Genomic DNA, 140,039 nt, shown 5'->3' on the forward strand with positions numbered 1-140,039 from the left:
GCCTTACCACGGGGGCATGTACGGCAACGAGGAGGACGAGAGGCCCACTATGGGAACTATCTGAATCTGGCGTCAGGTACGTTCGCAACAAATCTAATTTTGTTATTCATTATTACATGATGTATTAGCGCACTTTTAATTTTACTTATTCGGAATGCAGAGGTCCTGGGCACATGCGCGGGTTAGACGCGCATATCCTGAGTTTGTTTCGGAGCTCGACATACTGACGCCCGAGGACGTTGTCTGGGAGCCTTACAGCCCAGAGGCTGTGGCTATCCGTGCACCAGCAGGCCTGTCTTCGCACTGCTCCGCGAATGCGAGCCTGTGGCTTACTTCCGCCGTCCTGGTTTATGACATCGCGGTTGAGGCATATTGCCCCTGGAGAGTCAGGAGACAGTTTGGGCAGCGCCAGGAATTTCCGGTGCCCACCGCGTTGGAGCGTGTTAGTCGCCAGGACCACAGGTAATTATGAATGAACTTGGCTCATACATTCGTGTCGAATCTAACGATTCTTCGTGGTCCACTTTGTAGGTTGTCAAGGAGTGGCTTGCCGTGCTCTGATGATTGGCTCACCAAGATCCAGCCGTGGGTGGACCAATGGGAACAGGCAGACGAGCTCTTGGTCCATCCAACAGGACCACACACAGACAGCTCCTTTAGGGCTTACCTCACCTGGTACTTACCCCGGACTCGGGCTCGTCTGGTTTTTGTTGACACTCACCCGCAGCCACACCAGGCGAGGCCTCAGGATGGCTATGGCCGGCACCACGTGGAGGCACTAGCTGGCGCGGTGAGTCTCTTGATCATATATATATAATCATATTCATAAGATAATTCATGTGTTTGTAATTATACCTTTACTGAATTGATGCATCTTCGCCTTTGCAACATGATGGAGACGGACTGCTCGACTTACTTGACGAGGGTACGTGCCGGATCCCCAATGACCCAGTTTGAGCAGACAAATGCATGGTCGAGGCAGCGTGATCAGTTGCGTCAGGTAGTGCACAACTTCGGAAGCCGTGTGCAGTACGAAGACAGCCACGGGTCGTCTCAGGCCTCGTCGTCGTTCCCGTGTCCGTCGACCATGCACGGGCCGACGTCGCAGTTCTTCCCAAGTGCAGGTAACGTACATATCTCTTTAAAATTACATAAAGTGTTCCTACATATTTACTAATATCACATACAAGATACGATTCAGCTACTACGTTCGGCCATACTGGAATGTTTAGAGGGACAGCACCAGTTGGCGGACCGTATCCAGGGATGGTACCGGGGCCACAGATAACGGCATACACAGGTTAGTTTATGTTTCGTATTTCGGTTTCTATATGGCATGACAAAATATACGAGCATACGCTAACATCCACATTTTTTGCGTAGGATTCTACCCCCATGCGAGCGCCGGACCTTCTTCTTCCTCCTTTCGACTAGATAACGAGACCTTCACCTTAGACGACTTCGACAGCTTGAGTCCAGAAGAGCCTGCCGCGCAAGGTGACCCCGATATCTTGGGGTATTCACAGCTAGGAGGAGCACCACTTGGGATCTCTCAGCAGCAGACACCGCAGCCCCTTGCGCGTCCTGAGCGACAGGTGAGGTCTCCGGATGTTCTCACCTACTCCGAGGGCCATGTCCGTGCCCAGCAGAGGGCTAAGAGGGTCCGACGCCCTAGGGGTGGTTAGATGTATCTGATGTTTGTATCTCTGATGTTTATTTGTAATGAGATAGCTGTGGACCGCTTATTTGTATCCGATGTTTATGATTGTGATAGGTTACTTGTCATTTGTTTCTATAGATACTATTGATGTGAACTTATTATGTTTGTGGGTTCCATAATGCTCGTGAAATAAGGGAAGTTCTTGCGATTTTTTCCCGTGATTTAATGAAGGACAAGTTAAGTGCGGTAGGAGTTAGCGGCCGAGATCCTGCCGACGATGATGACGAATATACGCTCGAATAGCTCAAAATAGGTCCCTGGAAAAAAAAAATAAAGGCCATGTCGCCCCCCCAACGGGCGACAGACCCCCTTTTTTTTCCCTCCAGGGACTTCGTTGCAAATTTGAAGAAAAAAATTACACTTTGGGCCTGTCGCCCTATGGGAGGGCGACCGGGGTATATTTTTGAAATATTTCAAAACAGACATATATTTTTGAAATTTTAATTTTTTTTAAATATATTAAAAAAAACCGCGCTCCGGGCTGGGCTCCTGACGTTCGGCATATACCGTCAGGAGTCGGCCCGTTTCCGGTAGTGTGCGCTGTGCACTCGAACACGGGGCGAGTGGCGGACACAGCTACCGTGGCGGCCTGCGGCGTAGCGTATCGTGTTTTGTTGATGCGTAGTGGAGGGGCCAAGCGTTGAAGCGGAGCGGAGCACGCAAAGCTGTGGTCTGGACTCTGGAGGACAAGGCAAGCGCAGTGGGCAGTGGCGGCACCTGCATGGGTGAATGCGTCCACCCCTCTCCCTCGTAGCAGTAGTCCTCGTCCTCTGCGATCGCCACGCGCCCACGCCACTCCAGTAGTCAAGTGACAGAAGCAGCGGCAAGGCCATTTCAACCCAGGAGACGAGGAGGCAGAGAGCGATCGGGGGCAGCTCATGGTGAAATGTGGATAGCGAGGCAGGCATTTTTGGTAAGATAAACCGGTTAATTTCGAAGCTGGAACAAAATGCGGCGGATTCTCAAGTTCGGAATAGTTTGGGTGGTTTCCGGTGAGACCTGTAGAATTCTTGCCTCCCAAAAGGGGATCCATCCATCCACCACGGGACATCAACACGAAGGAACAATCATGTGCGCTCAGTGCCGACCTTTTTCATCGCGATGCACAAGAAAGAGGGCTGGGTGGGCAGCAGGTGCGGTGCAGTGCAGCAGCAACTGAGGATCGAGCAACCGAGTGTCCGCGTCCAGTCGCAGTCAAAAGGGCGATCAAAGCAGCAAAGCTGCTCCGAGCCGTATGATTGTGCGACCCATCCGATCCGCGCCATCATCACGAGATGAGATCGATCCCCCGCCGTGCTACCCCGCGGGCCTACCCGTGCCTCCCCGCTCCCTTCCCTTGGGGAGGCTTGGTTGGAGCACGCGCCTCCTCTGAACGAGACGGTACGCAGCCCGGACCCAGACCGACCTGTCCGGCTCGAGCTGACCCGACGACCTGCCCAGCGCACCGTCATCCATCTGCCCGTCGGACGGGTCACGACGAACCCTCCGTCCGGTCCCTCCCGCGGCGCCGAGCCCCACTGCCCCGGATGGCGCTCGGCCGATCGGAATCTCTGGCCCTGCCGCGATCACGGGCTCGGCGCGCCCCGCCTGTGCCTGTGAGCCTGTCAGCCGGTGAGAATCTGCGACGTGTGGTGTACTGGTGTGGACGTGTGGTCCTCGGCTCGGCTCTTGGGGATAGCGCACTTGCGTGTCGATTTCACCCGGCAAAATGAGGCAAGGGCGTTAACGAGCCAAGCAGCCGGAGGCAGCACCTTCATTTGGCAACCAGTGAACGTGGGTGCGGCTTTATTTGAGACCTGGAGCTTTCAACTGTGGGGAACTTTTTTATTTGTGGGGCGTTTTGATTCTGTATCTGCTGAGACTGGAGGCCGTGTTTAGTTCGCGAAATCTTTTGTGTTTGGCTGCTGTAGCACTTTTGTTTTTATTTGATAATTATTGTCCAATCATAAATTAATTAGGCCCAAAAGATTTATCTCATCATTTACAGCTAAACTGTGCAATTGATTATTTTTTAAACATATTTAATACTTCATGTATGTGTTCGAAAATTTGATTTGACATGGATTCTACATTTTTCAACGGAAGCAGATGCGCAGATGCCTCATGGGAGGAAAATTGTGATTGGTAGTTTGTTTGGATTTTGGAAGAGGTGCAAGTTTTTTCTTTACGCCTCCATTTATGCTTGTGATGGTCTAGTTTTCCACGTTCAAGCACATGCAAATGCACTTTGGTGAGCAAGAATGTCAAGTCGTGTGATGTGAGATCTTGGGTTACAAACTGGAGTCACCACATTTGTCCCATGCTATGCTAGTTAAGTAGTAACCGCAGTTTTGACGTTTGAATGAGAGCAAGAAGCCACCGAAACCAGCTACTTTTGGTCTTTTCCATTCAATGTTTTTGTTCAGGTTGCTCTGATTTATTTAACTGAAATTCCAAAGAGACCTGCCAACGCTATTATTAAATGCAGGAAACCATGTCCATTTGAAATCACGTAAACAGCGCAAAGATAGCAAGTGCTTGCGTTTTTTCTTAAAAAAAACAGAGAAGGCAGTACTAACAATGAATCATGTGTATATCAAACTAAAAGGGAAAACTTATAATCGTCTAGTCACTTTTCATATATCGTGAAATATTACAATAACTACGCTTTGACTGTTTTTGAAAGGCTCCACCATGTAATAATGTAAAGTCTTTTCCGGTTTTGTGAAGTTACAGTTGTCACTTAATAGTAACTGAAGTTTTGACTAGACAGTCCTTGCAAAAACGTTTTTGTATAGGCACCCACATGTGTGTGGTGTATGCCTGTGCCTGACAATTTTTTTATGATTACACAGTACAATTGAGACACTCTCACCTCTATAAATGCGTGGCATAATGAAATAAACTCATGCACGATTATAACGGCAACTCTGTATATAACCATCTAAAACAATCATTTTATTCCGTGTTAAACAGCTGTGCGTAATGAAACACCTCCAATAACTGCAGTCTGACTCTCTCTCAAAGACTTCAACAACATGTAAACAAAGACCCGGGGAGAAAAACGAACACGCACCGCCGCCGAACAGCGGAAACGGAAGAGGCCACCAGCTTGCAATTTGCAAAACGGACGCGCCTGCGGCTAGCTTTTGCAGGAAAAGGAAGGCGAGATAAGCACAAAGGACGAACGCGAACTAGGCCAAAAGGCAACCGAGAAAGCCTGAAAACCCCACCGGCCCCAACACCGCCTCCCTCCCTCTCCCCTCGTCGCCCCGCGCACGCACCCTCCCCACCCCAGTTCGTGAACTCCCCCGCCGCCCCCCTCCCTCTCGCCGCTCGCGCCTCACGCCTCCCTCGTGCCCGCGCCGCGCCGCGCCCCGCGGGAGCACGGCACCGCCGGCGGCCGGCATTGCTGAGTGCCCGCGACACCCCCGGCGAGGCGGCGAGGTAAAGCATGATCCTCCCTCCCCCGCTTCTCCATCCCTGCTTGCTGCTGCGGCCTGCGGCGGCGGCGCTACGATGCCTGGGATAGAGACGCTGCGGCTGCTGTATTGCGTTGCGTTGCGTTGCGAGTGAGGGCTCGTGGTTGTGGCGTTGTTCTGCTACTGACTTCTCTCGCCGAGTTCGGTCTCGTTGCCTCTTGCCGCTTGTTGGCATGCTCTGCCGCGCACTGGTTCATGGCCCGGCCAGCCGCGGTGGGCATGGCGCGGCGCGGAATTCTGCCGTTGCAGTCGTCGGGTGGCGCCACCGTTGGGCTTGATCCGGGTAAATCGTAGGGAGGAGCAAGGGTTCAGATGATTTGGGCGCTGCTTTTAATCTCTGGTTTCAGATGATTCTGGTCTTCGTCTCTAAGATTTTTTGGTTTAATTGTTTTGCGTTTTTTTGCTTGGGAAAAGGCGTTCCTTTCAGTCCTCCAAATTCCGCCCCCGTTTCGCTCCCCGTGCCGTGGCTTCAATTCCTTCGTGCTGTCTCGGGATACGTGCTAGCAGTACTAATACTGGCCATTGTTTAATGGGGCGGATGGAATGCTGCTATTGAATGCAACTATTTTAATTGTACTTGGTTGGTCAGCTCGCCCACACGGCCCCAGAAACAAATCACAACCCAAATGATGGCATCACTGGGGAAGAAACATCCACACTCCCCAGTCGTCATGCCAACAGTCCATTAACCGGGTGAAGACAAAAAAAAAAGTCTGCGTCTCTCTCAGTCTCTTGCAAGTTTCAGATAGCCATCCCCCTGAAATCTATAGCCACTGTCGCTATTTACCTTGTCTGTTGGTCTGGTCCAATACTGTTGCTGGCTGCTTCTTCCAGTCAGTGGGGGTGGAGGGTTCAGAGATTCTTGTGGGGTTGGCATGGGGTTGAGTTTCCAGATATTCTTGTGGGGTTTGCTATGCTTGGCTTCATTGAATCTGCAGCGGCGCAGGAGTAAATAACATGCCAGTGTCGAGTGTTGTGTTCACTTATGTTGGAGCTTGCGGGTGAGGTGAGATTTCAGGCGAGGTGTTGTGTGTGGGGTTAGGATTCCTGTGCCCTGGAGTCTGGAGATGGAGAGTGTGGCTTACTGGCTTCTGCGCGGGAGGTGGCATGCATGTCCACCTTTATGATGATCGGTTGGTTTTGTTTCATCTGATTAGATGTAAAGCTGTAGCACTAGCACGCTGGATTGGTGTAGGGAACTAGGGACCCTTTCTTTTCTTGTACTACTAAAATAGCTGAGGGCTTATGATAGCTGGATGTTTCATGGGCTTCTTATGCCGGTCCGCCCTGGTTCTTTGGCTTTAGGGAGGGGTTTCCGTGACTTCTGCTCTTATTCGTGCTGATCTGAGATAGCGATAGACATGATGATGTTGTGTCTTTCCCCGGGGGTGGGGGGTGGGGGGGTGGGGGAGGCTAGTATGGTACTAGTACTGTCGCTCTGTTGTCGCTCTTTGGTTTGTCAGCCAACCAGCCAGCAGTATTGTTCTCTCATACTAAATCAGCATCAGCCACCAGCTACCTGTTCTCTCATAACAAATCAGCACTAGCCACAGCCAAGCGAACACAGTGATGTATCTTTGCGGGAAGAGATGGCGTTACACTATGCACTGGCATTGTATTCTTGACTAGATTTTCGTAACTCTGGATTTCTAAGGGAGACTTGATATTTATTTTCGGCTTATACCGTATGATGCTCTGATTGAAGTAGGATGGGCGTGCTTGTTTGCTATTCTTGTACCTTGACCTGTTGACCTGATGATTATATGAAGCTGAGTGTGCCATCCTTCTGTTTTCTTCAGGTCATGTTTCTGGGAGATCACCCTAGATTGATAATGAGTCACCTGTTTCGCTACTTTGGCAGCGTGTGAGAACAGGAAACCAGAGCCATAGTTCCAAGGGTAATTTGATTACTCGCTTCTTTGGGCTGTATGCTTGTAGTTGTAGAGTTGTTATTGTGGTTGCTATTTGGCAAAACCTAATGCATCTGCAGTGATTGACATGACTCTGTTTGATCTCTATCTGATCTCTATCATTACCTCTACAATTTTAAAGTTTGCTATCAAACGTAATGACTTTCAACTAAGGCTAACCATCCTTTTTCCTCCAGGATGTGTATTAAGTATACATTGTTGCTTTGGTTGTTGCTCCTTTTCTTCTGCGCCACTTGAAGGAAGAAGGTTGTCAGATTAAAAGGTATTGACATGCTATTACTGTTTCATTTTGTCCAAAAGTGCATTCAGCTGTCTTTCTGTCTTTCAGTTTCTCACAGATAGCTAGGGCATTGCATGGATACAGTTTGGATATTACAAAAATTACGTAGTTCAGGGATTAATTGTTCAAATTCTAAACTCTGAGAATGAGATAAACAAACATATTATTACTGGTCTCCTAGTCATCTGTGCGCTCTTCTTTTATGATCAACATAAGAAAAGATCTTAATGTTTTGTTGGAGGCATAGTCAAGTTTTCACACATGTTCTTGGTCATAAACTAGCTATTTCAGTGAGGATCTGGCTTGATCCAAAACAATTGAAAACCGGATTTCTGCTATTATTGACTTCTTTTGTATGTTGGGGATAAGTTTAGAACATCTTTTGTCCTGCAGCTCATGTTGATACATTGATATGATGAAATTATGCTAGAGCCTAGGCTAATGTTGTTTGGATCTTTTGCAGTAATAACTTGACTATTTTCTTCATGCAGATTCCAATAAACACTGTGGGCAATGGGATCCCATGGTTTGTTCACCTTGATCCTACTTATATGTTTTATCCCAAGGTCTGCTTTGGCTGGATACAGTGATATAAGCACCCTGTTCAACCTGAGGGATGCAGTCACTGAAGGGAAAGGATTTCTCAGGAACTGGTTTGATTCAGAAACACCCCCATGCAACTGGTCAGGTATAGCTTGTGTGGGGCATACTGTTGTGAAAATAGACTTATCATTTGTGCCAATTTACACCCCATTCCCGTTATGTGTCGGGTCATTCCAATCACTTGTTCTTCTCAACTTTAGTGGTTGTGGGTTTTCTGGTGAGCTCCCAGATGCTTGGGGGAACTTGCACAATCTTCGCTACCTTGACTTGAGCCATAACCAGCTTACAGGGGTCCTTCCTGTCTCGTTATATGGACTGAAGAGATTGCAAGAACTGGTGCTTGACAATAATGACTTTTCCGGGCAATTGAGTCCTGCTATTGCACAGCTTCAGTACCTCAAGAAGTTATCTGTATCCATGAATTCCATCTCCGGTGCCCTTCCTCCGGAGCTGGGCAGTCTGCAGAATCTGGAGTTCCTGGACCTTCACATGAATGCACTCAATGGGTCAATACCAGCATCTTTCGGTAATTTGTCTCGGCTCTTGCATCTTGATGCAAGCCAGAATAGTCTTGGAGGGTCAATATTCCCAGGAATAACTGCAATGGCAAACCTTGTGACAGTTGATCTCTCATCAAATGCCTTGGTGGGGCCACTACCTAGGGAGATTGGTCAGCTACAGAGTCTTCAATTGTTAATATTGGGGCATAATGGTTTCAGTGGAAGCATTCCCGAAGAGATCGGTGAATTAAAGCTGCTGGAAGAGCTTATACTTCCTGGATGCAAACTCACAGGCATCCCTTGGACAGTTGGTGGTCTCAGAAGCTTAAAGCTTCTTGATATATCAGGGAACAATTTCGATACCAAACTCCCAGCATCTATTGGCAACCTGGGGAATTTGTCTCATCTGCTTGCAAAGGGTGCTGGACTCAGTGGGAGTATTCCGAGAGAGCTTGGTAGCTGCAAGAAGCTTGTGCATATTGATCTCTCTACCAACTCCTTTTCTGGCTCTATACCTGAAGAGCTTGCAGGTTTGGAAGCCATTGCTAATTTCAATGTGGGACAGAACAATCTGTCTGGTCATATTCCAGAGTGGATCAAGAACTGGGTGAATCTTCGCTCCATATCGCTGGGGCAGAACATGTTTTATGGGCCCCTTCCAGTGTTGCCACTGCAGCATCTGGTTTCTTTCTCTGCAGAAACCAACATGCTCTCTGGTTCTATTCCTGTTGAGATATGCAAGGGCAAATCGCTGCAGTCAATGCTGTTGCACAATAATAATCTGACTGGGAATATCATGGAGGCATTTAAAGGGTGCAAAAACCTTACAGAACTTAACCTGCAAGGAAACCATCTTCATGGTGAGATACCGCAGTACTTGTCTGAGCTACCACTAGTAAGTGTGGAATTGTCCCAAAATAACTTCACAGGGAAGCTGCCCGAAAAATTGTGGGAATCATCAACTATTCTTGCGATCGCACTCAGCTACAATCAGCTTACTGGCCCTATACCTGAAAGCATAGGTAGGCTCTCCACTTTGCAGAGGCTACAGATTGGCAATAACTACTTGGAAGGACCTATCCCACGGTCAATTGGCGCTCTAAGGAATCTGACAACTCTATCTTTACATGGCAATAGGCTTTCTGGGAACATTCCACTAGAGCTCTTCAACTGCAGAAACCTTGTTACTCTGGACCTGAGCTCTAACAATCTGTCTGGCCACATCCCAAGGACCATATCTCAGTTGACATTTCTCAACACCTTGAATTTGTCTTGTAACCAGTTGTCTGGTGCTATTCCTGCCGAGATCTGTGTTGGATTTGGGAATGCAGCTCACCCAGACTCGGAATTTATTCAGCATCATGGCTTGCTTGATCTTTCATACAACCGATTGACCAGTCATATCCCAACAGCGATCAAGAATTGTGCTATGGTTACAGTGCTGAACCTGCAAGGAAATATGCTCAATGGCACCATTCCACCAGAACTTGGTGAACTTGCAAATGTTACAGCCATATATCTTTCTTATAACACATTAGTTGGCCCCATGCTTCCCTGGTCTGAACCTTTACTACAACTGCAAGGTCTTTTTCTCTCGAATAACCACTTAGGTGGCTCGATTCCTACTGATATTGACAAAATACTTCCCAAAATTGCTAAGCTGGACTTATCCAGTAATGCATTTACTGGAACTCTACCCGAGTCTTTACTCTGCATTGATGACCTAACCTATTTGGATGTCAGTAATAACAGCCTCTCTGGACAAATCCCATTCTCTTGTCCTAAAGAAAAGGAATCCTCAAGCTCACTGATATTCTTCAATGGAAGCAGTAACCATTTCTCAGGGAACCTAGATCAGTCTATTTCAAACTTCACAAAACTGTCTTCTCTTGATATCCACAACAATAGCCTCACTGGAAGTTTGCCTTTTTCCCTTTCTGATCTCAGTTATTTGAACTATCTGGACCTCTCTAGCAACAACTTCCATGGTGCCATCCCTTGTGGTATCTGCAATATATTTGGCCTCTCATTTGCCAACTTCTCTGGTAATCACATTGGCATGTACACCTTAGCAGATTGTGCTGACGAAGGCTTTTGTGCTGGAAATGGTTTTGATCATAAGATGCTTCATTCATCGGATCGAAGAGTTTCAAAAGCAGCAATAATCTGTGTCAGTTTAGTCATTGTCATCGTTGTCTTGGTTCTTCTGCTGGTTCTTCTGAGATGGAAGCTATTGAGAAACAGGCCATTGGCTCTTGTACCTGCCAGCAAGGCCAAGGCTACCGTTGAGCCAACCTCAAGTGATGAACTCCTAGGGAAGAAGTTTCGGGAACCCCTGAGTATCAATCTTGCAACATTTGAACATGCTCTTCTGAGGGTCACTGCAGATGACATTCTGAAAGCCACTGAGAATTTCAGTAAGGTGCACATCATAGGGGATGGTGGGTTTGGCACTGTCTACAGGGCTGCACTTCCTGAGGGCAGGAGAGTTGCAATCAAGAGGCTTCATGGTGGTCATCAGTTCCAAGGTGATCGTGAGTTCCTGGCTGAAATGGAGACAATTGGAAAGGTGAAACATCCTAATCTGGTTCCTCTACTTGGCTACTGTGTTTGTGGTGATGAACGGTTCCTGATATATGAATACATGGAGAATGGGAGTCTTGAAATGTGGCTCAGGAACCGAGCTGATGCCATTGAAGTACTTGGATGGCCAGACCGCCTGAAGATCTGCCTTGGTTCTGCCCGTGGCCTTTCGTTCCTGCACCATGGCTTTGTACCCCATATCATCCACCGGGACATGAAGTCAAGCAACATTCTGTTGGATGAGAACTTTGAGCCGAGGGTCTCTGACTTTGGCCTTGCAAGGATAATCAGCGCATGCGAGACTCATGTCAGCACTGACATTGCTGGTACGTTTGGCTACATACCTCCAGAGTACGGCATGACCATGAAATCCTCCGCGAAAGGTGACGTCTACAGCTTTGGTGTTGTCATGCTGGAGCTGCTCACTGGGCGCCCACCTACAGGGCAAGAGGAGGGGGAAGGGGGTGGAAACCTAGTTGGTTGGGTGCGGTGGATGATGGCACATGGTAGGGAGAATGAACTGTTTGATCCTTGTTTGCCAGTATCAAGCTTGTGGCGGGAACAGATGGCCCGTGTGCTTGCCATTGCCAGGGACTGCACTGCCGACGAGCCATGGAAGAGACCAAGCATGCTGGAAGTGGTGAAGGGCCTCAAGATGGCCCAGACAATGGAATGTGGACCTCTGGTGGTGGCAGTAACTAGGGAAGTGTAAAGCAGGCAGCGGATGTTTTCTTGCTATTGATGTAATAATGTAGGCTCCTTGTAGCTGTAGAGTGAGCTATCTGGTGACTGTAATGAGAGAAACTAATGCTGCTCACGTTGAGGCTGTACACTCTAGTTAATGGTGTGACCTTTTAATCTTGGCCCCAAGCGCTTTCTTAGCTTGTATTCATATGGCAGGGTGTGTTTGACAAGCTCAGAAGCTGTAGTGACTGAAGTTTCTCGTTTTTCCCTGTGTTGAATTACTTGACATAATTGCCAGTTCTAGATTCATTCTTTATTTCTTACCTATGTTAGATCCGACCCTTGGGTTTTCCTTTGTACAGTACTTGTTGTCTCTTGTGCTGCCGCTTTGACTGAAACTACTTGTATAATTGAGTACTACTACGCAGAATTGCTAGTACTATACTCGTGGTCCTTTGCTCAGAGCCTCAGATTCAGTCGATGCTATTTTGGCCTGATTTATCAGGTATTGTTATTGGTGCTACTGCTGTGTAGGAATTATTATGCAACTTTGCCGGGCAGAAGCAAACATGTGGAGGAGATAGGAAGGAAGAACTGAACTGGATGGGAAGGACAGGTGGAGCACGTCGCTGGATTCGATCTGGCGCGGCGTCCGGGGCCTCTACATTCCCTGAATCATGCAGACCACTCCACTGACCGCTGCGGTATTGGCACAATGGCAGGCGAAGTGAAGTGAATGAATCTCAAGGCTTCAAAGAGTGGCTGGGTGAAGGAGCATACATTGGTGTTTGAGCATTCTGACGGCTCGGATCACGAGTCATGTGACTAGAGGATCTACAAGTACTGCCCATAGCTTGGGATTCAGGTGGCTCCATGTGTTCGCTTGGTTTGTCAGCCAACCAGCCAGCAGTATTGTTCTCTCATACTAAATCAACATCATCCACTAACTACCAGCCAGTCAGCAGTACTGTTCTCTCATAACAAATCAACACCAGCCATCAGCCCTTGGAGATCTAGAAGAGATGCAATCTGACCTCTTGCAGGCAGCTTATATCCTTACTGATACCGATGATGATGATGCAGCCTCAAAGCCAAAAAAACAAAGGCAGAATATAACGCAGCCAATTAGTGGATTGGTCTCATTGAGGCCCAGTTAAAACCGACTGCAAATCCACTTGTCTCTGCAGGCAAGCGCTCGCTCTGCTGCAGTGCTGCTGCTGCTCCTGCAAGAAGAGATCCGCTCGCCTGCTGGGTGCACACTGAACTCGACCGATAGAACAAGAAACGGGTCAACAGGCAGGTGATGGATTAATCCGCAAACAAATATGCTGGACAAAGCAAGCGACTAACCCCGCAGGGTGCGCTCGCGCAAACCATATACTAAACAAAGAGACGAGCATCAGCTTTGCTGTATCCTCCATGTGCGCCGCGTCGCGGAAGCGGACGGCGTCGACCTGAGGTGGCAGTAGGACCGGGTGTAGCGGTAGCCAACAAACGCCCGTGCCGGGAACACGAATTTTTTCAGAACAGGAACCGATGCCGCCGGCTCGAGCAAGAGACAAGCAGGAGCGTAGCTGCAAGTAGCCCACTCACTGGGCAGCAGCTGGGGCTGCTGATTGGAGCGTCACAGGAGGCAGATGCTGGCAGGCAGGTCACCAAACCCTGAGCCTGAGGGCTTGATTGGTTCCCTATATCAACCTCTAGCCAGGCTCATGGGGTGCAGTGTGAGCCAGTTTGGATACCTGCACGAGGTAGCGAGACTAGCAAGGCTCCCACCAGCCTTGCTCCGGAGGAACGTGAAAACGGTCGCACGCGGTGAGCTTGGTTTGCTGTGATGCAGGAGCGAGCGTGGGGGCCAGCGTCCAGACAAACAAAAGTGGCTGGTCAAGCTTATTGAGCATATAACCAATCAGTTGCTCTGCTTAGCCTAGCTGCGGGGAAACGTGAACCAAACAGCTTGAAGCTGTACCTTGCGAGCCTGGTCAACACGGGCCTGCATGGCTAGCGCGAGCTAGGATGCCGGCAGCAGAGAACCAATCAGACCCTGAAAGTATGCCTGAAACCCACAGCCTCCTGCTGATTAGCGACGGTCGCCAATCATGAACCCGACCGATCCGAGGCCCCGACGAACGGCGGCGATGCATGCATCTGCAGCGACGGGCGGCGCTACAGCCTCCCCGCTCCGTACGAGTATGCGCGTGTGATCCGACACGTGACCGGCCGTAGATGAAACGCTGTTGGAACGGGGTCCCATACTCACATGCCGTTGGACGCGAGCGCGTGCGTGGCGCGCCAGCACCCCTCCCCCGTTGCCCGCGCGAGCCGAGACCCCGTCGCCCTGCTGCCCCCGGATCGCGTAGCATACGGGCTGGGCCCCGGCCGCGCGCGCAGCGCCGGAGCGTACGCCACACGAATCCGCCTGACCGTATCGGCCGGCCGGCCCTAATCAATCCGCTACCAAACGATATGAGAGGCCCTGATATGAGAGGGACGGCGAGTTAAGGGCGGCCGTCGCGGGTCACGCAGCGCCAGCGCGGACGGCGGCGACGGCCGGCGCGTCCGGCGACGGGGTTATTGCTGTCACGGACACGTACGCCTCCGCCCGCTGCCACCGCGGCGGCGGGCGCGCGGTTTCCGGCGCGGACCGAATCCACCAAGTACGGGACAGCGGCGCATGGGACCGTGGAAATTGAACGGCGCGTGCCGCGCCCGCTTGCCAGCGACAGCAAAGGCCGTATCAGATGGGGAAAAAGATACGGGAATTCACGTAAAACCCCAGCCGTATCTTTGCAGTTTCTCCGCGCAAATAAAAAAAATGGTCGGTAACTTTGTGCAAGAAACTGTAAATCCTACATCGGGATTGTGCTCTGCTCGCCAGAACGAGGACAGAGGAAGACGGCGAGCCATGGCCGGTTTGATTAGTTGAGCCGTCCAAATCGGGTCACGTGAACCGGAAGCGTCCAACTCCAAGGCCACAACTAGAGCGAAGGTGGTGGCCTGGCGCGGCATGGGTTTGGGAGTTCCGGACCTGTGAGCGCGACCGGCACGACGGTGCCGCAGATGTCCGGGAGGAGCCAGCAGCTGCAAGGGCTGTTCGTTCTATCCAGTTTCGCGTCGGATCGGATGCCATGCCAGCCAAGCCACCCCACCCTAGGTTGTCGATCACCGGCAGTTTGCGAGCCTCGGCATGATCCTTTCAAGCATGGCGAGGTCACGTGAATAGACTTGAGATGCTGCAGGAATAGGATGGGCGGCACAAGGCGTCAAGGCTACATACAATTGGGGTGGTGAAAGGAACTGAAAAGATCGTTCATGGCCAACTCGGTGTGCTGCGTGACCTCGTGCCGTTGTACGGGAGGGCGAATCGCCGTGGAATTTCCTCTAGCCTAGAGAAGGAAAAAGGAGGCAGGAATGTCTCCTAGTAGTAGTACTCTGCAAGATTCAAACTTTGTTGAAGCTAGTACGTATACGGAGTCGTTGCATTGGGCACTTGGGCTTGAGCCGTGAGCCTGGAGACGTCACCCTCGAGATCAGGACATCAGATTCCACTCCACAGTCCACACCCCGACACCCGCAAGCCGGAACAGGCGCTCGCACCCATAAACGGCACGCATGTATGGGTGCAGGCGCCTCAGGGATAAACAACACTGCTCCTCGGCGCTCACATCCCATGAACCGAACACACCACCACGACGACCACGCCTGGTACATCCCCTGCCCCCCTGACCGGCAGGCTGGCTGCGTGACCGTGGAACAGTGGCCGTGCACGCGCGCATTCACGCCGCCTCACATGGACGCGGCCGGGCGGAAGGGACCCGAGCGAGGCGGCAGCTGCACGGCCGGCGCCGTGGACGCGCGCCAAGGCTGCCACGACGCGCGCGCGAGCGAGCGCAGCGCAACGGCACGAGAGATCACGGGTGGGGGCACGCAAACTGCCGAGGCGCGCGCGGCCGCGGATCACATGCGCGCCCCCGAACCCGCGCCGGCGCCGCACCAGTCGGCAGCCTAGCCCGACCAAACTCAACCACCGAGGCGAGCAGGCGACGGCGCGGCACACCGGCGCGAGAGGCAACCGGACAAACAAAAAGGGTTGCAGCGCCGGCGACGAGAGGAGGCGCCATTAAGTTAAGCCCATGGAGTACCGTGTAAAGCGAGCAATTAAGATTTCGTAAATGGCAGTAAAGAACAAATAGCAAGCCAACAAGAAATCCGAAAAATGGGCTACGTACAGCACAGCGCACCGCAGCAATGGCCAAAGCACAAGCAAACGAAGCATGCACCAACTCCGACGACACGGCGGCGACCAGGGCGGGGAACGGGCGGGAGGAAGAGCCGAGGTGGAGGCCAGATCGCCCGGGCGCTCTCGCTCGCTCGCGCCCGCCCCCACCCTGCTCCACATGGGGACGGAGGTGGACGGCAGAAACGGACGACGGCCTGTGACGACTGACGAGCCAAGGGTGTACCAACTCCTCCCTGGCTCGACGCTAGCTGTGATGCCGGTGGGGGCCGCTGGTGCCGGCGCTCGTGGCGGCGGCCTGGGCGGCCATGGCGAGCTCGAACTGCCGCATGTCGAGCGCCGGGAGGGGCAGCGGGTACTGCTCCGGCGGCTGGTGCTGCTGCTGAGGCGGCGCGGCGGCGGAGGTGGACGCGGACGCGGACGCGGACGACGACGAGGAGGATGCCGGTGGCGGAGGCGGCGCGGCGCGGTTCCAGGAGCGGAGGCTGGTGGTGGTGCTGGTGCTGCCGTCCCAGCCGATGTGCGCGACGTGCTTCACGTCCGTGGGGAGCCCGATCACCATCTCCCGCTCCTCCTCCTCCTCGTCGTCCTCGTCGTACACCGCGAAGATCTGGGACAGGTTCTTGAACCCGCGGAGGAGCCGCGCCACCAGCGATTCCCCCTTGCCCGCCGCTGCCGCCGCCGTCGGCCTCGCCGACGCGCCGCCTGGCACCACCCCGAACTCAATCCCTGATAAATATGGCAATCGAATCGACAAATTTCAGAAACTAGGGGAGAATCAAAACTGCTGTTTTTGTTTTTGTCAATCGGCACGCACGCAACGCACCTTGCGGGTGGGGCTTCTTGCCGGCGTGGCGCGAGGTGTCGACGACGTCGACGCTGGAGTGGGAGCGGCAGCCGGAGGAGAAGGGGATGGCGATGAACCGCCGCGGCGGCTGCTGGTGCTCCCTGCTCATGGCGCCGCCGGCCGGATCACCCGCGACGTGCCCGCCGGACCCGACCGTCACTGCCTCCTCTTAGGCTTGCTGCTGGAGCAAGCAGAGCAGATAGTAGCAGCAGCAGGGCAGGTGGCGAGCCTTTACTCCAGCGGAAAGGGCGCGTTAGGTCCGCACGCGCGCGCAGCAGCTCGGCGCTGGGGCCGGCCGGCCTCTGGTCGCCCCAGCCACTTCGACTTTGGTGCTCAGCGGCGGGCAGGGGATGGAAGAGAGGCGAGGCGAGGCGAGGCGAGGCGGCCGGATACTATAGGCGTACAAGTGGTGGCGCCACTACCATGGCATACGGCTAGTGCTCTGCTACTACTATATTGGCACGGCAGCGGCGCGGTGCGCGCGCGCCTGCCAGTGCTTTCCTCTGGGTAGGAAACAGACGGGGCCGGGGCGGAGTGGTTTGCGGATGGGGTTTGGGTTGGGTTGGTTGGTGTTGGGTTCGGTACCCGCGCCACCCGAAACCCCAACGCCTTGCGGCGCAAATGCAGGAGCAGCCAGCGCCCAGCAGGTCGCGGCGGACACGCGCACGGATGGGCGGATGGGCCGGGGGTTGGGTGAGCCGAAGCGGCCGGGAGGCGCGCCCCGCCGGCCGCCGGTGGTTTCGTTCGCGCGCCTGCCGCGGCCTGGACCAGCGCGAGTGCCCCAACCGCTCCTCCTCTCGTCTTCGTCTCTGTCCGTGGCCGCCGCACCGGACGGCCAGCCTCCCGAAGAAGTCTCAAGTCTGAACCTGGAACGCGGCGGCGTGTACGCTCCCTGCCGCCGTGGTCCTGGTCTGCGTGGCCGTGTTCGTGTCACGCACCCGCGATCTTTCCACGTTCCAGCTTTGCCAATGGGCATTGGCACTTGGGGGCACTGGGATGACTGGTTTACCGTCTCATTTTACCATTCTATTTTTTCTTGAATAAATATTTTACCTTGCTAATGGACCTGCTCTCGACTGCGCTCACGCGTTGCTGCGCGCGCACGTAAAGTTCTCTCCGTTTTTCAGAGAAGTTCAGGTATGGTAAAAGCAGGCAGATCGATTTTACACGACTTACTTCTATAGATAATGCGTGCTTAGTGTGTTGCGGTAGTTTCATGATACCACGAAAAAAATGGCTCCGTCAGTATCTGGCTTCCAAGAAAAAGAAATTGATAAAGGAACACATGGCGGTCGGGTCCAGTAAAATCATGAGGTGGGCTTGACCACTGCGAGTTGGGCCGGAAAAAAACATGGGTGGTTGACTACGTCAACGTAACTTGGGCCTAACTAATACAGCACTTAACCTGGGGTAGGATTCAGGGGAAGGGCCCATATGTTCCTTGACAAAAGACTGAATGGTCTACTTGCATTTGGGTGCCGTATTTTCCTGATGAAGAGTACTACGCAAATATGGGGATAAACTTGTGATTTTAAGAAATGTTCCTTAACAGAAGACTGAATAGTCTACTTGCATTTGGGCGCCGTATTTTCCTGATAAAGAGTACGCAAATATGGGGATAAACTTGTAATTGCAGTGAAGAGAAAAGCTGAGAAGATCAGGCTTACAATTGAACGGACCACAGACAAAGTTTTGTTATCAAGAGCATCTCCAAGAGTTTGCCATATTTTACTTGGCATATCTTGTGTTTTGCCAACTTCTAAAATGATATGACAAGTAAAAAAAGAGCTTATCTCCAACAGTTTGGCATAATTCACTTGCCAAATCCAGATCTAACTTACATCAGGAGCCCTGAGAGAGAAACAAAATTATATTTATGCCCTTCCACCTCTTGAAAACTTAAATCAGGAACCCTTCTCTGTTATTTATTTCTTTTTTCACCCTCCCACCTGACTAGAAACAACGATGCCAACCGCGCGCCGTGCGCGTATATTTACGCACTGGAGGCTGGTTTTTCCCTAGTTGCCAAAAATTGCCAAGTCTTTTGCCAAACTATTGGAGGAGTATTTTTAATGTTTTTGCCAAAAATCAAATATGGCAACTCGATTTGCCAAACTCTTGGAGATGCTCAGATGGTGATCGGAACGAATTTGATAGTTCAGTTCCAACCTCCAACCAAGAAAAATAAGAACAGCCTGGGTAGCTACTCTGGGAACAGGTATAATCATAGGCTCTTGTTGGTGATGTTTAGTCAACCTAACAACCACACTCTGAAATGTACATATACACATACAAACATTGCATATATCAATTTTTATTGATCCTTAACATATAATCAACCACATCCAAAAAAAATTGAATGCATTTGCAAACACCAGCGTTAGTTACCGCCAGCTCGATCAATTGAATCCTTCTAGGGATTTCGGTTTCATAGATTCCGTGTCACTTCCTCGTCCAAGAAGAAGAGGAGGCAGAGGGAGACGGTGGTGATTGTGATGATGCAATGGACGTGACAAGGCCTAGCTGATGAACAATGGCGGAGGCAAGCTCGGCCGGTCAGAAGATGTCGAGGATCTCCTGGATGAACCCGTTGCAGAGTGGGCAGTTGCCGCGGCTGACCCAGAGCTCGCGTGAGCAGAGGCGGCAGAAGGTGTGGCCGCAGGGGATGAAGGCGGCGCCCTTGTGCCGCACCATGCACACGCAGCACACGTGCACCATCTCCTCCTCCCGGCCCTCGCCGTCGTCATCGTCGTCGTCGCCCTCGCCGTTCTTCCGCGCGCCGCCGCCGGCATCCTCGTCCTCGTCGTCGTCCCACTGGCTGTCCGACTGCTCCAGCAGCGCCATCAGCGACATCTGCGCCGCGGGCGCCTCCTCCTTGCCCTCCTCCTCGTCGTCCTCCTCCTCGTCATCATCATCATCTTCACTGTGCTCGCCGTCGCCGTCGTCACGGCGTTCCTCTTCATGGTCGCGGAAGTTGGACGACCCGGGGCGCCTGGAGCTGGAGGTGGAGCGGGAGGAGGAGCTGGGCCCGACCCGGGTGGACGCGACGCGGGAGAATGTGGGCGTCGCGCGGAGCGAAGGCGCGCGGGAGAAGGTGCGGGAGAACGCCGCCGCCGCCTCGCCGGCGTGGTTGTACTTGTTGCTGCGGCTGTTGGCACTGGTGCTGTTGCTGAGGTCACCGCTGCTCGTCCGGGCGTGGGCCGCGGCCGCGGGCCCGCGGGGCTTGGGCGGCGGCCAGGCGCCCGCCGCGCGGCGGAGCCGGAGCCGGTCCCGGAGCGGCTTCCAGCCGCCGCCGCCGCTGGCCGCAGGGTTGCCGTCCTCGCCGGGGCTCCCGCCGACGTCGGCGTCCTTGGGGATCTTGAGGAAGTCGCGGATGGCCGGGTCGGGCGTGGACAGCTGCTCGGACAGCGTCATGGTCCGCCGCATCTCCGGCCGGCCGCCGTCCATCTCTCGCTGGGCCGCCGCCGCAGCGGGTTGGTGGCTTGGTGCCTGGCTCGTGTCGATCGGTGTTGGAGGGCGAGGCGATAAGGTGGCGGTAGATGCGGGGAGGTGGCGTCTTATGGCCGGGCCGGGTACGGTCGCGCCGCGCGCGATGAGGGGAAGGAGAGGGGCGTGCCGCGTTGGACATGGTAGCATGCTGGAGCGGGTCTCGCGGGCTTTTTAAACTGCCCTATACAATTACCGCGACGTGCGGGCGATTGGAGCAAAATTACCGTGCTGCCATGGATGCTCGCGTAATCAACGGCCAGTCAGTCTTCCTAATTTTGGATAGGGGACTTTTCAAGATGCGTAGCACCAATTTTTAGGTGCCATATATAGGCCTTATTTAGTTGTGTAAATTTTAGGTGTAAAGTACTGTAGCACTTTCGTTTGTATTTGATAATTATTATTCGATCATGGGTTAACTGGGCTCAAAAAATTCGTCTCGAAAATTACAGACAAACTATGTAATTAGTTATTTTATTTAGCTACATTTAATACTTAATGCATGTGTTCAAAGATTTGATGTGATGGAGAATCTTATAAAATCTGCCCTATACAATTAGCGCGACGGGCGGGCGATTGGGGCAAAATTACCGTGCTGCCATGGATGCTCGCGTAATCAACGGCCAGTCAGTCTTCCTAATTTTGGGTAGGGGACTTTTCAAGATGGGTAGCACCAATTTTTAGGTGCCATATATAGCCCTTATTTAGTTGTGTAAATTTAGGTGTAAAGTACTGTAACACTTTCGTTTGTATTTGGTAATTATTATTCGATCATGGGTTAACTAGGCTCAAAAAATTCGTCTCGCAAATTACAGACAAACTATGTAATTAGTTATTTTATTTAGCTACATTTAATACTTAATGCATGCGTTCAAAGATTTGATGTGATGGAGAATCTTATAAAATCTGCCCTATACAATTACCGCGACGGGCGGGCGATTGGGGCAAAATTACCGTGCTGCCATGGATGCTCGCGTAATCAACGGCCAGTCAGTCTTCCTAATTTTGGGTAGGGGACTTTTCAAGATGCGTAGCACCAATTTTTAGGTGCCATATATAGGCCTTATTTAGTTGTGTAAATTTTAGGTGTAAAGTACTGTAGCACTTTCGTTTGTATTTGGTAATTATTATTCGATCATGGGTTAACTAGGCTCAAAAAATTCGTCTCGCAAATTACAGACAAACTATGTAATTAGTTATTTTATTTAGCTACATTTAATACTTAATGCATGCGTTCAAAGATTTGATGTGATGGAGAATCTTATAAAATTTTGGAATTTTGAAGGCAAAGACATATGTGAAATCTGAATTCCCGAGATGATTGGGACTTGGGACTGACATTGAACCGGCATCTTTTGGTTTGTAGACAGTAGACACCCTCCTAGTTCTAGGTGAGAATTTTGCTTTCGATTAGATACGAGCATGGCCTGAATGAAAATCGAAGTCAGCCATCTCCCGAATTTTACTTGATGATATGTTTCTGATGTGCCAATTGCTGAGCTATGAGATCGAAAACTGTCTACAGCAGCAACTCTCTAGTATTCAGAGTACAGATTGTAACCTGTGTTGGGTTGATCATGTCAGCGATGATGTCAGCATTTAGAAAATATCATAGTTAATCAATAGCTGCTAATGAATAAGTCCAAATTGGACTTGAGCTCTTGATTGGAGGGCACTAGAAGGCCCTTGAAAGGTGTTGTCCCACCTGTGATGCTGTGAATATAAATAGGAGAGAGTCCTTATGGACATAAGGCTCTACGTTTTAGCCTCTCCCCTAAAAAAACCTAGCTGCCCAATCTCAGTTAATCACAGAAATCATAGGACTGCCTTCTCTACTTAATTCTAGCACTAGAAGCAAGAACAGCAAAGAAGAAAGATGAGAGGCTCAAGTAATCAAGGTATGTTTCACATCCCATCTTAATTTTTTGGTTCCTTCTTGGGCTAGATGATCGTGCACATCTAACAATGGCACCAGAGCCACCTAGTCTCAAGATTGAACCCTCTAAGTGTTGAATTTCATGTCAACAAGCTACTGTTAGTGTTCATGTTCATGTCTATGTGATCATGTTTATGTTCTCGCCCTAAGTTCGTGTTATGTTTGAGCAAATTATGGCCAAGTTTATGTTGTTCATCATATTCAACAAGTACATGCAAACATGCCCCTATTTAGCCCAAAATTGCTTATGTTCATGCCCAAATTATGTAAACATGCCGCATCAGTGAGCATAAGAATTTAGAGTTTCGGTCCAAGCATGCTAAATGGAAGGGGGAAAATCGAATTAAAGCAAAGCCCTAAGTTTTCCCCAAATCCGAAACCCTAACTACAGTGAAATCCCCAAAATTATGAAACCCTAACTCTAAAATCAAGGAGAATAAAGGGCGCGGTGGGCTTACCTGAGGGCCACGATGGCCGGCACCGACCACCGTGTCGCCATGGACGCCGCGTAAGGTGAGCGCACGCTCGCGGACATGGTCCCCGAGCGGCCTCGCAGCCCGCCGCGCTGGCTCGGGCCCGGGGGCCTCCTCGTGCACTTGCTGTTGCCGAGGAAGTCGACGCCATGCTAGGCCTCACCGCACTGCCGCACCGCGCGCTGGCTCAGCCGCCGCCGCCGCCGCCGGCAGACCACGCTCGCGCGCGGGAGCGAGGCCTTAGGGCACCAACGAGCGGTGCTCGACGGAGCTGCGCGCCAGCCACGGCCGCGCCCACCTCTGCCGAGCAGAGCTCGGCGGCGCCGCCACATCCTCCACCACGGGCCGCGTCGCCGGTGCCGTCGCCTCCCGCTCGCCTGCCGCCGCTATCGGGAGAGGAGAGAAGGGGATGAAAAAGAAATAAAATTAGGGTTTCGAGGGAGGCGGCTGAGCGCCGGGTTTTGATCCGGCCAGGAGCAACGTGAACCGTCCGATCAGAATCCAACGGCTCACGGTGGCCGGCCGCTCCACAGGCCTAGTAGGCCGGCGCGGGAGCGCCACCTCCCCGGCCCAGGCCCAGGTTTTTGGGCCTGGAGCCCAGGAGGGAAGGCGGTTTGGCCAAATGGGCCAAGCCGGAATCGGCCCAGCTCAGAAAAGAGGATTTGGGCCGAATTTCTTTGACATTTTTCCTGAAAAATTATGAAATAAATATTGGGCTGCATAGTGATGGGCCAAATGAATTGATGGGCTAAGATAATGCTGTTTTTAGATTATAAATATTGTTTCACTCTTAAGTTTTATGATTATGATTGTAATTTATATTTAAAGATCTTTTGTCATACCTTAGTAAATTATGACAAGAATAATAAATGCATTTATTATGTGATGAAATTTACATATTTTTTGGAATTAATTATTATGCTTATGCTCAAAATTAATGAAATAATATTATACAAAATTAAGTTTTGTTTTTGAGTATTATTTTATGAAATTATAAGCTTTTTGTCCCATAAGAATATTAGGGTCATAGACTAATATGATTCATGATTTAAGATCAAATATTATTATTTTGGGCAATAAAATTAGGGTTTTTGACCCATGTATGCTTATTCTCCATAATAAGAAATCATGACCCTTTTATTTATAATAAATAACCCAAAATAAAGTAATTAATGTTTGTTGCCCAAAATGATGTATTATTTGAATAATTCCTTTTATGATAAATGAGTTTGTTAAATTTAATGTTAGTAATTGATTTATTCCTAAGAAAAATAAGTGGCCTCTTATGATTAATCATATGTCAAGATTATGATCAAATCAATAGAAAATTTAGTTCTGAACTAAAGTATTGGACTTAAGTATACCTAATGTTAACTTTTCATGGTTATATACCAACCAAAATTGTGTATAATAGAGTGTCATAATTTAATGCCCATTAATAATGGATTCATGTCCTTAAGCCATGCGTATTTAATTAGGTTATTTTCATTAAACATGTCTCAAATTATATAAAGGTGGCTTGTATTTATCATTCTGACCAAAGCTAATTGATAAATACCTATTCACAAAATTTTATTGTTCTTATCCATTTCTGGCCAAAACTGATATGGACTAGATCAATAAAAGAAGTACATAGAGACATGTAATTTTAATTAAGTGTGGCTTATATTTGTCATTCTGGCCAAAGCTGATTGATGAATATCTGACCACAAAATTTTGCTACTCTTGTCCATTTCTGGCCAAAGCTGATGTGGACTAGATCAGTGAAAGAAGATTAAAGTCAAATAAAGTGTGACTTGTATTTATTATTCTGTCCAAAGCTGATTAATGAATACTTGTTCACAGAATTTTATTGTTCCTATCTACTTCTGGCCAAAGTTGATGTGGATTGGATCAATAAAAGAAGATTAATGATCTGGAAAAATCTTAATGCATGAATGGCTTATGGATCCTTTCTTATATAAGGCCACAAGAATAATTGATGCATTATTGGGGAATTATGCTAAAGGCAAAAGATTTAAGTAACCATAAGTGAATATTAGCAACAAATGTTTATGCTTCCGCAAATAAATGCCTCTGATTAAAGTGTTCTTGAGACTTGATAAGTTTTATGATTATATATGTGACTTATGACTATATTATGATCAAAGCTATTTATAGCCATGTGTCATTATTTAATTCCCAGATCAATTAAGTTTCCAAGTCTCAAGCATGATCAAAGTTGATTATATTGATATGACATTCCCTGAGTATTAATATTTGCATAAGAAATTTTTATACCTATTATAATAAGATGAAGAATTATTAATGTTTATTTTCATATTAAGCTCTACTTTGTTTCTATCCAAAGGTGATGCAAAGTAGAATAACTAAAGTTTTATCAAAAAAATTATCAATTAAAGTGTCCCTGTTGATGATGGTTTGAATTTAGCCATAATTTTCTTGGCTGTTTTAAGTACCCTCAATAAGAAATAGACTAAGTACATAAGAATACATTGTTCATGAAGTCATTAATTATGATTGTATGGACAAACGCAATAAGCGTCTATTAGAGAAGCCTTGGTAATTAAGAAATTGATAAGAAATCTGTCTATTAATATCTATTGGGAGCAATTTAAAGAAATCTATCTTATGATCAATGCCAGTAAGGATCTGGGGGAGCAAATTTCTCAGTACAATTGTGTTATGATTTCTCTGGCAATAATGGAGAAGTTGTTTTCAAAGCGTAAAGATCATAAGTATAAAGCTAAGATATAAAGAATCATTAGAACTTTGGAGTTCATCTTATTATGTTGTCAATCGTAAAATATTATGATTGAAGCTCAAATGATTTTCTACTCATAATATATTACGAGTATGATGAAATTATGGCCTCATGAATATAAAAGCTTTGAGATAAAGTTCTCAAGTGTTAAAAAGTGGATCGGAGGTTAATGTTAGGCTATTGGAAATATTTTCCATTAGCATAAAGTTTTTGCATTCTTCATCCCAATAATGTGAAATTTTTGTTATGAAAGTTCATCGAAATATGACTCTATCGCTTAGCCCATATTTCGAGGGGGAGAGTTGAACTTCCCACTAAGAATAAAAGAAGGAAATACTTTATCAGGTATGTATATATTTCATTTCTTTAAGTAATTCCTTTACATAATTATATTATGAAAGATATTAAAATTTAAGACACTTATGTATATGTGGGGATTTTGTATTTATTAGTATCTTGGTTTTATTACTTAGCTTCCATTATGTTTAGGAGTATTATTGTCTCACTGAATTAAGTATACCTAATGTTAACTTTAAGGCAAGGGTGATTAAGAATAATTAGTTTCATTTTTATGCTAATCTTAGTTATGCCTTGTTTTTAATACTTGTGCATCTTTTAATGATAAACCTCACATAATTGCCTCCTAACTAAGATATAGTTTTAAGAATCTTTTCCATCTCATGGAATGGAAGTTTTTAAGTCTCTAATAGTTATGTTAAGTTTTTTCTAATGGAGACAATGCCTAAATATTACTATAAAATAGAATAATGAAAGATACAATTTTATGTTCATTAGATAAGGTTCATGTAAAATAAGGAATTGATTATTATGATAAAATATATTAAAGAAAAGAAATGCTTATTATTGCACATTACTTTGAGGGTATAAGCATTTAGAATGATGAAATAAAGTTCAATAAGAAATTTTGAATTAGTCAACGTCTTGTTGACAACAAGCAATAGGGATATTGTATATTATAAGGAATGAGTTTTATCCTCAGGGAATTAAGTTTATTCTTGGTGATGTTCCTTACATTATTTGAGTATTAAGATTCACCAAGATTGGTCCAGAAAATGGGAGTATTAAGTATTATCCCCAAAACTATGTTTACTCCCATTAAGGGCAATAAGTTCTCTTATGTTGTGGCAGGCATAAGTGATGGATATACCTAAGTTATGATATGCCCTTAAATTTTAAAGACCGGAATATCTGGCAAATATAAGTCTAGGACTGGATCCCTAGAAAATTGTTTAGAATGCACTGCCTTATGCCATAAGTGCTAAATAAGTTTTGTGCTATAAGTATAGCACTAAGGGATTACATGCTCACTTTTAAGAAAGTCTGGTAACCACCAAGTTATGGGGTGTTCAGACAATAATGTTTCTTAGTAAAGGTGTATTAATGTCCAAAAAAGTTGCACCCTTGTAGGGGGAGCCATATTGTGGAATGGTTTCACCCATCTCAGAACATCATGAAAGATGTAGATTATTTTGTGGCATGTTTAATCCCAAAAGCTGATATATGGGTTTTTTGTCCCTAATCCATATTATTTTGAGAAAATAAGGGATTTCTTAATAAATTTATCCCGAAACTTATTATGTAAATAGTGCAGTTTTATTCGAGTAACATGTCAAAGGATATTGCCAAGTACAAGACATTGTGAAAGAATCATTCCAGAATTAAACATTACATGTTTCAAGGCCTTAATGATGTGTTAAGATTTTAAGTTTTAGTGCTCAACAAATAAGTATTAAAGACATAAGTGTTGAGCATTATGTGTTTAAGTTTGGTGCTTAGTATATAAGTGTTAAGATATAAGCATTAAGTGTTAAAATGTAAGTGCTAAGCATCATATTATAGTTTAAGAGGCTTGCCTTCACAATATTGCCGGCATAAAGATTACAAATGGCAGCCTATTATTCAGGGACAAATTATGATTCTGGAATATGTTTGATTTTCAATTTTAAAGTGCACACATAAAGTTCATAAGAATATATGTATGTATATGAAAACAAACTGCACTCTGGAACTATTGTAGCACCATCTCCCCATAAGCCTAAGAGGAATCATTTTGATTTTGAACGGAAACCATGGTCACTTAGTCTTGTGGTACTTAATTGACTGCTGTGATTGATTGGTCTGGTATACCGTCTTTTGAGAAATGAATCCATAAGTTTTGTATAACGATAAAGAGTAAGTTTTGGAGCTCCTAAGTTAAAGAAGTTCATTTGATATAAGGTGGCATGCTATAGTAATTAGGTTCAATGGTATGTATAATTGACCATTGTAATCATTTTATGTTGGTATGCCATTTTGTTAAAAAATGAACTTATAAGTTTAACCTTTATGATCAAGGGGGAGAATTTTGGGTTGATCATGTCAGCGATGATGTCAGCATTTAGAAAATATCATAGCTAATCAATAGCTGCTGATGAATAAGTTTAAATTGGACTTGAGCTCTTGATTGGAGGGCACTAGAAGGCCCTTGAAAGGTGCTATCCCACCTGTGATGCTGTGAATATAAATAGGAGAGAGTCCTTATGGACATAAGACTCTATGTTTTAGCTTCTCCCCTAAAAAAACCTAGCTGCCCAATCTCAGCTAATCACAGAAATCACAGGAGGACTGCCTTCTCTACTTAATTCTAGCACTAGAAGCAAGAACAACAAAGAAGAAAGATGAGAGGCTCAAGTAATGAAGGTATGTTTAATATCCCATTTTAATTTTGTGGTTTTTTTTGGGCTAGATGATCCTGCACATCTAACAACCTGAAGAATAAACATCTGCATTCCTGATGTGGCTACTCGTACAGATTTTGCGTGGTGCGTGTAAGCAACGGCAAGTCTGGCTGGTTGTTCATTATTTACTGTTAACCAGGCATAAGAGTGCGCGCTGATCCTCGAACCACGAGTCCACGACACGATTTTTTTTACCTCTTCGACAGAAAACAAAATCAGAATGTACCACGCTAGCTCTTTTACAATTTCCCCAATCCAAAGCTTCGTCAAAATTGAACCTTGGAGCGTGCTTGATTAAATTCTATCTTTTGATCTCTAGTACTTTAGTACTAAGCCCTTGTTTAGTTGCCCTCAAAATTTCAAAACTTTACAAGATTTCCCGTCACATCGAATCTTTGAACGCATGCATGAAGTATTAAATGTAGCTAAGCAAAATAATTAATTACATAGTTTGTCTATAATTTACGAGACGAATCTTTTGAGCCTAGTTAACCCACGATCGTATAATAATTATTAAATACAAACGAAAATGCTACAGTAATTTACACCCAAAACTTTGCGCATCTAAACAAGGACTAAGAGTAGTACCACCTGCTGCAGTTTATGAACGTCTAGTGTTGCTGACTCAACTTGTAAAGTCCAAACAGGGGAGATGTACCCTTGAAGCTCCCCATTCATCCTCCATCAGAAGAACATTATGATAGCCGTGCAGCAGTTTTGTGTTTGGTTGGAGGACGACGACGTCGCTTCTACCTGCTGCTACCAGGATAAGCTACCAGCATTGCGTACGTGCGCGTATTTGGTGGTATATGCCGAAGCTTTTAATCGAGATAGGTCTGTCTGACTGGCCATTAGAAAATGAAAAAAGAAAAGAGAGAGAAACCTCAGTGTCAGGGACTCCCTCTGCACGCTGCGCTGCCCTGATGCGAATTAATCAAATCAATAATGCCTCTTGTCGATTACTACTGCAACCACCCTAGTTGACCTCTCCACAGCTGCCGATCGCGTTAGGCTAATCGGCAGTTTGCCAAGGCTGGCTCCTCACTGTTTAGGTGTAATGTAATCGGGGAGTTTGGTGAGGCAGAGAGAATTTCACCTGCCATCTCCTGCTGCGCTGCAGTCTGAACTGAACCCATGCAAGGATTCTACTCGAACATGATTCGCCGCCAAGGTCTTCTCATCCCAACACAGGGAATCATTAGCACCGTGCGGCTTCATCACGAAAGGAGAGCGATGATCCGAGTGGTGCAGTGGCCAACCGGTGCTCCATGTGAGTGAGGTGCTGATTGCAATTTGGAACGCCAATAATGCGCCGCCCGCCCGCCCGCGCGCTACGGAACAAAACGAGGCCGGCATGGCACCGGAGAAATGCCAAAGCCAGCATCCGGATTGGATGGATCCGCCGCCGGAGCAGCGATGCGAAGCGTCGGGGCACCTGGCGCTCCGCGCGCCCGGAAAACGCCGCGCCACCAACAAGCGGAGGAGCCTCTCCCCCTTGCCAGGCTGTGGCCGTACGCGTATGGGGTTTGCCGGTTTGGGGGTTTGTTGTTGCCTCCGCCTCCTCCCCGACGGCAACGGCGACGGCACGTGCGAGCCTCCTGCCATGCCCCGGCAGGGGCGCCAGATCCCGCCTCGTGTTCCCTCTCTCGGTAGCGTAGAGCTTTGGCCGGCGCCGGTCTCGCAGCCAAGTTGCTGCCCGATCTCTAGTTTAGGAGAAGAGATCCGTCAGCATCTGACGGATGGATGTTTACTATAGCTGGTGGTATTTCCGTGTCGAAACGGCAACAGGTGGCGGTTACTTCATCTGACATGACAACACTGTGTCGTAGCTAACGGAAATATATATTATCTTATTGTTTGGCCAATAAATAAAATCTTCACGTTCGCTCTCAAGGGTCAGAAATTCTTACGTTAATTGAAAAAAATATAAAATAAAAATTACACATCACTGTCATTACGATGAAAATTAGCCTAAAATATCCGTGTGCCTAATTTAAAAATCACCCACCAATTCCATTATGAAAAATTACATATAAAATACTATTTAGTTATATATCAGTTACAATCATATACTATTAATAAAAACTAAAACTAACAATGATAAATCAAAATAAAAAGAAAATAAGAATAATTATATGCATAATATTATTAAAACTCAACAAATCAAATTGTTATTATAGGTAGATCATATTTGAATTGTTTTAACCAACAATAAGGCATAATTTACTGCCATTACGATAAAAAATTAGCCTAGAATACCCGTGAGCCTAAATTAAAAATCACCCACCAATTCCATTATGAAAAATTAAATATAAAATATCATTTAATTTTGTACCAGTTACAAACATATACTATTAATAAAAACTAAAGCTAACAACGATTAATCAAAATAAAAAATTGAGAATAATTATATGCATAATATTATTAAAGCTCAGCAAATCAAATTGTTATTATAGGTAGGTCATATTTGAATTGTTTTAACCAACGATAAGACATAATTTACGATAATGAACAAGATGATATATAGTGACAAATAGTATAATTTTTAAAAAATACGAAGGATACAATGACATGCAAAATTTTGAATGTTGTCATACTAGCCGCGCAAATGCGCGGGCCATACGTCTAGTTTATGTGATTTGGTCACCATTGTCCTCTTGTTGAGCCTTGACAATGGCTTGATTAAAATCCACGCTCTTTGAGCAAGAGAGGAAGAAAGGAAAAATAGGAAAGGAAAGGAAAAGAAAAGAAAAGAAAAAGGGGTGGCCACGTTTCAGGAAAAAAAAGAAAAAAGAAAAAGAAACGAAGAATGGATATATCACTGTGGCCGTAGCTGCAAAGTGCAAAGGAAGGTGAAAGTGGATCGTTCCCGTTCAACCGGAACGCAGTGGCTGCAGACATCCGCCGCGCCCGTATTCGCCGTGCCGCAGGGACCGTCCTGTTACACGGCCGCACGCCGCGACGCGCCATCCGTGCCGCTGTCGAGCGCAGGGGTCCGGCGTCGCGCACGGACGCGAGGCACGGATCGCGATCGAGCAGAGCCCCTCTTGACGGGCCCCGGGCCGCCCGGCGAGGAGTTCAGGCTCACTCAGGAATGGTGAGCGCCCGTCCGGAACCTGACGAGCCCTGCTCTTGGGCTCCGGTTCGTGCGTCAGGTGCAGTGCGCGCACCCAACGGCGCCGCTGGCACAAGCCGAGCCACCAGCGCCACGGCCGTGCCGTCGCCCGGACGACGGGGAGCAGATGGATGGATCAGTCATCATTTCGCCAGAGATCCGGCAAGCGATCTTGGGCGCACTTGCGAATCCTGACAGATACGCGCAAGCCAAGGACGCGGGACGACGGGACCATGGATTCATGGCATCGGCAAGGCTGCATTGCTGCAATGTCTCATCTGCCGAGTGAGCAGTGGCACAACAGCGGCGAGCAAGATGCGGTCCATCCCTGTTACCCTCCTGCTAGAGTCCTTGCATTGGACAAATACTGTCTCTGCCATTGGACTTCACGTATGATCAAGTTTCAGACATGAGCAGCCCCCAATCAATAGGTGACAAAAGTGAGTTCAGTCTGTGTAGCTCACATCTTGCAGATCTTATATAATCTCAAACCTATTTGTCCATACTAATCTGGTTACACCAACTATTTCGCCTTTCAACAACAGAAACCAAGCACGCTCTATCTAAACTCTAACATCTATCCCACAAACAGCAAGCACAGGCAAATGCTCCCCAAGGGGGAAAATGTTACAATCAGTCTACTAAGGGTATGCATTTCTTCGGCCACAGACCAATTGGGGGCAAACCCAGAGCACTAGAAATGCAAAATCAAAGCTCCTACATCGCAATAGTCAGCTTAGCCTATGGTTCTACTGATCGTGATGCTTCCCTTTCCCCCTTCGGTGTGGATCTTCGTCTTGTGGACCACAGGTTTCCCGGAGATAGCCGAAGCTTGGTGTGAGTTGGGCTCTTCGTCGTTCTTGTGCTTGATCTTGTAAGGTGGCGGGGCATGGATCTTCTCGTTTATGTCATTCAGTGTGACGGCCCCAAGGATACTACATGGCTTGATAAGCTCAAAAGGGAAGGCCACCGATGTTCTCACCTTCTTTGCTCTGATAATATTTCTCCCAGCTAAGGAACAGAGAAAAGTGAATGGATTCAATAGGTAGGAGATACGACTAGTACGCAATGTTCTTGAAAAAAGGAAGAATAAAAGCCACGACAATTAAGCAAACATTACAAGAGTTAGGCACACCTTTCAGAGGTGTAGGTCTAGCTTGCACAGGATTGTTGTGAACTACAATAGCTTGTTCACAAGGCGAAGAATTCTGATTCACTGAAAAATAAGCATAGCATTGATTTATCAGCAACTCTGAATCTGCTATAAACTGCAATACTAAAAACTCACGAGAGGTTTGTACCAACCTGGAGTATTGTTGGCTTCTACCAGGGCAGTAGCAGGGCTAGCCCTGTTAAGAAGGTTCAGAAACCATAAGAAGCAATATTGCATCTTCAGTGACAATTAATTCAACAACCAATAAAGCCAAGTACTTATGGATTGAATAGCATACATTTCTTCAGCAGGGAAATGAGGCTCGCTATCTTGTGAGCAATCAACTAACCATTCTTCTGGCAGTTCATCTGTCCCGTCAGAGTTCAATAAACAGTTGGCACCTGGAGATACCACTATAATTAGGAGGAACAGAAAAGAATACACCCAACTAAACACCAGAAGTCTAACAGAGATGATTGAAAATATACCTGGAAAATCCATCACTTGCAGATTTTCTGAAAGCCCATCTTCAGTCGTAGTACAGGTCATCTAGAAATAGTAAGGCATTATAGCAATGAAGGCAATACAATATACCACGTCATGCCATAAATAATTTGACAAGTTTCCGACATAAAAACTATGCAGTTAACTTCATTTCTAAAACGGGGTCATTGATAGATCCATCATGGAGCATCTACCTCAACATTTTCTGGACAGAACTGCAGCATGCGTCTGCGTTTAGCCTGTAAAGTTTCCTTCCCTTCTTCGAAGTCCTTGACAATGATATCTACATTGAAGCTTAACTATTTCAGAAAATGCAGCTAATGTTGAAGCACATTTCAGTGTTTTCCAAAGAGGCCAAACAAAATGGAATTAGGAAATACCAAGTGGAGTCCATTGTAATAATTATGTAAGATCCTACAACAGTTGCATATAGGGTAATTTTAACACTGGTTAAGAGTAAACATGTGCAAGAGGGAAATGACAACCAGCTGACCTTTTTATTTTATTAGTCATTCTGCTTTGTATATGTACATTGTGGACTTACAAGTTACTGGTAGCAGAGAGAATTATAGATACCATAATTTTTTTCTCGAACACAACTAGATAGAATAGTAACATCTAAAGGAAGGTGCAACTGGTTGTATGCAGAGTTGCAAACTGGTTTAGTACGGATATTGGAAGTAGAAAACCATTTGTGCTGATAACTTGGTGAAATTGTTCGGAATACACATTTAAGGTGATAACTGATAATTGTTGATCTCATAACCATGAGAAAAGGATATTACCTCCTATATCGCAGAACTGAAACTCGAACTCGGTACAATGTTTAATTGGAGTTTGCTCATCAAATATGCTCCAATCATCACTCGCATTGTTGCTCACTTCAGCCCACAAGCTGCTACAGGGATCTGACAAATCAGAAATAGAAGATGCTCAGCTTCTTCGGGCGGATACATCTTTAGGACAGAATGAGTACAAAGTGTGGTGCAAACCAGCTAACAGATCTTTCTGCAGACTATACTCCTGACTTTGCCATCCCCAAATCTCACTGTAAGAAGTTTCCCAATGACGAGCACAGTTAGGAGTGGGTACTCATGCAAAGACTTGAAGAAATTTTCAGATCAACGAGTGAAAGCACAGAGTGTAAAGTCTATCCAAGCAAATATTACAGAAAGGACAAAAAAATTACAGTTAATTATATATTGAACACCTGAACTCAATGTTAAACTGGGGGAATATAAATCGCATAATTTTTTACAGTGAATCATAATGCAAAGACTTGAAGAAAATTTCAGATCAACAAGTGAAAGCACAGAGTATAAAGTCTGTCCAAGCAAATATTGCAGAAACGGCAAAAAAAATTTACAGTGAATTATACTGAACACCCGAACTCAATGTTATACTGGGGAATAAAAATCGTATAATTTTTACAGTGAATCGTACTGAAGACCTGAACTCAATGTTGAACTTTGAGAAATATTAAATACAGATGATAAATTCTGCAGCTGTGCTAAGTACTAACTGACATAGAAGGCGGAGCAGCAGCCACAAAGAGACACAGCAAGATTTCCATCATGCGGACAGCACGCCAACATGCTAGAGTTTCTTTGTGGAAGGCAAAATTTCTCAGATACCTCAGACAGCAGAATAGTGCAGGCCAAATGCTTGCGGTAATAATCTAACAATGCAACGGAATATAACGAGGAAAAAACAGAAATTATTGGACAAGAAGGCAAATGCATAAAAAGTGTTAGATAATACGGCGCGAAATTTGTGACCAACACGACGAACAGCAACCGGTAGCTAGGGTTTAACCGCAAGAACCAAAAACACACACAACTGCTACTAACAGAGGCGCAACAGGCCACAAAAGGAGCCAACGCCACAACAAAAGCTTCGTACAAAAGAAGGGAAAATACGATCCTTTTCCCCCATAATTAGAAGTCTTTACCCTGCTATCCAACATCATCATAAGCTCCATAAAGATCACCAAAAAAGTCTCGGTTGGTAGCATCTTCCACTAGGACTGCACCCAACACCCGTAGCAAAGAGGGTGAAATTGGGGATCAGCAGTGGCAGCAATCGAAGCGGAAAAACAGAGATAAACCGCGGTTTCGTCCCCCAGCCCAGCCATCAAAACGCCGCCTTCTCCGCGGCATCTCGCCGTACGGACCCGAATCACGCGCGGCAAGAGTAAAAGTCCGGAGAGAGCAGCTCACCCCTGATCACCAATGGCGCCGTCGAAATCCATCCCCGCGCGCCGAGGGCCACGGACTGGATCCGCGATGCGGGGCAGCTAGCACTCCGTCGACAGACAACGATAGGGACGAAAGGTTCCCCCTCTCCGCGCCAAGAGGAGGGGCCAGGTGAGGAGGAGGAAGAGGAAGAGGTGGTGGAAGAAAGAAGAAGTGCGGGGTGGGGAGCGGTGGGCAGCAGGCAGTTTCAGCGCTCGCCGCTCTCCCTCCCTCCCTCCCTCTGCCTCCTGTCCCTTTCTCTCTCTAGACAAGTCAAAAAATCCGATGCTTTTATCTCCCCCCTCTCTCTCCAATGTGACAGCACACAGTCTGCAGCGCAGTGGCACGGAGGCCGACGGAAACACAATTAACCCTGCTGTTCTGATTGAGCACGAGCGAACACTATTTTTCTCAGACACTACTTCAGCAGCAGCCTCCAACTACCAGTCCAGTCAGCAGCAGCAGCCTCCAACTACCAGTCCAGTCAGCAGTTTTTTTCTCTCACACCACTCCAACCACAGTCTCCAGCACCAGCACCAGCACAGCGAATAGGGAAAATGTTCATTTGGCTGTGGTCGGTGGTGGTTGGTGCTAATTTATTATGAAAAAACAATGATGTTGACTGACTGGTAGGATAGTTAGTTTTGATTTAGTATGAAAAAATAATATTGCTGGTTGATTGGCGGAAGAGGCAAACAAACACAGCGGACGAAAGCGGCAAGGCACTGATTATCTTATGACTAATCCCCAGCAGCCGGGCCCCTTCCCGCGACGCGATGATCCTGCCGAGTGCCGAGCCGCGCATTTGTTTAACTGTATCTGATCGCGATTTTAAAAGGCGGTTACCAGAGCATTTGCAGGAACGGCCTCTCGCTAGGCCGTGAAAATTGCCGAGGAAGCTGTTGACTGGGCCTTGGAAGCTTGCACGGGAAGGAAGCCAAAGCCCAGAGTGAAATCCAAAGGGGGGGGGGGGGGGGGGGGGGGGGGGGGGGTTGGTAATTCCGAAGATTTACTGCTGCCAACAAGTTTCATGTAAACTTCCAAAGTTGAAGGGAGGAAATAATTGAATAAATTACCCACAGTATTAAATGTTTTCGTGTACACCCAAGGCGTTACATGAAGATGAGATTTATTTGTCGCGGCGGAAATGGCATGAGCACCAAACAGTAAATACGCAGGTGCGGAGGTAGATCGTGGCCATTATCAGCGGACCCCTGAGGGTTCATGTGATCCGGAGCATTCAAGACAAGAACAAAGAAGGCTGCCCCTCTGAGCCAATTCTCTCAATGTCATTAAAATTTTCACTAATTTTTTGAATGTTATGGACCCCACATGCTATAGATAAAAAAATTTATTCAATGTCATTCAGTGGCATTCAAGGGATTGAGAAAAATTTCAATGGCAAGGAATTAACTCCCTCCCCTCCGTAGTACGGGTCCAGGACCGGCGGCGAGCCCGACACTGGGAGGTGGGCCCGCTGGATCTATCTATTCCGTGGCCCACATGTCGGGAGCCCCCTATCCCATTCTGTTGTTACAGGCAGGGGCACAAAATTACAGGACGATCTCGACCGGAAGCAGCGGCATGTCACAGTTTTTTTTGGATACTACCTGGTAGGCAGGGGCGGATCCACATGGGGCCTTATGGGGAATTAAGCCCCCATACCTCCCTAATACCCATGGACACCCCCTAAGCCCTCCTTTTGATTTTTGGGATGAAACAATGAAGAGAAAGAGGGGAGGAAGAAGAAGAGAAGAGGAGGAAGAAAAGAATGGACATGATCTCCCTCTACATTTTCGGGCTAGAATCGCCACTGCTGGTAGGGCGCACATGGGGTGTTTTTGGCGTGAACAGTAAAATTCGAAGAATGTCAGCTGCTCTCATTCGTCGGCTCCGATTAATCAAAGATGATCTTAAATCGCCTTAAGATTGGGACGAGTTAAAAAAAAAGAGTCCAGGTCGTGCGTGATGAGCTGGTGCGGATAAAAAGCTTCAGTAGTAAACTGCCACTTGCGCAGGTCGGTCAAAAAAACTGCTAAAAAGATAATGCGAAGATTGGGTTTGGATCTTGATCTCGGTTGTTACTGATGGAGCGACGGATCACAGATCTGTTTACCGGCGAGTTTACCGACGGGACCATGCCTCGTGGACCGCGTAGCTACCTTTATTTTCTCACGAGAACTGGCTGCACATGTCGGGTCGCCGGAAGTATTCGCGAGGCGTTTGCAAACCAGATCGGGACGGCGATGTGTAGAGAGGATCCGTTTGCAAAGTACTGCAATTCTTAGTTTCTTACGATGAGTAGATCGGACGCCGTGTACAGAGAGGCATTTGTTTCATAAACGACGAGTTCTTACGAAGATATTTTGAAATTTTAGGGGTTGGAACTTCCAATTCTTTTGCGTAGTATCTTTGATTAGTCCAATAGGCGAAAAGTTTATGTCCTTGTTTTGCATTTGCAAATTCCGTGAAAGGGAAATTTGTACTCCATCTTATCCTTGGTGCTCCTATTAGTTCTTTTTGCATTTGCAAATTCCGTGAAAGGGAAATTTGTACTCCATCTTATCCTTGGTGCTCCTATTAGTTCTTTTTGCATTTGCAAATTCCGTGAACAGACAAAGGAAATTTGCACTCCATCTTATCCTTGCTCATCCTATGTCTTCTTTTCTCGCAAAGTCAGTGTACTCGATTAAGCTGACAGATGCACTTTAATCAAGCAAACCGATCTGTACATAAAGTATGCAAACTGATCACATCCATTTCATGTTCAGGTCATTTCACCGATTTGTACATAAATTATGCAAACTGATCACATCCATTGCATGTTCAGGTCATTTCACGTTCCAGGCAGTAATAAAGGATATCATCATTCCTCACTCACCGGAGCAGCAGACGATACAGACAAAAGTCTGGCGGCAGAGATGCAACTAAAAGAAATACAAAGAAATATAAAGCATATCCCCATGGCCTGCTCATGGTAATCACAGGCTATCAATGGCTTATTAACATCAAAATGATAATGGCGACACGTGCAGCTCACGATTTCCTGCACCTCAGCAACACAAAACTAACCATACCCCCGGCACCACGCACAACGGTAGGTCAGCAAAGCAAGGCGCACTTCGAGCAGGATAAACAAATCATGGGCGATCATTGGGAGTACACACAGGGGAGGATATATTAGGGGATAGATAAACGAGTCATGACACGCCGAAGTACCAAATCTTACTAAACAAGACTACCGATGTCCTTCAGCAATGGCACACATAGGGCCAGAGCCTCACAAGTTCCTCCATGACTTCTTTGGTTTACTACAGAAGGTAGAGCGCACAGCGCAGCAAAACGAGGCTGCGACAAGGGCTTTCTAAGCACTAGGCACGTAGCCACCGGTCTGGTGAAGCATGGCATCAATCTCATCACCATCCTCCATCTCCAGCTGAAGCAATTTTAGGCACAGAAACAAAATATCAGTCACGATTTCATCTCAATGTTAGGGTAGTTTATACAAGATGAGTGAGTCTGCAAGCACACGCACCTCATCTGGGGTCTGCTCACCGCGAAGCCTGCGGCCATCAAAAAGGAATGCAATGGCATTCATGTCCACAGACTGGCGGTCGCAATAGGCATTCATCAGCTTCTTCAGCTGGGTGGACCTCTTAATACGGAAGAACACCTCATTGCCATCCTATCATACAAGAGGGTAAGTGAAAAATAATACTTGACACTGAGAAATCATAAGATAACCTAAAACAATTCCAATCTGACATGGAAAACACAGCAACATCCAACAATACATACATACATCCGTGTAGAGATGATGCATTCTTAACATTCAAAATCAATCAATCAATCACTACGAATTACCCAAAAACTCAGTTAAATGCAGGATCAGCTTTCATTTCTAAGACATGGAAGCTAGATTTCTATATAATATTTAAGGAAGTATAGGGTCAGAGGAAGAACCAAAGATAATAGAGAGCTGTGGAAAACTTTTAAGTATAACCTTAGGGTCACCCATGCTGGTTAAGCAAAGCGATGCTTGAAACTGCTAAAAGCAATCCAGCAAAACCACAAACCAACTGACTCGCACAGGCCAGGGTCAGACAAGTGTTTCAAGTGTCCAGTCCAGTAATAAAGCAGTATATAGCCGAAACACACCAACCAATTAGGTAGGCAATCAGTGTAGTTCTCCAGCATGAAAACCGACATGCGCAGGTACTAAAACAATTCTTGAAAGATCTTGCTACAAGGGTTGCAGTAACCAAGACTGGCAAACACTTTACGCAATCTGAGCCAAGCTTGGCATAAAAAACATACAGGTAACAGATAATAGTAACTACTCCCTCCGTTCCAAATTATAAATATTGAGAGTCAAACCATCTCAAAGTTTGACCAAAATTATAGAGAGAAACACAAAAAATTATGATATCAAATAGGTATACTACGAAAATATAACTAACAAAGAATCTAATGATACTTAATTGGTATCGTAAATGTTATTATCTGTTGTATAAATTTGGTCAAACTTGAAAATTTTTGACTCTCCAAGATTCTTAGAACTTATAATTTGGAATGGAGGGAGTAGAATAGATAAACCTCTCTCGTATCCTCCAACAGTAGGCAAAAGTTTGCAAGTTAGAAAATAGCAAGCATAAACAAGTATGATTCTGTAAATTTGAACTTCAGCCACTATTCACTATACCTACGCTTAATACTTTAAGCGACTGAAACAGGATCGTGTGGCATTAAAATACTATAACCAAATATCCAGTGCTAAAAATAAGATCAGAACTTAATCTACAGTGCTGCGAAACTGTTACAAATATCTAACTCAAACTTAAAATATGAGAATTCCGCCAGGCCCCTATTACAGATTGATACTCAGTTGAGTTGTCAAGCATATCGAACCTTGCAGCCTAGAAAAGATGATTTCTTTTGAGTATTAACACTTCCATGGGGCATTCTTCAGCACAGAGTGAATAATAAACATGCAGAACCCAGACTGATGATCAGGTTAAGGTTTTATATATGAGAACAAGGCTCACTTCAGAGTTCCGAATTCCTGTTGTTTACAAATTTCTATCTAAATTAAATGGCGAACATTGTGCCATAGTACCAGTACAGATTGACTGATCTACAATTGATGCCATGTTCATACAAATATTATCTCAAATATGATCAAATCCAATCTTAAATCGGGTCAACTCAGAGTCAATCTTAAGGCGGAAAGTGATGATCGCAACCTGCGAAGCTACATGCTAGACCCTAGGGTACCTAATGTACATGGCGAAGGCAATCGCCGAGAATCGAACATCAACCAAACATCGCAACCCTATCAATCCCAGAATCGAGGCAAGCCAAACCAACCACTACAGCGCGACGATCGCCACAAGAGCGAAACCGTGCTACTACTCTATTACGCAGCAGGGAAGGTAAGGGGGGAGCCGCCGGCGAGCATACCTGTCCCTTGACCTTGAGATTGATGTGGGCGCCGCCCTCCGCCGGCTTCTTGTCCTCCTCTCCGGCTCCCGACATCGTCGTCGAAGGCTACGAACGCAGCAGGGGTTAGACTCGCGGCGGGGTCCGGCGATCTCCGGGCGATCGATCGGTGGTGGCGGCCGGAGCGGGTTGGGGGTTGGGTTGCGATGCGCCGGCGGATTTGGGCTCTTATAGGACGGCTGCCCATAACCCGATTTGATACGAGGTTGGCGTCCGGATCCTCCCTGCGCAGAACCCTGTGGCCCGCATGTACCTGGGCCCGAATGCGCGCGCGGCTGTTCGGGATCCGGATCGGGTGCGCCCGCGCCCGCCGTGCTTCGTGGGCCGGTGCGGTGCGTGGGTTGCACGCGAACCGGGTCAAGCGCCCGTGTGGGCCCCGCAGCGGCGCATACAGGTGTGCGGCGGCGGAGTTATCCTGTTGCGTCCGAACGGAACGGACGGGGGCGGGGAGCGTGGGAGCGGTTCGTGCGAACGGAACGGACGGGGGGCCATGCCCATGAATCATGATGCGACGCGTCCGGACTCCGGCCGCTGCGGCGAGTCCTTCACGTCTCTTCGTCGTGCGATCGAACGGACGGACGTGTGTGGGGCGGTGTGGTGGGAGACGATGCGGTTGCACGTTAGGACTGGGCGCACACGCGCATTGGCGTCGTAACTGGTAACAGCAACTCCAGCAAACCCTTTAAATAACTCCCTGTCCCAAATTTAGAGAGCTAAACCAAAAAATACACTCCAGCAGACCCTCTACTTCACACTCTATTTTAAGAATGTCTCCAAAATCCCTTCTCCACCCTCCATTTCTAAGGGGTCTCTAGGAGGCCTTCTATTATATATTGCAATTGAGAGTTATTGTTGGAGTTGAAATAAATTTAGAAATCTTTAAAAAATAGAAAAACCCTCATTTAATATTTAGAGAGTCTGATTTAGGAGTTATTGCTGGAAATGCTCTAAACGTATTTTCTAACCCCCTATTTTGGCCAAGTGGTTAGATAAAAGAACACAAATCAAAATAGCAATTACGCTCCAAAGATAGTACAACGGCATAATAATAGGAGAACGTATCGGGTGCAAACCACAACTTCATAAAAACTCGTGCAAACCATGACAAAAAGTCGTCTAAATTCATCAAAAAAATCGCACATGTAGATGATATGATGATACACAATCTTATAAAATATCTTGTCCAAACTCGATTTCGTTTGTGAGAAAATTATCTCACAAACGAAATCGAGTTTGGAAAAGATATTTTACAAGAATCTCACAAACGAAATTGAGTTTGGACAAGATATTTTATAAGATTGTGTATCACATATCATCTATATGTGTGATTTTTTGATGAATTTAGACAATTTTTTTACAGATTTACTCATTTTAAGGTGACTTATTTCTTGTATTTGTGTAAGTCGATCGTGAGAGCCGTTCAATCTATGGCCAACCGGGTCTGGCTTTCTCTGTCCTGCGCTGTACGCCGAGTGGGCTGGTGGTAAGTAGTTATCTGTTTGCTTGGTGTCCATTCAACTAGTGTGCCGATCCACTCTCTCCTCTCTCGTTCTTATCCATTCCCGTTCGCCTCCATGCGCCCTTGCCGCGGAGCCTCGCCTCGCCGAGACTCCACCCGGCGCCCCTTGTGATGCCCCCGCGGTCCCTCCACTCGTAGCTCCTCATGGCTGCCTCCGCCTGTTCTGTCGCCGCCCCGGCCGGCGGGAACTCGGGCCTCCTCCTCGCCGCGGCCGGAGAGAAATGGCCACGGGTGCAAAGCCGCCCGCGCCGGCGGCGGCAGCAGCCGGAGCTTGGCGGAGTACTCCGGTGGGTGTACCACCTCGGTCTCAACTCCATCGGCCATGCGTATCTTCCTCATCAACTTCTTCCTCTTTCCTGTTCTCTTGTTCCTCTCTCGTGAGGAGCTGTTAGACTGATGATTTGGGATTTGTTAGGATTCGAATCGAGATTGTAGGTGTTCGATGTTGAATTGAGATGTATGTGGCTTGCATTTGAGGATTATATATTGATTAGAGTTCCAAGTTCAGGGTCTTTGTAGTTGTTGAACTGAGATCGACGAGTAGGGTGTGAATCAGAGGCCTATGCTGTTGTGTCATCGACCTCGATTGCAATTAATCTCCAGCAGTCAGGATTTGTTAGGATTCGAATCGAGATTGTAGGTGTTCGATGTTGAATTGAGATGTATGTGGCTTGCATTTGAGGATTATATATTGATTAGAGTTCCAAGTTCAGGGTCTTTGTAGTTGTTGAACTGAGATCGACGAGTGGGGTGTGAATCAGAGGCCTACGCTGTTGTGTCATCGACCTCGATTGCAATTAATCTCCAGCAGTCAGGTTTCAGATGTTGGGGATTCTCTTCCCCTGTGTTTGTCCATTACCCCCCATATTATTTGACGAGTATAAGTCATGTTGTTCTATCAGCCGCCACCCCCTGTTTTTGGAAATTTGATCTTTGTTTTTGGACGCTTACTTCAGAGTTGTTTTTTCCCTGTTAATTCACACCTTCGTGTGCTGTTTGTCTTGTTTTCCATGCCTTTAAAATGGCAGCACCGTGAGCATAAACCTATTTCCATGTGCATTTAAATACTATTTTACTTATGTTCAGGATGTGTATGGATCGTTTGCAAGATGTGCACACCTCTCATTGCGGTTTTGGTTAGGCTTACATGTGGTTTTGAATTCTGAACACCAGTAAACCCTAAACCAGTGCTTGTGATGCGCTAACTGATCTTAAATGTTGTATTTAATTTATCCAGTTTCAATTTATATTTTGGCCACCTGATCACCTGTGCTTGTAATGAACCAACATTGGCCTCAAATATCTGCAGTCTGATAGATGTTGTCAAGGTTGTAGTTCTATTTGTCTTTTGTTTTCATCAGACTAGAAGTTGTCAAGGTCAGAGTTTTTATCTGCAGTTTTACAGTTTTGGCTTAGAGGAAGTACCAGGTGAAGTATGTTTGCCATCTATTTATCTCCTATCCATACTTGCATTGGTTTGAAATATCTGAAGTGTTGTATTTAATCTGTCTAGTGGAATTTGATATTTTGCCAAGCTGCAAACTGTGTGTAAGCTGTCTATTCTTATTCAACTGTTATCTGTGAGAAATGTTGTCAAATAGACCATGAAATTTGATGTTTTCTTTTGTTCAGCTGTCAAGCTTCTTAAAAATACACTTGGTGTCTCTTGTTTTCTGACTGTATCTCATGATTTATTAAGTAAAAGAGATGTTTTTTTGCAAAACTTCTTGCATAGCTATTACTGTCGCTATTTTGCCACCGGAGAGTGTTCCTTTCTGCAGCTAGTTTTTTCTTGTATATGCTAATTAGCAAGCTATATCTCTTAGATTGGGCCCCTCTGGATGACTTCAGAGTCTGTCACTTATCTATACTAAACATTGTTTCATCCACCAGGCTACAAGCTAACATATATTTGATTGTTGGTCTAGTAGTTTATAAGCTGAGGAACTACCATGTCCAGTTTTTTTTTTCATTTGGCATCTATGCTTGTGATGCTCCATCTTTTACTTGGATTATCTGCACTCTGGTCTGAAATGTTTCATTTAATCTAGTCAGTTGCAATCTATATATTTTTGCCATCCTTTTGCTTTCCGACTCTAAGTGGGGCTTCGTTAAATGTTGACAAATACAACAATGTTTACCTAGACTTGAATTGTTGTGATATATATAGATTCCTTGCAACTTCACTTCCTTCTCAAATTGTCATTACATCCAGTGGATCTTGCAATATATAGTTTGTACATACAATTAACACTATAGTTTGCCCTGTCTGATTTCCTGAGTCATGTAGTACTACTGCAATTAGAAGTAGAGCATTTTGGTCCATGTGAACTCTTTCAAATATGCTAATCTGTGACTGAATGTTTTTCCTTTCTTGCCTGTCCTATCCCTTTCATTGGTTTACTCATTCCAGGTTGAAAACGTCATTCATTGAAACTTTGAATTATAAATAGCTTATACTAGAATTACAACCTGACTCATTACTGTAATTTTCTTGGTTGTTACTGTAAAATGTTAGAGCTGCTTGTATTTTGGTTACTGTAATTTTCTCACATCAGTTCTTCATATAGCTGTATTTGGGATAGGTTGTGGAAACATGATTGTTGATATATCCAAATCACATTATGGGAGAATATTTGAAGTAGGGCCAATTACATTGCTAAATGTTCTTTCATATTAGCTTATTCAAATTGACTTTTTGCAACACCAGTTTCCTATTTAGCAATCTGACCGTTCTCTGTGTTCCATAACCTAACAGATTGGTTCCTCTTCCTATGTCCATTATATTTTTATGACAGTAACACATGTCTCGTGTTAAGTATGTAGTGTCGAGTCTTTGTGTATCTTTCTATTTTAATTCAGTTAGCAGTCGATGAGCTAATTAGCTAAACATGTCAGTGTTGTTAGCAGCTCCTAGTCTTTAGAGAGTGGAGTCAGGAGAGCCACTTGTTCTCCTCAGGATGTGTCGTGGGATTTCTTGGGTACCCACAGCCGGGTGGCAGAGCGCACCCGCCTATTCCCAGTGAGGGAGGACTCGGGGAAGTACTTTGGCGATTGGGCTGAACTAGCTTTGAGGCAAACACACAGGAATACACGATTTAGAGTGGTTCAGGCCGCCGGAGCGTAATACCCTACGTCCACTGGGAGAACTATTGTTCTTGGTTGTGTATGAACCTATCCTCTGCCGGGTCTTGGCTTTTACCCAGCCTGAGCTTTCTTCTAGCGGGCGCCCCCCTTTTATAGACCAAGGGGTGCGGATACATAGGACGTTGGAGCCCCGACAAGTGGGCCCAACGTACTGTGCAGCATACTGCGCAGAGTACCTAAATGGCTATAGCGGTTACGAATCTTTCCTCCGACATGCTTCCATGCCCTGCTGACCCTCTGACCAAGGAGGTCTTCTCTTGTCCCGTCAGCAAGGCGCCCGTTGTGGGAACGTAGCTTGCGGCGTGACCTGCTGAGGCTATTATGTAGGCGTCATAATGGGTGAAGCCGAGCCGTCGAATCCAACTGTCATGGCAGACTGACAGGCGCGGCGTGGCGGCGCCAGCAGCCCCACTATGCATCTTGGTAATACGCGATCAATAGTGCCCCCTGGTCAAAGAATCGCCTCGGCTTCTGCTACATCAATGCGGTCGTCCTCCTACCGCAATGAATGCAGTGGTTGGTGGGCCTTAATATGGAGACCAAGCAGCCTTATATACGTGCCTGTGCTTGCAGACACGTGTCGGCTCCGGACCACCCCGAGGCGGGGTGTCGATTCCTTCCTTGGGTGAGGGGTCCGGGACCCCATGGGGGGTCCGGGATTCCCTGGGGGTCCGGACCTCCACGGGAGGTCCGGAGCCTCCGGCTGTCCGGGCTGAGCGCCCGCTTCTCCCGGAACACGTGGCGTTCCAGGACCTTTCCCAGCCATGAGTCAGGTCCGGAACCGTTGCCGGGAGAACAGGACTCCGGACCACAGGGGTCCGGCTGTTTGGACGTAGTCAAGGATAACTACAAGGCCCTTGCCTAGACACAGCAAGAGGGGGTACCCCAGTCCTGGGGTACCGATAGTGATCCCCGGGCCCACCTCGGGAGAGGTACTAACACGCGGGTGGGGCCACTACTGTGATGTGTTTCTACGCAACTTGATTGCGTTGGTGTGCTCATGGAGAGAGCGGGCGTCCCGGACCCCTGAGGCCGGTATACCTGTTGCCAGGTTCAGGTACTAGAGTGCTCTCCACAGGGCGATGGAGGTGTAGGCTTAGGGTACGGAACCAAGCTAAGCGGCTACACAGACTTCGGATCGCTCAGGGAGCAAGCACTACTTCCCGGACCTGGCTCTTGCCGACCGTGGCGAGCGGTCTCCGCCGGAGCGGGCCACCGGAGTGGACTTGGAGCGACCGTGGCGAGCGGTCTCCGCCGGAGCGGGCCACCGGAGTGGACTTGGAGCGACCGTGGCGAGCGGTCTCCGCCGGAGCGGGCCACCGGAGTGGACTTGGAGCGACCGTGGCGAGCGGTCTCCGCCGGAGCGGGCCACCGGAGTGGACTTGAGTCGACCGTGGCGAGCGGTCTCCGCCGGAGCGGGCCACCGGAGTGGACTTGGAGCGACCGTGGCGAGCGGTCTCCGCCGGAGCGGGCCACCGGAGTGGACTTGGAGCGACCGTGGCGAGCGGTCTCCGCCGGAGCGGGCCACCGGAGTGGACTTGAGTCGACCGTGGCGAGCGGTCTCCGCCGGAGCAGGCCATCGGAGTGGACTTGAGTCGACCGTGGCGAGCGGTCTCCGCCGGAGCGGGCCACCGGAGTGGACTTGAGTCGTTGCTGACGATCCGATGTAAGATATCACCGGACCTGAGAGTAAGGTGCGAGAAACCAAGTCTTATACTAGAAGGGAGCCCGGGACCTCTAAAGACAGCAGTCTCGGATACTAGAGTACTTGTAACAGGGTAGAGAAGTACGTAAACTTAGGGTACATTACCAGGCTAAGCTACGCGGAGCTTCTCTACCCCAGGATACGAGTACTACTTCTCCGGAGCAGGTCCTTAGGGGTCCGAACTGCCTTCCAGCTTGAAGGTGTGTCCCCACCTGCCCACAAGTCAGCAACTTAACTTGGATTGTCAGCAATAAAAGGAAGATTCCGCTTAAGAGGAAAGAATAGTTAAACCAATGCGAATAAGTGTAATCAAGGTGGAGCCTAGGTAAAACTGAGAAAGAAAATCTCCTTTATTATTGTGGTTGTCACGGTATACATCAGATGTCGGGATTACGAGGTCGGACCTCTACCGCTCCGGACCGATTTTTGCCTGTTTGTGTGATAGGGCCAGAGGTCGGGTTTACAAGGTCAGGCCTTGACTGCTCTGGACTCACACGTAGGCGCCACGCTATTACAAAGGAGGAACTCTCTTAGTCCTTTCTTAGAAGTAACCTACGGCTGCATGCTATACAGCATGTTCTTCTTTGGTTGGAAGCGGTACCGCTCCTTCTGGGTTCTTCATGGTCGTCGGAGGTGAAGGCGCCCTGGATGTGCCTGAACTGCATCATCCAGCATCACCTCGGGAGCTCGGGGGCCACCCCTTGCCTAAGAGCTGTCATATGCTTAGGTAGCATGAGACAAATTCTTTGGCTTTGAATGGAAGAGGCCCCCTGCCGTCGTCGTCTGCCACCGGAAGCCTGCCCGCCTGCCGCTCACTGCGGCAGAATCTGGACTTCCGCGGCGGCGCAGCACGAGACTGGGTGCTCGTATGGACGAGCACCTTGGTGCTCGCGCCTGGGCCCCCGCGCCTGGTGGCGGGGTCCTGTCTGCAGCAGCACCAAGAGCCTGGGGCGGTGCTGGAGACGACATGACGACACGGTCAACTTCCTCCGGGATGGCCGTCGGCTCCAGGCTCCATGTTGAGAGAAAGCCTTGAGCCGACGCCATACCGCCACAGAGGAAGCATGACCGTTGCTTGAGAGAAAACCTTGAGTCAACGTAGGGGTAGCAGCGCCCAGCGGCGCCTCCGCTGTGCGTTGCTGCGCCGGCTCTGAGGTGTCGCAGTGGCGATGCACAATAGACGCCGCTATCGTGCGCCGCCGCACCTTGGGTGTTGGTGCCCCGGTGCCACGGCATGTGGCGTGGGTGACACCCTGCCTTCCTTCATTTTCTCGTTCGCTGTTGCAGAGGATGAACACTGCCCCACAAGCATGAAGATCCAACCAGCGCCTGACTCCCCACGGACGGCGCCAAATGTCGTGGGATTTCTTGGGTACCCACAGCCGGGTGGCGGAGCGCACCCGCCTATTCCCAGTGAGGGAGGACTCGGGGAAGTACTTTGGCGATTGGGCTGGACTAGCTTTGAGGCAAACACACAGGAATACACGATTTAGAGTGGTTCAGGCCGCCGGAGCGTAATACCCTACGTCCACTGGGAGAACTATTGTTCTTGGTTGTGTATGAACCTATCCTCTGCCGGGTCTTGGCTTTTACCCAGCCTGAGCTTTCTTCTAGCGGGCGCCCCCCTTTTATAGACCAAGGGGTGCGGATACATAGGACGTTGGAGCCTCGACAAGTGGGCCCAACGTACTGTGCAGCATACTGCGCAGAGTACCTAAATGGCTATAGCGGTTACGAATCTTTCCTCCGACATGCTTCCATGCCCTGCTGATCCTCTGACCAAAGAGGTCTTCTCTTGTCCCGTCAGCAAGACGCCCGTTGTGGGAACGTAGCTTGCGGCGTGACCTGCTGAGGCTATTATGTAGGCGTCATAATGGGTGAAGCCGAGCCGTCAAATCCAACTGTCATGGCAGACTGATAGGCGCGGCGTGGCGGCGCCAGCAGCCCCACTATGCATCTTGGTAATACGCGATCAATAGTGCCCCCTGGTCAAAGAATCGCCTCGGCTTCTGCTACATCAATGCGGTCGTCCTCCTACCGCAATGAATGCAGTGGTTGGTGGGCCTTAATATGGAGACCAAGCAGCCTTATATACGTGCCTGTGCTTGCAGACACGTGTCGGCTCCGGACCACCCCGAGGCGGGGTGTCGATTCCTTCCCTGGGTGAGGGGTCCGGGACCCCATGGGGGGTCCGGGATTCCCTGGGGGTCCGGACCTCCACGGGAGGTCCGGAGCCTCCGGCTGTCCGGGCTGAGCGCCCGCTTCTCCCGGAACACGTGGCGTTCCAGGACCTTTCCCAGCCATGAGTCAGGTCCGGAACCGTTGCCGGGAGAACAGGACTCCGGACCACAGGGGTCCGGCTGTTTGGACGTAGTCAAGGATAACTACAAGGCTCTTGGCTAAACACAGCAAGAGGGGGTACCCCAGTCCTGGGGTACCGACAGGATGTATCCTCAGTTTTTAGAGGCCATCATGGCCATTAGCATATTCCACTAAGGCATTCTTTTACCGTTCTATATGTAAGAGAACAAGATAATACCAAAGCTGTGGCTGCAACAGAAATACTAGCGTGTCTTACTCTTTTAGTTTGGTGAGTTGAGAGCTTAAGATTTATTGTGGACTCAGTCTGCAAATACACCCTCCTTAGTGTTGTAATTTTGTAGTTTGTTACTATAAAACATAATAGTGAGCAATACTTCACTAGGATTTTAGATGCCAAATATACCCAAGTATTTTAGTTTCTCCCTGACCTGTTACTTTCTAGGATTGCAGGAATGGAGTTGATGAGTTGAGGAGAACTCAGGTGAAGAACTTCTCTTTTGCTGCAAATATTCATCTTAGAATTTAGAGTAAAATGCACTGTGGGTACATGAACTTGTAGTGCTGTGTCAAATAGGTCCATAAACTTAGAAACTGGACATCTATCCCCTCGAACTTGCGAACCCGTTCACCCCAGGTCCAGTCCGGTTTTGCATGGCTTGCATGGCACTGTGCGCCCGCGATTTGCTACAGTAAACCCGGATTTGCTATAGTTATCGTTGTTTTGTTTTTCCTTTTCTAATTTATTTCGGCTGAATTTTTGAAAAATCATAACTCTTCGATACAACATCGGATGAAGATGATTTTTATATAAAAATTGTAGCCCTCGACGAGATCTACAACTTTCTAGTTTTGAGTTTTTTCATTTGATGAAGTTAAGTTGCCCAAAAAAATTATACAAAAGTACAGCACCATAATAATCACGTACTTCTGCTTGTCGCACTAGAAAATTAATATATTTTTCTGTTTGTTGTCAAATGAAGACACTTTGTATATCAAAATTTTAACACTTTTAACGATCTAGATTCTTGTAGTTTTGAGTTTTTACATTTAAAGTTGTTAAGATGTCGATAAAATAATATAAAGCCTCAACATCTTTTGCGTACTTAATATGCTGCTTTATACTGTTTTATCGACATTTTAACAACTTCAAATATAAAAACTTAAAACTCTAAGAATCCAGATCTTTTAGAGTACTAAAATTTTAGTATACAAGTGTCTTCATTTGACAACAAACAGAAAAATATATTAATTTTCTAGTGCGACAAGCAGAAGTACGTGATTATTATGGTGTTGTACTTTTGTATAATTTTTTTGGGCAAATTAACTTCATCAAATGAAAAAACTCAAAACTAGAAAGTTGTAGATCTCGTCGAGGGCTACAATTTTCATATAAAAATCATCTTCATCCGATGTTGTATCAAAGAGTTATGATTTTTCAAAGATTCAGCCGAAATAAATTAGAAAAGGAAAAACAAAACCGCGGTAACTGTAGCAAATCCGGGTTTACTGTAGCAAATCGCGGGCGCACAGTGCCATGCAAGCCATGCAAAACCGGACTGGACCTGGGGTGAACGGGTTCGCAAGTTCGAGGGTTTAGATGTCCGGTTTCTAAGTTTATGGACCTATTTGACACAGCACTACAAGTTCATGTACCCATAGTGCATTTTACTCTAGAACTTAGTATGCTTTTTAATGTTATATGAACATACTTTGAGTTTAAAGTTTTTTCTGCACATACTTTAGTTTCAGAGTTTTGCATTTCTATTTTGGTTACCATAGAAGCATTTTTTAGAGGCTAGGGGATTATTAGTTTGATATATTAACTCTTACTTTTGTTAATGAGTAGTACGGTCTTACATACAGTATTTGTTCATTGTGGTTGCTGATTGGCCAGTTTTGTTTTTGGTTAATTAGCACTCCTGATCAATGTCTAGAAAACTACAAGTAACTTATACTATAATTACACTCACATTTAATAATATAATTTTCATGTCTAGATTTTTTATATCCAGAAACTAATCATGAAATGTTGAATTTTGTTACTTGTTATTTCCATAGGTGCTTGTACGGATATAGTCTAATATGACTGCTCCATTTCTCAGTGCTACCATGGCCGATGGTGTTGTCATTCTTGGCCATGGCCTTCCTGTGTTGTGCTATTAGTGTTGTGGTGACAGTAAGGTGAGTGGTTACTTCATTTCTGTCCCAACTACTTTTGCCCTAGTCTTCTAGAGCTGGACAAGCTAGTATGGTAGTGTCTATGTATTGTATAATTTTACTTGGTGTTCCTTTTTATTTCATTTTATCTTTGAATGCACAGACATAACTTTAGGCTTGTTTTTTATTCAAAAATACTATGTGTCAATAGTACCTAGTACTGACTGATTGGGCCACAATTGGCCAGCCTATTATTTTTTTAAATTTTCATTCAAAAGATATGAACTGCATTGCCCTTACACTATTGTTGGGTCTGTTGCCAACAGATGCTTCATAGCAGCCCGAATAAATCTAACGGGTGCAACACATTATATAGCGGACCTGTTAGGGACAGGCACACACTATAGGAACATTAAGACTTGTATGCGGAAGCAATCACTCTACAGGAAAGATGGGTGACTTACGGGAAAATAATATATAAGTCATTTTATGCAAAAAAGACAGTGACTTATACATAAGCAAAAGTAAGTCACTTGACAATGTTTTTGTCGATACTACTCTCATCTTCCTATCCTTCACTCCATATTTATTGTTCTAGAGTTATTGCGGGTGATCTCGAGTTTTGTCTGTGATCAGCTGAGGATTCTTGTTGATATAGAGTTTCAGATTTTGATCTCTCACACATACATCACTTTGAAATCTAGATGGGCCACCGTTATTCATTTAACTGTAGATTTGGTTTTGCTTTATTGATTATTGGCTCTCTAGTGAGGATGATAATTTTTTTGGAGTTTCTGTTGTAGCTTACTATTTTTGTTTCATATGACCAGATGTGATTACTTTCTGGGATTTGTAGGATTGGAGTTTATCAGTTGAGGGAAGGAGAACTCAGGTGATGAATTTTGTCTTTTCATGGAAATGTTCATTTTACAATTTAGTATGCTTATTTGTAGTTTGTTCAATACTGTTAATTAATGTTTACTTTGAATTTATAGTCCATTTGTACTCTGTTTACATCAAATTGTCTTTGTGTAAATTATGTATGTAATGCATTTAATTTTTGGATGTGGTCTGTTCGTGCTCTGGAGAGGTTAGTTGGATTTCGTAATGTTCGAGATTACTGTGTTGTTGTTGATCCAGATGGCAACTTTGCATTCATTCTATGCCCTGAACATGTTGATGCTGAGGAATTGAGGGCTAGGTATGTCATTGTTGGCGACACCAAGTTCTTCGAGTCAGTGAAAAGTGTTGTGAAGATGCCTTACTATGATGATACCAACCAGCACCCAAGGGCCTGCAACTGAGTCGGATAGTAGTTTAGTTGTATAGTAGTTTGATTGGTCTGTTATTTTGGATGGCATAATGTCAGAGTTGGTGAGGAAAAGACCAGCTTTTGAAATGTAGTTGCAAACTGATATTCTACTATCTACTTTTGGCAAGCAACCATATGTGTAATATTTAAGTTTGAATTGAAATCAAATCTGTTCAGATCCACTAAGTGTGGTTATTTTCATTGTTGGAATGTTTTTCTTTAGTCAATTATCATTTTTTTGGTTTTTGGAAGCCTTTTATCTAACCAGATCCACTAACAATTGTGGTTCATGGTCTTCTATCTTGAGACAAAATTGTTTCTGTTTTGTTTGTATAACTTTTAGTTAAGACATTACATTTTTGTTATTTTGGCTGTTCATATGTGGGGATTAGGTTGTTAATACACGTTTCTGCTCTGCTGTCTTGTAATTTGAATTCAACGCTTACAAAACAAAGTGAAGCCCAACTATATTTTTTGGGGGCTACTCACTTGATTCAGAGTTGTTCTATGATTTTTTGTTGATTAAGACAGTCAACAGAGAGTTCATAGTCCAAAAACCAGTCCACCACAGACCAACGGCTAGCCTAGAGAGCTCACAGTCCAAAAACAAGTTCATCTCGGATCAACAGCTAGTCCAAAATAGTTCAAAGAATTGTTAATGGGCACAGTACCAAACCAATAGTCAATAGAGCCCACATGCCAATTAAGACCCCACCAGAGACTAACGGCTAACCAAAAGCAGTTCAAATAATAGCCCACTGCAACACCCATTCTGGTTTTGTGTAGCCCAAGAAGTGACTTACACATAAGCAAAAAATAAGTCAATCAAAGAAAGGCAGTGACTTACGCCTAACAAAAAATAAGTTACTGAAAAAAATATAGTGACTTATGACTAACAAAAAATCAGTCACTTTACACCGAGACAGACCCATTTTTTATCGTGATTTGCACAAGTTTTCACAAAGTTGTGGTTGTCCTTCTGTTTTCACAAAAAACGTGTGAAATAACTTTTTTTATTGAAACCAGCGACTCATCTATCTATCTATACTATAAAGATAAAAAACAATTAAAAATATTTCTCACCCAAACTGAGTTCACTATACTCCTCACGCTGGACCCGCATATCAGGGCCGAGGTGATTGGGAGAGGATGGAAACCATAAAAATCGCGAGATAGAGAATGTTTCTGAAAAAAAAATATATTTTTGTGACCTCTCCGTCGGCTTACCCGCCCACCGTGCCCACCCCTTCAAAAATTCCTGCCGGAGATCATACTGTGGCGACGCAATTACGCTCCCACTCCCCAAGCGATAGCCCTGCTCTCATGCTGCAGCCCCCAGCGGCACACTCCCCCTTCTCTTCGCACCCAAAATCCTCGCCGGAGCTCATGCCGGCGGTCAGCCCAAACGCACATCGTCGGCGCCTCCAGCCACGCGCGTGCAGTTAGCTTTCCGTCACCGCGCCCTCTGCAAGAATCGGTAGAAGGAAAAACGGAGAAGGCATACAAGCCGGCGCAGCGCCAGCAGCAGCAGCTGTGCTGCTGACTGACGCCGGACCCCTTTGCGATCAACTACGGCGAAGTTCCCACCCTAGCCGTCCCGCGGCCGCCGGCCCCGCGGTCCGTCCTGCTGCTCGCGCTGCGGATCCCGGCCGCTCGTGCTACTCCGCAGCGCTGAATCCAGGCCCCACCGCATTGGCGCTTGCCTCCACCATCGATTTGTCGCATGCGAGCTTGAGGTGGATGCTAGGATTCGTTGCATGCAAGCTTAAGGTGGATGCCAAGGTGCCCGATTTGCTGTGATGTAGGCTCGATTTGGCTTTCCAGTAGTCCAGTGTTGGCAAGGAAATCCTTGCTAGCTTGCCAGGCGAGGCCTTAGCAGCAGGCCGAGGCTGCGCAAGGAGCTCGAGACGGAGGCAGCGTTGGCCGGCGGCATGTTTTGAGATATGGACGGAGGCGACGGCATGTAGATCGGGGAGGCGGTGAGAAGAGAAGACACGACACTAAGGCGGCAACAAGGAGCGGGAGAGGAGATGCAGGTCACGGCAGCTTCGCCCAAGAACGAGCGATCGAAAACAAAGATGACAGCGAGCGTCCGGTTGGCGTTCGCCGGATTGAATCGATGAAAGCGGATAAGGGCAGGGGTAAATGTGTCAGTTAAGAATTGCTAGGAGACGAAAAGAAAATAAAAAAAGGAAGTGAAATAGAGAGAAACATTTAAAATTAAAAAATTTGCTTACCCAATATCAAATACAGGAAGGGTTATGAATTATGTATCAAATATCGAAAGGCTTGCTAATTGAGATCCATATTCAGCTCAAGCTGCTAGCTTGCTTAATTAAGAAGAAAGATGAAGGAGATGCCAGATTTGAGAGAGAACGTCTGCTATTTGAGCTGGAGATTGCGACGAGTTAGCTGAGAGGGAGATAAGGTCCTGCCTCCAATGCTCTACGGTAGAATAAGGGAAGGATCTGGAATTCGAGATGTATCTCACACACAAAGAGAGAGCTTTAGTTCTCTTAGATTCTTTTACAGCTTAGATGGATGAGAGAGATGCAAAAGGATGAAGGTGAAAGATGTAAAATAAAGTTATTGCACTGACAATTATGTTTTATGTAGGCTGGGGTATCCTTTCCCTATAACTCTTGCTGATTGACATGATAATTAAGGGAAAATGGTGCCTTATGTCAGACTAAATCTACAGCTTGTTATATATGGTTTGTGTGACAGCTCAGGTTTTTAAATAGCCAATTTAGGGTAAGTAGAACCAAATCATGCATCATTAAATAGGAAGCCTTGAATTAATGCATGTGTATGCATGAATGTCTATATGTATGTGTGTCTGTGTGTGTGAACACAGGGGAGAACACTTAAATAACTTGTGAACCGATGCATGTGTGCATGTGAAATTGATTAGGCATCTCATTAACATCAGGATAAACCAAAGTTTAGTTGATGTCAAGGGGAGAAAATGAAGTTTTACACATGAAATGACGAGTTCTTCAAATTACAGCTTTTAACGTTTAAATCATCTTTCAAATCGTAACGAACAGGTATTAAAAATGAATTTTAAACTGTTGCTCAAATCAATTTTTGTTCAAAACCAAAGTTGAAGGTTTTCAAAAGACGACCAACCACACAAAAATGGGAGAAAAGGGTGATTTCCGAAGCATATACGATATTTTCAAATGCATTCAAGTTTCAATTTTTTTTATCTTTCAAACCAGTGTTCAAATGAAAAAGTGCCTAAAACAAAAGTTGTAGATCTCGAAATTTTAAGAAGTTTGATATTCAAAAGTTTTTGATTTGACCTTTAGAATAGGGAGAAAAATTGAGTTTATGAGCTGGAGTTTTGAAACTTTGTTTTAATTACGAAAATGCCCTCACTCCATCTCATCTCTCTGTTTTCCCCCGTGACGCCGTTCGCCGCCGGACGTCGAGGCCGCTGGCCACGCGCCGCGCCCCAGCCCTCTCCGCGCCCCTGGTGCCCTCCTGGAGATTCTCGAACCGCCACGCGTCGCCGTCCCCTGCACGCACGCCGAGGATGGACGTCGAAGCACCACGGCGACGCCGTGCAGCGACGGCCGACCGCGCCTCGCCTCCTCCCTCGCCCGTTTCCTCCCCTTTGGCCCGTGCAGCAGACGTGCTCGACCCCCTCTCCACTCCTTTCCCTTTCTCCAGAGCCGACCCGAGTTTTTCCCTGCGCCAGGGAGCTCGTCCTCGCATCCATGGCGCCGCCGCCCACGGCCTCCACGCGGAGCCCCCTCTTCTGTCCCCCCTCGACCCAAGCCACCCCCGGGAACGAGTCCCTCTCGGCTCACTGATCCTCCCAAGCCCGCTCACCGCCGCCCCAACCCTTCGGAGCGCCGCCGCCGCGGTTTGCCATCGCCGCCGCCCCTAGGTCATCGTGGAGCCCCTAGCTCCGGCCTTCCTCCGCCAAATCCAAACCCCTAACGAGCTCCACCGGTCCACACTGGTCCTCCTAGGCTCGATCCCGCCCCGAATCGGCCGCCGGAGCGCCGCCTTCGCCGTGAACCGCCGCCGCCGACCACTGGCGCCTGTGGAGCCGCCGCCTCGGACCTCCTCCCCGCGAACCAAGGGTACCCAGAGGTGCGGCTCAGTCCCCTTTTCCTTTTCCCCATCCTAACCCTCGCCGCCGGCGAGTAAACACGCCGGAAATCCGGCCGCCGCCGGTCCTCTGTTTTACCCAAACCGGTCAGGGACCTCGGGTTGAAATTCTAGAAAATCCAGGGGGTTGTTTGAATAGCCTATGACTCAGATGAATAGTGCTTTAAGGACCTCTTTGTTATTTCTAGCTGTAAACTTTGAAATTCAATATAAATTCTTAGAAAATTCGTAAAATAGCAAATCCAGTTGTTCTGGAATCCTTATGAAAATCTCTATGCATTAGAATCAAAATATGATGGGAGTTTGTTGAAAGTTTTTGCTGTACAAATTGATTTGTGTCACTAGGTACATAAAGACTAGTTGTTTTATCTTTTCCTTAACTATTGTTTGAAGCCATGTCTTGCTGTGAAATTTTTATGGTGAGATGTTCATGTGACTCTAGTGTTACTATAAAAATTTCGTAGTCAGTTCTCATGAGTAGCTATTTCTTTGATTTAATGCTTGTTTAGTAAAATTTAATTATGGTAAATAGTTTCTGTTCATGAAAAATCATGAAAATATTTCTGAGTGTTCTTTTTAAAAATCTTAGCTTGTACATGAAGTTTGAGCACTAGTTCATTACTAGAACAGGAGATAAAAATGAATCTTGTTAATCTGATGTATGTTTTGTTTATTTTCTCAGAATTAATTATGTGTAGATAAAATCATTAAAAATTCACAGTGTCTAAATAATCCCTTTTTAAGCCTACTGTTAAATTTTGAGCATCTGTTTTTCTCTGGTTTAACCTGTATAATTCAATCTTTATCTAGGTGTTGTCTGAATGAATGAATTGTTTTGAATAAATGGCTACATGTTTTGGCATGAAATTTACAAGATAGTTTACTCTGTTCATATTCTGTTTAGTGTAATTTTTTCTAAATTTATTACTATTTTTTCTCTGAGTTGTTAATTTATTAACAAACCATGATTTAATTGCTATAGGAAACTACTCCCACTTGTTTAGGAAGTTAGTATAGCTGTCTTGTGCTGTTGATCATGATGCCTTGTGTAGTTAGATATGTTGAGTTACTACTCTATAAATGACTGCCCAGGAAATGTTAATTAAGAAGTTTCACATCAAACTCACATCATGTTGGGCTACAACTTTATCGTGAAGGAAAAATAATAAAACCTAAATTGCGAAACAACTCGGAACTGTGCATTCATACGTATACATTGTTGCATTTCATTTAGGTACGATAGATAAACCACGTGAAGGATGTGACGTTGGAGCCAAGCCAGAAGACGGTGAATGGTGGAAACGTCTAGAAGATGGACGGATGGATCTCGATGTGCACGACTGAAGGAAGATGCTCGCCGAGCAGTTGTTCTCTAACTAACACTAACCTAGTGTTAATTCCAGGTAAGCCCCGGAGCATGTCCTATCTATTTTAAATTTATGCAACTTATTACTGTTTCTATCTACTTGCGCATTTAAGTTTACAGGAGTTGCTTGGAACCTTAGCTGCATGATCCTAGGTACATATGCTTGAACACTAGTATGTGTAGGTCGCTAGTTGGCTAGGCTAATGGTTCGGTAGAAGTCGAGTGATTCCCTGTCACTCTCGAGAATTATAGGAATTGAATGTCTACTACATACTGCAACTATAAGGTTCACGGGCGGGGTTGTGGTACTTGTGATACCCCGTCTGTTTAGTGAAAATGGATAAGGCCGCAGTGTGTGGTAGTGGTGGTTAAGCTTTTGAACGTACTAACCACATGCCGAGAAATATGGTAATCGGTAAGATTAAGTACATGATCGGCCCGGCGAGTGGACTTTACTTTCACCCTCTTTGAATGTTGTTCTCATGCGGCCACATGCGGGTGCAAGGAGGCTCACGACCCGGCGCCGTATCGTGGCGTGGATCCTTGTACTCGAAGTGGGTGACCCTGATCCACAACCCGAAAACAAAGGGGAAAAGTCGCGTGGGTGACTTGGTTCCCATACGTGTGTGTTAGGTCTGCCTGGCCAGGTTAACAAATTCGATTCGAATCGTCCGCTTCTCACGGTTTGGGATTGCTTAACCCTTTTACCACATAGAGTAAGAAGTGAAAGATGATGATGATGAATATGGTTGGTTGGATGATAAAAGATAATTGTTTTCACCATGTATGCTATTGGATAGATGCCCATTTAGAATGGTTAATTAAACTAGAACCTGAAAGCTAAAACCTGAAATTAAGGATCTACTCTTTACTGTTTTTCGGCAATACAAACCCCTCAAGCCAAAAGCCTTGCATGTCTAGATAAAGGGCTAAGTATACTCTTAGTCGGGTGAGACTTGCTGAGTATTAGTATACTCAGCCTTGCTTGTGGCTTTATTTTTCAGGTGGTACATCTGAGGATGGATGATGTCATATACGGGCTTCATCATGACGTCTTGTTTCATCGCTAGACTATCGTTCGTTTTCCGTCACTCTTAAGCTCTGTTATACTTTTATGAATTTAAATTTGGTTTGTAATAATAATTCAATTTGATACTCTATGCTGTAAAATTTGTGGAAAGTTGCATTCTCTGGACTGCTTTGTCGATCCTGTTCAAGTGGTTTAATCGGGATTTTACCCGACAGCACTGTCGGATTACTCCGTTTTAAGTGCGTGTTAACCCTGATTGTTGTTTTGATGATGGTTAGCATGCTTAAACCGGATTAATTTAGACGGGACTGCCACAGTTTTGCTCCTCAGCCCCGGCGACTAACATATCCAGATTATCTAGCCTAATTGTGCTATGACAAAGAAGGATATCAATATGTGGTTTTCACGAGTACATGCGAGAGAAATTTCTTAATTTCAACGGAAAGGGTCAGTGACATAGCATGGCAGGAGACTAACTTCTGTCCATAGCGGAGGTGGACATGCTTATCCAGGTTGAGTTTATAATTATTATTTCTTTCTAATAATGTCAATGGAAACTGGTTCGTAAATGAAACGATAATGTATTATATCTGCGAGTGTAAATAAATTTATAAAAAGCCATAACAACTGATTCAAATTTGATTTGAATACAGTATGATGTGATTATAATGAATTGTTGTGAATTAAATCATTGTTTGGGAGTTGTCCACTCATATTATATATAGTACCTGCTACCTGCACTCCTTGCCGTCCCTCATGTCTGACCACTCTCTTTGCTCCTCCAAGGAGAACTCAACCACACGCCGAAGATTTTTTTCAGATTTGAAAATTTCTGGGTACACATGGAAGGATTCAAGGAGGTAGTACAAGAAGCCTGGAACAAACCGGTGCAATCACAGCAGCCTTTAAAACGCCTGCACATTAAGATGGCACGGACAGCTAAAGCTATCAAGAGGTGGAAAAAAAACAAAAATTGGAGACACAAAACTACAGCTAGCAATAGTTAAAGAAATCATTCTACGCCTTGAAACCGCCCAAGAGGACAAATCACTATCACAAGAACTCGAACTTCTCAGGCGACTAAAAGTTCGCTCGGTGGGGTTGGCGATGATCGAAAAATCAAGGATACGCCAGCGCTCTAGACTCACATATATCCGCTTTGGGGATGCCAACACAAAATTCTTCCAACTCCGAGCAAATTCAAGGAAAAGAAAAAACTTCATCCAATGCTTGCATACTACTAAAGGGCCCGTGTTCCGACATGAAGACAAGGAAAAAGTGATCACCGACCACTTCCGACAGCACCTTGGCACATCCACAATTAGGCCAGCCACCTTCCACTGGCCTTTACTAGGGTACCAGCAGCATGACCTGTCCTCACTCGAGCCCCCCTTCACACAAGAGGAAATTGAAGACACAATCTTCTCCATGCCCAGCAATAAAGCGCCAGGGCCTGACGGCTTCATGGGTATTTTCTTTAAGGAATGCTGGGAGATAATAAAGTATGACCTGACAGCTGCGTCAACCAGCTACATAATTTGAATGCCCAGCACCTCAGCCTACTCAACTCGGCCAACATTATCCTCATTCCGAAAAAGTTGGATGCAAAACATGTGGGCGACTATCGACCCATTAGCCTGATCCATAGTTTCGCAAAGATTTTCTCTAAATTGTTGGCCAACAGGCTCGCCCCCCACCTCAACAGGCTGGTTTCAATCTGCCAAAGTGTTTTCATCAAATGACGTTGCATCCAAGATAACTTCCTCTATGTCCAAAGCACAGTGCGGAGACTTCACAGACTAAACAAACCGGGCCTTTTTTTTGAAACTGGATATCCAAAAAGCCTTTGACACCATTAATTGGAGTTACTTGCTGGAGGTCCTGCAAACATTAGGCTTCGGACCAAAATGGCGTGAATGGATCTCCTTCCTCTTCAGCACGGCAACGTCGAGAGCACTTCTTAATGGCAGCCAAGATGACAGTTTTGCGCATAAACGGGGAGTGCGACAAGGTGACCCTCTCTCCCCCATGCTCTTCATCCTTGCCATTGATCCACTACAAAAAATTCTTGACCTCGCAACGCAGCAAGGAGTACTCACACCACTCCCCTTCGCAACGGCAAAATTTAGGACCTCTCTTTATGCTGATGCTGCTGCAATTTTCATCAACCCAAACCAAAATAAGGTGCACGCAGTCAAAGATATCTTGGAAAGGTTTGGTAATGTAACCGGCCTGGTCACAAACTTTGAGAAAAGCTCCGTCCATCCAATCAGATGTGAGAATATTGACCTCGACCATGTGCTCCAACCTTTCCCTGGGGCTCGTATGGCCTTCCCATGCAAATATCTAGGCCTCCAACTGCACACTCGCACTCTAAAGAAAATTCATGTGCGACCTTTGATTGAAAAAATCGGACAGCGCCTCCAAGGTTGGAAAGGAAAACTCCTGAACCGTGCTGGCCGGTTAACTTTGGTAACTTCAGTGCTATCCTCCATGCCGGTATATCATCTGGCAATCTCCCCGCTAGCAGTCTGGGCAAGAAAACAAATTGATAAGATACGACACTCCTTCCTTTGGAAAGGCGAAGAGGTTGCAAATGGTGGCCATTGCTTGGTTAACTGGTCCACTGTCAATAGGCCGAAGGACTTGGGCGGCCTTGGAGTGTTGGACCTGGACAAATTTGGTAGAGCTCTTCGGGTGCGATGGATGTGGCAGGAGTGGCATGCTGAGAACAAACTTTGGGGCGGCCTAGAAATTCCTTGCACTGAGATGGATCGTCTCTTGTTCAATGCATCCACCACCATAACTATCGGTAATGGAAAGAAAACAAGATTTTGGCACCACGCCTGGCTAGACGGAGAGGCGCCTAGGAATCTGGCCCCACACCTCTTTGAACTGGTACAAAGAAAGCACAAAACAGTAGCACAAGAGCTGGTAAACAACTCTTGGATCAGCGCGCTACAATATAAAATAACAAATGCCACCCAACTTGAGGAGTTTGTATCGTTATGGATTCGAATTCAGGGAGTGGCCCTAAATTCAGAGATTGAGGACACCATCACAAGGAAATGGACACCGGATGGCATCTATTCGGCGCGGTCAACATATCGGGCTCAGTTTATCAGATCATTTAGGAACTTCAACACCGAGCTCATTTGGCGCGCGAGGACTGAAAACAAGTGCAAAGTGTTTGCTTGGATTCTTATCCAAGATAAAGTCCTAACAGCTGACAATCTTGCGCATCGGGGTTGGCCGCATCAGGCCTCTTGTACTCTCTGCAATGGACCTATAGAGACTGGTCAACACCTCTGTTTACTTTGCCCTTTTGCCCAGGCAGTCTGGAGCCAGGTCCTATCTTGGGAGAACTGGTCTCTCCCCCAACATACCAATCCGGCAAATTTTGATTGCATCAGTGGTTGGTGGGAGGAAGCAATAAAGACTGTGCACAGGAATCAGCGTCGTGATTTCAACGGTTTGGTGATATACATTATGTGGAATTTGTGGAAAGAGCGGAACCGGCGTATTTTTGACAACAAACTCCAATCTGTGTAACAGGTGGCGGAAAGAGTTAAGGAGGATCTTGTGCTTTACAAGAGGGCTTTTAGTAACACACCGTCTTAGTTTCAGACTCCTGGGTTGTAACACTGGGGCTGTTTCATGTGTTTTTTCGGGGTCGACCCTATTCCTCGGTTCGCGGCTAGGCCACCGAGCGTTGTATATATAACATCTTCTCTTTCTTTCTTAATTAAAAGGCAGAGCTCCTGCCATCCCGTTAAAAAAAAAGTATGTGCGGCATATGATTACTAGTGTTGACAAATGATTGTAGATTTGTGACATGCCCGAAGCCTAGCTTAGGTTAAGCGACCACAATATTCAAACTAATGGCCATTTTAGCGATTTGCAGCCACATAATATTATCACGTTTTTCTCTATCCTTTTCGTCATTATTGGTACATAATTTTTCATCAATCAATATAACATAGAGTATCGGCAATAACTTTTACATCAACCATCACAACATTTTTGAACTATATAGTTTCTTTAATATAAGTGCTAATAATTTCTTTAACAACATTTTTGAAATAACTTTAACATCAGCCAACATTTTTTACTGTGTACTCCCTTTTTCTTTCTCCTGTGTGGCTGTGTGTCTATGAGTTCGAACCTTGAAAAAGTTCAGGGCCTTCCTTTAAAAAAAAAGTTCAGGGCCTGCCGTAATAGATATTCGTCCCGCCGAAGACAATTCGTCCTCAACCGACATGGCCCGTGGAGTATTGTTGTTGATTAGCGAATCTCCAAGGCCCATCCAGAAACAAAGCCCATAACGACGCTGGATTCAATGACCGCGTGGGCCGGGCAAACCTACTTGCTGCCGCCCAACAACGCGACGGGGCCCAGGATTCAGCGACGGACGGGGGTGTCCGACTCCGACCGCGCGGCGACGCTTCTAGACTTGTTGCCCTCCCCCAGAAAGGAAAGAGCACGCATCAGCAGGCAGCAGCACCGGAGCAGAGGCAGCGACAAGAGTCCAGACCGTTCTCCGTGTCTCTCCCCGCCCCGCCCCGCCACGCCACGCCCTTCCGAAGCATCACCTCACCCGCTCGCGATGGGCTCGCCGCTCCGCACCGTGCACCTCCGCCGCTCGTCGTCCTCGTCGCCGGGCGGCACCGTGGCGATCGCGGTGGACGGCGGCTCCGGGGTGGACCTGGCCCGGGTGGGGCTCGCGCTGGGGCTGGACCCGGCCTCCGTCCGCCCCAACGGCTACTTCCTCAGCCGCGGCCCCGGCCACGTCTGCTCCGCCGTCACGTGGCGCGCGCTCCTCAACTTCTTCGCCGCGCGCGGGCTGCCCACCGGCGCCGACGCCGCCGCGCCCGTCGCCGTGGACGGCAAGCCAGCCGCGCCGCCTGCCCCGCCCTCAGGTGCGTTCAGGCTCAGGCCTCCCCCTCGTTTAGGAACTGTTAATCCTTGATTGATACGATTGCTAACTGGTAGAGGAGTACGGAGCAATGTCTCTGGATTACTGGATGTTACAATGTGCGGTCGGGGTTCCGGGATCAAGTGGGGATGATCGACGCCTGTGAAGTTTTGTTTTGTAGTATTCAGGATCGTGCAGATTCTATGCCTGGTTGGTTTCTCATGTGATCTTATCAGCTTCAACGTTCATTAATACCAACGGGGTTAACGAAATTGCTGCTACTTAGATTGTGAATGATTAGTTTTTTTTTCAAAAAAAAAAGATTTTGAATGATCGAATACCACCAAAGTTTCTAAATTACTGGACTACTCTGATTCTGCACGTTGATTCGTTAAACATATTCATGAACGTGTGAACAGTGGACATTATGGCGTATATTACACTTGTGGAAGATCATTTCAGATACTCACATAGTCGTTTGGTCTGCGAAATTGAATTTTTCAGATCCTATAACTCTTGTGTCCTCAAAGCGAAAATCTGGACTCGAGGTAGAAAGGCGTTCCAAGAGGACCAAGCCTCAAGAGAACAGATCAAGAGGTGATGATGTACTTGGTGAAGAAATCGTCCTTGGTTTGAAGAGAAGACTCAGATTGGATGACACAATTCCAGCAAAAAAGATTAAGCAAGAGGCGCACGGTTCAGGTGAGTGACAATGCAACTGACAAATTCTCATGTGTTAACTAACTAGTGTTTTATATTTATTCATATACAATCGAGAACATATTCTAAACTCTTTTCTGTTTCTTCCTGCATTATTCGGTGATCAATCGATGGAGTAGACACACAGCAGCCGGTTAAATTCTCTTGCAGCTTTGTAAATGCAAATGGAAAGCGGGCACGGGAGGAGGAGATGATCGCTTCGCTTTCATGTAAAAGAGTTCGGTGATAGAGAATGCGCACAAGCCTTCGAAAACACGCTTCGCGGTCGCGGCAGAGAATACGAACAAACCTTTGAAAACACGCATCGCGGCATCAGTCCGCTTAAGGCATCCTCCAGAGGTGAGGTAAATTGTCATGCCTGATTGTATGTTCCAGAGGTCATGTAGGCTTCATCAGCCAAAAGGCCATAGAATTTTGCTTGGAGGCAATTGTTGATGCAGCTACTGTATGCTGCACTTCAGCAGTCCCGTGTACTGTGTACATCCGTGTGATTGGCATGATATCTGTAACTGGAAAGATGTTATCTGTGAATATCAAAATGGCCGTAACTGGAATTTTACCTTCAGAAGCCTAGAAAGTCTGTAATTTTTGCATTTGTTGCATGACAGCAACTACAGTGAGTGCTGAATAAGAACAGGGTTGGTGTGTATTGTTCATACGAATAATTGGACAGACATACATCAAACTCTCCAGCAAACCCGCATACTCGCAAGTATGCATATTGTCAGGGCTAGAATGCAAGCGCGTGTAAAAAATTAGTAAGCAGATGAAAACATCGAACGGATGTACCAGCTTGTCAGTACAGCTTCAAAAATTCACTCATGCCCGGAGATCTCCTTCAGCACACAACTTGCTAAAGCAGTAAACATATAGAATAATCGTCCAATGCCTATACAAACTGGCTCTCATGATATTTACAATGAACAAAGAAATTATCAAGCTACAACAAAGACAACAAAAGGATTTTGATAGACCGACAGAGTTTCCAACTGGTGGACAAAAGTCTACTGTGCTGTATTGTGAACTTGCACCGTGAAATCAAAGGCCTATGGCTAAACGAGGCACTTGAAATCCAATTGATGTAAGATCACAACAGTGAAAGCCTAAATCCTCAGAAGTTTCGACTTCGGTGGAAGGAGATATCCATCACATCATATTAGCCAAACATCTTGACTCTTGAGTTGATCAATATGCTCCGTAGCTGCTACAGAACTATCCCATTATATTAGCCAAAGATGGGAGCACATTAAGTTGGATCAATATGCTCTGTAGCTGCTGCAGAACTACAGACAACTTTTCTTCCTCTGTGCAGTCCCATCGAATAAGCTTTCCTTGCTTATTGCTGAAGCTTTTCTCAGAGAGTGATTTCACTTCTCCAGCAAACCTGCTTGCCCAGCTGACACAAAAGGGCATAACCATGCTAATCATTGCAGCCAAGATCTTTTAGGCTTCAATTTCCTCACCAACAAAGATGGATTTTACTTCTTGACTGAAATGATGAAGCCAGTCTGAAAGAGAAGCAAACGGCAGGAAGCCAGTCAAGGCTGGGATAATAAACCCCAGCAGGGCATAAAATATCCACCGGCGAATCCAATATGGGAACCAAACAACTTCCTTGGTGTGAGATACTGATCTAGGACCATGAAGAACTCGGTACAAGACAGATGGATAACAATTTCCAAGTAAATGGATGGAACAAAGAACCTCCCAGCATATGAGCCAGATGTTCCCATCACCGCCAAGAGTGTTTGCACAAAACCTTCCAGCAAAGCCGCAAATAACTCCCAACAGAATGAAATTGAAAGTTACTGGCATATTTGTTCCAGACACTGCAGAACGCTGGAACGCTAACCAAGCAATTGACACAATCATTACTATGCCAAAACCCATACGTGTTGCTGCTATGAAATGACATCTTAAGAAGAGCAACCCGGAATTGAAGTTTGACACTGAATTTGGCACCCACCATGATTTAGATCCCTGCAAGAGGAGGCAAAAGAGAGAGAATCTTTCTGATTATCACACAGGTTTCTTGAGATTGTATTATTTATTGGTCACTGATTAAAAAAAAGAATATGAGACAGATGATGAGCTTACCCTCGAAGTGACTGAACACACTGCTGTAATATCAGTTATTCTTTGGTATGAATAAATATAAGTTCCGTAACCAAAGCATACCGACATGATAATCACTGCACTAACAAGAAAATCTGTGAGTGTCCTCAGTAGTTGTGCATGCCTTGCGTCCTGCATCTCGGTCTTCAATTTCTCCCCTCGGAAGGAAGCTTTCTGAAATCCCAAGGATAACTTCATCTTTTCTAACATGTGTGAGTAGGAGTTAAGTTCTAGTTGAGACTGTTTTAGTTGCAATTTTCTCATGCTAAGGCCTATCTCAAATTCCTTTAGCTCGTTTGACCGGGTTTGCTCTTTCAAAGATCTCTCGAATGCATTAAGGATCTGCTGATCAGCTTCAGTAGAAGATATGCCACGAGTGCGACGGTTCAGCTGCTGATTGCCACCAGCATAAAGAACAAGCTGACTTTCTACTGAGACCGAAATGTCCTGCTTGATTTCCTGTGAGGGCTTTTGTAGACCACCAGTGCTCAACATGCTTGCAGCTGCAGAGTCTTCATGCTTAAAAGAACATTGAGGAATATGACATTGTTCATAAACAGGCATCTCATTAACAAGATGGAGTGTCGTCAGTGTGCTGCTGAATGATTTCTCGAAATTTCTCATAAAACTGTCTAACTTGTCGCCATATATCTACACAGATGATAAGTGAAAGACATATCAGGATTTTTAGTAACAACTGAGCTGTGTGATAATAAAGGGAACCAGGCTTACATTTCTCAATGATTCCTTCACCGCCAATGTACAGATCTGCATCGAAAATCCATACTCAGTTTCAGACTTGGTTTTGTAGATGTTTTAGTCAAGTTGCAGTACACTAACCTTCGAAAGGAGTGCAGGTTGTAATCTTTCCCCTGAGCGAGTCTTTGTATTGACAACCTGCAGACAATGAAGGTTTATCCTTATTGACCTGAACAAAAAAAACTTAACACATGTACAAAATATGACATGATCATGCTAACGTCAAGTTGTATGCGGGTAAATTGGTGAAATTATAGGATATGCTTCAGTGCACTCTGTGCACATTGATGATGTAACTATGCATGTGAAATCGAGAGTGGATGAACAGAAACAGATGACACATTGTGAGCATACAATCGTAATAATAGTGATTAGGAAGGGTAGGAGAAAAGGACAGCACACATGACTACCAGAATTTTACTGTGGTTGGTGGTCACTATGAATTTGCAACGTAAAGCTATGTGTGGTTTTAAATTGGTTAGCAAATATAGCAATATTAAATTTGTTACTTCTTATTGTGGGAAAAGCCCTGCAAGTGGTCACTATGAATTTGCAACGTAAAGCTATGTGTGGTTTTAAATTGGTTAGCAAATATAGCAATATTAAATTTGTTACTACTTATTGTGGGAAAAGCCCTGCAAAGCCCATATGGGCATACAACAATTATGCTCAATTTCTCTCCTCTTTGATCCCATAATCAGTGAATATGGTGAACGTCTGAGTTTTAGTACCTTGCTGCTTCCATGTGATTTTGAAACAGATAAGAGAGAATCTCATGATCACTAACTGCGAAGAAGGCACAAGTCATACAGAAGGGGGTAACAATTAATTTTGAAGACGTTGGTCGATATTTAAGTCATCTACTGGCCTAAACAGGAATCTAACTAATATCCATTATCCAACATCATGAAACAATGACAAGCAGGGAGCTAGTATCTAGAAACTAGCAAACGAAAGCATGTCCATTCCTCTTCCTCCCCCTCAAAGGATGCACCTTTGTGTGCCGTATCATTTCACTAGCCCCAGCCCCCAAGCTACCACATCACATTTCAAGCGCCATCGCTCAGAACCGCAAAACAAAATTGATTTCGGTAGTTCACCATACAAATCTTTACGGTTTGTAGCTATCGGTAACAGGGTCGTAATTGAGCAGAACGCTTAAAAAAGAGTAAAAATAAGGACATGAACATCCGTCAAGCCCTCCCGACCCGTGGAAATGGAACGCACGGACGCACCTGAGCTAGGACGGCCGCGAATGACATCCCCAGGGGCAGCGCGAGGTCATCCTGCACGCCGGCGCCGCCCCCGCCCCCGCCCCCGCCCCCGGCGGACAGGGTTGGCTCCTGCCGCCTTCGCCGCAGCCGGAGCCGGACCCCCCTGCGCAGACGGGTGGTCCGGGAGGCAGAGCCGCGCGCGGAGGAGGCCGACGCCGCCGAGGAAGACGCAGCGTCGTCGGCGTCGGCGCCGGAGGGGTCGCCGGGTTGGTAGGGGCAGCCCGTGTCCATCTCGGCGGGGGTGGCACCCGTTCTGGCCTCTCTCTGGGGTGGTACCCTTCAGGCCGGCCTTGGTGTGATTCGGTTCCGTTTTGAGACTTCCTCCGCTGGAATTTGGAAGGGTGGTGCGAACGGGGAGCGTCGAGGTGGCGTGGGAAAGGAAATTTATTACGAGAGGCTGAATTAGCCGTTGAAGTAAAAATTCTGGGAAACTTTTCGGACAATTCGAAGAAAAAGATTGTTTTTTCTTTGGTTGCGGAGGTCGGAGAGCGGCGCACGTCTGGCTGTTGGGTTGGGCCAGCCCGTGCCTCCTCGGCCCGATGAGGAGTACGGTGCTGGATCGCGGGCCGCGCGAGTTACGAACGGGCCGACGCACGGGCAGACCAGGCTGTGCTCGACGAAAGAATTGGGCCCCCCATGAAAACACACAAAAATAAAATTGCAAATGGAGATGCGGGGTATCGATCCCCGTACCTCTCGCATGCTAAGCGAGCGCTCTACCATCTGAGCTACATCCCCTGCGACGTTAGGATTTAACAGAGACATTCATAGGCTGTGCGACTCAATGGTCAAAGACGAGGCGTCGTCCATGCCGCCAACAACTTTGCGGCTTTTGAGTCACCCAACTGCACGCGGGTATGGTGTCCAGGTACATGCGCCGTGAGCATCGATTATCGTCCTCGACCCCGGCCGGCCACCGTACCTTTTGTGCGTAACTTGCATTGGCCTCGAAGCACCTGTATTGCATGACGACGCCCAAAATCAGCTCCTGCTCGGTGCTTTGCATGTGGTGGTACGCGCTTGGCTTGGATATTCAGCGAACTTAAGTACTAAAAAGTCGAGCAGGATCTGAGGCCCAGGAAGCTGTTAGACTTCTTTGGGATCTCTAGGAGTAGATCGGGTGGATAGTTACTTTAATTGAGGGAAGACTTTGTTGGTAGCCGCTGCCGTCGTCTTCGCGGGTTCGTTGGTGGAGCTTTGCGCACGGCCAGCGACGGTTGATGCAGCGGGTCGCCGGAGTCATAGGGGACTACGGTGGCGCAGTGCAGGGGCGGCGGCAGCTTGGTGGTGCTTCCCGTCGTTTCAGTGCCATCTCTAGATCGGATTAGGGTTAGGCCGGTGGGAACAGTGACGGCGGTGAACCTCGTCCGTCGCGCCATTAGCCCCCACCTCCTATTTATTGCACTGCGCTATGGGGGCCCACCAAACTTGCATTGGGCTGTGCGCTCCCAATCAGAGCGCGAGTCAAAGGCCCAGTCGGTCGTTGGGCCAACTGGTGGAGATCAACCCAACATTCTCCCACTTTTACCTTCATACCTTTTACTTCTTTTCATATTTCTTCACAGATTAATGCATAGAGCAGCTTCATCATCACGGTCAGTTGCCGATAGATTCAACAGCTACAATACACGTCTCTGTTCTGAAATAGATTCTTTAGCTTTGGGTCCTTTATTGTCCGGAAAACATAGGCTATACCATAAACCCATATCTACTGTGTGTTCTCTGTACACACTAGGCGGCAAGCCTTTAGTAAGCGGACCCGCAAACACTTTCTGTCATTTAAACTCACAATCCATTTCAATCATGATTCCGGACTTTCTCTTTTACAACGTATAACTTTGTGTCAACGTGTTTGGCACCACAGTTGACTCGTTGTCATAGGAGCAAACTACTTTAATGGTTATTGCTGCTGTCAACCATTATCAACTCCGGGTATAGGTTCCTTTAACCATTTTTGCCTGTCCCTCGGCCTCGTATCATGTTATACCATGTCTTTGCATCACATTGATGATAATTATTTTATTTTGGAGATTTTCCACACAAAACCTCCAAGTGTGAAAGTTAGCGACAATTGTGGATTTCGCTACACATTTCACAAGCTCTACTTTTGTACTCACAACCTTTTGAGAGTACTTTTCTTTCCAACTTAGCATGAGGCCGACATTCTCTTTTTCATTCCAATGATCTATATCTGGATTGAACTTTTACCAAAATAATCCGGATACACAAACTATGTCGGGGTAAGTTCTTTACTTGCGCGCTTATAAAGCTTCCAACAGCTGAAGCATATGGGACTATTTCCGTTTCACATTGGTTCCTGGAACACTAAGGTTCCCAAACTATTACCCTTGACGATAGGAACAGGCGTAGGTTTACTCATTTGCATACTTCATTTCTTTAGAAGCTTTTCTGAGTATGCCTTTGCAGTAACCATAATACCCCTTTCTTGTATCTCGATGAGTCTCAATCCATAGAATGAAAAACTCATCACCGAGATCAAAATTTGAGGACAAGAATTCTTTATCTATAAAAATATATTAACATCACCACTAGAAAGTAGGATGTTATCTTCATTTAAGATGTGGAAATCAAATTTCCCACTCTTTTACTTTGCCTGAAACTATTGTCCTCCTCAATCTCTTTAAACCCAACTTTTATTACTATTTCAATAAGCTTTAGATACCACCGTCTCGAGGCTTACATCAATCCATAAATGGATTTGTTGTTGTGGTATCCACACATTCTTTCTTCTCTTTGAGTAAAACCTTTGTCACAAGTTTTGCTTTGTATCTTTCAAGATTCCTTCTGGAGTCACATTTCGTTTGTAGGTCCATTATAACCTACTGTGATGGCTCTCTCAGGAATTACTCCTTTTTTCATGGACTTAACCCATGAATTCTCATGACTTCTTCAAATGGGATGTAATCAACATCTGTTTGATTTTCTTTACTTTATATATATAGGTCTGTTGTTGCTCATTTTTGCCAAATGGCAATGGACTAACAAGATCCCGCTTTACTTTATTCATTTTCTTTGAGAGCTAACAACAGGTGTTGTATACAACATCAGCTAGCATGAGAACCTTGTTGCTCTTGAATCATCGAAGTGGACACACATTTCTACTTCTCTTCAAGTTTTAGGTCTCTATATACCATGCTCCTCCAGATTTTGCCATCTTTTGTAAAGATGGCATATCGGTAAATCTCTTTGTTTGGGTTCCATCTGTTAAAGATTTTATATGTGCTCCGTAAGCACCATCTTACTATCTTTGAGGGTCGTCCAGCATAACTACTAGAATTTAGCCATTTCTTTACATAGGGGTATCAGTATAGTGACCGTTGTACTCCCTCTGACGGTCACATTCATTCTTAAATAGATCATCATTTCTTACTTTTCAATGCACATTACAGGGGAGTATCTTTCTAACTATCTCACATTTCTTCCCCTCGAAATGTGGCATGAACTTTTCTGCCACAATTTCGAAAACTATTCACAACTTTTGTGAATGAGGAAACTTTTATTACTTACTTCATCCACATACTTACATCATGCAAAATAAAGTAATTTTTGCTCTTTTGTGAGAGTACATTTTACTCATTTCACTTTAACAACTCAACATAGCCCTTTATTTCATATGACAGTTCTTTCCCTCATTCCACTTTAAGGACTTAAAATAGTCCTCTATTTCAGACCTTTTGCAAGTCACGCTCGCATATCATTCTTATCTTGGGGTTCGTATGTAACTTTTCATTCTTCTTAAACTCATTGAGTGCTTAATCACTATGACACAATAGAAGTGTTCGATTAATTCTAGAATAGCAAAGCTACTCCAAACTTTTCTTCCAGTGTGGGATAAACCAGCACATGAGTCATCACAATTTTCTCTCGCCATACAGAATTAGCCATTTGCCAACTTTACCCCGTCATACGGGTATTGTTCATACTTTTTCTAGACATAAATGTCAGGATTGGCTCATATCAAATTTAGAAATTATTGGTACCCTGTAACAGGGATACCCACTCTTACTGCGGCAAGGCAGGACCCGCGTAGTTATCCGTAACTGCGCGCAAAGGACGGAGTAGCCAGGCCCCACGAGTCAGGCTATTTCCTCACCAAGCCCATGGCCCCGGACCTGTCCTCCGCCTGGGGATTGGTCCGGAGACGCCACATGTCCCTAAGGAAGGAAAACTCCGAGCTGACAGCCGAGGCCTCGGACCCCCTATAGGGGTCCAGGACCTTCCTGCGTCCATCCGGACCTCCCTTACCGCGCGGGGGTCCGGAGCCGCCACGTGACCCGGAGGCACGGGCGCGGACTTGTGCGCAAGTCTTCCGCTGGAAGACTCGCGCACCCACCGCATTTAATGCATATGGTTGAGGCGTGCTCTGTCGCCGCGGCACGCGGGACAGCCTTTGTCAGGCCTCACTGTGCACCGCATATTACCAAGGTACACAGTGTAGCCGCCTGTGCCGCACCCGCGCAGAGCCCGTCTGCCGCATTAATTGGATACGACGGCACGTCACTTTTCCATCATGCCTCCTACGCCGCAAGCTACGCAGCCCGTTCAGCTACGTGGCAGGCAACACCGCTAGCTATGCCTGGCGCCGCTCCGACAAGACAGCGCCTGGACACGTCGAACGGGGGATTCCGGGAGCAGGCAATGGAATCCAGGAGAGGGATCTCCTTCGCCTGCGACGCCATAATTATAAACAGTACGTTATCTTGTACTGCATCATTGGGCCCACCTGTCGGGGTCCCAACGGCCATGTACGCGCCCCCTTGAGATATAAAAGGGAGGCGCTCACTGTACACAACAGGCTGTACAGACACACACAAGCCCTCGTGAACTCTCTCGAGGCAAGGCAATACAACAAACAGTGGACGTAGGGTATTACGCTCTGGCGGCCCGAACCACTCTAATCCCCCTGTGTTCATCGTGTTCTTGAGCGAGATCAAACTAGGACTAGCTAACCCCTGAGTACACACCCTCTGGGCTTAGGCGGGTGCCTTCCGCCACCCGGCTGTGGTTTGCAGCACCACGATATTTGGCGCGCCAGGTAGGGGGAAGTTGGTCGCAGTTCATCTCTTCCCCGTCTCCATGGTTCGTGTGGACGACGTGGAGATGACGGAGGGTGTGGCGTCCTCCACGCCACACGCCTCTCGAGTTCCTGCTCCAGGGGCAACTGTGCCTATGGGGCAGGCACCGTCAGCGGCAGCGCGCGCTGCTCGACGGCAAGGGACAGGGCGGCCGTCACGGGCCCCCTCGCAGGCTGCGAGCGGCGGAGCGCTGGCGGCGGCTAGGGAGTTGTTTCGCAACCCTCCGGCTGCTGCAGCCTCGCCAGATGCCCTGAGGCAGTGGCGGGACGACGTTGACCGTCTCCTCCATCTGGCTCAGGCCTCCCCCAGTTCTGCAAGGACTGGGCAACGACCTCCGCCCGGCAATGGGGTGGTACCCTACCACTAGCGCCAGGGCGGTGTGTCGGCATCTGTGCGCTCCCCCACCTTGAGGGGTGCACGGACAGAAGACTTGCGGGCGGAGATCAACCGCCGGCGTGCGGGAGAGTATGCCCGCATCTCCATCGAGAGGGCGCGAGAGCGCTGTCTCAACATTGAGGGACGCAACCTCAACGCCGACTTGGACGTGGCAGCACCCAAGCCTCCAGTGAACGCCCGGATACAGGTGTGCGCCCCGGTGGCTGGGGTGGGCTGCGCTACGCTGGTAGAGCACCTCCGCGCAGTGGCATGGTCGTCCAAGTTCCGCCCGCACCTGCCGGAGAAGTACGACGGTACCACTAACCCGTCGGAATTCCTGCAGGTGTACGTTACCGCCATCACAGCAGCTGGTGGTAATGACATCGTCATGGCGAGCTACTTTCATGTAGCCTTGTCTGGGCCAGCCCGGACTTGGCTCATGAATCTCACACCTGGGACGATCCAGTCCTGGGAGGAGCTCTGTGCGAGGTTCACAGCGAACTTCGCCAGCGCATACCAGCAACATGGTGTGGAGGCACACCTTCACGCCGTGAGGCAAAAACCCGGAGAAACGCTCCGGGCCTTCATCTCGCGCTTCACCAAGGTACGGGGTACCATTCCTCGTATCTCCGATGCATCTATTATCACTGCTTTCTGCCAGGGGGTACGTGACGAGAAGATGCTCGAGAAGCTGGCGACGCACGAGGTGGAAAGCGTTACTACGCTTTTCTCCCTGGCAGACAAGTGTGCCAGGGCCGCTGAGGGCCGTGCATGGCACTCAGCCCCCAGGACAGAGACACCAAGGCTGGTGGCTCCGGTGCTACTGCTCAGGGTGGTGGCAAGAAGAAGAAGAACAAGAACCGGAGTCGCGGGGAGCCGCATTCTGGTGGACCAGTCGTTGCAGCAGCAGCACCAGCGGCTGCAGCAGCGGCCGGGGGCCAGAATGCACATGGCAAACGCCCTCGCCCGCAAGGTGGAAGTGGAGGTTCATGCCCAGTGCATCCCACCGCTCGCCACAGCGCCACTGACTGCCGCGAGATCCAGAAGCTCGCGAAGCGGGTCAGTGGGTGGCGTGAGCAGTCCTCCAAGGACGGTTCGCCCCCTCCTCGCCAGCGGCCTGGCAAGGAGAAGGCCTCCGACAGCGGAGCCGCTGCTGGGGAGAAGGAGCTGGGGTACCAGTCCCCCGCTCGGGAGCTGAAGGGCGTCTACCACGATGACGACTCCGATTCCGACAACGGCGACCGCCGCAAGAAGCTGTACGTAATGTATGGCGGAAGCAGGGAGCTTGTCTCCCGGTGGGACGTGAAGACCCTTTGCCGAGAGGTCCTTTCGGTGAAGCCAGGGGTCCCGAAGGCGGCGCCGCACCAGAGGTGGATGAACACCACCATCTCTTTCGGGCCATCCGACTGCCCGGAGAATATGGTTGGGGCTAGTGTACTACCTCTAGTCACCGCCCCTGTTATATCCAACGTGAGGCTCTATCACGTGCTGATCGACGGGGGGTTTGGCCTCAACATCATCAGCTATGCAGCGTTCAAGCAGCTGCAGATCCCGGAGTCCAAGCTGACTCCCTCTCGCCCATTCTCCGGAGTGGGTCCACATCCGGTGTTCCCTTTGGGGAGCATCACACTGCCGGTCACGTTCGGGACCGAGGAGAACTTCCGCACAGAGAGCGTTCTGTTCGATGTTGCGGAGGTGAACCTCCCGTTCAACGCCATCATTGGCCGGCCAGCACTCTACCGCTTCATGGCCATTGCTCATTACGGGTATTTGGTCTTGAAGATGCCTTCCCCTGCCGGTGTCCTCACCGTGCAGGGCGACCGCACCGCTGCTATCGCTGCAGTCGAGAGACTGCATGCTCTGGCGGCGGAGGCAGCGCGTTCCGAGGAGGATCCATCCCCCTCGCAACCCAGGGCGCCTGCAAAGACACCCAGGGTTCAGCCATCCAATCCGGACGATGTCCCCGTGAAGACGGTCCAGATCGGGGCGGACTCCTCCGGGACCACCCGCATCGCGGGGAACCTGGAGGAGAAATAGGAAGACGCGCTCATCGCTTTCCTCCGGGCAAATGTCGACGTGTTCGCCTGGGAACCGTCGCAGATGCCCGGGATCCCCAGGGAAGTGATCGAGCACAATCTGAGGATCTACCCCGACGCCACGCCGGTGCGCCAGAAGCCTCGGAAGCAGTCTGTGGAGCAGCAGAACTTCATCCGCGAAGAAGTCCACAAGCTCCTACACGCTGGCTTCATCGAGGAGGTCCACCACCCTGAGTGGTTGGCCAACCCGGTCGTCGTTCCAAAGGCCAATGGGAAGCTTCGGATGTGCATCGACTACACTAGCCTCAACAAGGCATGTCCTAGAGACCCCTATCCTCTTCCACGTATCGATCAGATCGTGGACTCCATCTCCGGGTGTGACCTTTTGTCTTTCCTAGATGCATACTCTAGTTTTCACCAGATTCAGATGTCTAGAGGGGATAGGAAGCATACTGCCTTTGTAACAGTAGATGGGCTTTATTGCTACATTGTCATGCCGTATGGTCTAAGGAATGCCTTACCCACGTTTGTACGAGCTATGAACAAAACCTTCTGTAATTTAATTAGAGATATTGTTGAGGTGTATGTTGATGATATTGTGGTCAAAACCAAGGTAGGGTCTACACTAGTGGAGGACCTGTCCCTCATCTTCGACCGGCTCCGCGCCACGCGCACGAAGCTGAACCCCGAGAAGTGCATCTTCGGCGTCTCAGCGGGGAAGCTACTGGGTTTCCTGGTCTCTCATCGAGGCATCGAGGCAAACCCAGCCAAGATCAAGGCGATCGAAGCGATGAGGCCTCCCGGCCGCATCAAGGACGTCCATAAGCTTACTGGATCTCTCGCCGCTCTTAGCCACTTCATATCGAGGCTGGCTGAGAGGGCCCTCCCCTTCTTCAAACTATTGAGGAGGTCCGGTTCATTCTCTTGGACCGAAGAGGCTGAGCAAGCCTTCCAGGAACTGAAGTAGCACCTCACCTCACTGCCAGTATTGGTGGCTCCAGAGCCTGGTGAGCCGTTGTTTCTGTATCTTGCTGTGTCTGCGGAGGCGGTCAGCATGGTGCTGGTCGCCGAAAGGATGGAGCAAACTCGCCGGGGGACACCAGGGTCTCCCCGGCCAAGGATGGTGAGCCGGACCCCAGACACGGGGGCCCGTCAGCCTCACCTCTGCCTGAAGCTCCGGAACCCGGACAAGGGGGTCCGGAGGAGCCTCGTATCAGTGGAAGCCCAGGACCGCTGGGGGCCCAAGGACATGACGTGGAGGATAAGGGCGAACCGGACCCGCTCATCAGGGTCCGGACCATCCAAAAGCCAGTCCACTACGTCAGTGAAGTCCTCCACGAGGCGAAGGCCAGGTATCTTGAGACGCATAAGCTTATCTATGCGATACTTATTGCGTCTAGGAAACTGCGCCACTACTTCCAGGCACACCGAGTTGTTGTAGTGACCTCTTATCCGCTAAGAGCGATCCTGCACAACTCCAACGCCACGGGCAATATCACCAAGTGGGCAGCAGAGCTGGCTGAGTTCCAACTGGACTTCCAGCCTCGCCACGCAGTCAAGAGCCAGATCCTGGCAGACTTCATAGCGGAATGGACTCCTTCCCCAAGTAATTCTGGGGGTCCGGACTTCAACGCCGGGCCCTCGGAGCCGGAACTCAGGACACCAGTCTTCACAGAGCCCCACTGGACACTCTTCTTCGACGGGTCTGCCCGCGAGAAGTGGGCCGGAGCTGGTGTGGTCCTCATCGACCCAGACGGAGATCAGCTGAAGTACATGGTGCACCTTGGGTTCAAGGCCACCAACAACATGGCGGAGTACGAAGCTCTGATCTTTGGTCTGACGCAAGCCCTGTCTCTGGGGGTCCGCCAGCTTCTGGTGAAGGGGGACTCTCGGCTAATCATCAAGCAGGTCCGAGGGGATTGCAGCTGCAACAATCCCCAGCTTGCGGCATACCTCATACACGTGAGGAAGCTCGAGAAGGACTTCGACGCCTTGGAACTGCAACACGTTCCCCGCGAACTCAACTCAGCAGCAGATGATCTCTCCGCGAGAGCATCTACCTAGGCATCCGTGCCCGAGGGCGTCTTCGAAAGGCGGCTGCTGAGACCTACCGCCCAGCCAGCCGAGCTGGGTGAAGGGGATCATGCTAGCACCTCGAAGCTAGCAGTCCCGGCGGCATTCCACCTATGGTGCCCGACCTGGGCTGTGTGTTCTATTGAGGATCCTGGAGACCTCATAGAGCCACCCCCACTTGCTCAGGGAACTCCCGATGCATGGATCTCCGAGATCCGGGGCTACCTGAAAGATAACATCCTCCCTGATGATGATGTGTCCGCTGAGCGCATAGTCAGATTAGCTAAACGCTACGCGGTGGTAGAAGGGGATCTCTACCACCGTGGCGCCAATGGTGTCCTCATGCGATGCATCTCACAGGGAGAGGGCCGCGAGTTACTCGCGGAGATCCATGGAGGCGAGTGTGGAAGTCATTCTTCATCTCGCACGCTTGTTGGCATAGCCTTTCGGCATGGTTTCTACTGGCCAACAGCACTCCAGGATGCGGCTGAGCTGGTAAAATCCTGCAAAGCATGCCAGTTCCATGCAAAGCAAATACACACACCGGCTCAAGCTCTGCAAATAATTCCGCCCTCATGGCCATTTGCCGTGTGGGGTGTGGATATCCTGGGGCCATTCCCCCGGGCCGTCGGCGGGTACCGGTTCCTCTACGTCGCCATCGACAAGTTCACAAAGTGGCCGGAGGTTACCCCTGTGGTGAATATCACAAAGAAATCAGCAGTCGCATTCCTCAAGTCCATTGTGTGCAGATTTGGTGTCCCAAACCGCATCAGCGCGGACAACGGGACCCAATTCAAAAGCAGACTCTTCCAAGAGTACTGCGAGGACATCGGCATCCAGCTATGCTTTGCGTCCGTGGCACATCCCCGCAGCAATGGACAGGTTGAGAGAGCGAATGCAGAGATCCTCAGGGTACTCAAGACCCGCACCTACAACTGCTTGAAAAAGCATGGTGCCAAATGGGTTGATGAGCTTCCATGTGTACTATGGGGCAACCGGACCACACCCAGCCGAGCCACCGGGGAGACTCCGTTCTTCCTGGTCTACGGGGCTGAAGCATGCCTTCCCCCAGAAATTCACCTGGGCTCACCATGGGTCCAGGCTTTTGACGAATCCATGCAGGAGCAGCTGCGGCGTGACGACGTGGACCTTGTTGACGAACGAAGGTGGCGAGCAGCAATCCGAAATGCACGCTACAACCAGGCGCTCTGGCGCTATCATCAACGGTTCGTGCACAGTAGGGAGCTCCGGGCTGGTGACCTCGTCCTCAGACGGATTCTGAACCGAGTAGGGCTCCACAAACTTTCCCCCAGCTGGGAGGGGCCTTCAAGGTTACAGAGGTGTGCCGGCCCGGATGCGTTCGCCTCACCACAGAAGATGGAGTGCCGCTGCCCAACCCATGGAACATAGAGCATCTGCGTAAGTTTTACACCTAGGCAGAGCAGGGAAATAAACTTTTCCTTTGTAATAAGTTAGAGTTAGCGTGCGGCCCAGAGCGGTTGGGGGCCACCCTCGTAAACCCGACCTCTGGCATCCATCGCACCGTCGGCTAACGCGCGACTCAGAGCGGTAGAGGTCCGACCTCGTAAACCCGGCCTCTGCATCCATCGCGCAAAGCCATATACATCAAGATTGCAAAGGAAAGATTTTCTCCCAGTTCTGTCTTTGTGTCAAAATTTAATTTCGCATTCTGATTCTCGAGATTTTACCTTTCTAACCCCCGCGTGGACCTCTACTCTTGTTGCTACAACTAAGATCTGTATTGAGTCGCTGGACTGCCGTACAGATCCGGATCCTCTTGCTGCTGGGGGAGAGGTCCGAACCCCTAAGAACCAGCTCTAGAGAGGGGGTACTTGTTCCTGGGGTGGTTCGGAGCCCTGTGTAGCCGCTTAGCCGGTTCCGTACCCAAAGCCTACGCACTCCACCACCCTGTAATGAGTGCCCTAGTACCCGGGGCTGGGTAATTAGGGTCCTGGACCTCGTTCCAGCTCAAGAGTTGGCTTCCTAAGTCCTACACGGCATGTCCAGCCCTATATCTCAAAGGATCGAGTACAACAAAGTGACCTCACCCACTGCTGCGAAGGGTCTGGGATGATGAAGCCAGGTCCGGAAAGATCATGTTGTTTCCTGGAGTAGTCCGGAGCCCTGTGTAGCGCCTTAGCCTGGTTCCGTACTCTAAGTCTATGCACTCCACCACTCTGTAACAAGCACTGAGCTACCTGGACCTGTGCATCTAGAGCTCCGGACCTGGTACCAGCCTGGGACCGGTCCAGGATGAGTCCCGCGGGCCTGCTACTAAGCTGTAACTTTGAAGTGGTACACAGGTTAAGCCCTGACTGATGGTAACCAGCCTCAAACCATTGAGCCTACCTACCAGGGGGTCCTGGCATCCGCTTCAAAGGTTTCATGCAGATCAAGGTCCAGTCTCAATGGTAGACAGACTCAAAACAACTGAGTCTATCTCCCAGGGGGCCCGGAGCATCCGCTTTGTCCCAGACATCATGAATAGATTCTGCATGTGTCAAACAGCTAAGTTGCAGTATCATTACTACCGTATAAGCGAATTTGATTCTTCTCTCTGTAGTTCTGTATGCTACACAGCGAACAAGACGCTTGCTCGCCTTGCAAACTATGCGGCACCTATGCCCAAGGAGATCCGGAGTATCTTCTACGGCTCAGGTGGCAGACAGGTCCAAACAACTGAACCTATCCGCCAGGGGGCCAGGGCGCCGGGGTGCTGCATACCGCAAATCAGCAACTGACAAACAGCTAAGTTGAAGTTTTCTTCTATTTCAAAAATTTCAACTAGTACAAAGTTTGTTACATAACGCAACAGATACAAAGCCCAGCTCAAGGGTCTGCAGGCTCCCGCTTGAAGTAGGCGGCAACGAAGTCGACGACCTCCCGCACGCTGTCCCGAGCGGCGGCTTCCATCTCCGCAACAGGACCATCGACCACGGGCGTCAGCGAGATGGCCGGGTCGTGGCTCCGGAGGCAGGTCAGGATGTGCTCTGCCACCATCCGGATCAGCTCGCGACCCTCGGCTTCGAGCTGACCAGCAAGGACCGGCTCTAGACGCCGGAGCCTATCTGAAGCAGAACTCAGCACTGGGAGGGCGTCAGCTATCGAAGCTGGCGGCTCCGCCACCTGGATTGGGCCCATTCCAAGTGGCACCAGTGCTAGGCTCGCTTCGGCCGCCCAGTCAGCGATCTGCTGGGCCCCCACGCACTGGTCCTCCTGGTGCTTCCGGACCGCCTCTTGCATCCAGGAGTCCAGAGCCACCTTGGCCACCTCCACCTCGCGGGACCTCTCCTCGAGCTCGGCCTTCCTCTTCTCCGACCACTCCTTCAGCTTCTTGAGGGAGTCCCGCTGGTGCCCAAGTTCCTTCTCTATGCCGGTGGCGTGGGACTCCCGCTTGGAGAGGGACTTCCGGTCCTCCTCTAGCTCCACCTCGGCAACAGCCAGCTTGCTGGCCCTCTCCTCCAGCTATTTTTGCCATCCAGCCAGGGTCCCAGAGAGCTCGTCCAGCTCCTGCCTGCGGATCTCGAGACCCTGGCTGCGGGTCTCAAGCTCGGACTGCTGGGCAGCAAGCCGACTCTCGAGGTCGGACCGCTGAGCCGCGAAGCTAACAACCTCCAGGGCGAAGGTCTCCTCCCGCTGGGCCAGGGCCTTCTCCCAGCTCGATATTGCAAGCTCCCGGTTGAACACCTTCAGAAGGTTGGCTCGATAGGCCTCTTGATCGGCTTTGAGCTTTGACCGGGCTTCCGCAGCACGGGAGGCTTCCGCCTTCGTGTGCGCTTCCAGGCGGGTGTGCCAGTCAGAGAGGCGCTGGCGTCCGCTCTCCAGGGCAGACCACTCCCGCCGGAAGGCAGCCTCGGCGGAAGAGGTTGCCTCCTCTATCGACCGCCAGACCTGGATCAGCACCTGGGGAAGGGGAATCGCTTCCTCCTACGGGGGTTGGAGCTGTAGGAGCTGCCTGCCAAAGACCACCTCCAACTCCTCCTCTGCAACAGGACCGGAGCTGGAGGTGGGAGCTTCCGGTACAGACATCGGGGCCTCAGTAGACGTTGTGCCCGCAGCGAATGTGCCCAGCACCGGCGCCCCTGCCGCCGCTGCGTCGGCCGCGGCTGTGCCCAGCACCGGCACCCCCGCCGCCGCCATATCAGGTGCGGCGGCGCCCAGCTCCGGCGCCGCCGCTGCATCGGCCGCGGCTGTGCCCAGCACCGGCGCCTCCGCCGCCGCTGCGTCGGCCGCGGCTGCGCCCAGCACCGGCGCCCCCGCCGCCGCTGCGTCTGCCACGACTGCGCCCAGCACCGGCGCCCCCGCCGCCACTTTGCCTGCCGCGACTGCGCCCAGCACCGGCGCCTCCGCCGCCGCTGCGTCCGACGCAGCTGCGCCTAGCACTGGCGCCTCCGCTGCCGCTGCGTCCACTGCGCTCGTCGCCACCGTGTCGGACACCACCGGGCTAGCAGAGGTCGCTGCACCTGAGGTTCCCGCTCCCGCCGTCGCTCCCGCCATCGTCGCAGAGGTCCCGGTCGCTGGGGCACTAGCCGACGAGCCGGCGATGGTAGAAGAACTACTGGGCGAGGAGCCCTGGCAACAAAGTGGAGAAGCCTTCAGCAAAAAGCAGAGCACCCGGCACAAGGGAAGAGAGCAGGATAACACTAACCCAGAAGTGCCGGGTACCCAGCGTCCTCGGAGGCCCGACCTCCGCTCCTGCTGTTGCTGCTACTCCCGTGGCTGCTGCTGCTGTTGCTGCCGACGGGAGGTAACTCTCGGCGGCGATGGTGGCGGCGCAGTTGCCCCGGAGGACCCGCGAGGGCCGGCGGCCCAGGAGCTACCCTGGCCCGCGCCCTCAGCGGTCCTCTGACGCTTCGCTGCGGGCTCCGAGACCAGGGTCCCGTCGTCCCTGAGTAACCTGCGCCGGCCTGCGTCTCCTGACGATGTGCCGGAGCTGCCCCGCACCTGGCTGGAACCGGCTGTGGCGGTGCTACTGGCCACAGCCAGCTTCCCCTTTGTAGTAGGCCCGGATCCCGCGGTGCTCAGCGTAGCTTGATCCCCGGACGCGCCAGGGATCCGGAGCCCACGGTTCGGATCGCCTCCGGTCTGGCGTCGGGCCAGCCCCCCGTCGTCAAGAGTTGGCAGGGTAGCCAGCACCGCCACCCTCGCGGAGTCCTCGCAGAGGGGGACAATACCCTGGGGGAGGATTAGGTTCTCCGGGATGAAAGCGTCCCCCGTCACAGCCCGCACCAGGACCTCCAAGGCTTCCTGAGTCAGATCGCTCCCCTCTCCGCGGTGGGTCCTGCTGCAGTCGTTGAGGCCGGTGAAGCTCCAAGCGGGGCGCGAGCGCTGCTTCAGGGGGGCGATCCGGCGCTTCAGGAAATCTCCGAGCACGTGCCACGAGGTGAGGCCGCTCTCCGCCAGTGACCTGATCTTGCCCACCACAGAGTCGAATTCCGGCTGCAGGGACGGCTTGGTCCTCCAGGATCCACGGTCGGTGGCAGGTCCCTCGGTCGGCAGGGCGAGGCGCTCGTTGGCTTCGGTGGTGGCGATCACCCAATCCCTGCGCCACTCCTCCCACTTCCCACCAATAAGGCCGGGAATGTAAGGCGTCGGCAGGTCACTCCTCATCTGGAAGTGGTACCCCCCACTTCGTCCTTGCTCCTTCCAGACTTCACCAGGACGAAGAAGTAGCGGAAGAGGATGACACAGGGCCGCACTCCCACAAACATCTCGCACAAATGCACGAAGATGGACGTCAGGAGGAGGGAGTGGGGCGTCAGTGTAACACCTCCGGTGTTTAGTACTATATAAAACAAGCAATTAACATGCAATGACACGTTAAACCCTCCCCCAAATTCTCAATTACTGCAAAGCCGAAATTCAGTTTAAACACGCCAAAAAGTCCACTCTCGCACTTTTGCTCAAATGAACTTTTGCCCAAAACGAAAATTGTAGAATTTGACAAAATAAACAACTTTCGTGTTCAAAGTTTTTCAAGTTCTAACATGAAATTTTGAATTAACCCCGAAAAACAAGCGGGATCATTAAACTTGAATTCAAATTTTAAACTTTCAAACCATTGCTCAAATGAAGTTACTAGGTGGGTAGCTAACTTATGGTTTATTTATAACTGACTTCCAGCACATTTCTTTCTGTATTTTAAATTCAGTATTTCCATTATGTAACGACGCACCTACGCTGAGGTAAGACGGTAAGGATCCTCAGTCAGCTGAGGGAGTCTGACCTTCCCGTCGGTGATGCGAGCCGAACGCTGCCCTCAAGCAGTGGCTTACTTGAGGTGCTGCCAATATACCAACTATTAGTTGGGTATATTGGGAGTAAAGTATACTCAGTCAACTGAGGGAGATTGACCTTCCCGTCGGTGATGCGAACCGAACGCTGTGCTCAAGCAGTGGCCTACTTGAGCTGCTGCCAATATACCGACCATCGGTCGATTATATTGGGAGTAAAAGAGAACGTGAATACGTCACCTCAGTAGCGTATGAGCGCTGTCCATGCAGTGTTGGACGCATGGATGCCGCTTCTATAGTGAGCGGTAATGTATGGGGACGCTTTCATGTGTGCTGGCATGAAAGGTTCAATGAAATTTATATCTGTCAATTTTCTGCAGGTACACTAACCGCGATTACGTAAGTTAAGCACGGTTAGAACTCGGCTAGAAATATATATAGGGAGAGACGTAAGTTGTGCCATGCCACCGGTGCTAACCCCGTAAGCCCAAAACTATTTGGCAATTGTTTTTTTTGGGAGGACGATTAGGTCGTGCATGCATCATGCTCATAAAATTGAAAGCCAAAGAAAATAGATGTGGGTTAGTCGGGAATGTTAAGGTTGCACGTGAGCACGGTTCCTCACCTCTCACTTAAGGTCTATCTAGAAATCTGTCATTTTCTGCTATGGCCTGGAAGATGAATTTATTTGACATGGTAGATGACTTTATCTGTAGAAGCGCCAGTGGATAATTTTGCTCCAAAACTTGTCTACTAGCTTCCGTTTAAATTTGAGAATTTTTCGACTGGTATACAGTAGGGTACACTAGAAACTTTGACACCCTGTTTCTCTGTCAGCTTTGAGCACCTGTGTTGCACGAATTTTTAGGCCTTCCTAGAAATGTTTTCTGCAGAGGTGTTCAACACAAAACTTGCGCCAAATTTAATCACCAAGCTTCTGTAAAAAATTGGTAAATTTAGGCTTAGTAGTTTGTCCTCAGCACTCAGTTTACTAGCTCTCTGGTCACTGAAAATTTTGGGCTGACAGCAAAGCAAAACTATAAGGATAAGACTTTCTTAGGATCTGATTTAGATCTTGAGTTGACTAGAAAAGTTGTTCCTAAAAACCTTAGGAATGTTCCTGTAAATTTTGAGAATTTCTAGAGCTCTGTGCTTCCAGTTGTACTCGTTTTCGTGCACTACCCAAAATCTGTTTCAACCATCACACATCTTTGGTACAGATGGCTGCCCCTGCTCTCCTGGTGTTTGATGAGGATGGGCGTGCACACTCCGAGTGCACACACTGGCAGGGTTTTCCCTCCATTCTTTGGGAGGTGATGCGCGATGCCGGATATCCCAGTCCCCCGCGCTATGTGGGCGAGGAGTTCCATGAGATGGGAGTTGCGCGCTGTCGCGTGCGCATGACTCATGCTCCCCACCCTTTTCCAGATCACTGGGCTTCCTTGGAGCTGGAGGTAGTTGGACACCGTCTGGTTGACACTTGGGAAGTTGCAGCCATGACAGCACTCAACAAGTTTTGTGAGAAGAATTACGCAGCTGTCACACTAGCTCCTATTGGCCTCTTCCCAGCAGAGCAGCCCAATGACCCTAACTGGCTTAGTCGGGTCGGACACACTGGGTACCTTCAGCAGAACAGAGCTGCAGAGACTATCTCCATGTCAGTGAAGTGCATGAATGCACTTTACCGCTTGCAGACTTTACAGGCCAAGGCCATGACCCAGATCATTGCTTCTGCACGGACTAGCCACGAGATAGTGATTGCTAAGAATGAGCAGATCAGGGATTTGGATGCCCATGTTGGCCAACTGGAGGGTCTGATTGAGGAGCGTGATGTTCTCTTGGACAACAGGGATGCTGACTTTGCACTTCTGGAGCAGCAGTTCACCGCCCAGCAAGTTCAGTTGAATGCTGCCTTTGATCACATTGAGATGTTGGAGGCTCAGCAGGCCCAGCCTGAGGCCATGGAGGAGGAGCCCCAGGAGGTTCAGGGTATCTCAGGACTTGACACTACGTCTAGAGTGCCCCTGCCACCACTTCCGGGAGCTCACTCTCCAGTGAGGAGCGAGTCTTCCGTCAACAACCTGGACGACTTTTAGATGATGTCTTAAGTAGTCGTTCGCGCATACTCCTCTGTAGGGTAGCCTAACTTTGGATGGTGATGTAATAGGCTAACTAAGAGTTGAGTACCTCGCTTTTGTCAAAGAGTACCACTCCTATGTAAAAGTATCTTAATCGTTTAGGCTTTAGCTAAGAACTTGATGAATGGTTGTAATGGTTTAATTGCAGTGGAGTCTATCGCTGCAGAAACTTGTCTGAATTTTTATCCATGTTTCCTTGCATTTCTGGGCTGTGTGTTGAATACCAAAGTGGTTGGGAATTTCATAATCTAAGTGCTCACCAAATTTCAGCATTTTTAGACCTGTGTGTCAAAAGTTATGGCCCGAACATTACACCTCGGCCTGCTGAAAAACAGACTGGACAGAGCAGTAGAAATTGAATTTTTCGCCCACCTTAACTGTCGATTCAGCTTTGGAGTTGAATACCAAAGTTGTCGTATGATAAATTATCTATCTTTTGTAAAAATTTGGGGGCATTTCGATGAACAGAGTGCGAGTTATGAATTTTCTTGTAACAAACAGCATTGCTGTCCCTATTGTTACGTGCTCCTTTCAGTTCTACTTTTCCGCGCTTACCCTTCTGTTCTTGGGGTTTGTCATATGTCATCCTACTAATGAGTGAATTTGCCATTCCAGATGGTGGGAGCGACACGTGGCAACCCTGAGGGTTTCGGGGACGCGAATGGTAGCAGTTCGCAGCGACCGCCACCACCGCCACCCAACTTTGCGGAATATCTGGCCGCCCAAACCGAGTTACTCCGTCAACTCGTCCAGGGGCAGCAACAACAGCAACAGCAACGGGGTGGACCCAATGTTCATCAACCTCAAGCTGCTGGTTACCCGGAATTCTTGGCAACTCAGCCCCCTCTATTCAATAAGACAGAAGAGCCACTGGATGCGGACGCTTGGATTCGCACAATTGAGTCCAAGTTTTCACTACTTCTGGCACCATGCTCAGAACAAAACAAAGCTCGCTTTGCCGCGCAACAGCTTCGCGGTTCGGCACGTCTTTGGTGGGATAACTACCTTGGCATGCTCCCAGCTGATCACGTTGCCACTTGAGAGGAATTCAAGGCTGCATTCAAGGGTCACCATATTCCAGAAGGACTCATGGATAGGAAGCTGAATGAGTTCCTGGCTCTTACTCAATGGACACGTACAGTTCTCCAATATGCCCAAGCTTTCAACAATCTCTGTCAGTACGCGGGCTATCATGCTGACACAGATGTTAAGAAGCGTGATCGTTTTCGTAGAGGCTTAAACACCAAGCTCAAGGAACGACTAAACCCCATTAGGGTTGACACATACAATGAGCTGGTAAATCTCGCACTCACTCAAGAAGACTGTATCATGACTCACCGTGCTGAGAAAAAGAGGAAAGCGCCAGCTGGACCCTCTAGTGCGCAGCCACAGAGATATCGCATAGTACAGAATGTTGCACCCCAGATTCCTCAGAAAGCCCCTCAGCCAGGGCGTTGGGTTATCAGGCCTCCACTGCAGCAAAGTGTTGCACGTTTCCCTATTCCTCAGTTAACTGGCCCAAGGCCAACTGCTCCACCGCCAGCCCGTCCAAGTGAGGGAAATCGTTGTTTCAATTGTGGGAGCTCAACTCATTTCGCCCGTGAGTGCCCGCAACCCAGGCGACAAAACCAGGGCCAAGGCTTTAATCAAAACAACAAGAACAAGGGCAGAAGGCAAACTGTTCAGGTCAAGCAAGGGCGTATCAATTTCACCACTCTTGCAGAACTTCCTGAGGGCGCACCAGTGATGACAGGTACATTTTCTATCCACAACAAGCCTGCAGTTATATTATTTGATTCTGGTGCATCGCATAGTTTCATTGGTACAAAATTTGGTGCAAAAGTGGGTTTGGATTTTCTTCACACAAAAGGGTCATACATGATATCAACCCCAGGGGGTAAAATCGCTTCAAACCAAATAATACGGCTTGTGCCAATCAAGTTGGGTAGCCTAATCATCAACACCGACCTTATACTCCTACCACTTCAGGGTATAGATATCATCTTGGGGATGAATTGGATGACTCAGCATGGGGTTATAATAGATATTCCCGCCAGAGCTGTTGAAGTAAATTCGCCAAAATACGGAGCCACTACTCTCTATTTACCCTTCCGAGAGTGTGTCAATTCTTGTGCCTTTGCCATGAGCACATCCAACCCAGAAGAAATTCCGGTGGTATGCGAGTACGCCGATGTATTCCCGGATGACTTGCCAGGAATGCCACCAGATAGAGAGATTGAGTTTATTATTGAACTACAACCAGGCACTGCCCCTATCTCAAAGAGGCCATATAGAATGCCACCTAAAGAGTTGGCCGAGTTAAAAAATCCAACTTCAAGAGCTTCTGGACAAAGGCTTCATTCGCCCCAGTGCATCACCTTGGGGTTGTCCAGCTTTCTTTGTAAAGAAAAAGGATGATAGTTTGAGGTTGTGTGTGGACTACCGACCTCTCAATGCGGTGACAATCAAAAACAAATATCCCCTTCCCCGCATTGATGTTCTCTTCGATCAACTGGCTGGAGCTAGGATTTTCTCAAAGATTGATCTTCGCTCTGGCTATCATCAGATCAAAATTCGTTCATGTGATATTCCCAAAACCGCCTTCTCCACACGGTATGGACTCTATGAGTATTTAGTCATGTCTTTTGGTCTCACAAATGCACCTGCCTACTTCATGTATCTCATGAACTCGGTATTCATGCCTGAGCTCGACAAGTTCGTCGTGGTTTTCATTGATGACATCCTTATTTATTCCAAGAATGAGGAAGACCATGCTAAACACTTGCGTATTGTTCTCCAACGTCTTCGGGACCATCAGCTCTATGCTAAATTTTCCAAGTGTGAATTCTGGCTAGATAGTGTGAAATTCTTGGGCCACACTATTTCCAGCGAAGGCATAGCCGTAGATCCTAGCAAAGTACAGGAGGTGATGGACTGGAAACCTCCTAGCTCCGTCCATCAGATTCGCAGTTTTCTTGGTTTAGCCGGGTATTATCGCCGATTCATTCCGGATTTCTCCAGAATTGCTAAGCCAATGACTGAACTATTGAAGAAAGGAGTAAAGTTTGTGTGGGATGAAAAATGTGAAAAGGCTTTCCACACCCTAAGGGAGCAGTTGACTACAGCACCTGTCTTAGCTCAACCTGATAATACCAAGTCTTTTGATGTGTATTGTGACGCGTCGGGTACTGGACTTGGTTGTGTGCTCATGCAAGACAATAGAGTTATTGCTTATGCGTCACGAGCTCTTCGACCCCATGAGCAGAATTATCCTACTCACGACCTTGAATTAGCAGCGGTCATTCATGCTCTAAAGATATGGAGGCATTATCTTATGGGTACTCATTGCAATATCTACACCGATCACAAAAGTCTCAAATATATCTTCACTCAAGCTGACCTAAATATGAGACAAAGACGGTGGCTAGAATTAATCAAGGACTATGATCTTGAGGTGCACTATCACCCAGGCAAGGCTAATGTTGTAGCAGATGCACTCAGTCGCAAAGCTCATTGCCATTGCCTATCCGTGGAATCCTATTCGGAAACCCTCTGTCATGAGATGAGGAAGCTCCAGTTGGAAATGATTCCCCAAGGCACCTTAAATCACATTTCAGTTGAACCAACCCTTCATGATCAAATCATTATGGCCCAATTACAGGATAAAGGTGTGGGGATCATTAAACAGAAACTCTCTCAAGGAGAAAGGAAGTATAAGTGTTTTCGTCAGGACCATAAGGGAGTCCTATGGTTTGAAAGTCGTTTAGTTGTTCCGAAAAATCATGATCTTCGGAAGCAAATTCTCGACGAGGCACATCTTTCCAAATTTTCTATTCACCCGGGCAGTAACAAGATGTACCAAGATCTTAGGCAAAATTTCTGGTGGACTAGGATGAAAAGGGAAATTGCTAAATATGTCTCGGAATGTGACACCTGCCAAAGAGTCAAAGCCAGCCACTTGAGAGTAGCCGGTTTGCTTCAACCTCTACCTATTCCGTCGTGGAAATGGGAAGATATAAGTATGGACTTCATCATTGGATTACCCAACACATCCCAGAGGCATGATTCCATTTGGGTTATCGTGGATAGACTCACCAAGACGGCACATTTCATTCCGGTACATACTACTTACACTGCCAAGAAGTATGCTGAGATCTATCTCGATCGTATTGTTTGCTTGCATGGGGTACCTAAGACAATCATTTCTGATCGTGGGACACAGTTCGTTGCACGCTTTTGGGAACAGTTGCAAGCATCTCTTGGGACAAAATTAATTCGAAGCTCAGCTTATCACCCACAAACCGATGGGCAAACTGAGAGGGTGAACCAAATCCTGGAGGACATGTTGAGAGCTTGCGTCATTCATTATGACAAGAGTTGGGACAAATGTCTAGCTCTAGCGGAGTTCTCATATAACAATAGTTATCAAGAGAGTTTGAAAATGGCCCCATTTGAGGCCTTATATGGTCGACGATGTCGTACCCCTTTGAGCTGGTCGCAAGTCGGAGAACGAGTGGTATTCGGACCCGACCTCGTAACAGAGGCAGAAGAGAAAGTAAGGGTAATACAAGAAAATTTAAGGGCCGCCCAGTCTAGGCAAAAGAGTTATTTCGATAAAAGGAGAGACCCTTTACAATTCGAAGTAGGTAATCATGTCTATCTTCGAGTCTCGCCAACCAAGGGTGTACAGAGATTCGGCGTGAAGGGCAAATTAGCTCCCCGATATGTTGGCCCTTATGAAATCACTGAGATTTGTGGACCCGTGGCCTATAGACTACGACTTCCTCCTCGACTGGCAGCAGTACATGATGTTTTCCATGTTTCTCAACTCAAGAAATGTGTTCGAGTTCCCACCGAGATCATTGAACAAACAGAGATATTGGTGGAACCTGATCTCTCTTATGTCGAGTATCCTATCAAGGTTCTTGATCAAAAGGAAAGGGTCACTCGAAGAAAAGCCGTTAGAATGTACAAGATTCAATGGAGTCACCATACCGAAGAGGAAGCTACCTGGGAAACTGAAAGCTACCTAAATCAAATTTTCCCCGGTTTTCTGAATTCCACTGGAGGTACATCTTTTTCCTCGCTTAGTTTACTTATCTGAATCTCGGGACGAGATTCTTTTAAGGGGGGTAGGCTGTAACACCTCCGGTGTTTAGTACTATATAAAACAAGCAATTAACATGCAATGACACGTTAAACCCTCCCCCAAATTCTCAATTACTGCAAAGCCGAAATTCAGTTTAAACACGCCAAAAAGTCCACTCTCGCACTTTTGCTCAAATGAACTTTTGCCCAAAATGAAAGTTGTAGAATTTGACAAAATAAACAACTTTCGTGTTCAAAGTTTTTCAAGTTCTAACATGAAATTTTGAATTAACCCCGAAAAACAAGCGGGATCATTAAACTTGAATTCAAATTTTAAACTTTCAAACCATTGCTCAAATGAAGTTTTGCCTAAAAGGAAAGTTGTAGGAAATTTAATTTTGAACAACTTTCGTGTTCAAAATTTTTTGAGTTTCATTTGAAAATCTTGAGTTTGGACTGAGTCAAACCATTGACATTTTCTTTCCTCTCTCCACTCTCTTTCTCTCTCCTCTCTCTCTCCCCCGCTGACTTCCCTCCCCGCTCTGCGCGCGTGCGCTCGCTGCCGCGCTGCGCCGCTGCCGCGCCCTCGCTGCCTCACCGCATCGCTGACCCCCGCCCCACTCGAGTGCGCACGCTCCCGGACGCCGCTCGCTGCCGCGCCCTGCCCGTTGACGCGCGCGCCGCGCCAAGCGCTCGGCGACGCGCCGCCCTTGCCGCCAGGGTGCCCAAACGGGCCGGCCGTGCGCTGCCTGAGCTGCTGACCGCGGCCGGCCATCAATGCCGCGCGCGCACACGCCACCGCTCGCCTCAGCGACCGCCCCGCGCTGCTGCCACGGTCCTGCTCGCGCACGCCACGCGGCCGTCCGCCTCTGCCATTGCCGCACGACCACGCGCACGGTCGTCGGCGTCTCTTCTCCCCGCGCCCGTTCCTCCTGCTCTCCCCATCCCATTTCACAGGCGCACCCATCCCTGCCCCCTCCCCTTCCTCCCACGCTGCCCCAAGCCGTGCCCAGAGCCGAGCTCTCCCCTGCGCCCTGCCCAGAAACCGGCCGCGGCCGCCCTTGCCGCTGCAAACACCTCACCGTGGAGCCCCTGCTCCCGGCCCTCCTCCACCCGCGCACACGCTCTAGCTAGCTTCCACACTTTCCCCGGCAGCTCAACGAACCCCCCATTGCTGCCCGGCGCCCCTCCTCGGCGCAGAACGCGGCCGTCGCCGCTCGACGCGCCATGGCCGCCGCCCCTCCGCGGAGGCCTATGCTCCGGCCGCTCCCTCCCCAAAAGAAAGGCTCCATCCGCTTCCACATGTCCCAGTGAACCTCCCCGGCCGGACCTCGCCGCCCCTCCCTCGCCGGAGCGCCGCTGCCGCCACAGCCGCCCGCCGCCTGCCCCTGCTCACCGTGGCCGGTGCGCCACGGCCCGCCCCAGCGCACACCGAGACCACCTACGTGTTCATCTTGAACCCCTGATTCTATTCCCCCACTTCCCCTTCGCCACCGGCGAGTGACCTCGCCGGATTTCGGCCCCCAAGGTCCGCCCCTCCCCTGTTAATTCCGGCAGGGACCTATTTGCAATTCCCCAAAACCTCCCAGGGGCATATATGCGAGAGTCGGTTTTGGTTTTCTTTTGTTTTCAAAACAGCGAAATTGTAAAATCTATATAAATTCGTAGAAAAATCGGAAAAATGTAAACTCAACTGTTCTGAGTTCCTTGTGGCTAGATATACAACTTTTGTTACATGCACTTTTTCATTTGCTCAATAGTTTTTATTTCATTTAAAATACAAAGAAAATGTACTTTATATTAGATGCCAATTTACAAGCATGAGCTATTAGCCATTTTTGGTCAGTGGATTACATATTAGATGTATAACCTTGTGTAAAAGTTTCATAGACTTTTGACATGCCTAGCTATCGGTTTATTTAAATACTGCTTTATGCCTTATTTAAATTAGTTTGTTTGTACATACTGTTTAACTTGGTTTACTGAGCTCAAACTTTTACAGTACCTTTAACTTGATGTTTTGTTGCTGTACAAAAATTTTGAGAAATTTTAGATGGGTGGAACCTGTACAACTAATTAATAGTATAGATATTTACACTAAATCAAGAAAAATAGTTTCTTTGCATAGAAAAATCTGATAATTTTTATAGGGGATGAAATTGAGTTTATAACCAGTCTGGTAAAATATGAGGCTCTGAAACTTGCTATAACAGTCTATGGAATTTAATTTTGATCCATGCAGCAATACTTTGTACTATTTTTCATGCCCTGTAGAATGCTTGTTTAATTGTGAAAAATTTATGGCAGGCTCATCTTTAGATAAATAACACTCGGTTAAAATTTCATTACCATTACTTTCATAGTTTGACCTGTAAAATTCATTTTTGCTTCTAGCAGTAGCTGGTTATTTTATGGTTAATGGGCTGCATGAAATGGGCTGAAAATTTCGCAGTAGGCATTTTACTCAGAGGTGTATCTTTCATAAAAATTTCAAAGCCATAATCTCTGTTTAACATTATTTGTGATAAGGACATGCGTAACCTAGTAATAAATGAGAGAAAAATTCTTTCTTTTGCTGCATAAGGATAAAAGGTACAATCCACCCTAGTTACTTGTGGAGTCCGTTATCATGATTATTACTCTATAAAGGATTGTCCAAAAGTATGTAACATAATCTTTTGCAAATCATCTTGAGTTTGTGTTGGATTACAACTCTATAGTAAAGAATTGATTAATTCGTATCACTAATATAACTCACGCATATGCATTTCATATAGATTCGACTACTCTCCCTGACGGTACGTACGAGTTGGTGCCGGAGTCCGAGAGTGAGCAGCGTGAAGCTCAAGTGCATCTAACTGAAGCCACTGAAGACCTGAACCAGAGTTCAGAAGAGCCTAAGGCTAGCTCCGCTCAGGAAGGCAAGCCCCGGAGCATGTCCTACCTATTTTAATTTATGCAACTATTTGTATTCCTGTTTATTGCGCATTTAAGTTGCAAGAATTGTTTGGAACCTTAGTTGCATGATCTTAGGTACCTATGCTTGAACACTAGTATGTGTAGGTCGCTAGTTGGCTATGCTAATGGTTCGGTAGAAGTCGAGTGATTTCCTGTCACTCGCGAGCTCATAGGAGTTGAATGCTTACTACACACTGCAATATAAGGTTTACGGGCGGGGTTGTTGTACTTGTGATACCCCGTCTGTTTAGTCAAAATGGATAAGGCCGCGGTGTGTGGTAGTGGTGGTTAAGCATTTGAACGTACTAACCACATGCCGAGAATATGGTAATCGGTAAGCTTAAGTACCTGATGGAATCGGCCGTGGAACATACTCCCCACTGTCTGGTCTATGGTCACGCACGGGTGCAGGGCACCCTAGGATGGTGGGCCTGTTTCATGCCCGGGGAAAAAGGGGAAAAGTCGCGTGGGTGATTGCTTTCCCCATGCGTGTGTTTAGGTCTGCCTGGCCAGGTTAACAAATTCGATTCGAATCGTCCGTCTCTCATGGATATTGAGACTGCTTAACCCTTTTGCCACATAGAGTAAGAAGGGGAACAATGATGATGAGAAATATGGTTGAATGATGAAAAATAATTGCTTTCCACCATGTATGCTTTAGGATAGATGCTAATGTAGAATGGTTAAGCCTAATAGAACTTGAAAGCTAAAATCGGAAAATAAGGACTTACTGCTTTTCGGCAAAGACAAACCCCTCAAGCCAAAAGCCTTGCATGTCTAGTTAGAGGGTTAGTTATATCCTAGTCGGGTAAGCCATGCGGAGTATTAGTATACTCAGCCTTGCTTGTGGCTAAATTTTTATTTCAGGTAATACTTTTGAGGACATGATTGCTAGCTTGACTTGGCCGTGTACCTTACCCCCTGGTTGGTCGGTGGAGTGGGATACGACTCCGGCCAACGATGGCAATGCCGAGTGATGTCATGTACGGGCTTCATCATGACATCATGTATCGTCGTTTAGAACTCGTTTTATTTCCGCTGCAGTGAACTCTGAACTACTTTCATTTCGAATTTCAAGTACCTTTCAAAGATTTCGAACTTGGTTTGTAATAATTAAGTTAAGACTCTGTAATGTAATATATTTGTGAAATGTTGTACTCTCTGGACTCACCTTCGTATGGGTTACATGTAAGCTTTGGGTTCGATCGACGCTTAGGTGGATTCTTCGGGACTTTACCCGACAGCACTGCCGAATTACTCCGTTTGAAGTGCGTGTTAGCCGGGCTTGTCTTTAAGATGATGGTTAGCGCACTTGAGCCGGATTAATTAGGGCGGTACTGCCACAGCTGGTATCAGAGCCGAACAAAGCGCACACCCGAGAGTGCGACTAGATTTTTAAAAGTTTTACTTAAAACTTAGCCACATAATCGCGTTTGGTAAATACGTTGGTTCGTTAAGGATTGTGTATAGTACGTAAAGCCCTAGGGAAAATTATGGGAGTTACTAGGTGGGTAGCTAACTTATGGTTTATTTATAACTGACTTCCAGCACATTTCTTTCTGTATTTTAAATTCAGTATTTCCATTATGTAACGACGCACCTACGCTGAGGTAAGACGGTAAGGATCCTCAGTCAGCTGAGGGAGTCTGACCTTCCCGTCGGTGATGCGAGCCGAACGCTGCCCTCAAGCAGTGGCTTACTTGAGGTGCTGCCAATATACCAACTATTAGTTGGGTATATTGGGAGTAAAGTATACTCAGTCAACTGAGGGAGATTGACCTTCCCGTCGGTGATGCGAACCGAACGCTGTGCTCAAGCAGTGGCCTACTTGAGCTGCTGCCAATATACCGACCATCGGTCGATTATATTGGGAGTAAAAGAGAACGTGAATACGTCACCTCAGTAGCGTATGAGCGCTGTCCATGCAGTGTTGGACGCATGGATGCCGCTTCTATAGTGAGCGGTAATGTATGGGGACGCTTTCATGTGTGCTGGCATGAAAGGTTCAATGAAATTTATATCTGTCAATTTTCTGCAGGTACACTAACCGCGATTACGTAAGTTAAGCACGGTTAGAACTCGGCTAGAAATATATATAGGGAGAGACGTAAGTTGTGCCATGCCACCGGTGCTAACCCCGTAAGCCCAAAACTATTTGGCAATTGTTTTCTTTGGGAGGACGATTAGGTCGTGCATGCATCATGCTCATAAAATTGAAAGCCAAAGAAAATAGATGTGGGTTAGTCGGGAATGTTAAGGTTGCACGTGAGCACGGTTCCTCACCTCTCACTTAAGGTCTATCTAGAAATCTGTCATTTTCTGCTATGGCCTGGAAGATGAATTTATTTGACATGGTAGATGACTTTATCTGTAGAAGCGCCAGTGGATAATTTTGCTCCAAAACTTGTCTACTAGCTTCTGTTTAAATTTGAGAATTTTTCGACTGGTATACAGTAGGGTACACTAGAAACTTTGACACCCTGTTTCTCTGTCAGCTTTGAGCACCTGTGTTGCACGAATTTTTAGGCCTTCCTAGAAATGTTTTCTGCAGAGGTGTTCAACACAAAACTTGCGCCAAATTTAATCACCAAGCTTCTGTAAAAAATTGGTAAATTTAGGCTTAGTAGTTTGTCCTCAGCACTCAGTTTACTAGCTCTCTGGTCACTGAAAATTTTGGGCTGACAGCAAAGCAAAACTATAAGGATAAGACTTTCTTAGGATCTGATTTAGATCTTGAGTTGACTAGAAAAGTTGTTCCTAAAAACCTTAGGAATGTTCCTGTAAATTTTGAGAATTTCTAGAGCTCTGTGCTTCCAGTTGTACTCGTTTTCGTGCACTACCCAAAATCTGTTTCAACCATCACACATCTTTGGTACAGATGGCTGCCCCTGCTCTCCTGGTGTTTGATGAGGATGGGCGTGCACACTCCGAGTGCACACACTGGCAGGGTTTTCCCTCCATTCTTTGGGAGGTGATGCGCGATGCCGGATATCCCAGTCCCCCGCGCTATGTGGGCGAGGAGTTCCATGAGATGGGAGTTGCGCGCTGTCGCGTGCGCATGACTCATTCTCCCCACCCTTTTCCAGATCACTGGGCTTCCTTGGAGCTGGAGGTAGTTGGACACCGTCTGGTTGACACTTGGGAAGTTGCAGCCATGACAGCACTCAACAAGTTTTGTGAGAAGAATTACGCAGCTGTCACACTAGCTCCTATTGGCCTCTTCCCAGCAGAGCAGCCCAATGACCCTAACTGGCTTAGTCGGGTCGGACACACTGGGTACCTTCAGCAGAATAGAGCTGCAGAGACTATCTCCATGTCAGTGAAGTGCATGAATGCACTTTACCGCTTGCAGACTTTACAGGCCAAGGCCATGACCCAGATCATTGCTTCTGCACGGACTAGCCACGAGATAGTGATTGTTAAGAATGAGCAGATCAGGGATTTGGATGCCCATGTTGGCCAACTGGAGGGTCTGATTGAGGAGCGTGATGTTCTCTTGGACAACAGGGATGCTGACTTTGCACTTCTGGAGCAGCAGTTCACCGCCCAGCAAGTTCAGTTGAATGCTGCCTTTGATCACATTGAGATGTTGGAGGCTCAGCAGGCCCAGCCTGAGGCCATGGAGGAGGAGCCCCAGGAGGTTCAGGGTATCTCAGGACTTGACACTACGTCTAGAGTGCCCCTGCCACCACTTCCGGGAGCTCACTCTCCAGTGAGGAGCGAGTCTTCCGTCAACAACCTGGACGACTTTTAGATGATGTCTTAAGTAGTCGTTCGCGCATACTCCTCTGTAGGGTAGCCTAACTTTGGATGGTGATGTAATAGGCTAACTAAGAGTTGAGTACCTCGCTTTTGTTAAAGAGTACCACTCCTATGTAAAAGTATCTTAATCGTTTAGGCTTTAGCTAAGAACTTGATGAATGGTTGTAATGGTTTAATTGCAGTGGAGTCTATCGCTGCAGAAACTTGTCTGAATTTTTATCCATGTTTCCTTGCATTTCTGGGCTGTGTGTTGAATACCAAAGTGGTTGGGAATTTCATAATCTAAGTGCTCACCAAATTTCAGCATTTTTAGACCTGTGTGTCAAAAGTTATGGCCCGAACATTACACCTCGGCCTGCTGAAAAACAGACTGGACAGAGCAGTAGAAATTGAATTTTTCGCCCACCTTAACTGTCGATTCAGCTTTGGAGTTGAATACCAAAGTTGTCGTATGATAAATTATCTATCTGTTGTAAAAATTTGGGCACATTTCGATGAACAGAGTGCGAGTTATGAATTTTCTTGTAACAAACAGCATTGCTGTCCCTATTGTTACGTGCTCCTTTCAGTTCTACTTTTCCGCGCTTACCCTTCTGTTCTTGGGGTTTGTCATATGTCATCCTACTAATGAGTGAATTTGCCATTCCAGATGGTGGGAGCGACACGTGGCAACCCCGAGGGTTTCGGGGACGCGAATGGTAGCAGTTCGCAGCGACCGCCACCACCGCCACCCAACTTTGCGGAATATCTGGCCGCCCAAACCGAGTTACTCCGTCAACTCGTCCAGGGGCAGCAACAACAGCAACAGCAACGGGGTGGACCCAATGTTCATCAACCTCAAGCTGCTGGTTACCCGGAATTCTTGGCAACTCAGCCCCCTCTATTCAATAAGACAGAAGAGCCACTGGATGCGGACGCTTGGATTCGCACAATTGAGTCCAAGTTTTCACTACTTCTGGCACCATGCTCAGAACAAACAACCCGACGGATGGTCAAAGCCGGTCAAGGCCCCTGCAGTAAGAAGCTTCAAGCTATGCAGAGCCAAATCTCAGTAGTGGCCCCACCTGCGGGTTCGTACCTCCCCCAAGGTGGGCCCGGGGGTCACTGTCGGTACCCTGTAATAGGGATACCCACTCTTACTGCGGCAAGGCAGGACCCGCGTAGTTATACGTAACTGCGCGCAAAGGATGGAGTAGCCAGGCCCCACAAGTCAGGCTATTTCCTCACCAAGCCAATGGCCCCGGACCCGTCCTCCGCCTGGGGATGGGTCCGGAGACGCCACATGTCCCTAAGGAAGGAAAACTCCGAGCTGACAGCCGAGGCCTCGGACCCCCTATAGGGGTCCGGGACCTTCCTGCGTCCATCCGGACCTCCCTTACCGCGCGGGGGGTCCGGAGCCGCCACGTGACCCGGAGGCACGAGCGCGGACTTGTGCGCAAGTCTTCCGCTGGAAGACTCGCGCACCACCGCATTTAGCACGCAGGACAGCCTTTGTCAGGCCTCACTATGCACCGCGTATTACCAAGGTACACAGTGTAGCCGCCTGTGCCGCACCCGCACAGAGCCCGTCTGCCGCATTAATTGGATACGACGGCACGGCACTTTTCCATCATGCCTCCTATGTCGCAAGCTACGCGGCCCGTTCAGCTACGTGGCAGGCAACACCGCTAGCTATGCCTGGCGCCGCTCCGACAAGACAGCGCCTGGACACGCCGGATGGGGGATTCCGGGAGCAGGCAATGGAATCCAGGAGAGGGATCTCCTTCGCCTGCGACGCAATAATTATAAACAGTACGTTATCTTGTACTGCATCGTTGGGCCCACCTGTCGGGGTCCCAACGGCCATGTACGCGCCCCCTTTAGATATAAAAGGGAGGCGCTCGCTATACACAACAGGCTGGACAGACACACACAAGCCCTCGCGAACTCTCTCGAGGCAAGGCAATACAATAAACAGTGGACGTAGGGTATTACGCTCTGGCGGCCCGAACCACTCTAATCCCGCTGTGTTCATCGTGTTCTTGAGCGAGATCAAACTAGGACTAGCTAACCCCTGAGTACACACCCTCTGGGCTTAGGCGGGTGCCTTCCGCCACCCGGCTGTGGTTTGCATCACCACGACAGAAATAAATCTGAATATTCCATGACACACATGCTTAATCCGACGTTGGTCAAATTAAACATGTATGACTTATCACAACTTTGAATGAACTCAAAATGAATTCAACTTGATAGAGAGTACATAAGAGACATTTCTCAAAACAATCTCTTATCACTCTATCTTCTTTTCTTGGATCAATATCCATAAGTAACTTTCTTTTCAAGACATTCTTTAAAGAGAATACACTTTCTCATGTGATGACCTTCTTTCTTTATGAGTCACAAGCACTTAGTTCATTTTCTTTTGTCCCTTCAAGAAGGACTACATGCAAATCTTTGTCTGAAAAGACAACAATTAAAACTTTAAGTTCTATTCTATATCACCGTTGGGCAGAAATAGAATAATCTTTTACATTAATTCCATATCACCGTTGGGCAGAAACGAAATTAACGTATGGAAAACTCAATAAACTTTAAAACCATATATTTGCTCCTCAAAATTAAATCCTCTCGTTGGTTCGAATTTAATTAGAGGATAATCAACTTTATTACAGCAGAAACTAGAAAAATACATTTATCTAGTTTAAGAGCATTTCTTTATCTAATCTCTGAAAATGGTCACTTTGATGCAATATTTACCAAAGACTTTAAACTTTAAGCTATGACTCATAATTTTTTATAGTATTGTTATCATCAACGTTGGTCAGAAAATAACAATACAATAATTAACTTTAAATTTCTCTACTTTGAGAATTATCTTTACAATTCCAGTAAGGCTCAACTTTAAGATTTCAATTGGCTCAATAATGCCAAAACTCAACTTTGACTTTAAACAGCGGAAGCCTTTCCATCTTTTACCCACAGGAAAAAAACTCATTTAGGACTTTTCAGACTATTCTTTCAATTAATTCTTCTCGTTGGTTCCGACTTAATTGAAAGATAGCAATAGTCTTTCTTTTATAGCAGCGGAAAACTTTTCTTTCTTTTCAGAAAGAATACTTTGTATTCATTTTCTTTCTAAACAATTTATCTCGTTGGTTCAAAATTGAATAGAGATAAGACTGTACAAAACTTACTCAAAGTAAGCTCTTTAATCATGCTCTTAAAAAAAATAATTCCCCTGTCGGTTTGAATTAAAACTAAGAGCAACAACTTTAAAACTTTGCAGCGGACACATGTAAAACTCTATTCTATATTTAGAAGCATTACTGTATATTTTCTCTCCAATCAAAATACACGTTGGTACAAACTTGAATAGAGAACATACTTTTACTTTGCAACTGGAACTGGATAAAACACTCATTCAGAAGCATCTTTGTATTCATTCACTCTCTAAACAATTTTCACTGTGGTACAAATTGATTAGAGAGTCAAAACAGTACAAAATTCATCAATTAAATGGTTCTGAAATTGAATGAAACAATTTTCAGACGTTACTGTGCATGTGGCCGTTTCTGTGCATGCAGCCCAGCTGCCCGCCCCTTCGCATGTGGCCCAGTAGCCGAAATCGGCCTGAGGCCTGCTCAGGCGGGCGGCGCACCCGCGTCCCAGGCCACAACCTGGGCCTGGGCCGGGCATTCGGACTCTGCGCGATCCCCTCTTGGGCCGAAAGCAGCCCGTGAGGCGCTCGGTCGACGCTGGCCGTCAGATCGAATCCGACGGCCGTCCGCGGTTCTCGCCCGATCAAAACCGCCGGCCGAGCGGTTTCTCCCCAAACCCTAGGGCATTTCGCCCTTCCTTTCCCGGTCGGAGCCAGTGGCGCCGTCGCCGGAGACTCTCGCCGGCGCGGTCGCGAGCTCCGGCCGCCGGCCGCCGGCTGGCGACCCTCGAGCTCCTAGTTTCTCTTCTTTACCTTTCCTCCTCTTCATGCCCAGCGATGCGCGACAGCGATGAAAAGGCGGCAGCCACCGTGGTGGCCAGAGGAGGAATGGCGGCGCCGCCGCGGGCCCCCTCGCCGGCGAGTGCGTCCATCGGAGGGTGAGCGCGCCGCCGTCGAGTGGCTCCGCGTCGGTGCCCTGTCCCGCACGCGAACGGCAAGGAGATCCCTCGAGCACGGCGGTTCGTGTCCTTACCCGCGCGACCGGCGGTAATGCGCCGGCAAGCCGGCGCCTCTAGAGGCTGTCCCGTATAGCAACGGTCGGACGTAGCCCTGCGGAGAGACCCTGGTAAGTCTGCGCCGCCTCTGTTCCTTAGCTAGGGTTAGGGTCTACCGAGTTCAATTCGAATCGAATCCATTCTTTCTTCTTTTCTGTTCTTCCGATTCGAGAACAGTTTGTTCTTTTTTGGCGATTAGGGTTAGGGTTTGTCGAACCGAGACCCTTCTTTTCTCTGACTCTTTCGATCCGAGTTCGGATCCATCCCCAAATTGATCCACTTCACTAGATCGGCTCTGGTACCAATGTTAGACTTCTTTGGGATCTCTAGGAGTAGATTGGGTGGGTAGTTACTTTAACTGAGGGAAGACCTTGCTGGTGGCCGCTGCAGTCGCCTTCGCGGGTTCGTTAGTGGAGCTCTGCGCACGGGCAGCGACGGTTGATGCAGCGGGTTGCCGGAGTCGTAGGGGACTACGGTGGCGCAGTGCAGGGGCGGCGGCGGCAGCTTGGTGGTGCTTCCCGTCGTTTCAGTGCCCTCTCTAGATCGGATTAGGGTTAGGCCGGTGGGAACAGTGACGGCGGTGAACCTCGTCCATCGTGCCATTAGTTCCCCACCTCTTATTTATTGCACTGCACGATGGGAGCCCACCAGCCTTGCATTGGGCTGGGCGCTCCCGATCAGAGCGCGAGTCAAAGGTCCAATTGGCCGTTGAGCCAACTGGTGGGGATCAACCCAACAGAAGCTTCGTCCTCCCGCATGCGGCCTCCTCGGTCGGCCTGCTTTAATTTGCATTGGCTTGTTAATTGTTCGGAGAGGAGGGACAAGGATTTTTAGTTCTCGGGTACCATGGGAGGGGGTATCCTAGCCCTCTATAAGGTCATCGAGATATGTGACAAATCAAAATGGTGTTTTAAAACAAATATATTACATGGATTCAAAAAAAGGTCATTATGTCCAATACCTATGAAATACGATGTGTCAGGTACTTATAGTTTTGTGAGATGGATTCTGTACCGTGATCTATTGCTCTGTTCGGTCGGAACACGATTTCAAAATTCAAAGTACAAGGGCGGTTTAATATATTTGTTTGGTCCGCTTCGTTCCTAACATTCCCTCATCCCACTCGCAGCTCCTCCAGTTGGATAGTGCGCGACGGCGATTGCGGAAGAGGATGTCCACGGGGGGTCTGGCCAACGGCGATGGTTCGTATTGGAGTGAAGCAGCCGGCGCCAAGTACTCGAAGTGGGCACCACGGATTGCTCGAGATTCATCAGGTTCGCCCTCTCCCTGCATTGCTTCATCTGGGAATCTGCCTCATTTAGGCATCGAAGCGGAACCCCATGCGACCTCTTCCGTGGAGAAAAGCTCAAGTTCGGCAGCAAATTTTTGGTCTCAGGGGTACGTTTAACTTTGCCGTAGGAAGGATTATTCCATTTGTACTTGATTAGGCCTTGTTTATACCGATTCATTCCAGGATATGCTTTATGGATTGTTCGACCTTCATGGGTATCCTCAATTTCAGTTGTCTAGTGGAAAACGAACTGGAATGGGTCGAGTCTATGCTAAAGGAGGATAGTACTAGAACAACCTTGTTAATGGGATCTGGTGCAATTGATTTGAATGTGTCTTGTGGAAGGTATTGTTTTTGTAAATATCGTATATACTTTTCCTCAGAACAGCAGCAACTTTTCCCCTGGTTATTTATTAACTATCATATACATGGCGTTGCAGTGAGCAAGGTGGTGTATCAGATGGATTGGATTTGCAAGGTCATATATCCAACAGTAAAGTGGTACCGTCAACTACTGAGTAAGGGATTCTATTGTAATTTTTTTCTTACTTAGTATTTAGTAGGGATAATGTCAGCATGCGTATGTTTATATTTATATAACAGTGATTTTTTAGCACATTGTGTAGTTGTTTTTAAAGTACGAACAAATCATATTTGTGTGGTCTAGAGGGGCTGCAGCAGGAATGAAGGTGTAGAGGGGCTGGTAGTCTGAGGACAATATGTATATAGAGTTTGTTTAATTTTTTAAGAAACTGTAATTTGGTGAACTTGGCCACGGTATATTATGATTGGTCCTGACCGCAATAAAAGTTACCATCAGTATAATGAGAATTTGAAACAATGTTTGGCCTAAATTGGTTTAATTGTTATTTGTAGGGGAAGGGGGATATGGATGCCTATGGAGATTTGCTCAACAACAAAAAAGAGTTGCAGGTACACCATTACATATGAAAACTTTGGGTTCCTGACTTGGTTTGCATTGATGTTCATTCGTATTTTTAAAACAAAAAGGTTAACCGATGGCCGTTCGAGGCAGTCGACTAGTGCTGCAGCCTCCAAAATGCTGGATCTTAATACAGAGTATGCGAAATCTGGGTTCACAACATATTGCAATGAAAATGAAACTGAAGTTCAGGGTACACGAGATATAGTACATACTGATGGATACAGCTCAGCCCATAATGCTATTACTTCAGTACAGAGGTATATTATCATTTTGTGTTTTTACCCTGTCCTCCAGTTGTGTGTAAGTTTATGTCAACAATGAAACAGTGAATTGTGAAGTATTGAATATGTAATTAATTCTGGATGTTTTATTCTATTTTGGACCTCTGATCTTCCAGTTCGAATTGCCAGCTAGAATATGTTGGGATTGACATAGACTTGAATGTTGAACAAGCATACAATGATTTGCCACATATTGAGAGTGGGACTACAATATGTTTGGATGCAACTAAATTAGCACATGGAGGATCCCTGGTTGTCAGTGGTACTCAAAATGTGGGGTGGAAACGTAGGTATGTCAGAAGTGATGCTTTCTTACAAGTTTTTTCCCGATAGTTTGACTCATTGGCTGTGTGATAATTTGTTGTTGAAGGAACACCACATTTGAGGGGCCAGACTATAGGGATCCCTTACCTGGGAAGCCTAGTGCGTTGCAGCAAGCGTTGATGAAGTTTGCAGATCGGACAAGTGATTACATCATTAATCCAGCAGTTGGTACTGAGTTTGATAACTGCGAGGAGGCTTTTGAATACTACAATTTATATTCATGGGAATGTGGTTTTGGAATCCGCTGGGGCAAGAAGCGATGGTCGGAGAGGAAAAGGAAAAGGCAAAGTCCAGAAACAAAACCATACCAGCTAGCTCAGGATTTTTACTGCAGCTGTCGGGTAAGTGTTTCCACTATTATCCCACTGTTAGTCATTGGTGCAATGTGTAGGCTGAAATGCATACTCCACCAGGAACTATTTAGCATTACAGATATTTTCTATTTGGTGCAGGGGCACCCTGAAGCAAATGTGAAGACAAGTTCAGCAAAAACAAATTGTCGCGCAATGTTGCGGCTTCATCGAACATCGGATCATGGCTGGATTGTAGTGGAACATGTAGCTGATCATAATCATCCTCTCTCCCAATGTTATGGAGAGAAAAAACAGTGGCCATCTCATCATCATCTAGATAAATTCTCAAAAGACTTGGTACGTATGCTTCGAGAGAACAACATAGGTATTACCAAGTTGTACAGTATTCTAGGGACATTTTTTGGAAGTATGCAGAATGTACCAGCCACTAAGAGATGTCTTAAGACAGTTTGTCACAAGATTAATCGAGAACAAGCAGATGATGACATAAAGAAGACTTTGGACCTTGTACGTGAACTTCGGGAATCAGATCCAGGTTTCATGTTCAGTGTGGACACAGATGAGGATGGAAGGATTAAGACTTTGTTATGGACAAACAGCAGGAGCAGGATGCAATATGAGCATTTTGGAGATGTTGTAAGCTTTGACACTACTTTCAAGACAAATTTGTATGATATGCCATTTGGGTTATTTGTGGGAGTCAACAATCATTTCCAAACAGTCTTGCTTGGAGGGGTTCTTACCACAGATGAGAAAGTTGACACTTTCAAGTGGGTGTTCAAAGAGTTTGCATCATTAATGGGTGGCCACACTCCTAAGGTTATACTCACAGGTAGTTAGTGTTCAAATCATTTTTCTAAAAGAACAATCTACTGATTTAACATTTGGTTATGACCTTTTGTTGAAACTAACATTCATTTTCAACAGATCAATGCAGAGCAATGGAAGTGGCAATTGCAGAAGAATGGCCGGACACAGTGCATCGTTGGTGCAAATGGCATGTCTTGAAGAGAGTTAAAGAGTGCGTAGGAACAAAGTATACTAGCAACAAGGAATTCAGGGACAAATTCCATTTGATGTTGAATGAAATGTTGACCATAGAAGAGTTTGAATCGAGCTGGGCTCAGCTACTCAAGGATTATGGGCTAACAAATAATGCTTTCTTGAACCAGATATATGCAACAAGGCACAAATGGGTAAAGAGTTACTTCAAGGGTGTGTTTTGTGCTCGAATGACTAGTACTCAGAGAAGCGAGAGCGCTAATATGATGCTAAAGAATATAGTTGCTCCTAATTGTCCTTTGCATCAGTTCATACAGCAGTACATGAAGATGCAATATATTAGAGATGAGGATGAGAACTATGAGGAAAGGCGTAACAAGCTGGTATGAGAATTCATTTAATTGTGCTAGTTACATTTATGCAGAGTGAAATATGAGCTGTTGTATTATTTGTTTATTGGTTGATCTTTTTTATTCGATCACATAAATTGTTTGGTGCTTGCAGAATTCCAAGAAAGTTTGCACCGGAGGTCCTCTCGTACTACATGCTCATAACATTTACACGCTGAAAGTATTTGGTTTGTTCTCACAACTAAAGGAAGAGTCTGAGTTCTACAGAGCAATGGAGGTTATTCCAGGAGAGGAGTATATAGCAGAGCACTATGATCTTAGTCGTGTCCAGCGTTGGTGCAAAGGGCGGTACAAAGTTCAGGTGACAGATGGTGCCCAAAATTACAAGTGTGAATGTGGGCTATTCGAGCACTTTGGCTTACCATGTAGCCATATCTTAAGGGTGAATCTTCTTGTTTAATTTATTTTTGAGATGTCTGTTACTAAGCTATTTGCTGGTTTGAAGCTAACATTTCATCCAAATCCTAGGTCCTGATTACTAATGGCATGCAGAAAATCCCAGACTCGTTGATCATGCAGTGATGGAGCAAGTCAGCAAGACATATTGTTCCACAAGAGCTGTCACAGTACAAGAAAGACAATCCTGCATTGCTGTCTCAGACATACAGGCATTCGTCATTAATGCTGAAAGCTCTACGTTTTGTAGAAATGGGGGACAGCAATGCACAGAGCCACACCATGGCTATGAAATTGTTAGATGATGGTATAGAGGCATTAAAAGAAATATCGAAAGTGAAAGATGGTCTAGGTTTATCTCATGACCATGTTTCTAGTGAGCAAGGAGTTGCCGAGGACCCGGGAGTTGATAATTTTCCCCAGCGAGTACCAAAGAAGAAATGCGAAAGGGGGCGGCCAACCAACAAGAGGCAAAAAGCTGGTCACGAGAAACTGTCAAAGCGTCCACGCTTCTGCAGCCTCTGCCGCAGTGACAAGCACACACTCAAAACTTGCCCACAGCGTGATCCAAGAACCAAGAAGCCTAGGCAGGCAGCTACTTGTAGCGGCTGCGGAGTCATGGGCCACTCTGTCGATCGATGCATTGGCAATCATAAGCAACTGGTACCCACTGAGATTATGTTCATGTAGTGGCAATCGTAAGCAAGGGTCAACATGTTTTACTTCTTATACATGTGTTGTTGTTTAATGATGTATTTGCCCAGACTTGGAATGGCTATTTTGTTCCAGCACGAAATGAATATAGGATGCCTTGTAAATGCAAATGGAAATCCTGTATGTAAATATTTTCCTAAGCATAGTTATGCAAAAATAAGTAGCCCCCCTGATGTATATATATACTCAATGCGCTGTGCTTTGGGCACCAGCAACTTCAATGGAGTGTAAATTTTAAGATACAACTTCATGACCTAAAAAGGTTAGTATCATCAATTTAAAGTTAATTGCAATGCATAGCACGATGCAAAAAAAGGGAAAACGTTAGAAGGGAACTAGTTACGCGACGGCAAAGAGGAAAAATTTAAATTGGCCAAACGTTTGGGATGTAAGACTGAGCAGTGATCCCATTTAAAGGTCACCTTCTCGCGTGGAGGGCAGCTACTGCCCACTTTGCCGCGGGCTAATTCAAAATTTGAAACACACCCCCCTTAAGCGGTAAACCCTTGTATATAGAGACCAATTGGGTATAGAGGTACTAGTATGTTCTAGAGTTTAAGAGCCGCGTCATGCGTTGGTGTATTTGGGCAATAAACAATTATGTCGTCCATGGATTCTGGAAGCTTGGTGTCCCAGGTAAATCCTGAGTTTCGTTCTTTGGTTCAAAATTGATGTTGTTCGAAGCGTGCGATTAACAATTTTCTTCCTGTCTGAAAGGGTTCCGATGTTCAAGTAGGAGTCGGTAACAAGGGCGACCCAGTTCACGAATATGTGGTGCAGGAGGTCAGGCCTACGAGCACAGCCTCTGGTGTTCTTAGTTACTCTGATATGGTAAGAGCTCCGTTTGATATTCAACTATGTATAAAAATAATAGGAAATGACCAAAATTTTCCCTCTTTTTGGTGCACAGGGATCGGTTTTGGGTCAAATTGGTTGTGCGATCGGTACAGGGCTTGCGGTGCCTTGTGACATGCCCCAGGTTACAACCTTGTACTGCTTCTCTGTTGCTTTGGGTTTCAAGGATTTTGCCAAACAGTTTGTATCAAACAGGTCCACGGAAAAGGGATTGGTGATGGCATGGAGAAAACTGCAGAAACAGATGATCAGGAAAGTGGAAGTAGCAATGTTTCGTTGCTACCAGAGATGTCCGATGCAGAGTCGGCAGCGTTCACTGTAAAGGGACATGAGCAAGATGCCACAGAGGAAGAAGATGACGCCAGCTCCGCCAAAGCTAAGAGGGCCAGATTGAACTAGATGAGCGTCGGCGGCATTTTGCTGAATAGTTTTTGTGCATGCCTGTACTTTTTAGTGCTGATCTTAAAAAATCTTGGTTACCACCTAATTAGATCTATGCACATGTAGCCATTTTGTATTCAACAGAGCTTGTTGAATGGACAGGATGTGTAATGTTAATCTGTTCATGATGAATGATGAATGGTTGGTGGTGCATTAGATAAATTCCATTATTTTTTAATTACCGCTAGTAAAACGAGTGGTTCCGGTAAATCAGGAGATAGCCGCCTGGTAATAAATGTTACAAAAAACGTCATACCACCATATAACAAGAGGGGGTGGAGTTACTGTTAGAAATAGGTCAACTGGTACCTGGGAGTTCAAAGGACAGGCACAGTTGCTCGATAGAAAGGGGGAGGGGAAAAGGGGCGACACCTCAGGAACCCAGGCGAACAGCACTGGCGGAGCAAAATCGATGAAAACTAGGTATGTATACATCCGTATAAACTCAATCGGTGCTACAATCCTCTCTAAATGTGTTAAAAAAACAGATCTAACATCGTGGATCGGTGAGGAAAGTAGCTTATAGATCTGCTTTCTGTGGTAGGATGGTTCAAGGTAGAGCGAAACAAGTCGAGGGGAGGGCTGGTGGAGAGGCCACAACAGCGAAAGATCGATACACTGAAGCTGCAAATCATAGGGCAGTCACGAGGAGTGTGACTAAGAAGCGGTCAACAAGAGCGGTACCACCATCGGGTACAGAGGATCCCGGGAACCACTCTGGCGGCATCAAGCGAGTGCAAGAAGAAATGAGCAGGAGGAAGCGTGTAGAACGGCTGAAAATGAAAGGAAGAGAAGGTGATAGCGAAGCAGAAGAAATCGACTTTTGCCCAGATAAGTTCCATGGCAGTTTTTCCTCCAGTGTAGTTCAGGAAATAGTAAGCACATTTGGGGCCAGAAAAATAAGCCTATTGAATAGAATCGGTTTCAATGGGTTGATTCATCTGAAACCAGGATTAACTCATAGCCGCCATTTAGTGTTCTGGTTGTATAAGAAACTAGATGCTAGCCAAATGGTCATTAACATGCCTGATGGTTCAAAAATTCAGTTGGATCTAGAATCAGTACAAAGAGTGTTGGGGATTAGGTGTACTGGAAGCAATGTGGTGAGTAACCATGGCAAAGTCGCGGAGTGTGCCAAGTCAAGGTTGCAAGAGCGCTTCCAGACTGGCCAAAGTGATGTTCTACCAGATTTAGATTACCTAAGAAGGATTATTTGCAAGGACTATGGTGAAGAAATGATGGTTCATGAAGAGGAGACTTTTATGATCGCACTTGCTGCTTTCGTATGTGCCTATATGTTCGGGCCACCAAAAAGAACTGCAGAAGTCCCTAGGGATATGTGGGAGTTTATTTCAGATCCTGCAAACCTATTGAACTGCAACTGGGGTGCCTATGTGCTTAGCGTGATACAAACATGTGCTAGAGGTGTTCAGATGAATTTGAGCAATAACCCAACTTCTATTAAGTTAGGTGGTTGCTGGTTGTACCTAGAGGTATTAACCCAATTCTTTACTTTGATTAGGAATTTACTAATGTACTGATAAATATGTGTTTGTTGACCTGAAGAATATGTGTGGCAGTTACTTTATATGGACAGCATTGACCTTGGTGACAACAACATACCGTTGCACTGCTACCCACGAGTGCTATGGTATGAGACACAGCTGCTGCATGACTTCACAAAGTGCTATGAGAAGTGCAAAGGCCCAAAATTGAAGGAGGCGTACCTGAATAGGAAGGTAAGGAAGTAAAATTATTTTGCTAGATACATTGCAAGAAATCATTAGTAAAATTTGGAACCAAGGCTGAAAGGAGTATTTTTTTGTGCGGCAAAAAATTCATCAGCGGCGTGTCCCAACAAGTGACGACAATAAGAGCAAGCCGGGGACATCAACGGATGCGCAACAAGATATGCCAGAGCAAGGTAACTCTGGGAGAAACGGAGGATCCAGTCCGCATGACACAGTGAACGGATCAGTTCCTGTCCAAAAGATGGAGGTTAGTATATATGTCGCTCAAAGCAGATTCCTAAATCCAATATTATAACAATGAGCTGCAGACAGCAAATCGATATATTTATGCAGGAACTTTTGGGCAAAGTACAAAATGTGCGTACTAGAGTGAAAGAACAACTGGACAAGATTGCAAAAAAAGCGTATGAAGACAACAGAAGGAACTATGAAGAACAGAAAGTTAGATTAAAAGATCTGTTTGCCGATATGCATAACTTTGTTGATAAGCTTAATGAGAATATCACACGTACTGTCAGGAAGTACGTGCAGGTTCACACAGCCCCTACAGCATCATGTGTGAAAGGTAAAGGCCTATCCATGCACATTTAGCTCAAGAATTGTTTCCAACTAAGAAAATCATTAGTGTGGATGTAATGTGTCCTCATGGTTGCAGATCCAGGAAATAAAATTGACCATAAAGGTAGCAAACAACCTGGGAATGCAGCTAATAAGTGTGTCCCTAATGGTGGTAAATGGGACAATGAAGACACGGTTGGTCATGCTGTGTAACGCGAGGAACAGAGAAGGGCAACCTATGATGCACATTGTATAGATGGGAAAAGAAGCAAGTTAGATACAGGTAGGTGGAACCATAATTTGGAGGGGAGAGATTATTCAATAAATATAATAATACAAGTGAAATATTGTGTATGCAGCTGAATCTGTAGAGCAAGATAACCTGAAGGAGGATGCAACTCAACCAGATAACATGGTGCAGGAAGGCACATCATGTCAACTTAGAGGAGTTGGCTTACCACATTTTGACCTGACACCAATAGGTAATGATATACAGGCTCACAGGTAGGTACTTTAGGATTCGAAAAAAGGAAGAAATTAATATTTTCTTTGGCATACAGAAGATGCCGCTGTAGATTTGATGGATGCAGGGAAAACGGACATGAAAGAAAATTTGGAAAAAAGTTTCTGTGATGCAAGTAACAACTGCACATGGCCTACGCCAAACACTGGTGAGGAACTAAAGATTGCAGCATCTGTAATTTGTTTCCATTTTTTTCATGGTTGATTTCTAAAAATTGCAACGATGTGGCATAAAGGTGGTGCTGAGAACTTTCCTATTTATGATGTGACACCAAACATACAAGGTATGTGTAGAGTGGCCTCATATTTGAATATTAAATTGAAGGTACAATTAGTGCATAATACATATTTGCTGTACACATGTAGTAATGTATGCGGGGGGCCAAGATTCAATCGAAGGAATTAGACATGTGCCAGGGAAAAATGAAGAAACTTCAACTGATTTTGCTGCTGCAGGACAGCATGGTACATGTATGCACATTTATATAACAGTGTACATGTGAAATGGAGATTTAACTAAAAACTGCATTTTAATTTTTTTGTTAATTAAAATTATGGATATACTAGTTTGCACAAACTTCTTTGCGTGCTGCAGCCGGTAGCCGGATTAAGCTAGGAGTGAAGAAAAGAAAGTTATCTTCAGGAGTGGATGCCACTGCAAATCACACGTTGGTCACAAAGGTAACCTCACAGAAACGTCGGACCCAAAACAACAAACAGTGCTATACTGAAATGAATATAAATGCATTACCTCTGACCGGAGACATAGAAATGGGGTGCATAACCCCATGCAAACGAATGGTTGTATCGAGGGAGATCCCTCCTTCTCCTTTTGACCTGAACCTAGTTCCTAGTACGCGAAGCTTAAGCTTAATCGAGGGAAAATTCAACTATTTCATGGAACATGATGGTGAAGACCTGGATATGTATGTGTCATATTGTGTACATCTGTTGCCTTGCTCACCCTGAACATGTAGCAATTCTGATGTGTTCACAATTTCTCTGAAGGGATTGGTTTGTGCATGACATACCATGGCCAATAGTGATAAAAGGAAGAGACCTATGGCAGGAATTAGTAGGGCCACGGCCTATAAGCATTGCCACATTCGATGCTATAACCAGGTTACTACAAGATCAGGACATGTTAATGTACAAAAATTCTGATTGCCATCACCGCCAATGGCGCCATATATTGCCTGCTTCATTTGTTGTGAGTACCTTTTTCCATATGTCTAACTGATTCAATTATTCAAATGATGATATGCCTTCTTAATTTTAAAACAACTCTTGGTGAAAATAATGACAGGAATACATTCTAAGTCCAGAAGCTGGGAAATTTGACGACAGGATCACAGAGATGTTCATTGGCCATCATCTATCGAGTAACGTGGAGCACTGTCGAATGGTACCTCATATAACGCAACAAACTTTTCGTATTAAGATATGGATGTATCAGCACAGCTATATTGCATAACCCTATTCTAACAAGGTCTGATTTAACATTTCTAGGTAATGGTGCCCACTAGTCTGACAGGACACTGGTGCTTGTATGTATGGGATTTGGAGGAAAAAAGGATCCATATCCTTGACCCTGTATTAGGCCGTCAAGGACGCAGTGATCAAGCTGCATCACATTCTGATATAATCGCGTGTTTGCACGGGAAAATGGTTGAGTTGATAGAAGAGCTGCTCGCTGGGTGGATGGAAGATCACATGAAGTACAAGAGTGTTTATTACAATTTCACTCACGAGCCAGCCAAAAAGTAAGCTACTATGGATGGGTGTTCCTTTTCTGCAATATACGTAATGTTGGTTTTTTTTATTGGTTGCTAAAGTTACACTAATTGGCAGGATGGACGCAGCGTTTTATGTGACACATTACATAAAGTGGTTCGATGGAGACAAGCTTACCTTCACTATTGATGAGGTAATCTGTATCCATAGAGAAAGCTTACCTTCACTATCAATGGAGAGGAGCTTCGCTTCACTATTGGTGGAGAAGAGCTTACAACGTTCTATGAACCACCATTGCCTGACTATACTAACTATGTTTTCCACGATTGCAGCGTAAAGCGCGCAATGGGAGGATGAATGCTTTCTATGATCTGATGACAATGGAAGCAAACAAGGGCTGGAAGCCAGTTTACTTTTCTGCTTGTTGATAAGCATGAATTTGGGCATACATTCAGTGAATCTTGGTGTAAATTTGGTGTCAGATACTGTCTACTAATCTGTTTCATATTGTTGTGGTTATCATGGATTTGTGGTGCAAACAGGTAGGCTGTGGTGCTTGCATGTGTGGCACAGGTATTCTGGTAATCAAGGCTATGTAGTTATATGAAATCGGTTCGTGGGGCGGCAAAAGTGACTTGCATTATGTTCTAATCTGGGATGGCATCATGTACTTGTTTATGGCATCGTGAAACCAGCAGCACTTGTTTCGTGATCTGAACAGTATACACATAAAGGGAGGCACCAAGCCACCAAAATATATGTATATACATGTACAAATAGAAATTTATGCAGATACATATGGGATTACATATACATACTTATATATACATACATATGTGCACTCCAACGTCCGCACGAGACCAGTCACAAATAAATATACATACATATACATGTTAATACATATACATACTTACATATACATACCTACATATATATAAACATACTTATATATACATACATATGTGAATATCAAGCATTTCAACAGAAAATATTAAAAAAGGTTGAGAAAACAGAACGGCATCAGGACGGCTTCATTAAAACGACACGCAAACATGCAATCAGCAATGTCAATAAATACACGGACCAGACACCACCCTGTGCCAGAGCAAAGACTCCTCCGACGCACCTTCTGTCTTGTTCCTCCCCAAAACTAGTTCTACCACCAGCAGAAAACGAGGCCGGCAACCACAAGAGAGGGGAGGATAGGAGGAGCGAAACAAAGAGTGAAGGACACTGGTAAGTTGATCTCGATTAAGTAGCTTGGCGATTCCTGTTGATACCAGGTGTAGGGTTGCCTAGATCTGTAAAATAGAATGGTATGTTCTTGGTATTCTGCTTTTCCCACTCATTTAGCGTAGTGGTTGATGCAACATTATGATGCTTAGTATACTGAATGTGGAAGTAGGTTGGATCCAAGTAGGTTCTAACGGATTAAGCTAACTTTCGGATCTGTTCATTTCAGAAGTCAAGCAATGACCTGGTACGTCGTCTTCCGCGGTAGGAAACCAGGAGTGTACAACAACTGGCAAACTTGCAACCAGCAGGTTTGTGGTTACAGTAACTGCTTGTTCCGTGGATACGGAACAGAGGAGGAAGTTGTGGCCGACTATATTTCATATTTTGCCACTGGAAAGATTGGTGAATCGCAGAGCCAAGTGCCCCACCAGCTCATTGCTGCACCAGCAAACGTCCAACAAGGTCCACAAGTACCGGAAGCCGGCGGGTTCGTGGAAGCTGGTCGAGCAGGGTACCATGGTCCTAGAGCTCTACTTGATGGACCTGGAGGGGATGGTGAGCCTGGCCCGGCATTTGCTCAGCCAGAATCGGAGACTGACCTACTCCCGGTGGTGGTCATCCTGGTTGGAGTTATCATAGCTTTGGTTGGCTACATTATAATGTAGGTGCCATCTTTTGGCACGAGGGCCATGTCCCAGCTTTACTAGTAGTTGTTCAGCGTAGAAATAGTGGGATTAGCAAGTACTAGTGGACTCGTTGAAGTTAGGAGTTGATGTAATATTGTGGAATCGTAGGTTCTGCAACCTGCACACTTTTGCCACGCTGTTCGAAACGCAGGTTGTGTTAAACTTTGTATTGACTATTATCTATCTAAGTTCAGAAATCTTGAAGCTTCTTATGTCGAACCAAAAGAACCAAGAACATATTTTAAGTCCGATTAAGGCGTCATACTGTAAACCACTCAACGTCATCAACAGATCGCACGGATAAATAGAGTCTGGTATAAAGGATACATTACTTAAGCAGATATAGGAGCGCCACAGATTCATCAGAGACTAAGTTGGTCTGTATGTAACTACCACATGCCTAATACTAGAGTGCAGATCCATTGCCATATTCCGTGAGCATGCAGAAAGTACCCCACCGAACAAAAGTAAGCAGGTATTTGCTTCCAAAAGTTGTGGAATGAGCAATCCACAAAATCAACACTGGATGAGCGCCTTAACCGATTCAGGTGGCGAAGCGGTATTTCCTTGCAAAGTAAGCAGGTCCAGCATAAGGCCCTGCTGGGTGCGAGCCATGTTTTCCTGCATAGCAGAAACAATACCATGCGATCCGAAAAGTAACTGACCAATAGTGACGTCATCATGTACTTTCTGTACACTCAATTCAAGATAATACAATAAATACATGCTAAACAAAATAGAGTAATACAGAGTAATACAACATATGAGACAAAATGTCACAGATCTCCAAGGAAACCGTGCGGCCAGGATTGACACTACCGCGGTTGACGGGAACAAAATCGAGTTTCCGGGAGAGGAGCATCTTTTGCACGCAATGCCATGCCACAGCGGTTTCGGGAGCTCCAACTTGCAGCAGCCGAAAAGCAAAGCTTCCCCACCGCCGTCCCGCGACACGGCAGTCGTCTCGCTGCCCCATCATTGGCCATGTTTGGTTGGATGGTGGAAAAATTTTGATGAGAGAGAAACGATGCTTTGACTACTAATTAGGGGTATTAAATAAAGTCTAATTATAAAATTACCTCCACAACTGTGGTACTGTAGCAGTTGCTCTAGTTAATGAGGTCTTTGACCGCATGATTAGAGAATGATTGAGCTCGGTTACTGTAGCATCACTGTAGCCAATCATGATGAAACTTGGCTCATTAGATTCGTCTCGAAAAGTTACACCCATTCCTAAAAAGGTTTTGCAAATAAATTTCGTTTAGTACTTCATGCATGGATTCGTCTTTTAGTGCAAAAGTTTTTGTGGAATCATCCAAACATGGCCATTCAGCTGCTGCCTTGTGGCAGCTGCCTCCTGGAGTACTGGGCGGGCGGGCGGTTGAAAAGCAAGCAAGGCAGAGCTGCTGAAAAAGGTGGGCTGTGATCTGAGCCAGGCGCTATCTCAGCGCGGCTCGCCCTTGGCCGGCAGATCCATCGTCGTTTACCGAGACGGACTAGGGCATCTGAATGATTCCTTGGCCGGGGCAGACCGACGTGTCCCGGTGTCCGTACGTACGTAGGAGTGCTCTCCGGACCCTTTTATAAGGCGTATATCAGATAGCACCTGTCTACTACGGCGTCACCGGGCGCGGCCAGCCGGAGTCGAAGTCAAGTTTATTTCTTTTTTATCTGTCCATCAATATGTTTGTTGTTTACCTACCCCATGCTCTTCGTGGAGAGACGATGGCGTCTCTCTCCTGCTCCGTCCAAGAGCAGCGCCTAGCTAGGTTGGGTTAGTCTAGGCTAGCCATACCTGAGTAGCTAGGTCGGGCAGGGCCCATCCGGGGAAGGCAAGCAGGCTGAAGCGACCCCATCGGACGTGTTTGGTTGACTGGATGGACCAGCCTGGGTCGTCCCAGCCAGCCAGACTTCCTCAGGCTCGGTACATGCAAAGGGGTATTGATTGGTTGCATGTTTGTTTAAAATCTCTATACACAGGAATAACGTTTGATTATCTGCTTCCATCAGCTAATTTTTATCTATCCTCCTACCTGCCGCTGCACCGCGCCAGCCAGATCCGGCTGAAACGGCCGATTCTCCCGTCGCTCGGAGCCTTGCTCACCAGCTGGAGCAAGCAACCAAACTAGCGGTGCCTGCATCCCACAAGCCTGGTTCAGCCTCAATCAGCAGGCAGCAGCTGCCCGTCTGCCTGCAGGGGGTGGTGCGCGGCACAATTATTAATACGTAGTGCACGTTTTTCCTGTTTGACCATAAAATTGGACGGAAACCACTGTGTTGATTCTAGATGAGAGTTTCATGTCAGCATTGCATGAAACAACAAAATTTGGGGTCATATTGCGCTACACGATGGCCTCTAGCTGATCACGTGTACAATAAAAAAATTCCAATTTTTTCACCCCAAAAAGGAGAAAAAAGCGCTAAACACATGATTATTAATTTGTGCGCTATATATGAGACCCACGACAAATATATTTGAATTCAACAGATGCTTTTTTGGTGAATTATTTGAAAGATGTGTTCAGAGTTTTTTATTACTACCACTATCGGAAAATTGAAGTACCTGGTATGCTGAGGCCTTTGCCGAGCGCCAAATATCCGGCACTCGGCAAAGCATAGGCACACGCCATGGTCTGTCTTTGCCGAGTGCATTAGGGCCCGCACACGGCGAAATTGGAAAGGTCGAAGTTAAAAGGTCCGCACACGTGGTTTTGTCTGCGGAAAATTAAAAGGTCGAAGTTAAATTAGAATTGGAAGTGGGTCGAAATTTCAAAATAATTGAAAGGAAAAGTGACATTCATGTTATTGAATCAAAACTGAGGCCGTATCCGGGAAAGAACTTCAATTTTGAAACATCTTGATCATGAAACTTGACGGCAAACCTGTGCCCGGCACTCGAAGCGGTACATGCACATTAATATTTTTGTATGCATGTTCATATATATGTTGAGTTTTCTATTTGAAATGTAGATTTAAATTTCAAATAATTGGTGTATGTTTTGACCTGGTCTCCTCTAACATCTAGGTTCAATTACTTTTCAATTGGCAGTGTATTGTTTTTAATTGTGCCTAGTATAGTGACCCTTAAGCTTTTTTGCTCTGTAAATATATGGTATTACTTACATTATATTGTATGTGTGATTTGTTCTCCTTTTGCGCCACACAACCTTGCAAAATCCTTGATTCTATTTCTATTCTATCACTAACAAGATGTCTCTGGATCCATATGTAAGTGATGCAACGGACAGCGTTTAATTACTAAGGAATAATAAGTAGGGGAAAATCCTATATCTCAACCTGCTAATGGTTTGTGTTAAAACTGGTTGTAGTGGTTTGTATTTTGTATTGGGTCCACTTCAATTCGGTGGAAATGGTTTCTCTAGCAATCAATCCAGTTTGGTTTGGTTTCACAAGATTAACGGTTTGCTTTGGTTTGAGTCATTAATACCACCGAGCGACTGCTCTAAAAAAATCAGTCAGTTTTAATAAAATTTTATAGTGTGAACACGAGGTTTTATTTCTGGAGTCCGGCTCTTGACGTGGGGCCCACGTGTAGTTCTAGCCACACTGCTTTGCAGAAAGCAGCGGCCAGTCATACTGAGTCATCTCCAATAAGTCTCAATCAATTTCGAGAAAATTTTATAGTGTGAATGCGATGTTTTATTTCCAGGGTCTGGCTCTTGACATGGGACCCACATGTATGTCTAGCCACACTGATTTGCATAGAGTAGCTGTCAGTTATACGAAGTCATCTTTAACAATTTTCAGTCAATTTCGACAAAATTTTATGGTGTGAACACAAGATTTTATTTACAGGATCCAGTTCTCAAAGGGCTTACATTTGTATATATAATTATACTGTTTTGCACAGAGTATTTATTTCAATCTAACCTTCTAGCAGGTTCATATGGTGTGGTTTGGTTTGATTTTTACATGGTGTGGATTGGTTTGGAGTTTTATGTTAATATATTTAATAAAAATAGTTTGGTGGGGTTTTGGTTTAGATCCTAAACCATTAGCAGCTTGACCTATATCAGCAAGGGATATGATATGCCATCACTAAATTAAGTCGACTTCGTATGCACTGGTCTCTTTTGTTTGGCACCACGCTATCGTTTGAGTAGAAACGGGCACGTTATTATCTCACTAATAAACTTATTATACGATGATTTCACGTTAGACCAGACCAATCCAGGATTCTCACGAGTCAAATTAAAGGCCCACCATGCATCTCCTTATTTTCTTCCACGTGTGGACAACTGGACAGTAGACACCGGTAGGGAGTGGTTGTTAGCACTTAGCAGTATCACTACAGGGTGGTCCCTTCATTCAGAACGCCCGGGCGTCATCTAGTGCAGGCACACTAACCCTTTCTCTCTCCATCTGTCAGAAGATCTCCAGCTCACTCAGCTCGCCGTCTATATAAGGACGATGGATGCTCACGGCCTGTCCATCATCGCTTGTGCATCTCTAGCTAGCTTCCTCCCCGTTGCTTCATTTCTGCTCTTTTCGCGTGATCTCCAGTTCTGGTTAGTCCATCTGCCTTCATAAGTTCATATACACCTCCATCTTTTTTTTTTCTCTGGCTGATGATCACTAGTCAGCATCATCTTGGAGTAGGACATTGTTAATGTCGTCCATGCATTTCGTCAATTTTTGATAGTACTCATCATGCATCTGATGAGTCATATAAACTGTACATAAACCAAATTTGTTTCTCCCGAACAAGAGGGCCGGGCGGGCGACACGGTCGCTGTTAATTTAAGAATCCGGGGATCTGATGATGATCTGAGCCTCGATTCCGATTAACGATTCTAGCATCAATGTATGTTTTGATCGACTAGCATCAATGTATAAGTATAAGTAAAAGTCCTCGTTATTTAATTTGACACGTAGAAGTTGAATAGAAGAACAAGTGGGTGATCAGATTGATCCTTGTTTTTCTTCGAAAATGCTGCGATCAGTCGTTGTTAATTTGACTCCCGAATGCCTGAATTATGTAATCGACAAGCAGGGGCCAGGGGCTTGCAAGCTTGAGAGATCGAAGAGGGGGTTCGATTCGTGGACCAACTGAACGCATGGAAGAACACCAGTCAGCTGCTCACGCCACTCCTGAGGCCGAGCAGATGCCGCCTCCTCCACCGGAGCAGAAGCAGCCGCAGGTGGTGCTGGCGGTGGCCGTCGCTCCGGCTGCGGCAGAGAACGGTGAGGGTCCGGCCGAGGGCGGGCACGGCTCTCCGGCGGCGAAAATGGAGACCGCATTGCTCGGCGGGCCGCGGCGGACGGGGCTGCACCTTTTCGTCATGAACCTCAGGAGCGTGTTCAAGCTCGACGAGCTCGGCGCCGAGGTGCTGGGCATCGCCGTGCCGGCGTCGCTGGCGCTCACGGCCGACCCGCTCGCCTCGCTGATCGACACGGCCTTCATCGGCCGGCTGGGGTCCGTGGAGATCGCGGCCGTCGGGGTCGCCATCGCCGTGTTCAACCAGGTCATGAAGGTGTGCATCTACCCTCTCGTCAGCGTCACCACGTCCTTCGTCGCCGAGGAGGACTCCATCCTCAGCAAAGACGGCGCCAAGGTCGTCGACGAAGAAGGAGAAGAGAAAGATCCAGATCAGCACGCTGCTGTTGCCGCCACGGACCCGGAGAAGCAACAGTCAGCTGAAGAAGCCACCAAGAACAACGGCGACTCCAACGCTGAGCCCGGCGACGCGTCGCCGGCCGAGCTCGCCGTGGCCGAGGGATGCGCCCCGGCCGTCGTCCGCAGGAAGAGCAGCAAGAAAAGGAGGTTCGTGTCGTCCGTGACGTCGGCGCTGATCGTGGGCGCGTTCCTGGGGCTGTTCCAGACCGTCCTCCTCGTCGCCGCCGGGAAGCCGCTGCTGCGCCTTATGGGCGTCAAATCGGTCAGTCACAGTGCCCACTGCTGCCCACAACAATGGCGGCGGCGTTTGCAGATTTGTCGCTGCAATGAGCAATGCTTACACATGAGTCCTGGTCAATTTTCAGGGTTCGTCGATGGTGATCCCCGCCCTGCGCTACCTGACGCTGCGCGCGCTTGGTGCCCCGGCCGTGCTCCTCTCTCTCGCCATGCAAGGCGTCTTCCGAGGCTTCAAGGACACCAAGACGCCTTTATACGCCACCTGTAAGATCACCATTGCTCGAGCAGTTGAGCTTGACCACCAAACCATCGTGATTGATCTGCCGGAAAAAAAAATCCAAACCAATGTGGTTCGTCCATTTCTTACCGTGCACGAGTTTCAACTACTAATACGGCTCTCTTCTCCCCCTTGCTTGGATCTCCAGTGGCCGGCGACCTGGCGAACATCGTGCTGGATCCGATCTTGATATTTGGCTGCCGCATGGGCGTGGTCGGCGCCGCCATCGCCCATGTTCTCTCTCAGTAAGCCCATTGATCTCATGCAATCCGCGGCGTGCCGACATGATTTGTGGTGGCACTGGTATGGCACATCCTGCCGGCAGCGACTGACAGGGAGGAACTGCTCGTCGCAGGTACCTGATAACTCTGATAATGCTGAGCAAGCTGGTGAGGAAGGTCGATGTCGTGCCGCCCAGCCTGAGATGCCTCAAATTCCGCCGTTTCCTCGGATGCGGTGGGTGTTTGCATTTGAATTCATCGATTACGAGATGAGAGATTGGCACCAATGCTTATGTTCAAGTACGTGTTTGAATGCAGGGTTCCTTCTGCTGGGCAGGGTGGTGGCCGTGACGTTCTGCGTGACGATGGCGGCGTCGCTGGCCGCTCGCCACGGGCCGACCGCCATGGCGGCGTTCCAGATCTGCTCCCAGGTCTGGCTGGCCACGTCCCTCCTCGCCGACGGGCTCGCCGTCGCGGGCCAGGTTAGCTCATCTGTTCTGCACTTCTGCTGATACATATGCCACCGCCATGGCTAGCCTGTTGACACCTCTGCTTGTGTGGCAATGCAGGCCATGATTGCGAGCGCCTTCGCCAGGAAAGACCACTACAAGGTGGCCGCCACCACCGCCCGTGTCCTGCAGCTCGGCGTCGTCCTGGGCGCCGCCCTCACGGTCATCCTCGGGCTCGGTATGCAGTTCGGCGCCGGCGTCTTCACCAAGGACGCTGCCGTCATCAGGACCGTCCAGAAGGGCGTTCCGGTAAGAATCACATCACACAGTGATCTAATCTCGGGTTAGCTAGCTAGGTCAAACCAATCACAGCATGCTAATTACCGGCTCGACCGGCACATCGATCCGCCATGGCAGTTCGTCGCCGGCACGCAGACGCTCAACACGCTGGCCTTCGTCTTCGACGGCATCAACTTCGGGGCGTCCGACTACGCCTTCTCCGCCTACTCCATGGTCGGCGTGGCGGCCGTGAGCATCCCGTCGCTGATCCTCCTCTCGGCGCACGGCGGCTTCGTCGGGATCTGGATCGCGCTCACCATCTATATGAGCGTCAGGGCCCTTGCCAGCACCTGGAGGTACGGTAGTTTCTTCGGCAGTAGTGAGCAGTCTCGACCTTTCTTGTTGTCGACGACTCTCTTTTTTTTCCTCACGCGTACCCGTACTAGTAGTATACAGTATATACACCTATAATACCTAGCTACTTGTGTGTACATTATTTGTACGGCACGTGCTGTACATGTACACCCACGTACTTATGCAGTGTACACCTGCACGGCACGTACATGTTCGTGGGTATACTTTTTGACGGATACAAATACCCCGCCGTACTTGCTGACGTGTGTACACTGACGCTGCCTAGGATCACATATTTCTTGGCTGGCATATCGATATTTTATTTGGAGTTCTATTTGTGCTTTTTACAACATCATTGTTGCTGCTGCAAATATATTGCTGAAGATTCAGAACCAATAAACAAGAAGGGACTGAAACAGAGCAGGCGATCACGAGTTACTAATTCCAGCAACAATTTTTCATACACACACACACAAACCAAACGACCCTTAATTACTACAGATCGTTACTTGATCCAAGAATTACACACAAGAACAACAAACTGGTGCCGGCGCATGCGTGCATGCATGCATCTGAAGCCAAGATTAGTCAAAAGGAAACCAGAAAAAAAAAATCGAATCCAACACAAGAACAGGTAAAGAAAAAAAAAAACACGAGATCGACTACGACAACACGGCAGCTACGCCGGTGGAGCTCCGGTTGGCGCGATCCCACAGTCGCATGCATATAGAAGGCGAAGGCGAGGCATGTGGCCGGCAGCCAGGGGCCGTGGATCATCGTGGGGCGCGCCCATCAGACGCCCTTGCCACCTTGCTTCTTCTCGGGGTCAGCGGCGTTCATGGTGAAGCTGGTGAGCGTGCGGCCGCCGGCGCTGTTGAAGCTGAAGCTATTGGTCTTCTTGCCGGTGGCGGGGGCACCGGTGGGTTCGGCCGCCGCCGCGTGCTGGCTCAGCAGCAGAAGCCCCAGCAGGGCCACGCCCAGCAGCGTCATGCGCAGCTCGCCGGACTTGGACGCCATCGGATACGACGGGATTGGCAGGGAAGGAAGTCTGCGGTTTATTCGGATGGATCGCGGCTTGGTTATGGTGGAGATGGTGTGTTCTTGGAGGCTTTTTATAACAGGAGCTAGGGGAGCAGAGCGGTGGAGGGGAGAGGTTTCAGGACCAGCGTCCGTGCTGCTGCGGTGTCGCTCAAGAGTAGCGGATGCTGTGCCTTGGCGGCTTGGCCTGCTAAATTTGGAGGACCTCACATTCAGAACCAGGATCTGCATTTGCATGCGTGGTTGGGTTTTAGTTTCAGACTTTTAATAGTTTCTTTTCGCTTTGAATTTAGATGGCAACTATGTCATCTGTGTATCCCTGCTGTCACTGTCAGTACTCAGAACTCAGGATGTACCAAGGCATTGCATTCGCCTTTTCAATTCTTTGCGGAGCAATCTAACACATTGGCCTAGCACTGCTTCAGACGATCAATGTGGCCAACCTTAAACCAAAGATAAATGCAACTATACAAAATTTAGCAATGACCAACCTTTTTTGAGGTTATCTACTGCTCATCAATTTTTTTTACTATTTGCTTCTTTTTTGTTTATGATATTAGCAGTATCTCTAGCAAATAGTACCCCTGATCAAGAATCTAATAGTGTGTTACTCAATAGGGAAAAAATCTACTGATGCAATATTTGAGGTGTCTTTTGCTTAGAAACATCATGTGATTTATTAGTGCTCAGTGTTTTGAAACATTTGTCCATACATTATAGGGTTGAAATCAAAAGAGAGGTTGAGAGTAATTAGCTTGAAAATTGTGTTTCGTTGTACTAAGGGAAATCCCATCCCATAATGTCCATGAGTAATGTCTATATTGTCATATCATCGAGACATCACTTATAGAAACTACACTCTAAAATTAGTGATATCTTGGTGTGATATTAAATTCACTCTCTTTTCTCCATCTATCATATTTCTTCTCCATTTATTATGAAGATACCAGCTCACTTCCAATGCCTGACTTAATAGTGTCTAGCGCACAGATTTTCTGTTAACACTGGATCTTGCATGAGACGCGATATCTTCCTCCTCTACTCTCTTCTTTATTATGGTGCCAAGTACAATAACAGATCTAGAATTGGAATTTAGGTAGGCTCATTTTTCTCTTCTTCCTCCCCCCTCTTTTTCTTTTTCTTCTTCCTCCTCATTTTCTTCTTCCTAAGTACTCTTCATTTATAGTTGAAAATTGTAGGAGGGTTGGAGCCCCTTGGCTCCACCACTGCCCACGTAAGCTAAAAGTTTTATGTAATTGTATATTTAATGTTATGAAAACATCTTATATGGAGGGTTGGGGAGGACAATAATAGTTGTACAACACGACCTTTCGAAAACGTGCCTAACATTCTCGACCACCGATTAAATAATCATGCTGTGAAAAGGGAATGACAAGAAAGCACCCCTATGGTCTGGGTAGGTAGAGACTGTATCAAACCTGTTGCCGTCTTTTTGAAGGAAAAAAATCTAGAAAACATGAAAAAGCCTATCTGTAGTATGAAGGGAACTGATACAGAACATAACAGAAAGAACATATAGTGCCTACTATTATCCCAAATTGAGCAACTCCAAGAGACTCTCTGTATCTTTCTTCATAAACTCCAAAAGACTCTCTTTCTTCATTGTCAGGAATAAAGATTTTGATGGAAAAATACTCTCCAACAATTTCTCTAAGTGGCTATCCAAATGTAGCCATCTCCATTCCCCATTCTCGCTAGCTAAATATAGATAATGAAAATAGCTTTCTCGAGTGTACACAAGATATAGAAAATTTATTGGAGGAAGAAAACATATAAAAAGTGATGATTTTTATGCATAATGATCTCCAAATAATAATTTAGAGAGTGAAATTTAGAAAGACTGATGCTATTCTTGGCTTCTCGCATAAGAATCTTCCAAGTATGTTAGACAACAATGTTAGTTGATATGAACATATCCAGCAATGTTCTCTTGTTCAGGTTTTGCACACTGACTGAGATTATTTCAGATAATCGCATTTCCGAGCAAGTACTAAAATCGTGATAGTTGGAACTTGGAACTTCTTGTGAAACACAGTAAACAATCTTGCATGCTCTGGCAACAGATCTTCAAGAAGCGCAATATTATTTAATCACTGTTCACAATTATGTGAGCAGCAAGTAGAAATTAGCAGTGTCCCTAGTTTTTTTCACTGCAAGATATACAGTCGCGATACTGTTCTTAAGTTATGTAGTGAAGAAAAAGGTCAAAATGAGTCTGCCTTTTCAGTTATGAGCAACAAAATAATATTAGAGACTAGCCTCCCTAGCAGCAATTTTACATGCCGCTGGAGGTCTTGGAGACCTGCTTCAGAGCCCGCATGATCTCGTCGGCTTTCAGATCACCAGCCGTGTAAGATACCAAGGGGCTCTCGGACGGAACCACGTCTGTCCTGTGGTAGCTTCCGGAACTCCTCAGCAGTTCTTCTGAGCCCTTCTCGGCGACTCCCCGGAGGATCACCGTCTTGTGTAACCCAGATAGCATCTCCTCTTGGTCGGTGTCGCCGTGTTCTCCGGTGATCAGATACATGTTCCCCACAGACAGACCCCAGCGAACGAACAGATACCTGAAATGGAAGGAATTTTCGGTAACAGGTTGACGGGCAGGCTAATTGCTTTTGCTGTCTGAAATACTACAGTAGCTTTGAGTTACATGGTGCATATTCTTACCTGAGTGCCTGTGATCTTGATGCTAGGAGAGGGACAACCTGAAGTCTTGTCGAGTTCCTGCAATACATGATGTGGCATCGGAGACCACGCATCCTCAGCCTTTCCCTCATCTCATCGATCGTTTTCACCTAACCAGTCAAATAGAAATCAGATTCGTACATCAATAGATTATAAGTAGGCAGATCTAAAGATACACTTCTAAATTAAATAATTGGCAAACCTTTTTGGTATCTTTGATGAGGAACGAGACGCAATGCTCATTGCTGGATGCCACATCCTGCTCGACCACGTCGCCCGAACCATCCTGAGCAACCATGAGCTTCGCTATGGTCTGCCTCGCGCCGTCATGGGACCACCGGTGGCTGATGTGCAGCAGGTAGTCTTGGTCTGGGCGCAGCTTTCCTTCGGCGTCGATACAGTGGGATGTGCCAGGATAGTACACCTCGCTGCCGCTGCCGCAGATGAGCGCGTCGAAGTCGGTTGCTTGGATCTTGCCGAGCTGGAGAAGCTGGAGCGTCTCGGACAACGGCATCGCAGTCGACAAAGCAAACCCCGAGATCTTGGACATCTGGGAGTCTGACCGGACAGCTCTGAAGACCTCCTGGATCACCTGCAGCATCTTCTTGCTAGCGCGGCCGTCGTCTTGGTAGCAGTCCACGGCGATGACGAACAGGCGACGGCGACGGCGCAGGAGTGGGTTCTTGTTCACGACGCTGCCGGCAGCCTCGGTTGCGTTCTTGCCACCTTCTGAGACCGAGGACATGGATGGCGGGAGCGCCGATGACTGCTTGATCTTGTTCATGATCTTCTGCACCTGATCCTGTGGGTCCGACGATAGGGGCTCATTAATGCACAGGGAGTTCTTCTCACCGTCAATGGACAGACGGAGCGACAGGTCCTGGGCGTCCATGGAGTCCTCCAGGAGCTCCTCTTCATCAGCGCCAGCATCGGCCGGTGTGTCCTTCAGCCACCGCGGGTTCCTTAACCGGCACCCAGCAATCCTTGTGAGGTACGTGCGGCAGTGCTCCGGCCACGAGTAGAGGTGGATGTTGCGCAGCCCGTTCCTCCGGCACTCCTGCCACAGGTTCTTGTCCGCCACAAGCTTCAGCAGCGCGTCGGCGATGGCGTTCTGGTCGTGCGGATCAACGAGCAGCCCGTTGTTCAGCGCCTGCCAGTGCCATGCACGCACACAATTATGCATTGTTTTACTGGTGAATAGAGGTTGGTTTCACGGAGTTAATGTGCAAAACATGGATTCTCACAGTTGTAATGTCGACAGGACCACCGTTCTTGGTGGCAACTATCGGGAGTCCGTGTGCCGCAGCCTGAAAGCCACACATCTCTCGAAGTCAATTTTGATTTCCCTCACTGAAGGCTATAGGAGAAGTCTTTGAGGTTAGAACACTGAATCCGACCTCGATCAAGGTGAGACCAAATGGCTCAACGAGGGCAGGGTTGATGAAGACACCCTGCAGGGAACAAAGCCACAATATATACCGTTGAGAAGTGTAAGTTGCCAAAGCTGAATGAAGGATCGTGGTATGCAGTAAACCTTCATTTTGGCTGCAAGGCGGTAGATCTCTGGAACATCAGCCTGGTTGTGATGCTTGGGAAATGCCACGCTTCCGTACAGATCATACTTGTCAATCAGCTTCAGAACTGTGGTGAGGACACTTGCGTTGCCAGCAGACATTTCGTCGATGTCATCTCTGTTCCCCATGATCAGAGTCTGAAAAAACAGGAAAATTCCTTTACCATGTCAATACAATGAATACATGCAACTACTGAAAATATTAGGTTTCATATAGTCCCTACATTGTGATCATGATGGATAGCACTTGATATTTGAAAAAATATAAATTACAAACTTTATTTGCTCGGATTGTACTGCTAATTTTTCTTTTAGCAAACACAGACAGAGACACTTATACTACTGAATTTACTTATGAAAAATGACTGCTTCAGATTGACAGTCCCTTACAAGATTTGCAAGTTCCCTGAGTGGGCGGCACTCTCCAAACGCTTTGACGAGGGTGGTAATGTTCTTCTTTGGGTCAGGCCTCGACAGCGCCAGGATCATCGGCTTGTGAGGATTGGTTAGGAACCGCATCACCTGCCACAAGCAGTTTGTATTGCAGCAATTTTAAGATTTATGCTTCCTATGAAAGTAGTTTTTGTAGGTCTGCAGAGGGATTCAGAATCAAGCACCAACCTCAGCCCAAATTGGGGGCATAGACTTTGGTGAAGCGCCCTCCAAACTAATGATATCATCTTTGCCATCACCATCTCCATCAATGTCTTCTGGAATCACGTTGCTGAAATCCATTCCAGGAGGGATCACCTGCCAAGAAAGTTCTCCAATCACCACAATATAGATGACACAGGCAACTCTTTGTTAACCACATAAGTCGCCACAAGTACCAAATTGCCAGATGGTGAGCAGTGCATACCACTTGCTACAACTGAGGTTTGAATGCTTACCACCATCCTAGGCATGAAACGGCCATGGCAACTAACACCGCGCCTCGCCCGTGCCCTCAACACTTTCTCAAGCTTGACATCGAATCCATCGTACAATCCCCATTGCTCATCAATCTCTTGCCTTGTGCTCGTGATGACAAGCTCTGATGCATCCAAGGCAAGTTCCTCACCCTCAATACGCCTCATGATCTTGTAGGTTGAATCAATTTCCTCCTTGGACATGCGCCCTTGCTTCAGCAGTTGCTCCAGCTTGTTTCTCCCAAGGGAATGACCAGTGAGCACCATCGGTACATTCAATGCTCCGGAAAGAAGAGCAGCAACATCTCCAGCGTCGGCATAGTGGCCATGGATCACATAAGGCAGGACTGGTCTCCCATTGCCAACCTGCTCTCCCAGAGCCTTGGACATGTTCAGGATATGCCCCAGAGCTCCGTCAACAAACTCTTGGAGGTAAGGCCATAGTGCTTCCTTCTTGAGGTACTTGTCCCTTGGCCCGCACGGTATGCGCACAATGTACGCCCCGCCACTCTCACCCATCCCCTCTCCATCAATGCAACTGGTGGTTAACATCTCCGTTGGCTCCCCATAACTCCAGTCCACGTCGGGAGACGACACTTGACGAGTGAAGAGATCCACCCTGTAGACACCAGGCATCATTGACAGCGCTCTTGCGAGTTCAACAACATATTTAACCTGCGATGTTGGAATATCAGTTACACTCAGACAAGAAACCAAAAGAAAGGAAACTTGGCTCAACAGAAGGTCTCTTCCGAGTAAAATAACAATGATGTTTACCTGGCCACCTGTATCTGAATCCCGACCTAGTTCCATGTTTTCGCCACGGACAAGACCATGCACACTGCAAAAGAAAAATGCAAATAATTTTTCAAACTCCATGGATTAGTATGCATTATTTATCCTAAAAATGTCATCAATATTTCAAGTAGTAAGCTCTGTACAAGGATCCAACTGCAGCTAGATAAATTTCTTTACAGGGCAGCAATATGCAAGTTCAAGTGGTGTTAAGACCTGACGAGCACAATGTAAAGCTTCTTCTCCTTATTGTCATCAGACCATACGGTGAGGTCAGAGAAGTTCCTCTGGAACTTTTTCTTGGCCGTTTCCACCGGCACCAGCTCGCCGAGGGTGTCCGCGGCTTCTGACAGATCCTCGGCCAGGTCCTCTGTTGCCTCACGGCGCACCTGCTCCTGCTCCTTCCTCTTCGCTGACATTCTCTGGAGTCCCTCCAGTTCTAGCTGCTCATAGGAAAATTCAGAAGTATCAGCAAACTTAAGAATACTGGTACGAACAAACAGAACTGTTTCGGCCCACTTACGGCCTCTTCTGTGAATTTGGCACACAAAGCTTTTGGGTGTTCGGGGGGAAAAAGCAGAACTCTCTGCTCTCACAGCCAACACGTTGAGTTCGACTTCAACAAAAGGAAAAGGCAAAGCAAACTCAAACCGTGAGTACCACCATGTGTCCGCCTTGATGCATGGTACATGCTACAGAGGGATACCTTTCTATACACAACAGTGAGATAGGGGAGATCCAAACTAAAGTTTCTTTTTAGATATGGCATCAGTTAAGCACGCAGTTCTGAATTTATGGAAGCACAGCGCGCCATGCATGTCTGATCTAGACTTCAATCAAGCACGAGTTTATAAAAAGAGTATCAGAATTTTTCTCAAACGTTTAATTCGTGCACGCAGGATGCAATTTAATAAGCATCTCCGCCAGGAAGAACACTGAAAATTCAACGGATCGGCCACCAAAAACGGCCGGGAAATCACAAGGGAACGACGGTCACGAGGTAAGGAAAGGAACAGAGATTAGAAAGCGCAATAACACAATTCAGAGATGAATGAAATTTACACTACAGAACAAATGTTCAAAACAAATTGATAATAAAGGAAGCACAGAGAAGAGAATAGAGATGGGAATTCGGACCTGCTTCTTCTTGCGCGCGAGGTGCCAGATCCGCCAGCACATGTTCTCGAGCCTGGTGCTGCGCTCGCGCGCGTTGCGGGTGGCGACGACCTTGATCCATGTCCGGTGGAGGTCGCTCTCGTCGACGCCCTTGACGACCTCCTCGACGAAGTAGTGCGTGGGGTTGAAGTTCATGTGCGGGCCGCGGGGCGACGCCCCCGCCACCGGCGACTTGGGATCCCCGCCGCCACCCCCTCGTCCCCCTCCCCCTCCGCCACCACCTCCGCCTCCCCCCGGCGCGCTGCGGCTGTCCAGGATCGCCTCCAGGTACCCATTGATCCACTCGTTCCCCGCCATCCCCGACCGCTCTCGATCAGATCACTGCACGAGCAATAACTAACCCAGGCACCCACGCCTCTGTCCCCCCGCGCCCTTTTGCGTCTCGCGTGAGCCCTTCCCTGGCCGTTGCTCGGTTCTCTTGTTTGGCGGGGCAGGGAGAAAGCGCCCGTGAGAGAGGTGGCAAGTGTTAACCGGAAGCAATCGAGGGAGGGAGGGAGAGAGAGAATGGGGGGAAGAAGGGGAAAAGGCGCGCACTTCCCGCGCGTCACCGCAGCATCGGAGGTGGGGGAGGGTTCGTGCCGTGCATGCGGTTGCAGCGGTGGCCGCGGTTGTAGGGGGGCCTCCCGTTGCCGCTCGCGGGCGGCGGAGGAGGGAGGCGCGGCGCGGGGGATGAGAGGGGCGCGCCGCGGCCGACACGTGGACGGGCAGGCCCTGCCGGCCTCGCTTGCCCCTGGCACGGGCCCGCTGGGTCAGCGAGCCGCCGCGCCGCGGGCTGGGCCCCGCAAGCTTTGCCGTCGCTTCGATTTGCGCGTTCGGCGGTTACGGTTTTCACCTTTCCCTTTTTTTTTTGTTCTTTACTGTGCAAAATGCAACTCTTCTCGTGCACTCGTGCTACGGGGTAAAAAAAAAAGTGGACGCGCGCTCGTGCCTCGTGCGGGTGACGATGCTTACGTATGTGGACGCGCTGCGTCACCCGGTCGAAATCCACCCCGCGGCCGCCCATGCCGCCGGCCGGCCGCCGAACGCATGTCGTGGCGGAAGTGACGCGCGCATCCCACGGCACAGGCGGCGTCCGGGGAGGCGGGGACAAACCGCTCGCCGTCGGCGCACGCCCTCTTGCGCCGCCCGCGTCGCTGTCCCTCCTCATCTCCGTCGGGGCACTCCATGCGCGGTCCTATCCCCGGAATATTCACCGCATATCCTGGCTGGTATGGTAGAATTATTTTCTTCGACGGGGGGCTTCCGGGCTGCGCCTATTCATAACATGCTACGTATGTATGCATCATTTTTTTGAGTGGATCATGTATGTGTGTACCTGCGTGTACTGTTTTTGTTGTGGCACCTTGTACGTGGCCCACCTTACTGCATACATGGGCCAGCTCGGGCAGAATAACATGGGCCAATATACGACCCTGTCGATTTCGATCCAAGAGTCTACTGGGCCAATACTAGTACCGGTCGGGGCTGCACAATAACCATCGTATGGGCCCAAAGCATCGCAGTCATCGAGACAGCAGAGAGTCAGCCAGCCGGTGTGAAAAGGCTACACTGGGTGTGTTTAGATGCCCCAAAACCCCTTCCAAAATCCAAACTTTCCGTCACATCTCCATCACATCGAAACATTAAATATAGCAAATGATCTATGCATGGAGTACTAAATATAGTTAAATAAAAAACTAATTGCATAGTTTTGATGTACGTTGCGAGACGAATCTTTTGAGCCTAGTTAGGTCATGGTAGAACAATATTTACCACAAACAAATAAAAAGTGCTACAGTGTGCTATAGTGTCCGATGTGACTTTTCGCATCCCCTTTTCCCTCCATCCTCCATCTAAACACAGCTGGTGTGAATCCACGCGCCGTTTGCAACTCTCAAAAGTCAAAGCGACCATGGATAAGGCTGAACGAAAAGCTTGTGGCTCGCTAGCTCGCTCGGCTCGGCTCATTAGTGGCTCGGCTCGGATCGGCTTGTTGAAAAAAAATAACAAGCCGAGCCAAGGTTTTAGCTCGGCATTTTATCGAGCCAGCTCGAGCCGGCTCGCAAGCCGCTCGCGAGCTGAAACGAGCCAGCCCAAGTTACTAAGTCGGCCCAGGCACCAAGCGGCCCAGCTGCCCAACGCCCCCCAAAGGCCCAACCAAAGAAATGTTGAAACCCTAAACTCCCAGCCCCTCCCGTCCCCTGCACTGCACGGCGGCGGCTGCACCCTGCACCCTGCGTCCCCTCCCAGCCCTCCCTTCCCCCTGCGCTTCTTGCGCAAGCCGCCACATAGCACCGCCCTGCAGTCCCACACCCCCGCCGGCCGCCGCCACCGGCCCCTGTAGCCCCGCTCGCTGCCCGCCAGGCCACCACAACGACGCACTGCACAGTCTACACTGCACTCCCATCGCCACCGGCCTGCTCCTTGCCCGCCATGCCGCCATAGCGCCGCGCCACCGCCCTGCACCCCTGCCGCCACCGGCCACGGCTCTGGTTCTATCTTGTCGTCCTGTGCGCCTCCGGCGATCCGGCCTGCCCCCTGCACTGCCCAGCCCCTACGCTACTCGGCGTGATGGCGACCGGGGCTGGCCCCCTCTCCCCACAGCAATGGAGGAAGACCCTCGAGACCAAGCACAGGAGAACCCAGACTCTAGGCTTTGGCTCGGCTAGCTGGCTGGTTTTTTTCGAGCTGGCTCACGAGCCAAACGAGCTAGCTCGAGCTGCTAAACGAGTCGAGCCGAGCCTGACTTTTAGCTCGGTCTGGTAATGAGCCGAGCCGAGCCAAGCCAAGCCAAGCCGGCTCGATAGCCAGCCTTAACCATGGAGGTGGAGGGTAGTAAACAAGTGATACAAAGGTGTGTTTAGATCACTTTACATTTTGCATTTTTGTCAGAGAATTTTTAATATTTGAAATATTAAATATAAACTAATTACAAAACTAATTACAAATCTCGTATGTAAACTACGAGACGAATCTAATGAGCCTAAGTAATCCATCATTAGAGCATATTTACTGTAGCAATTTAGTGTCTAATCACGTCCTAATTAGGCTCATTAGATTCGTCTCGCGATTTACAGTCCATTTGTATAATGCGATTTATTTTTCGACTACATTTAGTATATCATGCAAATAATTTATAAAAAATTTATGTTTTGCCTTTACAGCATCTAAACACGGCCAAAGTCCTTTAAAATTACAAAAGACGTGACAGGTCGTCCATGGCGCCAGACTGATTAACATGCAGCACGGTGCATGTAATGCGCGACCCTAGTCCAAAGCATGTATGGGCCTATGGCACCATGTCTCACGGCTAAAGACGTGGTTCAACTTCCACTGACAATGCGTTAAAAGATTTTACTGCAAATTGTTCTGAACTTGTTTGCACTGCCAAACGATACTAGGAATTGGGAGGTTCCACACTGAATCTGCTCGTTGGGGCCAACAAAATCCTCCACACTAAGAAGGGAATTTCTAATAATCTCAAATAAGGTTCACTCCATTTGTGATGGGCAAGAAGAGCGGATTTAAGGTGATACCACCTATATTGACAAAAACAAACTGAGAAAGTGAGAGGAGATACATACCAAAGTGACAGCAAATACATGGACAGCAGCCTTCAAATTAAGTCATACCAAAATTATGAATGAGTTGGAATCAATCATGAAATATGGCTGGTACATTTTGATAAGCATTGGAAAAGAGCTAGGTGAATACTAAAGCATATGAAAACCTGTGGGCGTTTTTTCCTTTCTTTCAATACAGACCAAACTAGATATCCAGTAAAGCAGGCGTAATTTTGCTACTTCTTATTATGATTCTTTCAATACAGACCAAACTAGATATCCGGTAAAGCAGACGTAATTTCGTTACTTCTTATTTACGATACTTAAAATTGGGAAACGGTGCAACGCCCTAAAATGTGGCAACGCCTACCGACTTTCCGCACCACATTTTCTTTTCATCAAACTATACCACATTTTTATTGATTGCAACCTAAGAAAAACTTTGCATAGCCAAAGTTTAGCTTACATACTTTGTGCATTTTAACTCACGCGTCCGCCAAACAAAAGGCCGAGCCCAATGTAAAGCCGTCCATCGAACCCATCCAACGTCCCGTAGGATGTTGTTCCAATGACAGATGGGTCCCGGTTCCACATGTCACTCACCCAAACTGCATTTCGCACGTAGGCGCTGACATCAGTATGTCTTCCACTCTTCCAGACTTCCACCGCGTCGCTCACCACCCTCCCGCTCCTGCGTACCTCCCTCCATGCACCGGGCGCACGGACCAAACGGTACCCGCACGGATCTCCACGCGCTCGAACGGCCACGATGAGGTTACTGTAGACCCGGTGCACGCGTCCGCGTCGCTGCCTGCGCTGACGCCCCGTCCGCGTCCGGTTTCTTATTTAAATCGGCGAAATGGTCGGCGGGCAGAGGAAAAAAAACCACAAGTCTTCCTGCCAGCTCGCAACCACAAACCCTAGTCGCTCCTCGCGACTCAGACGACGGGCTCGATTCGTTCCTGGTAACTTTTGCATCCCCCTAGATGTCCCTGTATCCTCCTGTACGTCTTGGGATTTTCCCCAAAATTTTCTGATTTTTCTGGGGGTCGGATGGAGGTGGGGAGCGAGCAAATGTTCGGATTTGGGCTGGTTTGGACGATTACTGGGCGAAAGACGGAGTTTTGGGAGGGAATTTTGACTTCTCTCTCCGCCCAAATGTTTAGGGGTTGGGGAATTGGGGAAAGCGGTGGAAAGGTGCGATTTTTTTAGCCCCTTCTGCTTGAAGCGGTGCCTGGTGCTTTAGGAAGGCAATTGGGCGTTGAGAGGCCTATTCGAAAGGTTCGATTGAGTTGTAGATTTCGTTTTGTTGATTGCAGTGGGTCTTGTGGGGGGATGAGTTCCAAGATAATTCATTTTAGAGGGTCTGCTTCTCTATCAGGCGTAGTTTATCTCAGTTTTGTATCCATATGTGTTATGTATGCCCATTCCTATAGAGAATATGGGTAAAGGACGATTCCATTGTTCTATAATCTTGGTCTATGTTCTTAAATCATGTTAGATAGGTCGTACCATGCCATCTCAAGAACAAACTTTACCCCTTCATTTCAGACTAAAGTTGGAATTTTGCTTGTAATTGATGCTGAACTTTGCAAACGTACAGTGTCCTGTTGGCTTCGCTCAAGCCTGTATCTTTTACTGCAACACTATGAACTCCCCTGGCGCTGGAAGGCGGATTCCGAAGAGGCGACGGACGACTAAGCCGCTTTCACAGCCTTTTGACCTGAACTGCCCCCCTGCTGAAGGGGCTGGTGAGGGGGGTTCACCTTTCAGCATTATGCCTGTCTCACACATCCAGGCTTCCAGCAGTATGCCTGTCTCACACAGCCAGGCTTCCAGTAGCATGCCACCTGCTACTAATGAGCCACATATTGGCATGCATAGTTGCCCCATTGATGTGGAAGCCATTGATGATGATGTTGTTATCTATTCTTCAAGATCACTCCCTCAAGTATGTTATTGTGCCTTTTTCTAGTCTCTATTTGTACATTTGCATATTTATTTTAGTCAAATTTTGTTTCTTATATGATTGTTTAAAGCGGAAGAATGACACTGATAATCAAGTTGTTTGCTTTAAAGTTTCAGGCAAGACAACAGTCGACCAGGACTGAACGTATTACTGTGATAATAGATGATGATTCTGAAACGAACCCAGAACCAGCAGGTTTGATGATATCCCCAGCATGAATTCTTTGAAGCATTCCAGTCATTTGAATGCAACTGTCTAGTTATTTTGTACTCATAATTTTCATTTTACATACAGTAGTATATAGTTCTACTCTGCTGGACTGCCCTCTTCACTCTCTAGTAGTTGTGATGTTTTGCCTGCTATTCATGATGTAACTTCTGTTACTCACAGTTCAGCTTGCTAAGCATAAAAAGAATTGCGATGTGTGTTAGTACGTCATAATGTAGCTCCTTTTTTTTATGTGGCTACTTGTTAGATGCCCATGCAACTACAGAATCTTATTGATATGTCTGATATTCCACATGGTAGCAAGTTAGCACTTCATGTACTGCAATCATAGATGTCTTTCAATGGGCTGAATTTGAAAGTAAGACTTGAACCCCAAAAATCTGGTTGGCATTGTTCGTCTTGAAGGTGAATAGCATGAGCATGTTCACATAACCATTCTGTGTTGCGTAGTGGTGTTGGATATCAATGTATACAAGAACTGTCGTAGTAAAAGCTGTGTGACCATGGAGCATGGTATTATTAATCTTTTCCCGTTTCAGTTGGTTTGGTTCAGTCTGCCTCGTGAAATTTTGGTTTGCCTGGTCAGTTGTGGATGCACTAAGTGTTTAGGTAATATGATCATAGCCTTAGTAATGCATTTCCTTTTCTAAGAAAATAAGTGTTAAATATCACCTTATAGATTTTTGTTCTTAATTTTGCTCAAGTATGCTAAGCTTGTAGAAATGTAATCTAAAAGACAACATATTCGTTTCTGTTTCATATATGATAACTTGGCATATGTTGCATTCTTTTTAGGGGATGCTCTTGATGAGCATGTGAATACACTGCTATCCCTGGGCATAAACCGTAGGAATCTGCCTCTAAGACCAATTAGCACTTGCCCTGTAATAAGTTTAGTGGACACTCCAGAAGTTAAGGTAAGAATTCACGGAGAACTTGATCAATGTAATGTCAGTAAATGTCAGCTCTGTATTGATTGCTTAAATAATTCTACCAATGTTGATCCAGGCACCCCCTGAACCTGTGAAGGAGGTTCCCAAGGAGCCAAAGTTCACCTGCCCTATATGCATGAATGAGCTGACAGAAGCAGCATCCACTGTCTGCGGTCACATTTTCTGCCAGAAGTGCATCAAGGCTGCCATTCAGGCTCAGAAGAAGTGCCCTACCTGCCGAAAGAGCCTTAATAAAAACCAGCACCACCGGGTATACCTCCCGACAACGGAGTAATCCGATAGTCATTTTGGAGCAAGCTGTGCAGCACCTGACCTTCACCACATTGTGGCGATTGTATGGCGGAGCTATTTAGAGAGGCTTATCGATAGCAATAGAGTATTACTGTGATTTAACAAGTGGTTTTGCCCTCGCATGTGGGACATCATGCCAAGCTGTATCCTCAGTAAGGTATATCCTAGTATCATCTGGATGTGGGTGTTATTATGTTCGACGCAGTATCTTATCCTTTCTGTTTGGGATGTGAAATGTGGTGCGACGTGAAGTTTTGCTGGTATATTGATTGTCATGTGCTTACTACGGAAGGAACGTGGCTGTACGTTCAGCATGGGCCCTTGGAGACTTGCCTCAGGGCACATGAAAGGTTTGTACGAGATTCAGAAGTTTCATTGGATGAAAAAAAGTGGCGTGGCTCGTTCAGCATGGGCCCTTGGATACTTGCCTCAGGGCCCATGAAAGGTTTGTACGAGATTCAGAAGTTTCATTGGAGGAAAGAAAGTGGCGTGATCTCTCTGCTCGTGTGGGCGTGGCCTGCCTGATCCGAAGTTTTGGGCTTGGACAGTCATAGCCGGACCGACCTCTTCCAATGGGCCGGGGGAGGGGCATAATAGATGTATCGGCAGGTTATCCAGCCCATTACTATTCTGCTAGCATCATGAGATTTGGGTCTTGTTTGGAACACAACACATGAAGTTTTAGGTTCTCCTTAAGTCATGTGAGAAACAGCTATGAAATTCCTACAAAATCGCTCCTGCTTCATCCTCTTCTAG

General features: G+C 47.5%; 12 protein-coding genes and 1 non-coding gene across 14 annotated transcripts; 5 read left to right on the forward strand and 8 right to left on the reverse strand.

Moving 5' to 3' along the window:
• Positions 1-5,000: 5,000 nt before the first annotated feature.
• Positions 5,001-12,077, forward strand: LOC120673918 (leucine-rich repeat receptor protein kinase MSP1-like). Of its 2 annotated transcripts, none has more exons than XM_039954961.1 (4): positions 5,001-5,146; positions 6,981-7,079; positions 7,289-7,374; positions 7,884-12,077. In XM_039954961.1, exon 4 carries the CDS (start codon positions 7,906-7,908, stop codon positions 11,788-11,790), a length of 3,885 nt encoding a protein of 1,294 aa, XP_039810895.1. In that variant the 5' UTR covers positions 5,001-5,146; positions 6,981-7,079; positions 7,289-7,374; positions 7,884-7,905; the 3' UTR covers positions 11,791-12,077. The 2 variants fall into 2 exon arrangements, with proteins under 2 accessions (XP_039810895.1, XP_039810896.1); XM_039954962.1 differs by lacking the exon at positions 5,001-5,146 and adding an exon at positions 6,049-6,314.
• Positions 12,078-15,901: 3,824 nt separating this feature from the next.
• On the reverse strand, positions 15,902-17,437 carry LOC120676618 (CRIB domain-containing protein RIC4-like). Its single transcript, XM_039957933.1, has 2 exons — positions 16,826-17,437; positions 15,902-16,728 (listed from the first exon to the last, which is right to left on the reverse strand). Exons 1-2 carry the CDS (start codon positions 16,953-16,955, stop codon positions 16,247-16,249), a joined length of 612 nt encoding a protein of 203 aa, XP_039813867.1. The 5' UTR covers positions 16,956-17,437; the 3' UTR covers positions 15,902-16,246.
• Positions 17,438-19,063: 1,626 nt separating this feature from the next.
• Positions 19,064-20,483, reverse strand: LOC120677000 (atherin-like). Its single transcript, XM_039958341.1, has one exon. It carries the CDS (start codon positions 20,480-20,482, stop codon positions 19,403-19,405), a length of 1,080 nt encoding a protein of 359 aa, XP_039814275.1. The 5' UTR covers position 20,483; the 3' UTR covers positions 19,064-19,402.
• Positions 20,484-31,801: 11,318 nt separating this feature from the next.
• Positions 31,802-35,493, reverse strand: LOC120673985 (protein XRI1-like). Its single transcript, XM_039955048.1, has 9 exons — positions 35,235-35,493; positions 34,008-34,063; positions 33,801-33,923; positions 33,210-33,298; positions 33,000-33,060; positions 32,810-32,912; positions 32,664-32,707; positions 32,494-32,574; positions 31,802-32,369 (listed from the first exon to the last, which is right to left on the reverse strand). The coding sequence occupies exons 1-9, from the start codon at positions 35,264-35,266 to the stop codon at positions 32,095-32,097; spliced, it is 864 nt and encodes a 287-aa protein (XP_039810982.1). The 5' UTR covers positions 35,267-35,493; the 3' UTR covers positions 31,802-32,094.
• A 2,705-nt stretch (positions 35,494-38,198) lies between these two features.
• Positions 38,199-40,932, reverse strand: LOC120672745 (small ubiquitin-related modifier 1-like). Its single transcript, XM_039953303.1, has 3 exons — positions 40,710-40,932; positions 38,785-38,934; positions 38,199-38,685 (listed from the first exon to the last, which is right to left on the reverse strand). Exons 1-3 carry the CDS (start codon positions 40,782-40,784, stop codon positions 38,614-38,616), a joined length of 297 nt encoding a protein of 98 aa, XP_039809237.1. The 5' UTR covers positions 40,785-40,932; the 3' UTR covers positions 38,199-38,613.
• A 22,845-nt stretch (positions 40,933-63,777) lies between these two features.
• Positions 63,778-65,625, forward strand: LOC120674177. The gene is made up of 3 exons (XM_039955317.1): positions 63,778-64,350; positions 64,851-65,048; positions 65,186-65,625. The coding sequence occupies exons 1-3, from the start codon at positions 64,038-64,040 to the stop codon at positions 65,290-65,292; spliced, it is 618 nt and encodes a 205-aa protein (XP_039811251.1). The 5' UTR covers positions 63,778-64,037; the 3' UTR covers positions 65,293-65,625.
• Positions 65,626-65,837: 212 nt separating this feature from the next.
• Positions 65,838-69,508, reverse strand: LOC120674176 (protein CPR-5-like). The gene is made up of 5 exons (XM_039955316.1): positions 69,176-69,508; positions 68,022-68,078; positions 67,914-67,949; positions 67,164-67,832; positions 65,838-67,046 (listed from the first exon to the last, which is right to left on the reverse strand). The coding sequence occupies exons 1-5, from the start codon at positions 69,443-69,445 to the stop codon at positions 66,510-66,512; spliced, it is 1,569 nt and encodes a 522-aa protein (XP_039811250.1). The 5' UTR covers positions 69,446-69,508; the 3' UTR covers positions 65,838-66,509.
• Positions 69,509-69,879: 371 nt separating this feature from the next.
• On the reverse strand, positions 69,880-69,952 carry TRNAA-AGC. Its single transcript has one exon. It is a non-coding gene; the product is annotated as a tRNA-Ala (tRNA).
• Positions 69,953-104,012: 34,060 nt separating this feature from the next.
• Positions 104,013-108,970, forward strand: LOC120671850 (protein FAR1-RELATED SEQUENCE 11-like). The gene is made up of 11 exons (XM_039952106.1): positions 104,013-104,586; positions 104,711-104,824; positions 104,920-104,997; positions 105,356-105,412; positions 105,491-105,682; positions 105,823-105,996; positions 106,077-106,371; positions 106,483-107,176; positions 107,272-107,729; positions 107,851-108,138; positions 108,225-108,970. The coding sequence occupies exons 1-11, from the start codon at positions 104,360-104,362 to the stop codon at positions 108,276-108,278; spliced, it is 2,631 nt and encodes an 876-aa protein (XP_039808040.1). The 5' UTR covers positions 104,013-104,359; the 3' UTR covers positions 108,279-108,970.
• A 12,700-nt stretch (positions 108,971-121,670) lies between these two features.
• Positions 121,671-124,894, forward strand: LOC120675101 (protein DETOXIFICATION 42-like; the record flags this gene model as incomplete). The annotated part of the gene is made up of 8 exons (XM_039956191.1): positions 121,671-122,549; positions 122,653-122,788; positions 122,950-123,046; positions 123,157-123,257; positions 123,341-123,504; positions 123,592-123,780; positions 123,889-124,106; positions 124,849-124,894. Coding segments are annotated over exons 1-8 (1,773 nt in total), but the record flags the coding sequence as incomplete, so codon positions are not given.
• Positions 124,513-125,163, reverse strand: LOC120674379. The gene has a single exon (XM_039955559.1). The coding sequence runs from the start codon at positions 125,119-125,121 to the stop codon at positions 124,897-124,899; it is 225 nt and encodes a 74-aa protein (XP_039811493.1). The 5' UTR covers positions 125,122-125,163; the 3' UTR covers positions 124,513-124,896.
• Positions 125,164-127,227: 2,064 nt separating this feature from the next.
• LOC120672924 (sucrose-phosphate synthase-like) lies at positions 127,228-132,920 on the reverse strand. Its single transcript, XM_039953553.1, has 12 exons — positions 132,262-132,920; positions 131,341-131,567; positions 131,107-131,170; positions 130,312-131,004; positions 130,043-130,171; positions 129,812-129,943; positions 129,383-129,559; positions 129,246-129,299; positions 129,093-129,155; positions 128,051-128,998; positions 127,831-127,958; positions 127,228-127,727 (listed from the first exon to the last, which is right to left on the reverse strand). Exons 1-12 carry the CDS (start codon positions 132,595-132,597, stop codon positions 127,439-127,441), a joined length of 3,240 nt encoding a protein of 1,079 aa, XP_039809487.1. The 5' UTR covers positions 132,598-132,920; the 3' UTR covers positions 127,228-127,438.
• A 3,776-nt stretch (positions 132,921-136,696) lies between these two features.
• LOC120674236 (E3 ubiquitin-protein ligase RNF4-like) lies at positions 136,697-139,546 on the forward strand. Its single transcript, XM_039955381.1, has 5 exons — positions 136,697-136,807; positions 137,446-137,793; positions 137,928-138,006; positions 138,835-138,956; positions 139,048-139,546. The coding sequence occupies exons 2-5, from the start codon at positions 137,491-137,493 to the stop codon at positions 139,264-139,266; spliced, it is 723 nt and encodes a 240-aa protein (XP_039811315.1). The 5' UTR covers positions 136,697-136,807; positions 137,446-137,490; the 3' UTR covers positions 139,267-139,546.
• The last annotated feature ends 493 nt before the right edge of the window (positions 139,547-140,039 follow it).

Source organism: Panicum virgatum, chromosome 5N, assembly GCF_016808335.1.
Source record: "Panicum virgatum strain AP13 chromosome 5N, P.virgatum_v5, whole genome shotgun sequence".
Lineage (NCBI taxonomy): Eukaryota > Viridiplantae > Streptophyta > Magnoliopsida > Poales > Poaceae > Panicum > Panicum virgatum.

Bases quoted from the DNA above. Each gene is read 5' to 3' on its own strand.
- LOC120673918 (XM_039954961.1), top strand. From the start codon at position 7,906: ATGGGATCCCATGGTTTGTTCACCTTGATCCTACTTATATGTTTTATC.
- LOC120674177 (XM_039955317.1), top strand. From the start codon at position 64,038: ATGGGCTCGCCGCTCCGCACCGTGCACCTCCGCCGCTCGTCGTCCTCG. The intron at 64,351-64,850 runs GTGCGTTCAGGC...TGAATTTTTCAG, and splicing joins GCCGCCTGCCCCGCCCTCAG to ATCCTATAACTCTTGTGTCC. The intron at 65,049-65,185 runs GTGAGTGACAAT...TCGATGGAGTAG, and splicing joins GCAAGAGGCGCACGGTTCAG to ACACACAGCAGCCGGTTAAA.
- LOC120672745 (XM_039953303.1), bottom strand. From the start codon at position 40,784: ATGTCGGGAGCCGGAGAGGAGGACAAGAAGCCGGCGGAGGGCGGCGCC. The intron at 38,935-40,709 runs GTATGCTCGCCG...CTTGTATGATAG, and splicing joins ATCTCAAGGTCAAGGGACAG to GATGGCAATGAGGTGTTCTT. The intron at 38,686-38,784 runs GTGCGTGTGCTT...AAATTGCTTCAG, and splicing joins GTGAGCAGACCCCAGATGAG to CTGGAGATGGAGGATGGTGA.
- LOC120674236 (XM_039955381.1), top strand. From the start codon at position 137,491: ATGAACTCCCCTGGCGCTGGAAGGCGGATTCCGAAGAGGCGACGGACG. The intron at 137,794-137,927 runs GTATGTTATTGT...TTAAAGTTTCAG, and splicing joins CTTCAAGATCACTCCCTCAA to GCAAGACAACAGTCGACCAG. The intron at 138,007-138,834 runs GTTTGATGATAT...CATTCTTTTTAG, and splicing joins AACGAACCCAGAACCAGCAG to GGGATGCTCTTGATGAGCAT.
- LOC120674176 (XM_039955316.1), bottom strand. From the start codon at position 69,445: ATGGACACGGGCTGCCCCTACCAACCCGGCGACCCCTCCGGCGCCGAC. The intron at 68,079-69,175 runs GTGCGTCCGTGC...CATTGTCTGCAG, and splicing joins TCGCGGCCGTCCTAGCTCAG to GTTGTCAATACAAAGACTCG. The intron at 67,950-68,021 runs GTTAGTGTACTG...TTTTCGATGCAG, and splicing joins AACCTGCACTCCTTTCGAAG to ATCTGTACATTGGCGGTGAA.
- LOC120671850 (XM_039952106.1), top strand. From the start codon at position 104,360: ATGTCCACGGGGGGTCTGGCCAACGGCGATGGTTCGTATTGGAGTGAA. The intron at 105,413-105,490 runs GTACACCATTAC...TAAAACAAAAAG, and splicing joins ACAACAAAAAAGAGTTGCAG to GTTAACCGATGGCCGTTCGA. The intron at 106,372-106,482 runs GTAAGTGTTTCC...TATTTGGTGCAG, and splicing joins ATTTTTACTGCAGCTGTCGG to GGGCACCCTGAAGCAAATGT.
- LOC120677000 (XM_039958341.1), bottom strand. From the start codon at position 20,482: ATGCTACCATGTCCAACGCGGCACGCCCCTCTCCTTCCCCTCATCGCG.
- LOC120676618 (XM_039957933.1), bottom strand. From the start codon at position 16,955: ATGAGCAGGGAGCACCAGCAGCCGCCGCGGCGGTTCATCGCCATCCCC. The intron at 16,729-16,825 runs GTGCGTTGCGTG...CATATTTATCAG, and splicing joins CAAGAAGCCCCACCCGCAAG to GGATTGAGTTCGGGGTGGTG.
- LOC120673985 (XM_039955048.1), bottom strand. From the start codon at position 35,266: ATGGATTTCGACGGCGCCATTGGTGATCAGGG. The intron at 33,061-33,209 runs GTAGATGCTCCA...TACTATTTCTAG, and splicing joins TCTGTCCAGAAAATGTTGAG to ATGACCTGTACTACGACTGA. The intron at 32,575-32,663 runs GTTGGTACAAAC...CTTATTTTTCAG, and splicing joins AGAAGCCAACAATACTCCAG to TGAATCAGAATTCTTCGCCT.
- LOC120672924 (XM_039953553.1), bottom strand. From the start codon at position 132,597: ATGGCGGGGAACGAGTGGATCAATGGGTACCTGGAGGCGATCCTGGAC. The intron at 129,560-129,811 runs GTAAGGGACTGT...CTGTTTTTTCAG, and splicing joins TCAGGGAACTTGCAAATCTT to ACTCTGATCATGGGGAACAG. The intron at 129,300-129,382 runs GTTTACTGCATA...TGTTCCCTGCAG, and splicing joins GCCTTGCAGCCAAAATGAAG to GGTGTCTTCATCAACCCTGC.
- LOC120674379 (XM_039955559.1), bottom strand. From the start codon at position 125,121: ATGGCGTCCAAGTCCGGCGAGCTGCGCATGACGCTGCTGGGCGTGGCC.